The sequence below is a fragment of the Ursus arctos genome, unplaced genomic scaffold (genome assembly GCF_023065955.2).
Source record: "Ursus arctos isolate Adak ecotype North America unplaced genomic scaffold, UrsArc2.0 scaffold_11, whole genome shotgun sequence".
NCBI lineage: Eukaryota > Metazoa > Chordata > Mammalia > Carnivora > Ursidae > Ursus > Ursus arctos.
This window is the reverse complement of record NW_026622775.1, coordinates 24,582,927-24,727,105: the sequence shown is the minus strand read 5'-3', so window position 1 is coordinate 24,727,105 and position 144,179 is coordinate 24,582,927. Positions and strand designations below refer to the sequence as shown.

General features: G+C 35.8%; 1 protein-coding gene and 1 long non-coding RNA gene across 2 annotated transcripts; one reads left to right on the top strand and one right to left on the bottom strand.

Moving 5' to 3' along the window:
- Positions 1-31,304: 31,304 nt before the first annotated feature.
- PCDH10 (protocadherin 10) lies at positions 31,305-71,079 on the bottom strand. Its single transcript, XM_057309967.1, has 5 exons — positions 68,414-71,079; positions 66,781-66,839; positions 66,149-66,255; positions 58,142-58,447; positions 31,305-31,743 (listed from the first exon to the last, which is right to left on the bottom strand). The coding sequence occupies exons 1-5, from the start codon at positions 71,042-71,044 to the stop codon at positions 31,724-31,726; spliced, it is 3,123 nt and encodes a 1,040-aa protein (XP_057165950.1). The 5' UTR covers positions 71,045-71,079; the 3' UTR covers positions 31,305-31,723.
- Positions 71,080-82,482: 11,403 nt separating this feature from the next.
- On the top strand, positions 82,483-128,545 carry LOC130543305 (uncharacterized). Its single transcript, XR_008958558.1, has 2 exons — positions 82,483-82,701; positions 128,468-128,545. It is a non-coding gene; the product is annotated as an uncharacterized LOC130543305 (long non-coding RNA).
- The last annotated feature ends 15,634 nt before the right edge of the window (positions 128,546-144,179 follow it).

Below are 144,179 nucleotides of genomic sequence, written 5' to 3'. Positions count from 1 at the left end.
TGTGTGAGTCAAAAGACATCGATGGTTTAAGTTATCTGTAATATACAAATACGTAGAAGAGAAATAGATTCTCCAAAAATAAATAAACAAATAAAATCTGTCTCTGAACAACCACAGTTAACTATTAAAGGGATCGATGAATTTATCATTATCAGAGGTTTCTTTTGGCATTTATGAATGTAGATCAATTACCACTGATGTTTAACTTGCTTTGATGGGAAAATAAAGTCAGCATTTGCTGTCCATATAATTTAATAAAAACTTCATTAGAGTACTCATATTTTGTTCCATTTCAGTCTTGATTTCAAATTTGAAAAATGGTTTGTCTACTATGGAGCTCACGGCAAAACTCAAACCAGAGAATATGCTTAAGAAACATATCCCATAGTTATTAGGAAAATAGGTAATGAGCACACTAGCCTCGACTATACAGAGGATAGAATTTTCGTAGTCGCTGTATGGTTACATGTGTAATATAAACCAAAGGGTATGTTAGTTTGTTTATATATTTTAGAGAACTTTTTGCTAACTAAAGTTTCCTACTCCAAAATAATGGTAGCTTCTTCAGAATGGCAGTTTCCTGACTGTGGCAGCGACAGTGTTGAGACACCTGCTGGTCATGGACGAGGCAGTAATTCTGTTAGGAACTTGGTCTTTCAGCATAGCATTAAAGAGGATTCCTAAATTCTCAACCAAAGATCTCTTTTCCTTAACCCTGCCTAGGATTACGTGAGGCATTTCATAATCTGTAATAAATTCCTTCCTGCTTAATATAGCTAGGGGGGATTTCTTTCTTTCTAATGTACTTTGACCAATAGTGTGTGGTGTAAAAATTAAGTGTAATGTATAAGCTATAGCTAAGTAACTGTGGATGAAATACACTTTTGAGCAAAGTTAAAAGCATAGGAAATTCCTGGGAATTTTAAGATACCTCTGGCTATCTTTTACAATTTCTCTTTGTCAGTCGCAATTTACTTTAATTTGGGGGTGTTGACTTTATTCGTACCTTCATAGGTGAATATTCTGATGCCATGCTGCCTCAGTTATAGTACAGAGACTCTATAAAACTCATTTATGATAGCTTTTACACAGAGTCCAAAACATAAGATATACTTGATGATCAAATGAAGGAATACAACCTCTCTTTGGATGTCCTTCAAGTTTACTTATCTAAGTATTGATTTCTAAGTAAAAGGGGTGTTATTCTGCTCCATCTGATATGGAGAAAAGGTGAAATCTTCAGACCAGATGAAGACAATTCTGTCAGTTTTGGCCAGTCTGTATCATAGTTTTTTCATAATTATGGAATGCTTATGCAACCTAGGAACATTTGAATATGAAGTTCTGAACTGCCAGAACTGTCTTACTCATCATTGTATCACATGGTCTTGGCCCACGTCTGCTATGGTGGCTCACTTAAAAATCACCATGCTTGTCACCATCAACATCATAGCAACCAAAAAAATCTACCAATGATTGATATGTTATAGATACATTGTCCATATCAAATGCTTGCAGGAAGGTATTACAAACCCAAATTTACTGATGAAGTCTCTAAGGTTCACTGAGATTACCCACTATTACCAAGTTAGAAAGTGGCAAAACCAAACACTGAACACGGTTTATCTAAAAAATCTTAATGAGTGGATAATAGAGAGCTGCTTCAGTGGTGAAATACCATTTTTCCCCCTATGGCTTTTAAGAAATGTTGCTACTATTTGCCTTCCCCAACTATCATTTTTATCAACTGAACACAATGGAGACTTACTGAATCTTCTGCTTCTACAACTAAAGCTATTGTGTCTCTTCAAGGTTCTACTCTGTCTTAAAGGAAAAACGAAAACAACAACAGACCTACACGAATTCCTGCTTATTACCAGCCTACTGTTGACCAGAAGCCTTACTGATAATACAGTTGATGAACACATATTTTGTATGTTTTATGTATTCTGCATACATTACTGCATTCTTACAATGAAATAAGCTAGAGAAAAAAAATTTAATGAGAAAATCATAAAGAAGAAAAGAAAAAACTACATTTGCAGTACTGTACTGAATTTTATTTTTTTTTAATCCATGTATAGGTAGACCTGCAGTTCAAACCCACATAGTTTAAGGTCAACTGTACATACAATTTTCTCTATATAATTAGAGGATACAGTTATTCAAAGAACGCATATCATTTCATTAAAGGTAATTAAGTCGTACCATGAAGACACAATTTCAAAGAGTTAGGAAGATGTCCAGATATTCCTTCTGTTGCCAAAATATACTTTCTCTGCTTTTATATAGCATTCTAGGGGGGAAAAAATGGCATTACTTCTCAGAGTAATGCTGCAAATCAACCTGAATTGAGCTGCTTCTTTCATAAAGACTTTTAACATAAAATAAATATTTAATATATACTAAATATTGGGCATAATGATAAACTCTTGAGATGATAAAAATGAATTCTTTATAGTTCCTGATATTGATAACACAACTGTCAAGCTAAACCTTGGAAATAGAAAAATCCTTCCCAAATAGTTTAGATGAACATGGAAAAGAAACCTTAAAACGCCTCTTATTCCAATGTTCTAAAAAGTCTAGGCTTTATTTTGGTAACTGAGATATTCAGAAAAAAAAATTCATACAGCAATATAAAATCCCTCTGCAGCTTTATGTTAAATTTTTCAATTTTTCAACATATTGCTTTAATATATAAACATTACTACATTAACAAAATAAAGTGGCCTTTACCACATTTATAAGGAACATACAGCTTATTACTGATGTTATAATAGAGATCACATAATATAGTGTCCATTGTTTTCTGTAATCTCTAAAACTAATCTCTATAAACAAGTCTTCTCCAATAAACTCTACATAGACCTATTCCATAATTTTTCACCTCATAACATATCTCACTTAGACAATGATTTGTAAGTTGTCTTCCTCTTTCTTAGGCATTTTGCATGTTACTCTGAGATATGTCCAGATTATAAACACCATGAAGGCAAAAGTCATCCTTTGATTCGTTTTCAAGTCACTTCTAGAAGAAGAGGAAGAGGATCAAATAAAAGTTATCTAGGGGCGCCTGGGTGGCTCAGTCGTTAAGTGTCTGCCTTTGGCTCAGGGCATGATCCTGGCGTTATGGGATCGAGCCCCGCATCAGGCTCCTCCTCTGGGAGCCTGCTTCTTCCTCTCCTACTCCCCCTGCTTGTGTTCCCTCTCTCGCTGGCTGTCTCTCTCTCTGTGTCAAATAAATAAATAAAATCTTTAAAAAAAAAGTTATCTAGATAAGTCAAAGATGCCACAGAAAAATTAGCATTTGAACCATCCATTGGGGAGTGAAGAATGAATAGAGGTTCATTAGACAAAAAACATGATTGAGACTGTTCCATGCACAAAATGAATACCATGTGCCAGAGGCAAAGAGATTGAGAAAGTTTGTTCAACTAAAGAGAATGCAACTCGGGGTACCTACACTGAAAAATGTGAGGCAAATTTAGGAAGAGGAGAGGTTGAATTCATTGGTCAGGGTATGAACTGAAGTTGTTTATATTTTATCCAGTTAGTCAATGCTATTAAAATATTTTAGCGGTGAAAATCTTTTAAAATATTATTTGGTATCTTAGACCCAAAATAGAAAGAGTGGAATGTCAGCAGTTGAAAGGGTGGGCCAAATATCCAAAATTTTGTTGTCTATCCTTCTCGCACAGCTCCACCTCCCAGAGCAAGTGATAGATCTTCTAAGTTTAAGTAGATTTTACTGTGTTCAGATAGTGGCTTTATTTTTGTGAAAATACAGGCGTACCTCAGAGATATTGTGGGTTCAGTTCCAGACCACAACAATAAAGCCAATATTGAAATAAATCAAGTCAAATGAAATTTTTGGTTGCCTAGTGCATATAAAAAGTTACATTTACACTAGACTGTAGTCTATTAAATGCTCAATAACATTGTATCTAAAAAATGTTCATATGTTAATTTAAAAATACTTTTTTTAGAATTTTTTAAAGATTTTATTTATTTATTTGAGAGACAGAGAGTGAGAGAGAGAAAACATGAGAGGGGGGAGGGTCAGAGGGAGAAGCAGACTCCCCGCTGAGCAGGGAGCCCAATGTGGGACTTGATCCCAGGACTCTGGATCATGACCTGAGCCAAAGACAGACGCTTAACTCTCTGAGCCACCCAGGCACCCAATTTAAAAATACTTTATCACTAAAAAATACTATCATCTGAACTTTCAACAAGTCATAATCTTTTTGCTGCTGGAGGGTCTTGTTTTGATGTTGATGGCTGCTGAATGATCAAGGTGGTCGTTGCTGAAGGTTGGGTGGCTGTGGAGATTTCTTAAATAAGACAACAGTGAAGTTTGTTGCATTTCTCCTTTCATGAATGATTTCTATTTGATAGCATTTTACCCACAGAAGAACTTCTTTCAAAATTGAAGTCAGTCCTCTCACAGCCTGTTGTTGCTTCAGCAGTGAAGTTGATGTACTATTCTAAATCCTTTGTTGTCATTTCAGCAACCTTCACAGCATCTTCACCAGGAGGAGTTTCCATCTCAAGAGACCACTCTCTGTGCTCATCCATAAGAAGCAACTTTTCATCCCTTAAAGTGTTATCATGAGATTGCAGCAATTCAATCACATCTTCAGGCTCCACTTCTAATTCTAACTCTCCTGCTATTTCCACCATATCTGTAGTGACTTCTCCCACTGAAGTCTCGAACCCCTCGCAAGTCATCCATGAGGGTTGCAATCAACTTCTTCCAAAGTCCATTAATGTTGATATTTTTGCCTCTTCCTATGAATTACAGATGTTCTTTATGGCATCTAGAATCCTTTTCAGAAGTTTTCCAATTTACTTCATCCAGATCCAACAAAGGAATTTCTATCTATGGCAGTTTTACCCTTATGAAACGTATTTCTTTAATCATAAACCTTGAAAGTAGAAATTACTTCTTGGTCCATGAGCTGCAGAATAGATGTTGTGTTACATGAATCTTATTGTCCATCTCCATCATAGTTCTTGGATTACCAGATGCATTGTCCATGAGCAGTCACATTTTGAAAGGAATCTTTTTTTTTTCTGAGCAGATCTCAACAGTGCACTGAAAATATTCAGTAAATCATCTTATAAACAGATCTGTTGTCATCCAGGCTTTGTTGTTCCATTGGCAGAGCACAGGCAGAGTAGATTCAGATAATTCTTAAGTGTCCTAGGATTTTCAGAGTGATAAATGAGCATTGGCTTCAACTTGAAGTCATCAATGCATTAGCCCCTAACAAGAGAGTCAGCCTGTCTTTTAAGCCAAGTATTGACTTATCCTTTCTAGCTATGAAAGCCCAAGGTGGCATCTTCTTCCAAAAGACAGATGTTTCCTTGAAAATCTACTTTGAGAATCTGTTGTTTAATGTAGTCATCTTTATTAATTATCTTAGCTAGATCTTCTGGATAACTTGTTCTATCAGCACTGACTGCTTCCCCTTGCACTTTTATGCGATGGAAACAGCTTCTTTCCTTAACCTCATGAAAAAATCTCTGCTGGCTTCAAACCGTTCTGCAGCTTTCTCACCTCTCTCAGCCTTCACAGAATTGAAGAGATTTAGGGCCTTGCTCTGGATTAGTCTTTGGCGTCAGGGAATGTCTGTGGCTGGTTAGATCTTCTATCAAGACCACTGAAGCGTTCTCCACAATCAGCAATAACGCTGTTTTGCTTTCTTATCATTCATGTCTTCACTGAGTAGCACTTTTAATTTCCTTCAGGAATCTTTCTTTTGCTTTCACAGCCTGGGTAATCGTTTGGTGCAGGAGGCTTAGCTTTCAGCTTGTCTCAGCTTTCAATATGCCTTCTCACTAAGCTTCATTTTTAGCTATGATTTAAAGTGAGAGCCATAAAAAATAAATAAATAAAGTGAGAGCCATGTGACTCTTCCTTTCATGTGAAAGCTTAGAGATTCTCGTAGGGTTAATAATTGGCCTAATCTCAATATTGTTGTATTTCGGGGAACAGGGAGGCCTGAGGAGAGGGAAAGAGGTGGGGGAACCACCAGTCAGTGGGGCAAGCAGAACACACATTTATCAATTAAGTTTGTTGGGGCGCCTGGGTAGTGCAGTCGTTAAGCGTCTGCCTTCGGCTCAGGGCGTGATCCCGGCGTTTCGGGATCGAGTCCCACATCGGGCTCCTCCGCTGGGAGCCTGCTTCTTCCTTTCCCACTCCCCCTGCTGTGTTCCCTCTCTCGCTGGCTGTCTCTCTGTCACATAAATAAATAAAATCTTAAAAAAAAAAAAGTTTGTTGTCTAATGTGGATGCAGTTCATGGTGCCTCAAGACAATTACAATAGTAGCATTAAAAAATTACTGAACACAGATCCCCATAACAAATGTAATAATAATTAAAATTTGAAATATTTTGAGAATTACTAAAATGTGACACAGAGACATGAAGTGAGCAAATGCTGCAGGAAAAATGGCACCGAAGACTTGCACAATGGAGTCCCTTGCCACAAATCTTCAATTTGTAAAAGATGCACTTGCCTGTGAAAGGCAATAAAACAACATATGCCGTCATTCCCTTAGCAAGACGAGGCTCATCAAGTTGGCTCATTCAAGTTGGAAGTGAGACCTGAAGGGCTCCTGAAGAGTGAACAGAAGAGCTGGAAAGCAAGGATTGTCAGAGTCTGAACTATGTATAGGCTCTAGCTTTGGAGGGTACCTTGATCACTTTTGTGGCAGGGGTAAGTCAGCAGTACTGGGACAAATTCTACAGAGTCCACAGTGAGACTGTAATCTTCAGGTGCATTGAGTTTGTGGAGTTGGCCTGAGAAACACGAGTGTTTGAGGTGAAGAGACATCTGATGTTGAGTTAGGATATATTAAGACAAAGTGAGAGACTACACACATATATGAATTAAGATGTTGTGAGGGATGTAGTTTTTAAGTTAGCTTGAATATGTTTGTATACTGAAGGACAAACAGTGGAGAGGAAGAAGGAAAGGAGGAGACAACTGACAGAGCAAGATGTCCAAGAGGCAAGTAGGAAGCAATGGGATTAAAGTATTCAGTCAATAGATCAACCTTGGCATTAAGAATCAGTCTCCTCATTTGGATTCTTGTATACGCCCATGCATAGACCTTCCAGTTACCTGAGCGAAAGTAATCCTTTCCTCTTAAGCCCTTGTAGGTTGACATCCCATTTTTTATAAGGAGTCTTGGCAAATACAGTGACAAAAAGTGTTCCTTTTAAGATGTAAGGATGGATGCAGGTGATGTTGAAATTATGAGACTTTTAGAAGTTACAGAATCTTTTCTGATGCCTAAACTATTTCTCTGGATTAGGAAGCAAGGTCATCCACTGAAAACTATGGGTGAGTCAGGCTTGGATTCAGGCTTGAAGAAAGTAGTGATGATTTAATATTGACAAGGAAAGGAATAGAACATAGTATGAAATAAGATTACATTGCAATGCTTAGACTATTTACAATTACATTGCAAATCAGTGATACCTGATTTGATGAAATTTAACTAACTATAGAAGGTATTGTCAGATTTTCAAATTTACCACAAACTATTTCTCGTAAAAAATATTTATCAAGTTTTATGTTAATTTTCATATCCCTTGGTTCTGGGATTGGGAAAATATATATACTTACCCTAGATAAACTATTCAAACTTGAAAAAGTAGTTACATGATCTGGTATTACCGATAATTGCACACATCAAATATTAATTAGGTAAATCATGTTAGAAAGGCTTCCTGCTAGAAAGGCTAAAAATATATATATATCATTTTCTCCAATGCTTATATTAATTCCCCTCTCTCCATTAAGGTGTACTTTCCATTCCTTTTAATTAAGAATAAGTAATGAATGCAATTTATCAGTGTCTTAAACAGTTCCTTATTAGCCTTGATTTCATGCAAATCAATTACAAATAATCTGTTTTTAAACAGAAAGCATTGCTTTTCACAGCATTTCTGAAGGATGATAGACATCCTTTTAGATCATAAGTGAAATTTCTATTAAATGTTATGTATGTACATGCACTCTGTATATAAACATACATGTAACATACCTGCCTATATATGCATGTATGTGTATACATACACATGTACTAGGCTAAAAAGCATTAAACAGGACTTTTTTAAGTTAAAGACTCCTGTGAGACTTTTAACATGGTGAGGTGAGTTATAAATCTTTCAGAAATGAGTGTAGTGTAGCATGCAATGTCCATTTGAAAATGAAAATTCCTTAACTTCTCTCTTTTTCCCCACCTTTGATCAAGTGACACTGAAGGTTCATGTAACACGCTTTGGGAAATTTTAGACAAGGAGATCTCTAAATCACAGTTTACTGGAACATATTCTACTGTACTCTATTCTATACTATTTTATTCATGTCCAACATTGTGACTATCAAGTTCCTATCTCTCGTTTTATTCACACACAGACACACATGCACACAGACTCAGTATAGTGTGAGAGGTACTATTGTAGTTTGAAGCTGTGGGAAAAGCATACAGCTTACATTTTAAATCTGTTAGTCTTTTTATCGTTTCTAATACTTGCACCATAAGATTTGTTTAGACTACATGGCCATGTGGTTTAAATGTGAGAGGAATGTATATATCTTAGTTTGTCTTTAAAATTCAGCCTATATCTATTATGGGCATTTCTAATAAAACATTATTTGCTTAATTGCTTCATTTTATCTTTTCCTGTCCCATATTATTTAAGGTAGCTAACTGTAGGGCTCCATATGTCAGAAGTCACTTTTAAACTTCAACACGCACTAGCCTTGTAATTAAGAAATAATCATGTTTACATGCTTCTCATAGTTTCATCTGTAAATTGATTAAAAGTATCACTTTTCATATAAATGTTTTGATGAATAGCACAGTACTTGTCACAGATGGAATACTTAATAAAATTAGCTTTTATTATAATTTTAAAACTATCATAGTTTTGATTTCAATGCGAGTCCTAAATGTTAACCTTGGTTTGTGCCACAATTGGGAATTGTATAAAAATTCATGGTAGAGATGGTCTTTAATCACCTTTATCAAGAAAAGATTATTTGTCACACCTGCCAGTAGAACTTACAATATAACTATTCCTTATCACTAATAAATAGAACCATTTTTAATAAGCCCTTCACAGTATTGCAAGAGTTGTTTTAGTTTGTTTTTTATTCCTGTCCAGAACTTCTACTGAACAGGGGGTTTCACGTGATTTTACGGAATGAGTATGCCTCCCCACCACCAGGTCACAAAAGAGTCTCTCTATAAAATGGAGATTGTTTTGTCCTAAATTATTTCCAACTAAAATTTGATCCATGACCCTAACTTAGATATGAGAACTGATTTGAGTCTCCAAATCAACTGCAGAACTCTACCAAGGTCATAAGATTTTCAGTAGTAGAGCTAGGAGATAATTCAGTTTGAAATAATTTCAGAGGCATCATGCTGCCCATTACACATTGTCTGTATATTTTCTATAGTATCAAAGTTAAGAGTGGTACTAATGTAATATATACATTAAGTTACATGTTTATTTTTTTTTAAGATTTTATTTATTTATTCGACAGAGATAGAGACAGCCAGAGAGAGAGGGAACACAAGCAGGGGGAGTGGGAGAGGAAGAAGCAGGCTCCCAGCAGAGGAGCCTGATGTGGGGCTCGATCCCACAACGCCGGGATCACGCCCTGAGCCGAAGGCAGACGCTTAACCGCTGTGCCACCCAGGCGCCCCTAAGTTACATGTTTAAAACCTTTGAATTTTTTTTAACTTCATGTCAATCATTTCCAAAAAGAGACACTTTAATAGATAGGTATATATGTTTTTTAATTATAGTGTCAGAGCTAATTAACGATTATGTTTTTCTCAACTACTGCTTAAGTTATCAAAATCTCCTTTCATATATATTTTGCAGATTAATAAATGGCAAGCTTTACAAAATGCCAAACATGGTACAATTTCCTAACGTAGATTGAATGCAGAAGTATTATATTCATCATCTCCTCAGTTCTGCTGAAATCAGTATTAATATCATAGTGTATATTTTGTTCAAAGTTTTACCCCCCGCCCTTGTTCTGATTTCCGTTATATTTACTTAATATCTGCACATTCTAGAAACACCAGAATTTAGGGGATTTTCATCTTTAATTTTAAGACTAACAAACCCAGATGAGGTGAATGTTTCATTCTTTTGTTTGGATTATAATTTCAGGACAGGATGTGCCCTTTAAGCAGAAAAAAAAGAAGTCTTTGTTCACAGCGGATATAAAAAACAATTCTAAGACGTACTTTTACTTAACGCAAAGCATTATTAAATATTAAAAGTAAGCAGTACATACTCTTTCGACATAAAGTTAGGTTTTTTAGAATCTGCTTGTAAATAAACATGGTATTGATTTCAAGGTTTTGAACATACAAAAATTCACTGGGTTCCTTTTATCCTTTTACCTTCCTGCTAGTTATAAGAAAGAATGTGGGCGCTTTAAATCCTCTTAACATGTCTGTCACCGGCACAATAAACTCCCCTCCTGTGCAGAAGAGACCCTTGTCTGTCACTGGGATCTCTCTGGAGGTGACGATTACCAAGTGGGTTTTCTGTCGACTTCCTGAAATGTAACCTCCTCATCTAGGCTGCCATCTCTAGCGTGACAGACTGGGTGGATGATTCCATCATCGCGTCACACTATGTTTTACCATTTGGGGCCGGATGTCATCTTTGGGGAAGAGAGTTAAAGCTTTTGTCAGAGAGTATTTCTCTTGTTTCATTTAACATCTACTCACCTTTAGGTATTGAAAGAATAAAAAATACAAACTGATAAGACTATCCCCAGGCAGAGTTTTCATGCTACCCAAAGCAGTCTCGGCAGTTATAAAGATCCTTCAATAATCTGTCAAAAACTGACATCACTGTGTAAAGAGCTGTTCATTTCTATATCTCATTTTGGATTGATGTACGTGCACTTTTATATCCTTCAGTTCGATATAACATTTGGCCTTTCATGTTCTCAGTTTAAGCTACAGGGAATTCAAAGCTATTTCAAAGCATAATTATATCAATCTGCATATAAAAGGCTCTGTGTCCTACAGAGGGTTCCATGGAAAAGCAAACTCTTTCAAAGAAGAAAATTAGAAGTAATTCCCACAACTAAAATTCACAAAAGTTAATACATTTTTCATCTGATGAGAACAGTTTTATTTTTTTAAACCAATAGAAGATTAATCGAGAAAGTGTTGGGGACTTCTTTTGTGAGGTAGGGAGGAGAAGGGGAAGAAAGGAAAATTGGAGAGGAAAGCAAAGACATGATGCATGTACATTATACATATTGTTTGATTATACACATCACATCAGAGAAATCAATAATTCCCATTGCTGTGGCAGACAATAGGATTGCCACTTTCGTATTGTATTAGTTATCTGTTGCTGGAAAACAATATACTCCAAATTTGTATGATTCAAACCCTCTTAGCGAACTTTTAACTGGGAACCTCTGACTAAGGGCTCCTCTGAGATTGCACTCAAGCTGTTGGCAGAAGCTGTGTTCTCTTGTGAAGATGCAACGCGGGGAAGGGCATCTGCTTCAGAGCTCACTCTTGTGTTTGTTGATAGGCCTCGATCTCGTGCCACATGGGTCTCACCACAGAGCTGCCTCCACATCTCTGTAAGCAATCCAAAAGAGAGTGAGAGCGTGTACAAGAAGATTCCCAAGATGGAAAACATAACCTTTTCTTAATCTAACACCAGAACCAAATTCCGTTTCATAGAAGTGGGTTCCATAGCTCAACTACCTTCAGGAGAAGGGGGGTACTCAAGAGTTCAATACCAGGGGGTGATAAGCATTATGGGCCATCCCAGAGAACTGCCTACCCTACATATTACATTCATGTTAAGTTGCTTTAGGTACTTTTGTTATATTACAAACGACTTTTCAAAATATAAGTCCTGTAGATGTGGTTTTAAACTGAAAGGAATTGCCACTCTAAAAATTTATTTTTTTCCAAATATCTGCTCTCCAAATATGACCTTAGTAGTTTTCAAATGTTTCATAACTTAAAAACGACAAGTACGGTTATTTTAAATCTTTAAAGTAACTCTTTGTTAATCTTTTTTTTTTTTTTACCACGGCAAAAGAAAGATTTAAAAAAACCTCACAAACATAATTGTGTAAATTCTGAAGCTAACAAAATACTTAGCACCGAAGTTATGTAGCATATGGTTATCCTAGTCCCAAACAGTAAAATGTGTCTGTATGTGCCAGCTCTTAATTACCGGCTCATTAACACTCAGGTGTCAATTGCTGGTGGCAAAGGCAATACCCAAATGGCCTAGTTTCTGTCATGCACAGTGTAATTAAATTGACCTCAAGTACTAAAGCTTGCAAGTTGCCTGATATTATTTGGACACTAATTTCAGGCACTATTCAAAGTAGAATACTATGGTGAATAAACCAATGTAAGAGAAAAGCACTATCAGGCTTCAAATTTTATTTTCATTCATAATTATAACCTTAAAACCAATTGACTAAATAACGAGCATTCTAATCTATATCAAATATAACACTGGGTATCACCTATCTGGTTTTACCACTATCGATCTAAAATTTTTAAAACGTATAGACTCATAAACTCATAAACTTGTTACAAACCAAGAGTGAAAAATAAATCATTGTAATACTCACATTTGGGAAAATAGAAATTGCATATCATATTTTATAATTTCATTTATTAATATATAATGAGAGAATTATGTGTATATTACATTTAAATTATTAATTCCCAAATGTAACCAAATGTGAAGCATATCCTTGCTTTCTACATGGTCCTAACAACAAAGAAATATGTACTTCTAGCAAGAATCCCACAAACTCTCAATCATCTGAGAGCAGATTTCTTCATGACTCTGTGTTATAAGACTTTAGCTCATTATGTGAAAGCTTATTTTTAAGCTTCCAGTTAAAAAGAGAGAGAAGATGAATTCATGCACAAACTTTAGCTTTTCATAAAACTTCACAGAAACGAAAAGAAGATTTTCTACAGAAAAGCCTACAAGAACAAGTATAAGACAAAGAAACAAGTGAGCAAACTATAACAACATTTTGGAAGTTTGGAAGTGAATCAGTAAGTTGCTATCGACTTACTTGTTTTAAAAATATATAATCTTGAGCTGGAAGTTAAGAGTATGAAGAAAGAAATCTGATTTATCCCACAGAATATTCCAAAGGCTAAGGAATTAATAGAACAAATTAGTTCTGAAGTGGGAGTGAATATAAAAATGAAAAGAAGGATCAAAAAATGTCATTGAGAAGCAATTAGACTCCCAGGTTTCTCTCATCGACTGCGCATATGTAGGTGATCAATTATCCCCTCTGGTTAGAAGACAGGAAATATATTCTCTAAGGAGGTTAAAACAGAGGTGCCTACATTGGAAGACAGCAGGTACAGTTTAATGTGAGATCATCATACCTGGAAAACTTAGGCTCTTGGGTCTCCCAACCATCTTTCCCTGATTAACTTTCAAATTGCAAGTGCCCAGGCTTATACCTCCAGGAGGAAGACCTGAAAACATTTATCTGGATATCTCTAACTAGCCTAAGAAGAAAAACATACCAAACGTATTGACAGTGGGGTTTCCTTAATTAAATGATCCACCAGACATTTGCAAAAAAAAAAATCTCTACCGTAGATTCCTGGAAAGAGACACTATTCTGGGAAAATAAAATGCAACATAAGCTATCATCGATATCTTCAGGCGAATGAGAGATAATATTGCATTCACGAAGAGAGTTCAAAAAACCTTTAGAGAGGAATATTGAGAAAGCATAAAGAACTCTTAGACTTAATAATAAAACAGGGAAATAAAAGGATTAGTAGAAGTTCGGAAGATAAACACAAGAACATCTCTGAAAAAGCAGATTAAAAAATGTAGAAAGTAGGGAAGAAAAAGTGAAAAAAGTTGATAGGTCAGTAGAGGAGGTTCAATATCCAAATAAAAAAGGATAAAAAAAGATGAAAAGAAATAAGGGGAGAAATGATGAAAGCAATAATTCAAGAAAATTTCCAAAAACTGAAACTTGGGTTTAAAGACTGAAAGAGCTCACCAAGTATCTGAAATTCAGATGGAAATCGATCTACATCAAATCATGTAATACTATGAAATTTCAGAACTTGATGACAAAGAGACCCTTCCGTAAGTTTCCATAGGAGCTGGAGGACCTATGTTCATAAAAAGTTTAGTTTCTATTTTGGAAATTATTCTACTTTTGAAGACAATATAGGAAACCTCTCAAAGAACCTCAGCTTAATATCTGACAAATTTGGCTTGAAGCAAGCCTGACCAAGACCAAAATTGTTCAAGGGCTCTCAGGGATTTTGGTCTTCTCCAACGGCATACCATTCACTTTTACGGTATAAGCAAAGTTAAGCCCAATATATGTGTTGCCTTGACATCTGGCACAACTAGGAAAACTTCAAATAACCTAACTCCCAAGTTTCTTTCTCTACTTTGCTCCCAAAGATAAGATCACCTAGCCAGACAACCCTACTTATCAGGGGGACTAGGTGAAGGTGGGTGTCAGTTCCCTATTGGCTTGCAGAACAAGCCAATTCAAACAAGCCAATCCTATCTCACCAGAATCAGGAAACACCTCATCCCCTTGATACTACAAAGCTTGTCTCCTTACAGCCCCTGGTTGTTCACTCTGTTCCTGAGTGCAATCCCATGTGGCCACGTGCAGCATCCTTCCTGCCGCCTTCCACCCCAGGCCTGTGACTATATGTGACTAATAAATTGCTCTTGGTCTCTTCTGTCCAGTGTTAGGTGCTACATATTCTCTGATCCCTTAACTCTAGGACAGAAATTTCTCCCTCACCAAAGGCGTGATTAAGAGACAGAACAACCCTTTACAGGATGATCCAACCATGACCAAGGACACTCGGTCAGCTTGAATTAACTGCTCTTGGATAACTAAATGATTTCATGATACAAAGAAGGCTTCCTGGAACCAAACTGTCATTGCTGATGGACTTGCACTTTGGCCTGTTAGGCACTGTGTTGTCTTTAGCGGGTATTGCCCTCACTTCCCACTGCAAAATGCTCTTGTCCTAAAGAAGAGAACTGTGTTTAATTGGCTGTACCTCAGCATGATGCTCTGTTGGAGTCGGTCTACATCTAGCAGGCATCTCTGGGACTCCTGCTTATAAAAGCAGTGACAACACAAAACCTTACTTGGTCAGTTAGTGCTTCAGTTCCACTTACCAAGGATAAGCTAGAGCTCTGGTCACTGCATCTACCTTGAGAACCATCACTATCTATTTGGGGCAGCCATCTGGCCATTATTGTGATTGTCCACCCTCAGGGGGAGTCCAGGGATAGTTCATAATGAGATTTGTGGAAAGTAAGGAGATCACTGCCCTACCGAGAATTAATCATGGCACCTAAGTCATTTAAAGTGTAGCTACTTTGCCCCTTCCTTGTGCTACTGTTTCCCTTGCTGCTATCCCAAGTATTTTACTGACCCCCAAGGGTATATATTTCTGGCAACCCATGGACAAGGCACTGATGGAAAAAAAGGGGGGGAAGAGCAGGGGGCACTAACTGCTCCCCAAATAATGGAGGAGGTGACACAACTGCTGTCTCAGTGAAACATCCCTAGCCAATGTGTGTGGGCTTGTCTTAGTGCTTCTGGTTGCCAGCAGGCCAAAGGACTTGGGGCTTGACTGCCAGACTAGCACCATAGGCAAAAGGATTTTACTGCAGGTGGACTGTGACCCTGGGGACGTTGCCTAACCCTGGAAAAGGAGATAGCTGTCTCCAGAAGAGAAGAGTCGCTGGGCCTCTAAACTGCTTCCTCTCACCTATCCAGGTCTACTCCAGGTCCTAAGTTACCTGTGGACTTCTGATACAGGGAACTGCTCTCCTTGACTTTGCACTGCACACCATTAGAGTGGTAGTTGTGGGCCACATACTGAGCTCCTCTGCAAACAGTCTCTCCCCCACCCTTCACCTACCTTCAGAGCATCTATTCTTGCATACCACGCTGGCCGTTATGCCTTGGGTCATGGAACCAGCACTCACAAGATCTCCGTTGTACAGGCTGAATTCAAGTCTGACCCTCTGACATATCCCATCTGCAGGAAGGTGTAGCCTCAGCTCCCCTTAGACCCTTGTCAGATGCCATGGTGTTAGAGGTCGACCCACTCCCAGACCCCTTAGCAACATGGAGAGCCCCGTAGGAGCAACTTGGTGAATAATTAATGGAGTTTGTACACTTTATGGATCATATTGCCATCATTATATATGATGGAACTTGGTGGAATGTTGCTTCTTTTCCTTCCTTATCCAGTATGTCCCTGATAAATGCAGGATCTCAGGGTCAGCACAGTTGACCATATAACAGGCAGTCATCTTAGCACTGGATACCCTGGCCAGAAAATGGCTCCATATGAACATTTTTATAAACCCTTGGTGTATTATATAAGAATTGCTCCCTTGGAGGTAAAGGACTCTGGGAACCTCTTGTCCCACAGACACCTAAAATATAAATCAAGGGAACAGATGTCCCTATATATACTAAGGCCACAATTCAGCCTCACCAGGACACTCCTATTCTCCCCTTTGGAATTTCAGAGATTATTGATAGTGACCAAGGTGCTCATTTCACTTCTCAAAACAGACAAGTCTGGGCTCTTGAAGAAGACATTCAATACAACTTCCATGTCCTCTATAGACCCCAGGCAGCCAGTTTAATTGAGAGGCGTAATGGCTCCTTCGAAGAATTCCAAAGAAAGGAAATAGCCCTCTGCTATTGCCATAGGCATAGATTAGTCTGAATCCACATTCCCTGGGTCATGCATCCTTGTACTAATGCCACACGGGTTCCTCAGTTTCCTTTATTGGCCATAAAGGGAACACCTCTAAAGTTCATGTTTTTGAAGTGCACCTCACTATGCGGCCCTCTATGTTGGGGGGGCACAGCTGATGCATTAAATTAAAAATATGTAGATTATGATCTGCTGAATGAAGAGGCTTAAGTCACCTGCATAAGGTTGGCAGTTACCTCCTTCAGTATTAAGGTGCCCCAGGAAGAGCAAAGCCGGAACTTCTTGTGGGAATCCTAAGCTTAGGTCCTTATCTAAACGTCCGGACTGTGCAAGGGCAGGGTTATCTACTGTGAACTGACTAGGCAGCTACTCAAAATAGTTGTTTTTCTCTTCACACTGTCTTTCTCCTGCTCAAGTGCCTACTTCATGTCCTGGAGAGGTTCTTCTACTACCTAGAAATCTCAGTGCATCACCAAGGTAAGAATTGGTGTCAAGACATCAGGGAATCAATTATGGTATAAGGACCGAAATTAAAGCCAGATATTATGTGCTACCCTGACATCTAGCGTATCTAGGACTGCCTTGAATGGTCTAACCTCACCTTCCTCTTCTCCTCTGGAAGATAAGATCCCCTAGCCATACAGCTCTGCTTATCAGGGGGGACCAATCACAGTTGGCTCTTAATGAGTGTGGTTTCATTTCCCTGCTAGCTCCATTGAATTCTCCCTGGCCACATCCTCCAGCAGGAACCAGGGAGAACCCCTCCCTCTTGATAGCCAAAAAGCCTGTTTCTCATATCCCCTGGTAGTGTGGCCCTGTATTTTGTGTGGTGTCCTTCTCCCCGAGGCTATGAGAATATGTGGCTTGTAAACTGTTGTCAATTTCATCTGTCTCTCCAGTGTCCAATGTTGTGTGTTCCCCATCCCCAAAACCCTAAGATGGAAGTCTCTCCCTCACCAACAGGGTGGATAGTTGATGATTAAAACCCACCCTTCACCTACCTTCTTATTTTTTTTTTTTCAGTATTTGACTAAATTAGTTGAAGCAAGTTGAGCTAAGTTGGGTGGATTTATTAGCTGGGATGATGATGATTTTATAAAGTCAGGTTAGTCAGACCTTTTCTTGGTGAGGTAGCAGTCGTTCAATAGGATTTCTCTGGGAGATGTACTCCTATTTGTCTGACTCTAGGTTTGCTTATTCACTGCCAACATAACATGCTGGTTAGGAGGAATAAAAATGCATATATTAGAACAACATTTTGTTCTAAATTATCTATCATAAAAGGACAGACAAACTGTCCTTAGTCTTAGGCCACATTTCATGGTGTCTTCTATCTGAGAATCCTCCTTAGAAATGAGCATGTGGCATAGGGAGAGCATTGAAATGTAAAAATATAGAGTGAAGTTCTAGATGCTGTAGCTTATTTTTATATTTTTAAATATAGTTACTCCTAGAATTTCAAGTTAAAATAAGACACAGAGACTAGAAATGTAGCCTGGCATGGGTTAAAGAATTCAGTCAAGAGAAAAGGTTTGGACCTTACGTTTATGGTTATGCTCTTGCATCAGTCAGTCTATATTTGTCTCATTTGCTTCATAGGTAGGTTAAGGACCAGAGTATTTTCAAGGACCTGCTCTGCACTAAAAGTCTATTATTCTGTGGGGTCCACTTAAAAAAAAAAACATAGAAAATAAAATTAATTGCTAATAGAGTTTAGATAAGAGTTGATGACTACAGGTCAAACAACATAAAGTATTATGATTTTGTTCAAAAATATTTGCCGAAAATGTTATTTGAACAGATGGAAAGGAAACATAAATAGCTTTTTTACAACTATTATGTCTTTATTTTTATTGGTATGTCTTCCTCTTCATTATGTAGTGTCATGCATGTCACAAAAAGAGCCAGAGGTTTTGACTTAATCTGCATCCTTTTTAAATTAGTCAAGACCACTTCCGGCATATACACTAGCCGAAGGTGCACAGGGAAAAAAAAGAAAACCTTTAAAAATATTTCTAGCTTACATATTACATAAATATAGAATTCTTTCCAAATAAACATAATGAAAAAATTCAACTGAAGAGTTTTAATTGAAATCGTCATAATAATAATAAATTACTACAGAGGGAGTGAAGTAAAGTGCAATAGAGAGACTATCATTTGATATAAGGGTAAAAATCTAAAATTTTCTGAATATGTTTAAATATAATGCCATTCCGGTTCTACTTGGATAGCAAACGTAGCAAAAACTGAATGATAAAGAGAAAATTAGCAAGCCCTGCTACAAATATGATTACCCTTTTCTTTCTTTTATGTTGTCTCGTTTAAAGACGGCACGATCCGCTCAGGCAAACCCAAACTCCCATTCATAGTGACTTCTGCCTCTCATCAGTCAGCTGACCATGGGATCAGGGAGCAAGTACCATCTATTGGTTTCTGAATTGTCTCTTGATTCTGTCCTTCCACCTCCATTTTTACTAGTTCAGTCTGTAAATTACTTGTACTCACTTGCTTCCTGGCTAGAGATTTACAACAATGGGTTTCTCATTATCCCAATTTCCCTTTTTTCTGTTTTTATTGTTATGAATTATCTCATAACATCATCTAAATCATAACGCTTCATTATTTGCAGCAATTATTTTCATCTTTTAATTATTATTATATCTAATACTGGAACAGACTCTCCTAGAGTGTTAAAGGAAGTATTACATTTAAACCAGAACTGTGCAACATACCTAAACTTTAAAAATACCTAATATCCTTGTCCACTCCACCTACCTGATTGTTGTCATTTGAAAACATTCTTACCACCTCAGCAGGAATACTCGACTAGTAATCACGTGTTGTAAACTTGTCATCTAGCTTTATGAAATGTTATGCCAGTGCACATGATTCTGCATGATCTCTTAATGGCATTTCCAGTTTCTCCCCTGTTCTGGTCCCTATAATTGCAAGCGCATTTTCTTAAGATTATGGAGACACATTTGAACTTAAAATATTTGCAACACTGTCATGTAAATCCATACATCCTTGTCAGGGAAACAATGGACACAAAACACACCTCCACAGAGGCATCCCAATGACATAGTTTGGTATGCCTGTGTTCTAAAATAAAATTTCTATATCCGCTCTCTGTTTTACTCCTTTTTTTTTTTTTTTAAGATTTTAGTTATTTATTTGAGAGAGAGGCAGCAGAGGGAGAGAAAGAGCATGAGCTGCGGTGGGGGGGTGGAGAGAGGCAGAGGGAGAGGAAGAAGCAGGCTCCCCACTGAGCAGGGCTGGATCCCAGCACCCTGGGATCATGACCTGAGCCAAAGGCAGATGCTTAACCAACTGAGCCATCCGGGTGCCCCTGTTTTACTCCTTTCTAAGGTATTCCACTTTACCTCATTCTTTATTGCATTTTAACTAGAATTATCTATCGTTTATTTTCATTATTTTTCTCTTTCTTTTAACTTACATATGTATATGACTACATGAACTTTAAAAATCATAACTGCTTCTCAGTCTCTTCAAACTTATTGGAGAGTGAAGGAGGACAATGGTTGTATTCTCTCTTCCTCTTTTTCTCTCTCATTTCTCATCTTCTCTCGCTAATTCAACTTTACTTGGTACATTTTATTATAACCATTGTGTTGTCTCTTTGTGGTCTACATAGCCCAGTATAAAATAAGGGTGGTTACCACGCAATGCCAAAAGAAATTGATCATTAATTGCCTATGTGTGGAAAAGCCCATGCCAGCTTGTTGAAGATCAAATATATCATTACCTTCCAACCAGGCATTCTGATAGCCTAAAGATTAATTAATATAGTGTACAGAATGTGTATGTGTTTGCCTATAAGATGATTTTCTCCATGCACTCCTCCATGAGTCTCTTTTGTGTTGGTTAATACCTCTCCCCATCACAGACACATATACACATAGACACACACACACACACACACACACACACACACACACACACACACATGCATGGCTATCAATTTTGAGAGAAATATATTGCCAGAAAACTTTGAGGTTGGACTTCATTCCATTATTAATTAAGAAACACAACTAAGAATATTAAAAACTCTCACACTTCTAGAATAAAATTCAGTTTCAGGTTTATGCAATTCACCACACCAACGCTTGTTTTCCTCCCCTTTTTTCATGATTAAGAGAAGAGTCACTCCTCATGATAAAGGGAGCAAGAGGATGGAGATGGTGTTCCAAATTAGATAATTGCAACATTCATTAAATGTTTCTTACTTCCAGGCAGACTGGGTGAGCAACAACCCAATGATTAGCAACTGCACTCAAAGAAAAGTAAATAGGTAAGATGAAGCGAAACACAAAGTGTCTTCTTCTACACAATATTCTCAATAGAACTTTTTACCTGGATTAATACATTTCCTTTAAAATATAAGTGCCCCTTTAGAAACACTAATTTAGTCACAGATTAATATGAACTGCTTTAGTTTGGTGATAAATTTAAAAACCTAGTTTTCATAAGGAAATAAAAATTTTGATTAATTAAAGAGAAAAGAAGAAAATAAAACAATTTTGAACAACCCAAGGACAGCTCTAGAGAAGGGTCTGCCAAGCTAAGAAATGACAACTTCAAGAATTCTACAATTATAACCGTTGAGGAAAAAATCCATTCAATAGAACAGATACTGAATACTGAAGGTTTACACGGTACCCCTTTAACAAATCTTGATTTAAAGGTCATACTGTAGAAATGAAGAAAGACATTTCCAAGCTGGTTATGCTGTTACTATCTAACAAGGACTAGGTGAAAGAGGGGATCTCCCACAAGCCAAGTCAACCCGACAAGCAGAGCCCCAGGCCCTTACCAGAGCCTGCCAGTTATGAGGACAAACTGTTAGTATTTATACTGACAGCCAGTATGCCTTTGGGGTAATCCATGATTTGGTGATGCTATGGAAACAGAGGGGTTTTCTTAAGTCCTGTGAGACCCCAATCAAAAACAGGACCACAAGTAAATGAACTTCTTACAGCTATTCTTTCACCTTCTGAAATTGCTGTCATCAAAATTGAGGCCCACACTAGAAGGACTGAACTTGAATATCAGGGAAATGCCCTAGCTAACTTTCATCCACAGACAGCAACAACAGAATCTATAAAAGTTGCAACTCAGGTGGTGAACTCCATTCTGCCTCAGCAAAAAATAACCCCTCATTGCCAGACTTTTGTCATCTTGATGTTCTTGTAACATAGCAATTGTCTGCTCCTGAATCAGAAAACATAAGATGGGCAAACAATGGCTGTAAATTAAATAAACACTTGGGGCTATGGGAAACCCAAGATGATGGTTTTTCCTGGCTCTCTAGTAAACCCCAATTTTCAGTTTTTGCATTCCTTTATCCACCATGGTGCCATTAAGGTGTAGCAACTTCTTTTTTTTTTTTTTTTTTTAAGGATTCTATTTATTTATTTGACAAAGAGAGACAGAGCACAAGCAGGGGGAGCTGCAGAGAGAGAGGAAGAAGAAGGCTCTCCAGTGAGCAGGGAGCCCAATACGAGGCTCGATTCCAGGACCCTGGGATCATGACCTGAGCCGAAGGCAGCCACTTAACCGACTGAGCCACTGAGGCACCCCTGGTGTAGCAACTTCTATAAAATTGTGCAGTTTACTACCAACATCGAACCTGTCAAGTCTATAATCCTGGAGAAACTATTTTTGTCTCAAGAGGCCTCAGACTTACTCCTTCTCCTCCTTTTGAGCACCTGTAGCTGGACTTGATTCAGTTGCCACTTAGTGTGGGTTACTGATACGTACTTGTTATTTTCTGTATGTTTTCCGGATAGTTTCAAGCTTTCCCCTGCCCAAAGCTGACGCTCCCTCAGTGGCAAAGAAATTATTAGAGAATGTGTTTCCCACTTGGGGATTACCTTCTGCAATCTCCCATGATCGAGGCAACCACTTCACTGGACAAATCATATGAGCCTTACCGAAAACCTTGCAAATTTCTTGGCATGATTACTGGCCCCATCATCCTCAATCATCAGGCAAGTTCAAGAAAACTAATGGGATTTTCAAACTCAAAATCTCTACTCTTGTTGAAACTACTGGACTCCCTTGACCTACAGTATTGCCTCTGGACTCTCTGACTGTTCTCAGATCCCCTTTGGGAAACATAAACGAACTCTACATGAGATAGTCACCAGTAAACCAATGTCTATTGGTATACAACTTTCTGCTGCTCCCTCGTTGTCATGCTAGTATGGCTAGCTACTATAAGTATTTAATGTCTTCTGCTAAAGAGTATCAACAGGTTAAAGAAGCCTTCCATATCCCAATTCAAAGGATCCTGTTTGTTGGCCATTGTCTGAAGACTGTTGACTGGATATTCTGCAAACATCATCATCAGAGGACTTTCCCTTTGCCCCCATTGGAAGGGACATTACCACGCACTCTCAACCACCGACGCTGCTGCAAAACTGGAAGGCATTGAGTGTATGGTACACATCTTGCAGCTAAAGAAGGCTTTACCTGACATCTGGTCCTGTCCAGACACTGAAGACCCCCAAATCAAACTGATGAGGAATACGAGTAGTTGACCTTAGGGTAGACTACTTCCACCCAAGACACCAGATCAAAACTTCGTCCTTTAATTGAACATGAAAACTTTTTTCTTCTCTTTCTCTCCTTTGCTCTGTCATTGGCCTGGAAAACTAACACCCTCATCCATATTTCCTAGACTATTGCTAATGGGGGTAAGCTTCAGTCAGCCACTCTTAGAAGTCTTTTACCAAGTTCAACTTTTATGACAGAACATCCAGTGCCTTGTTTTTTTTTCCTTTCTCCAATTATAGCTGTACTTATACAATTACACTTGTATACCTATGTAAATCTTTGTACAATCACACTCTCACATTTCCATGAGTATCTAGATCAGATCTGCTCCAATCACTAAGAGATCTCTCCGGCAGCCCCCATCTTTGCAAGGAATTCAGAACAACTCTTTATTTTAGGCTATGAGATTTACTTTCTGAATGTGCTGAAAACCTAATTGATCCCTGGGTTGAAGGGGCAAATACAATAATCTCTGTGAATGAATCCATTAATAGCACCTCCTTAATGGGAATGGTTTGTGCCCTAACTGGGTTTGTCTTTGTCTACAGTGCTTATCATTCTCTTTGGACCTGAATACCTGGATGACTGCTGTATAACTGGGCAATATTTTTTAGGATATCCAACTGTGCCCCAAATTTTCCACAAACTAAGACATCTCATTACTTGGCTCCCCTGAATTTACACCATCTAGTTAGAAAGGACCTCCCAGGAGGCTTTCATGACTTAGGATTTGCTTCCTTTGGCAGGCCATACTTCCCTGGTTAGGGATAAATGTAAAAGAGAATATGATCAGAAACCTCTCCTCAATTTTTGAAGATAGCGTAGAATCTGTTGCTAAGACAATAGCTACCCAACAACGATCCTTAGCCTTTATGACCAAGGTCATTCCTGATAACAAGATAGCCCTCGATTTTCTTTTAGCTGACTGAGGAAGTAGGGGTCTCTGCTGTGACCAACACCACCTGCTACACCTGGATTAACACTTCTGTGGAAGTTGAAACTTGGGCACATAAGATCACTGAGCAAGCCACTTGGCTTAAAAAGGTGACTCCTTTAGCGGGGTCTTTCTTTGACTTATTTGATTTTGACTGGCTTGGGTTTGGGGGACCATGGCTCCAAAGTACACTCCAACATTAAAAATATCCTGCCTATTATAATGTAATAATCTCCCTAGTGCATTTCATTCTCTCAAAAGCCTTAAATGTATGTTCACAGCTGCTAACCACCAAGAAAATGACCTCCCTAGGACTAGAATTCCAGAAAAGAAGCAAAGAGAATGACAAATTTAAGGACTATGAACCTGGAACCGTGACCTACGGATACCACAAAAAAGAAACAACAGAAGCTGCCAAGTGGTAGCTGAGAGTGGTGCTAATGCCTTAAATTTTGATCACATCTCTCAGTCAAGCTGACAGTCTGATCAAAAGGAAGGAATTGTTAAAAAGGAAACCACAGGTCCAAAATGGAGTTACTTCTGCTAGGCCCACATCACCAAATGGGGGCTTTATTCCTAACCTAATTGCAGTTTCAACCTTCCCCAGGAATGCAATCTTAATCAGTCAGTCTGGAATTTTCTGCCCAGCACCAGTGAACTAACCCACATAATAAGATCCTTTTATTTCAGACCTTGCCTGAAATAAACCTTTATTTTGTTTATGACTGCCTTGTCCTGGCTTTAAAAACCTTTCCCTTTCTGTAGCCCTTTGGAGCTCTCTCCTACTTGCTAGATGGGATGTTGCCTGATTTATGAAGAGTTCAATGAAGCCAGTTAGATCTTCAAAATTTACTCAGTTGAATTTTTGTTATTTCACACTGCCCAAATTCATTTTATAAGTCATATGCAAAAAATATCATTCTGTCAATTATTCAGTAACTCCAACAAACATTTATTTTCATGGAAATAGAAAGTTATTCAAAAAGCACATTGGGGATCGAGGGAAAAAATCAGGTAAATATATCCTAGTGCAATCATACATATATATTTTTCAATAGTAGGAATAGAGGGCTATTTGAGAGTTGCAAAGGGAAATGACTGGAACTCAGCAGCTGTGAGTTTTATTTCCTGGACTCCATACCACAATAAATAGAGAGGCAAAGGTGAACTGAGCTGATGAGTGGATACCAAAGGCAAGTCCACTTGCATCTTGAGGTCTTGCAATAAGCACTGCTTCGATACAACTCAAAAGCCGTCTGGAGTTTTGAGAAAGGAATGATTTCCATTTGTAGACTGTATTCCATACTTCTGGTAATCAAGAATAGTGATAAAGGGATGAAAGTGATATTAATAATAAAATACACCACCTAATGTGCGTTAGCATTGTGCTATGTATTTCACATATGTCAGTTCACTGAATTCTCGTTAAGACTTTTACAGCTAAGTGTACTTCATATTTTACAAAGGTTAAGATCAGGATTCAGATGTGAAAGAACTTTTTGAAAAGATCTTTCCTGACTTTGTACAGCATTAAATAAATTTAAATTTGAAATAGTGATCATATGGTGCAGTGCTTTTCAAACATTTGGGCAATGATTCACAGCAAGAAATGTATTTCACCTTGTGACCTATTTCACACATGTATCAGAAAAAATGTTTCACAAAGAACTATTTGCTTTTACCATGAGTGATATGTTTTCATACTCTTCTACTCTACATTTTTCCTATTCTATTTACTTATAGTTTTGTTTTTATGTTCTCGTCTTAATACACTGAGTTACTCTCATGACCCACAGTTGGGTTCTAACCACAAATTTGATTACTTGATTATTTGACCATTTAATTATTTAATATTTTCCTAGAATTTGTTTGGTTCTCAAGGCAAACTAGAATTTTCATGAAGGCAGATGTTACTACCATGCATCCTTAACTCCCCGCATTGTTGGACCTTACTATAGGTATGTAATTTAATAAAATTTAATTTTTATTTCTGCAAAGTTATAATCTTGGTTAAATGGAAGAGTCTGTGAGATGATTCCCAGAAAGGATAAAAGTAAGGGATAGGAGGCACAGGCCGAGGGGACCAAAGTAACTTGTAGTTGTAGCTGTCAATATTTCATTGAGAATCATCATTCCTGCGTATTTCAATTAGTTATTTTCCACCATAGGGTTGGCTTTATTCGATGTCCAAAAAAGAGAAATACCTAGTCCTATCCCTCATTGCTTCATAAAATGAATTTCTGTCAGATATGTGTAGTCTGAACTCAAGAAAATCAGTTACATAAACCACACATGAGATTACAAGCACATTTCTTCTATTACCTTTCAGCTGTTTCAGACTGTAAATTTCTGTAAGATGCATTCAGAGTATTTTTACATTATAAAAAAATCTATACCTTAATTTATATTTTCTTCTTGAATAACGATACCATCTGTATTTTATTTTTTCTTACAATTCTGTTGACTTTAAATGTGAAATAATTTCTTTCTAAATTTTAGATAAAATGTTTTCCTCTTATTGCTTGAAGGCACTCATATCCTGTGTACAACTTGTCTGTATCATTCCTTGTGGACCCTTGGTATTACTACAAACCAAAAAAATTAAAAAAGAAAATATAACATTAGGTGGAAAAATATATATATATATTTAAAATATTCGTTGTGGGTATCATGAGAATCATATGGAACTAAATGCCTACTTTCGGAAGTATAAATATCATGAAATCCTTTAAACCTAGCATATGTTTCTTCGAATGAGACTCAGTTTTGAACAGATGTCCCCTTAGACCTGTTATATTAAGACTAAAATTACTAAATCAGCATTAGTTGTTTTTAAACTTAGGGTCATATTTTGCCACTGATTTTTATTCAAAGCTCCCACGGGCGTCAGTGGAAGATCCATGCATGGAAAAATGGCATAATATGTATCCTAGTTTTATTTATTTCATATGTATACAGCAGTATAAAATAATATATTACATTTACACTCATTTTACTTATGTATTATTATAGCATTCACAGTAACAAACACTATAGTTAAGATTTAAACTCATCTTTTGTTATAATACCCTGTTTTCACTCACAGATAACTGTCTCAAAAATGTGTTTAGAGCTGAAATTCCCTGCTTACTTTCAGCTCTATGATGTACGGATGTATTGGAAGTCTGAGTTCTATCGTTCAGAAATTTTTGAGTCTCATGTGAAAATGTAATATTTGCATCATTAATGCAAAATTTTCATGCAACTCAAAAACATCTGGAGTGTAAAACTTCAAACTAAGCATGTGACAAGTTTTCAAGAAATAAAAGTCATTTTTCTAATTTTACAAATACTTAAAAAATAACAGTGGTTAGAAATACATGCATGCACACTAAAGGTATTAGAATTTTAGTCATATTATTGCCTGCAATACTCTGGCGGCACCCATCTACCAGCATCCTCATAGAATGCTATAATCTAAGACCTATGCCAAGTTTTAGAAGAAAAAAAAATACTCTATTGAATAGTAGTTTCACAAATTACTGTATAAGGATTTTGTTCGACCTAGCGGAGGGAAATTCCTTGAAGTGCTAACAATATATAAAATAATTTTACTACTCCATGGCATAAAAAATATGGAATTTTGTCATTTTCTGTTTTTCCTTGTTAAAAAGGAACATATAAAGGATGTTAAGTGCAAAGCCTTTACCACTACAAAATTAGAGTTGAAAAAGATAAAGAACCCAAGAAATTGCAATATGAAAAATATAGGATTTTCAGAAAAATTATCAAGTATACCAATGCTTTAAATATTTTTGAGTTCCTCGGGTATTAAAAGCACACATAGAAATATGAGGGGGGAGAAAGAAAACCACATGAAATGACAATTAACAGTCCTCTTATCAGTCAGTACCGTACGTAATTTTCTTTATCCTGACTAACATTTGCAGCATTCTGACTGAGTAATTATATTAAATATTACCTTTACTCCAGCAAATAATTTTTGTAAGGTGAAATGGTACAATTCATATACAGTTTAAGTTTATGTTGAGAATTGTGAGGATTTTTGTTCCTCCTATTGTCGGAGAAGTAGGAGAGTTTCTACATTACAGAAGATCTGACGGCAAATTATAACACTGTTAAAAAATGAAGCAAGAGGATGAGTAATTAAAATATTTAAACCTTCTACTATAGTACTTAATTTGCAATGTTTGATAAAGGCATTGCATTTAATATCTTCAAAAAACAGAATATACACATTTCCTTCATATTTCCCAAGAAAGATGATACACTTATAGTGACACCATTTTATCTGTTAAGTAATCCTGATGTGATATTTAAATATAGGAATTAAAATGATTTCACAGAACTATGTTCACAAGGTAAAAATTAGAATTTTACATGTGGATAAAATATTTCTAAAAATTGTCGTTTGACATACCTTTGAAACATTAAGACACTGTTTCCACAGGAAAATATTTTGACATTTTTACTACTTTAAAACTAGCCATTTTATCAAGGAGTAAATGTCATGATTATTCATTTTGGAAATAATTAATTGATGAAATATTGTCTAATAATTTAGATATCGTTTTCCTTTGATAAGTATAAAATGACATAAGGTTGGATATTAGGATGACTAGATTAAACAGAAAAACTATTCTAAAATTCCTTTTCATGCTAATCTAATAAATTTATTTGGAAACCTTTATTATTGGTGGATTGTATTTTTCTGTTTTACAGTCCCCCCCGAATCATTGGTAGATAACATTTTAGCCAATTTGCTAAAATTATATCCTTACTCTATTATAACTTCTGATTTACTCTGGATGCACTAGGTAATTGATTAATAATGAAATGTTTAGTATTTTGTTTTAAATAATTCTATTTTTCACACAAATTAGATAAAATTTCCTTTTTTCTTGTTTGTTTTTGTAGATCAATGATATAAGAATTTAAATGCAAATTAGAATAACTGTTACTATGACATAAAAAAACCAATGCATAAATATATGGCATAAGAAGTTTGTTCAAGGGAGATTATATACAATGACATAAAGGGCACGATCATTAAAGAAAGTTTCTTAAGGTTGAATGAATGAATATAACCATAATATATGAAGTATGTCCTTATTTTTAATGCATGTGATAAGGCAGATGGATGTGTGTTTTCCCCCATAATTGTAAAATGATGAATGAAAGGTTTTAATTAAAGCAGAGTGATTCAACAAGAAAATCATTTTCTTGTTTAAAAAGCAATTACAACAAACAGACGTTTTTCCAGCTAAATTATATCGAAACATATCCTTACTAAAATAGTCTATCATTCAAAATATTAATGTAGTGGTGCCAAAAGTTTGAGAAAATGTTACTGCTGCACTTATGTGAATGCATGTGCTTTTTGTGTCATACGTGGTGGATTAGTTTTACATATTTTTAAAGGGTTCCCAAAAGGCTGGAACATTACACATATTATTTCAATATATAAAATGACTGGGATTCTGACATATTAATATCTCTAATTTGATAACAGTCAAATGAGTGATGCCAAAAGCCACTCAGATATACACATATCAAGGACATATGAATATGTGTATGCTAATCGAAGGAAAATATTCCCATTTACATGACCACAAAATTGGGTGGAAAACATTTGTTATGTGTTAAGTTTTAGTCTATTCTTTAATAATATAGCACAGCTCAAATTATCACTGAATTCATAAGATCAGTTGACAATTAAGGTAAATATTGCCAAATTGATCTGTAATTTGGATTGGGCAAACATTCAGATATGTTGAAGGCTTTTTTAGAGGGGAGCTACGAGAATTCTGTTTTTTGCTAAGAAGATTATCTCATATTCTCTGATTTTTCTCTCTTAATTTCTCTCTCAGTTAAGCAATAAACAACAGCAGGAAAAAAAGAAAAATATGTAAAAGAAAGGAAAATATATCTTAACGAATTTAATAATTAGCTTTGTTGACCTAAAAGGAAGAGACAAGCTTAGCCTTTCAAGGCTGACTCAGGAAGAATTTCTCTCATTAATAAAACACTGACTATATTTAAGCTATAAAACTTTCACTTGTAAGATAATACTGAAACAATAATGTAACATGTTTCTATCTCCAAATTTATTTAATTTATTTTAAATTTAGAGACCCCTTATATCTTATAGTTACTCTTTACCAGTTCAGATATTGATATATCTCTATATATTCATATAGAGTTATAAATAGATACTATATTCATGTGTTATTAGGAGTCACAAAACTATGTAAAACTATGTAAAATAAAATTTTGTGTGAGTTCTATGGTTGATGACTTCTTAAAATAGTAATCTCAATGACATATTTTACATCACAAAATGTACAGATACCCAGTGTTCGTTTTTGTTTTTTTCTAACAACAAATACAGGTGAATTTATAGATTCCTTATAAAAGCTTTAAATGATTCTAAATTCAAAGCCATAGAAATAGAATCGAAAGAATGTAGATTGTTAGAGATTTTGATATTACATGTTCAGTGCTCTTCTGATAACATCGACAGCTATATCTTTGGCATTGAAAATTCAGTACGAGTTCTTGACAAAATTTTGTAGCTTAGAGCTTCATTTTCTTTTAAACAAGGAAAAACAGGGTTGAATAAGATATGAAAATTGGGAGGAAATTATTAAGGATTATTTTTTTTCTTAGTAAGTTTCTCTTTGGGACCCTGAATTACCTTTTACTTTACTGTATGATGTGGACTGTATGAATCCATTTAAAAATCAACTGAGTTGTACCACATTTTAGGAAAATTATATAATATAATATATATATTTTATATTTATTTAGAAGCTTTGAAATAGTACAGTAAACACTTTGCAACACGGTGTATAAACTACAGAATGTCTTTGATATTTTGTGGGTCTTCAGAATACAACATTTTTTATAACCCACAGGTGAAAAGAACATAATCACAATCTTTCTTGTAAAGTTGGAATAGTTTGGGGAACACTTGATCACACAAAAATAATATAAAACAGTCAAGTTTAAAACAGTGATATTGCATTTATAATGCACAAATTTCCTTTATCTTTATGACTGGCTTCTCGTGGTGAATATAAACATCTAAAGGGCTCAGTGACATTTGGAGAGAGAAAGATATATAGTGCTGTAAACAGGCACACACTGATCGGAGAGGCAAAATCAGATGCCTCTAAAGTTTCTACAGTTCTGCACATTTCAACTCATTTCTCAGGCCTGCTGAGAGCAATTAGGTCCTATAATTGGCCACGATGACTCCGCCGGCAATCTAATACTCAGTGACACACAGCTAACTGGATGGCCAAGATAATGAAGTTGAAAAGTTGATGCTTTTGTTGGTCGACTTTGTGCAAATCATGCTGCTTCAGGTGAATCCTGTAGAATTGACTAGCATATCCTTTTCCGTGCTGCGAAAAAGAAAGAAAAATACTCTAAGAAAAGGAGCCTGGCTTTTGGAGTTTAGAATTGCATGTCATTGTAAAAGAAACAAATACAATTGGAAATAAGCTGTGTCCCTACACAAGATCCATGTAGTGTCGAAATATTTCAGTGGTAACCTTGGTTTCTAATAGTTATAGAATAAAGTTATTCTGGTGCTTGGCTTTCCAAAAATGACAATTTTGATATTTTGAAAAACCCATTTCGTGTGGGAGATGTATACTTTATATACCAACCACCGGTAATGTGGAGACTAACCTTTTAAAGTGACATACCAAACAATCCCTACTTCACTATGTATGCACAACGAGAGTATAGAAAAAAATGTGTGGCCCTTAAACATTCTAGAATAATCCTTTATAATATCTCCGAAAAACTGGTTATATGTTTAGTTTAATAAATTTTGAATTATATATATTAAGTCAATATACAATACAGAAAACTGTACCAGAAAGTGTTTATGTAGTTAAAAAGTAAATGATGCTTCACATTTTCTAGGTTTACTTTATCTCACCTTTGAAATTATTCAAAAACCAAACCTTTTCATGTCTACAGAATAAAAAAAAAAATCTAAATTTATCCCCTAAAAGGAATCGGTTTTCTTATAAAGAAGGTAGAGGTGCAAAGAGAAAAAGATATTGAACTTGGCCAAGTCTTATAAAATGTATTGAATTATGAAGTAGAATTTCCAAATTCAATCATTTAGATATTTTAAGTATTTTATTTATTTATAATGATAATGGATATTTCTTCTCACCTATCCATAATCTTTATATTTGGCAATGAGCACAATGAGAACAGAAACTGCAACCCCTAGGTCAGTATCTGGCACATAATAGATATATGATAAAAAGGTACTGAAAATTGTGTACAATTGTGATAAAAGGCAATTCGGTTGTGTAAAGTCAATTAAAATAAAAATTATGTATATATATAGAGAGAATTAAAAATTAAGAACTACTCTAAATAGCATAACTGAACTGTTTCAATCTGGTGAATAGTTGGATTTTTTTTGTTTCTTTTTGGGGTTTCTTTACATGAATGTAAGAACATACTGGTCAGTTCAATTCCTCCTCTATGGTATGTCTGTTAATTTCAAGTAGATTATCTGGTTTATAATTTTCCTAATTTATTTCCCTGATTCTCTCATTTATTTTTCCTCACAAGCTCAGTTTGTGACCAGACCACCAAACATTTCTTCCCTAGGCCACTGTTTAGCAGACACATCAATTAAAATTGTAGAAGTCAAGCACCACCATTGACAGAAATAAAGTAAAAAATAATATATACATGTACTGTGTAGTAACTAGTATTGAAAACAATCAAAACATATTTTGTTTTCTAATTTTATATAATATCATGAACTATATAATGAGTTAGCTCCAACACAGGAAGGACTACGTGGTAGTTATTATAACTTACCTGGTCATAATGCTACAGAGAGTATTTTACAAAAGCAAACAGAAATTTGCTCTTTTTAAATAATCAAATCCTATTATCCTATGTTGTTGAATTTAAATTCCCTGTTTCATGATAAACTTGAGTATATCTGATTTAAATATATTTGGCTTATACCAACCAGAATTTAAAATTCTTCAGTAAATTCAAATAATTAAGCACCGTAGAAATTCAGGTTCGAAAAATGAATTGGACAAATTATTACGGTGACCAAATAACTTACTGTCCAAGCTGAACAATTGTGTGAGTAAAAGGGAACACTAGTAATAATTACATAAGACATAATCTTATGCTTTCAAGGACAACCCAGTCAATATGAACACCCTATAAACAATACCACTTTTCTCAAAATAAGTTAGAGATATTACTTACAGGATGTTTTTTCTTAAAATACTCATTTAGAGGAAACATCTTAAAATACTCCTTTATAGGAAACTAATTTATAGGAAACATCTCAAACATTTATAGTTCGAGGGCAAAAGAAACTCAAGAGCGACCTATCCTCAACCTATAAAGTAATTTATTATGTGCAAAAATTAATATACTGAAAAGCTACATCTTAGTATAATGTAGAAATTAGCCAACCCAATACATATTTAAATCAGTAAAATATTTCTAATTAGGTTAAAAGATTACTTTTGGGAAAAGCTATTAGCATGGATATTATATGTTCATTTGATTCAGTCAAAATACAAAAAGAAATTGTATTATTAAAATAGTTCAGAGTTTTAAGAACACAGGTTAGTACACAGTATACTTGATATCTTAAATCTAAACATAAGCTTAAATGCATATTTTAATTACTGCTTAGAGTTACATGTGTGCTGCTTTTATTTAAAGTGCACCTATTCCAACAGTTATATGAATAATATCATTGCCTTTTATTAAATTACCTTCTCCCACCTATCTGTTAATTCAGAAATGAAAATCTGAATAGGACAAGTGTTAAGGGCTGAGGTTGAAGGTCAGAACAAAGTAGGATGAGGAGGAAAGAGTTCCTCCATTCCGAAGCAAATTTCCCAAATGTGAAATACGGCCAGACAAACTAGAGAAAATGAAGTATTATCACTAAAGTTACAGTCACATACATTTTATTTCAAAGCTTTTAAGAACTGAATTTGAATATCGAATACTCATTATCTTTGGGGGCTGTCTGGGTTAATGTTGGACAAGTAGCATACAAATATATATACATATATATAAAGCAATGTTATTACATTTTAGAGTCAGTGCCAAGGACATTATTCCACAGCGTTAACTGTTATGGCTATGCATTTGCTGAAGCATTTCAGGCTAGAGAGAATGGGTCAAATACATTGAATCTCTATGCTTTATGATGTATTCTACATATGTTTTGGAATTATGAAAGCATACTTGAAAATTTTCTGCCTTTTCTTTTCAATTCGCAAATGCATTTTTTCCCCTAGCTATTCATCAGCATATGTAGGGATTTGGTCACTTGATAGAGATGAAAGATTTTTTTTTCAGTCAAATCTAAAGTAATAGGAAAAGGACTGTTAGTATTTCTTTTTACTTCTACTTATACATTCACTGCATTTATTCTTCATAGTGAATTACAGAAATCTCACATTTAAGACATTTATCTTATTGTCTGAACTATGGGTGAAAAAATCACTCTTAATGGAAAGGAGATATTCAAATATTTATTTTTCATAGTATAGCATATATATGTGCGTATATATTTAACACGTATGTATGCATATATTTAACATATTTTTTAATGAAAGTTCCAGGATGCGTATTTTTCCTCATATTGTGGAATCCTGTTATTGCCTTTGATAATTTGTAAAGTATGATATTAAACTTTGGACATTTACAAATTCTGATCGATGACTATAAGCATATATGTTGCAAAAATAATTGTAAAAATATCAGTACTGATATCCTATTTATACCACGTATAATAGTATAATTAGCTTGGTGAAAAATAATTTGGTATAATATATTAAAATGACAATTCAGTAATTTGAATATTCACGTTTCTATACTTGCATAACAGGAAGCAAAATACCCTTTATATTTTATGACAGTATGAACCATAGACGCTAAAGAAACATATAAACATGTGAAGTGACCTAACCTATTTCTGTGACTGAAAGAACAGCCTTCGAATATCCCAGATGATTGAGACTCTACTGCAGTGAAAAACTTCCAGAGGCTAAGATCAGTAACCTGCTCCAGAGCACATTCAAATATTTAATGAGCCTCACGGTCAGGACACTTCTTTATATGTAAAGTGAATCTAGCAGACAAGAGTTAAAGCCCATTACCCCTTATAGAAGTCAGAAACACCTGCTCTCTCTTCCCTGAGTAAAAGCGTATCATAAACTGAAAGATCGTTTAAAAGCAAGCCTCCATTAGGGATCTGTCCAGTTGAATAATCAATTCTTTTTACTTTCCTCTATCTTATTCTTGAGCCATTTTTGAGGATTCTCTTTAAAAATCTTGCTAATTTTTTTTTCTGTTTAACTATAAAGTCCTTCAGTGAGCATAATAGCAGTAACTATTAAATGTGGGTCGCTGCTTGATTTGTCTATCTTCCCCCTTGAACAGTGTTAGATTTGCTTTTATATTTTAAAATATAATTGTACATGGTTCATATTGTAAATGTTTTCCTTTTCACAAAAAAATGACAGAAAGGTTTTAAATTTTAAGATATATCTATGGAAATAACAATTAAATTTATTAATTTATTATGAATTACAAAAAGACTGAAAGCCTTCTGTTAATGTAATATATATTGTCTTTTGTCCAATAATACTAGCTTAGTGCAGCATAAACTTGAGTTCTTACGTTTATTTCGTAATATTCACAACATCCTCAAGCTAAATTTCCTTTTTTCCTTTCATCAAACAGTATGTTTTTTATTCTATCTTGACAGTGTTCAGGGATCATAGAATATATCTAGAAAACAAGAATTCATCTGGAGAAAGTGGTTCCTATATGTAAACTTGATTAGTCTTTTAGAGAGAAAACTTTGTGAAATAAATGACTCAAACAATCCTTCAGAACATTCATGCAAGAAATATATATTAAAGCCAAGTGTTCATTTTAGTCTATATGTGTATGTAATTGCTTACGATGTAATTTGCAATTAATAAGTGTTTGTTAAAAGATAAATTCATGGGTATTTGAAGAGGTAAGAAATCGGCAAGCGTAGTTTTGCGTAGAGAAATTGACATCACTCAGTGAGTAAACTGGATCTTTTCTAAGACAGGAGACAAGCATGTTGAGCATATTCTTTTCATAGACATTCTAGCTGTAGCAATTCTAGCACCCTTAACTACTATTAAAAAGAAAACCACTGCCTGTCGTTTTCATCTTTCAAAATGACATCACTTAGACCAAATTCCTAAACTGGAGCCCTATACCTACTCTAAATGCAGTTTCTACCTCCCCCAGAGATGTAGTGTTAACCAGTCAGTCAGAAGAAACTTTTCGATTAGCGATTATCACCAGTGAGTCAGAGACGAGTGCCCTCTCCCTTCCCCAAAGGAAGATGAGGTAATCTGCATGTTAAGACCCCGTTTTTATCCCCCCAAGGGAAAGCAGCCTTGCCTGGAACAATCCTTTCCTTTTGCTAATAACTTTCTTGCCCCACCTTCCTTCTATAGAAAGGAAATTTTGCCAATTTCCTCAGAGGGCTCCTGTATTTGCTAGATGGGATGCTCCCCGATTGGTGAACCATTTAAATAAAGCCAATTAGATATTTAAAATGTACTCAGTTGAATTTTTGTTACTTAACAATAGTCACCATCTCCCCTAAGAATCCAGTGTAACCAATACTGCTCTGTTTCAGTTGTGATAAAGATTGTATGCTAATTTAAGGTTATGGATTAAAAAATTAATTAGGACTCATTTTCTCACTAAGAATGGTATGTGCAAAGAAGGAATTTGTTTTGTAAGCTGGAATGTGCCCCCCAAGATCAAGCAGAGTTGATGCACTGTGCAAAGCACTGAATTTACCAGCAGTGAAAGTTTCAGAACTTTTTGCTCAAAGTTTATTTTCAAGCCAAACTTTATTGTTAATTAAAAGTCTTAACAATCTTGAAAATAGGAGCTTCTATTTGTCCAGAAGTACATTCCACAACTGTGACACTATAGCATGACCCTCACATAGCTTTGTATGAGGCAATGAATCCCCGGAAACATCATGGGTTCCTTCTAGATAGAGGATCCATAGGCTTTTAGAGATTTCTATATACTTGCATGTGGTTAGGCGTATGTGGGATGTGTAATTTAAAATTGCCATTGCACAAAGGTGATGGCACATTTACAACTGGTTCACTAGAAAGTTTCTAGTCTGTGGGTTACTGCAACCATGTCAACTACCACTAATATTTTTGACAGGGTAGAAGCACAATTATAGTAACTCAATTTTGTTTGGTTTAAGAATCTTTAACTCTAATTAACTAGATTAATTAAGAGTGCTTTGAGCTCTACAGCAAAAACCAGTGATAGTGTATCAGCTCCTTTAATTAGACAATACACTTTGATTATTATCATTATCTAAATTGATTTAAGCGAAATAGCTAAAAACACAGTAATCATGCATAATTTTTCCATCTAAACACAAGAGTTGTCAATATTCTAAATATCTGTTTTTAAATGATAAAAATATTACACCTCTAAGTTAAAACACTCAGAAAAAGTAAAAACCTACTATGACAAGGTATTGCATAAAATTTTATAGATTGAAGGGATCTATTCTAAACTCATCTTAGAAATGTGGGAAATTATGCCTCAGAAGCTTAACGAGTTTTCCCTGAAGGGGGAAAATAATAGGACAGACCCTACCCAGCGCACTCTAGCCACTCCATCAGGCTCTCTTTGGTGAACAAAAACACCTTGATTCATTGGTGTCTTAAAATCAAATTTGGAGACTGAAGTAGTTTTTAAATGCTTCCACCCTACATTGATATACAGTTAGGCAATAGAACTCTAACATATGTGCTCCTCTATGTTTATGATATCGATGAAATTTCCCTGGAATCCTGTATCATAACCCACTAAAATATGAACACTGATTTGTTCCAGAACTATTTGAAAATCACATTTTTACACTGGCAATAAAGAGGTACCCTTGAAATTTCTTTTAAAGATAATCCACACAATTATCTGACTTTAATCATGACAAAGAATACTTTCATCCAAGTTAGACAAATACCATTATTTTGTGCATTTAAAATTCTAACAAGATATCCATATGTTCCTTTAAAGAATAAATGATTCTTCTTTTGTCTTTGAGAATTATGAGCGATAACATTTGCTGACATTTAGACACTTGTATTTCAACTAGTTTCCTTCAAAACAACATTATAAGGAGATCAAATTATTTATTTCCCTGTAAGGTTGAAATTAGCATTAATTTTCAAAGCAGAAGGCATGAAAAGCGCCCGAATGGGATTGGTCATTCCCACAGGTATAGAGATCTTATGCGTATAGATCTATTTGCAACAAATATCACTGTACCGTGATATTAGATCAGGTCTTAGTGATGTGCTCAACTTTGCTTTTATATGAAAACCAAGCATAAATTCCAGCAAAGATAGGAAAACTTAAAAATAAACACATAAGACCTTCATTTAAAAAATACATAGCCATGTGTCTAATTTATTAATCACTAATAATCTACTTAAACAGTGATACAATTTCAAAATAATTTAAGTAACACCTTAGATATTTAAGCCATGAAAACAAGTGGAAAATCTTCTGGATTGGTAAAATACTTATAACACAAGGTATACAAGTTTATTTTCAAGAAAGACACACACAGTACACACTACTTAGAAACTGTGTGTAAAAGTACAGCTGTTTATTTAATATTCTTATTGATCTGATTCCCCTAACGTAATTCAGTTGCTTCTATGTCAAAACAAATAGCAGATTATAAATGGGAATTGCAGGCTCAGAGAGGGGTTGGAAGGCTGATCACTCACACTAGAACAAGTTAGGAACCCCAAGACTATGTATGGGCTTTCAAAAACCCCTTGAGCAAAGTTGGCAGATGAGATACAGAGTGCCCAGTTACATCTGAATTTCAAATCAATAATGAATAATTTGTTAGTATACATATGCCCCCTGCAGTATCCAGGTGTCCTATCTTTTATTTGCTAAACCTGGCAACCCTATCCTAAGGCATCTGCTTCATGACACACCACGGATGACACTGGTCACCACTGGGGCAAATATTATAGTGTTTTCTAGAAAAATGTTGCATTATATTTTCTAATTATTTTATAACTCTAACTCATATAGTTTTATATGTATTTCCATCTAAAATGATTTAACATTAAGATATCAAAATTTTTTCTTTAAATCAAGATTTAAAATTCAAAAGAAAATAAATACATAAATAAAATTCAAAAGAAGATAGAGAAATGAAACCCAATTATCTACAATATAAATTCATATTTAATGAATTAAACATCATACATGGATGCAATTTTAATTATCACTTAGATTATTTCTTTGTATCAGGATTAAATTTTAACCTTGTTTTGAATGAAATCTTTGTTTTGTGAGATAGATATAGCATATTAGATAAAATGTTCTTTCTTCTTTTGCATAATAAACATAATTTTAAATCATTTACTCTAAAATCTAAACCGATGTATACATTTTAATTTTAGTTATCCCCTAGAAACTCATTAAACCACCTCCCCCTAGTCCTTTGAATTTAACCCATCATCAGATAATTAAAGATATGAAAACTGATAGGCAGGGCATCTGGGTGGCTCAGTCAATTAAGCACCTGCTTTAGGCTCAGGTCAGGATCCCAGCCTGTGCATTGGGCTCCCTGCTCAGCGGGGAGCCTGCTTCTCCCTCTCCCTCTGCTCCTTGCCTCCCGACCCCCACTCCTGCTCTCTCACTCTCTCTCAAATAAATAAATAAAATCTTTGAAAACTGATAGGCAGTAAACCAAACTCACCTTTAAAAAAAATCACAAAAATGCTATATTCTTGAAATAAGATTATATCATGCTTGTTAAATGCTAGTTATGTACTAAATAAATGACAAGATTTGGATCCTTAAATAGTTGTATTACCTCTCATGACTTTATAATGTGTGTTTAAATAGGGCTCGTCTTAATTACTGTAAATATTTAACCACATAATAGATAAAAGTCATGTATACACTTACTATTTATGAAAAATACCACAATAAATCTAGGACAAAGTTCAAATTTTAAATAATCAACCTTTGCTGGGGCCACTAACAGATTCTGGTTAAGTAGTATTGACAATGTATGTTTATTTACAAGATATATATAACATTATTAAAACATGATAAATGTACAAACCTACCTTCATATTTAATAAAGTTCTCACACTAAAAAAATCAAAATTTTGCCTTATTAAAAAAAAAGTATTGGAGATATTCAGTTGCCACAAAGCCACAGAAAAATAACTAAGAAAACAATCTGAAAATAAATTGTGCAATAATGATGACAAGTAAAAATACCAAACACTTAAAAATTGTTACAATGAAACCCCCAAAACCCAAAGGAAAGTCAGATAAATTGCCTATAGACATAGTTACCCTGTACTGTGAATAATCTTTTGTCCCTGCCTGTAAGCATGTATTACAATGGATCTCCCTCCATTTATGCTTGTTTAATTACCTTATATTTACTTGATTTTTTACATATATGTTTGTAAATGACACGCAACAGACCACTGAAAAAATATATTAGTGAAATTAACAGTTGGTGATGGTGAGTCATGAGGCTTAAGGAGTTTTGGGGTTTTTTAAAAATTTATTTATTGATTTGAGAGAGCATGCGCACACGTGCACCATCCTGCAGGTGGGGGAGGGGTAGAGGAAAGGGGAGGGGCATCATCTTAAGCAGACTTCCAGCTGCAGGGACCCTGATATCAAGACCTGAGCCAAAATCAAGAGTTGGATGTCTAACCAACTGGCACCCAGGCATCCTGAGGCTTAAGGAGTTTTTAAAGAAGAAGTGATCAATCAGAAAAAAAGAATAAAAGGACTAATATAGTAAAGCCAGAATAAAAAGGACATGAAAATTATGGAAGATTGAAAGATGATGAAATCAGGGAAGAGTATGTTAGGATTGGAAATGGTTAGGTTTGAAGGGTTGTTTGATTATTTGTTCTGGCATTAAGAGGTTATTATAATTATATTAATTTGTGTAAGTCAGGAAGATGCCTAACTAGATAACTAAAGACAAAAAAAATAGCACTTGCTTTCTTAGCTTTAGTATGTTTCATTTGTTGATTCATTGATGTAGTCTATAAGCATTTATGAGTGTTTACTTTGCTCCAGAAAAAATGCTCGGACTTGAGACTCTAAAATGAATACACATGGATTCTGCTTTAAAAGATTTAACCATCCAATGGTAAAAACAATTGTTTCACAAGATATTTTAAAAACAGCAATCATGCCTAAAAATCTAGAAGTTACAAGAAGAATGTACATCTGTCTTTGTCTGGAAAGGCTTCTTATTAAAGGTAAAATGAGTTGAATCTTGATTGATGAGTAAGAGATGGCCACGCTGATGTGGTGAGGTGTGGTTTTGGAGATGAGAAGCATTCCCGAGGGAGAATACAATGTGTCAAAGCACAAAGACCAGGGGGAAATGTGCATGGAGAAGCTGACAATCACTGAATGACATGAAGCAGAAACTGTAAGCAGGGTTTAAACATAAACTTTTAAAAGCTAGAGAACAGGGTGCCTGGGTGGCTCAGTCGTTAAGTGTCTGCTTTTGGCTCAGGTCATGATCTCAGGGTCCTGGGATCGGTCCGCATCGGGCTCCCAGCTCATCGGGGAGTCTGCTTCTCCCTCTTCCGCTTCCCCCGGCTCATGCTCTCTCTCTCTCTATACCTCTCTGTCTCAAATGAATAAATAATATCTTAAAAGAATAAAATAAAGCTAGTGAACATTATTGTAGCCACAACAGGGAGCTTCTTAGAATTTTTAGAGGAGACTATTGAAGTCAAATGTCTATAAATATAAGTTAATACTCTATCTGACAGTAGAACCAAATGGAAAAACGGAGGGGTCCACATTAATTTGGTGAGGTAGGCAGAAAGGATGGGCTTGGGGAATGCAAAAGAAAGTACACCTGTGTCTCCTCCGCCCAGCAAAGACTCCAGGGTTTATATTTCACATATCTGGAAATAGTTTGCATTCTATCACCCTGAATCTCCCAAATGCAACAAAATATTTTGCAATCAGATGATTACCTGGGTGTTTTGGAGCTGATAACTCAATACTAAGGATAATTTTGAAAGAAAAAAGGGGTGAAAGGAGCTGTTCAAAGAAGTGATTCTGTCCCCAATCTCAAGCCTCGAGTAGTATCGGCAGCAATAAAAGCTAGGTACCCATACAAAAGCATGGAACATTTTTTCCCACATATTGTAACAAAGAAAAAAATAAGGCAATTAATGATCATAGACTAGCATTAAATTTACTTTATAACTGTGAAACTGATTTTTTTTAAATAAAACATAACTTCTGGTATATTCTTTCACAGAGAGACACAAGTAAATCTCATCCTGGGAACATCTGGTCGGCAATTCACAGAAATAGTGAACACACAGGGACAGTTTTAATTATGGCATTTAAAATAACATATTTTAAGTGATTAAACGTCACATGCATTTGATCAGATCTTTTCTATCCAAAAATAACCCCAGCCTACTAGTATTTTCAGTTATCACCTTTCCTTGTATCCACTTTTCACTTCCAAAAATATTAAATATTAATTTAATAAAGTGCACATATTTCATCTTTCTCCATTTTACTGAAATGTACTTTCAAGGGTGTTCCTAGCTGGTTATTAGTTTTCCAGTCAAAATGTATTCCCTTCTGGGTCTCCTGGGTGGCTCAGTCGGTTGAGACAACTCTTGGTTTTGGCTCAGGTCATGATCACAGGGTTGTGAGATGGGGCCCTGTGAAGGGTTCAGAGCTCAGCATGGAGTCAGCTTGTCCCTCACTCCCTCTCTCCTCCTCCTCCCTCTCACACTCTCTCTCTCTCTCTCAAATAAATAAATAAAATCTTAAAAAAACAAAACCAAAACCCATGTTATTCCCTTTCAGCACGTGAACTTCAGCCGTAGTATCGCGGGGGTGCAACCTTTCCCCATTTAGTCTGAAGATTTCAGAACCATCCTGAATAACTACTTTCTTTATCTTTTATTGCTACATTGAGAATTCTAATACTTTCCACTTGTTTTTTCAAAATTTCTCTATTGCTAATCCTTTCATTGTCATTCTCCACCAGGCTCTTATTGCCACAAAGCCTGACAACTGCAATAACAGTCTGCTGATAAAAAACAAAACCAAAATCACCACATAACACATCCTTTCTGATGCCCCTCCGAATGGTGTCTAGTTTCTTAAGCCTGGGATTCAAATAGTGACTGGGTTACAAATAAACGCTCCCTCTACAATCAGGTGGTCTCAAATAAAAAGTCTAGCTCCCCCTCACTAGCCATCAGACCAAGGACAAGTTACTGAACATCTCTTTTTCTTAACTGTATAATCTGTAAATGGGCCAGAATACTTATTTCATTTGGTTATTGTAAGGCTTATATGGATTAATATCTGAAAAGTTATTTGAATCACTAGTGCTAGGCTGATAATAATTTCTTAACAATTGTTAGCTACTACTACTATTGGTATTACTACTTAAAATGAGTCAATCTACCCAAAACATAACTTTCAAACTCAAAGTAGAATCATTGAAAAGCAGTGTTTTTTTAGAAGAGAGAAAATGCTTAATTGCAGTGGACATTGTGATTTCATTCACAGACATGTAAATGAAAAAACAATTAAATCTCTTTCAAAATTTCATTTTTCCCCATAGTTGGGCAACAGTACTATTAAGTGCAGGAATTTTTACCATTTTATTTTAAAAAATGAGAAATTTTTGTTTTCATATGAGACACGCACATAAAAAGAAGAATATATAATGCTGAATTGTCATCGGGCACTAAAACTTAGTGGTTAGGGCTATTGTTATTTGGGCAAAATAGTGATATACACGCAAAACCGACCTGGAAGGCAGGAGACAGAAAACACACGGAATCATAACATCATGAGCAGTACACACAGAGCCCAATGAATAAACCATAAACAGAACGTAAAGTTTGGGTAGTTTTTTAGGCATTTCTCAAATGAGCTTGTGACATTATTTGCTAGTTCTATATGACTTTTAAAGACAAAGTTACAAAAACATAAATATACAATGTTGACTGAGAGAATCAGGTTTACCAGATAGTCGTAGGATTTTACTGAAGAAAAAGAGGCAAGAAAATATTTGAGCTTCTGCATGTTCAAATACTGAATTGTGGCAGACAGAGATAGCTTTCATATACGTTATAGAAAGACTCAATTTTCACATGGTAACAGACTGTTTTCATTTACTTTGTGTGATGATCATTGGGCATCTGTGTCTCCCACACAAGGATATCAGAGCTCTTTGGAGTAGTAGCCATGTCCTGTCTAGGGCCAGAATTTACTCTTAGTATAATTGTTGATATGCAGGTTACATCAGATCAGATATAGGCACCTATTTGTATCACTTTAACATTTTTTTTGGCCTGAAGAAATATATATTCTTTAATTCAAATATAATATGCTGTTTCTTGGGTTGAAATAAGAATCTGTCATCTCAAAAGTGTATTCTTTGTCAGATTATTTTTACTGTTTCTTGTACATGATCAAGTATCTTTACTCATTGTAAATACACAAATTAAGCAAAATAATGAGAACATGAAATTTTAAAAATTATAATTGCACTTTGTGACTAACATCACCATAAAATGAATGCAGCCTAGTCTTTGCTGGGCATTATACCTTTGGTTCTATTCAATCGGTTTCATTGGTTTCACAGATGAAAAAGAAAAATAGGGATACTGTACTTTTAAAACATATGTATTACGTGAAAGAATATATACTGCAGATGTAAAATAGTGATATATCGTGAAAAGAACATTTGGAGTCTGATTTTTCTCTGGGAGTAAAAGAAAGCATAATTAGTTCTATTTAAGCCAGAATTTTAATTTTCTCCATACTCAGGCTGATGTCATTGTTCCAATTTTAACTGAATATATGGTTGCCTTGAACACTTAATGAGTGCTTCCTTTGGGCCCAGGCACTCACTGCTTCAGATATGTTAAATAATTTAATCTCTACAATGAGATTTTGAGGATCTATGTCACAGATGAGGTAAATGAGTTACAGGAAGGTTAAAGAAATTACAGAGGTCACACAACTAGGAACTGGCTGGATCGGTATTGGAACCCCAGCAGACTGGCCCTGTAACCGGAGCTCTTAACGAGACCACATCACATCTCTGATATGAGGACCCATACAAAGACCCACTCTTGTAATTAGGTAGTGGACTACGAGTCCAAAGGAAGTACACACATACCATAAGAACAAAATCAGAAAGTGATATTTGCTGAAATTAAAAATTTCAAGTTATCATAAAGTCAAAATGGGTAAAATTAGTGATGCTTAGGAAAACTTATCCTGAAAATAAGACTTGAGTATTTTTCAAGTATTTGCCAAGACCACAATCCAACTAGGTAAGTACGTTGTGCTTTGTGTACATCTGAAAAAGGAGGTTGAGAACTTTTCACTAGAGATGTAATATGCCTGCGGTCGGTTTATTCTTTTTTTTCTTTTCCAAAATTATCACAAAAGAGGGCTGGTATTTAACGTGAGGTATAGGGTGGGAGGATATCAATAATTTAAAATACTTCTGCATATTTCTAGAACAGCACAGAGCAGGTGACACTGAGAGGACCTGATCTGAGTATGTTGATCTATGCAGAAGATACTGCATCGTTCTACTGAATGAGGATTCATTAGGTTAAGTGTGAGCACTAATAATGAACCTGATCTGATGCCCTTTACATTTTCAACCAAAGTTCTCATAATATTTCTGTTTTCCCCCTGGATATCTCTCAAGAGTATTTCAATTGATTCCATTATTACACATGTATTTAAGGTATTGATCTTATTTTCATAACTATCTGTGATGAGTTCATAAGCCATAATCATTTTCCTATATAGTTGGCCTAGAGAACATTTATATAATCTAATTCTAGGGCGAACAAAACTGAAAATCACTATGCCTGGAATATAGGAGGTGCTCAACAATAAGTTTTCTTGAATGTGGGTCACCCTGCTTTTGTCAGTAGCTTGGGAAGACATGCCTAAAGCAGCTGGCTAAAGTATTACAAATAATATGACCGATCGACATCCTTCTGGAATTAGAAAGTAACTGAAATATGAAAAACTTTGAAAGATTAATAAAGGGCATAGAATTAAAATTAACTTCAAAGCAATATAATATACCCTTTATAAACTACATTCAATGTTTTTATTTAAGGGGAAGATAATATTTCCCCATATTAGATATATTAGCACACCTTCTCTATAAGCATTATGAAAACATAATTTCTATGAAGAATTCCTACAAAGCAAGCAATTTAAGTTCTCAAGGATTATGTCCCTAGATCCCAAGCTCAATATTAAATGCGAGAGATGAAATTAGATTATTTAATGTCAAGTATTTCCTAAAAATAATTCCAAGTAAGCCTGCATTAAAAAAATTACCTTTCTCAGTAATTTCAATGAGTCAATATTTTGTTCTTATAATTTGAGAAACAATTATCTTCACACCATCCCATATATAATTTAAAAATATTGATTTCCCAAATCCTTAGCTTAATTCAAGTTCAAAGGAGTTAGAATTCATTCCAATCTGTCAATAAAAGGCATTTCTACATTGTCTAACACCAAACAAACCCTTCGGCTCTATATAATTAAGTATATTTATAAAATCACAAATAATTCCTGTATCTAATTCAAAAATTATTTCATCACCCTTGAGTGATAAAAATAACTATCACCTTATAACACTGGTTGTGAATTTATGAAATCAGTGCCTTTATGTGTCTTATTTCATCTTTTCATGCCTATAAAATGGGCACTCAGTAGTAGTTACTACTGTTATTAAATTTAGACTTAATGTTTAGCTAATACAATTTCCTATTTGATTATTTTTCCCTTCATTTTATTTTTCTTAAGTGTGTAATTAATTCATGTTTTCATGTTATCAAGCTAATGCTACATTTTAATTTACTCTCCAAAGTAACAAACCAAAATGTAATGATCATAAACAACGTGCTTGCTATATCTTCCAAAATAATTTAAGAAAGCACGTATTACTACTAGATTTAAGGAGTAGCCAACTTGGGGCACCTGCCCGGCTCAGTCAGTTAAGCGTCTGCCTTCAGCTCAGGTCATGATCTCAGTGTCCCACAATTGAGCGTCCTGCTGGCAGGGAGCCTGCTTCTCCCTCTCCTCCCTGCTCATGCTCTCTTGCACGCGCTCTCTCTCTCTCAAATAAATAAAATCTTTAAAAAAAAAAGTAGGCAACTTGACTTTGAATCATTATAATGTCTGTTTCATTTTTTATTTAATTGCGAGCCATTTCACAGTAACCGACACCAAGGATTTTCCTTAAAATTCAGCAGAAGATAAAATGATACCACAAGTGGAAAATTCTTATTATAAGAGAAATAAGCCAGCTCAATAAAGATTCCGTATTTGACAGAGTCAGATATTTAAAATCTATAGTCATCTGTCTTCCTTTTATAAATTATTATTATATATAATATGGAGCTTTACATTTTTAAGTTGTAATGCATAATTTTAATAGACATGATCTATGTTATATACTGTGTATCTATCTAAATTTAATAGACATTTTATACTCAGCTTTTGCCCTCTACACATGTCCCTAAATTTCCTTCTAAAACTACGATTTCTTAATTTCTGGTCCTGGATATTTAATCATCCGTTGCAATTCAGTGTGTGAGGGGGACAAAAAAGCCTTTACGAAACCAGTTTTTTTCCTTTCAAAATCCCTAAGAAATGTAAGAAGTCATCTAGACAGAAACAGGAAGGGAAGGAAATAGATAAAAACCTAGGCTTTCTGGGGCGCCTGGGTGGCTCATTCGCTAAGTGTCTGCCTTCGGCTCAGGGCGTGATCCCAGCGTTCTGGGATGGAGCCCCACATCAGGCTCCTCTGCTGGGAGCCTGCTTCTTCCTCTCCCACTCCCCCTGCTTGTGTTCCCTCTCTCTCTGGCTGTCTCTCTCTGTGTCAAATAAAGAAATAAAATCTTTAAAAAACAAAAACCAAAAAACCTAGGCTTTCTCACTTGCCTTTCTTTCGTCCTCCAGTAAAACTGAGCCTCATCCTCTTTACTCCTTCACCAGCCCCAGTGCTGGGAAACACGTTCTGCAGGAAATACATCTCAGGGCTGGAAAGTGCCATTCCACCAAATCACAGCTGACATATGCCTACGTTTGTAGTTTGTAAAGCTCTCTAGGTAAAGCATTTCCACATCTCTCAGGAGCAAATACCAATGTCAGGGTCAGGATATTTCCCATAAAGTGTAATTTACATCTCTCAGGATGCAATATAGATCCATTTTCTCAATAAAGACAGATTAACTGATCCCTATCTTATCTGTGTAGTATTTGTTTAAACACTTAGCATTTGTTAAGTCACCTCTCCCCTTTTCTTCTCAATTCACAGCCCCTCAATCCTTTCAAACTCTCTTCAGATATGCCATTTTCCAAAATGTTAATCTCTTTATTTTAGTAAGTCTCCCTTTAGCATCCTGAATGCCAATTTGCCACAGTCTTCTAACCTAGACTCAAAGAAATGTGAAATACAGACATTTCGATTTTTCTACTCTTTCATTATAATCTGGTATTCAAATGAACATATTTAAATATTTGCTTCTATAAAACACCACTAAGTTAATGTTTCAAAGATATAAAGACAGGTACCAAGCATTTCTGAAAGACTAGACATGGTAAGAATTCCAAAAATAGTAAGAGCAATCATGTTCAAGGGGAATACATGCTAACTAACTTGTCTTTTTAGTTTACACATTGGTGTATTTTAGGCTCTGCTGATTGCTTTCCCTATATTATCAGAGAGAACAACTGGCTATTACATTTTAGTGAAACAAATATATTATCCTATTTCATTTATTCAAATTATATAAAATTGAAAACCCAGAAAAATTAATTTTTGTTTAGAGGCCGGGAGAGTGGCACCCCCTGAGGTGCTAGTAGCTGAAAGAGGACAGAATGCAGGACTTTTTGAGGTTCTTTTTGAAGTACTAGGACTTTTTGACTACTGGACATGGTACCCAGTTAATGTTGTGGCCACTGATTACACAAGTGAGCTCATTTTGTGTAAACTTGGTTTATACGTTTGTGATTTTTGTACTTTTCTACATGTATTTTATACTTTAATAAAAAGTTTAAAAATAAAAAACTAAAAATGGGTTGCTATGTATGGAGCTTATTTTAATCGTGAATCCAATTAATTAAATGTAAATAATATCAATAATATTTATGAGAAAATTATAAATAAAAATATAAAAGTAAATAATATTTATGAGAAAATTATGGAAATTTGAACAATAACTAGACAACCAAGGATAGTAAGAACTTTCTTTAAAGAAGAATACTGTTCTTGTGGTAATGTTAAAAATAAACTTTCTCTTAAAAAACATATGCTGAGGGGCACCTGGGTGGCTCAGTCATTAAGTGTCTGCCTTCTGCTCAGGGTGTGATCCCAGAGTCCTGGGATGGAGCCCCCACATCAGGCTCCTCCGCTGGGAGCCTGCTTCTTCCTCTCCCACACCCCCTACCTGTGTTCCCTTTCTCTCTGGCTCTCTCTCTCTCTCTGTCAAATAAATAAATAAAAACTTTAAAAAATAAAAATAAATAAATAAACATATGCTGAAATACTCATGGATTAGGCAGTAGGACCTCCGGATTTGCTTTAAAAATCTGAGTGAAAAGTGTTCTTAGTATTTGGATGAAACAAATACGGCCAAGAACTGATCATTGTTTAGACTGGAGACATGGAGAGTTTATTTTTGTATATGCTTGAAATTATCCATCATTTTTATGTTTAAGAGTATAATTTAGTAGAACTCTGTGGGTTCTACATAATATTGTTTTCTATTACCATTGTTCTTATCAAAAAGATTAAGTTAACTCAAGAATCAAGATACATCTACCAAAACATATCTCATTTTCATGACCTTCCGTATAGTCATCTGATGAGTATTTCTCTGACAAATAAACCTTAAACCCACACCATCAGTGACTAGCAAGGGGACTAGTTCTGGCAACATGTTTATTAACAGTGGGGGTGAAAGAGCACAATAATTTTATAGTAATTTTACAGGTCAGCCTCCAGATTTTCTATACATTTTCTAAGAATGAAAAAATAGCAACAGTTAAACTATAACATTCACCTTCATATCAATGGACCTACTTCTAACACTATTTTGATTAAAACTACGTGGGAAATATTGTATCTTATACACATCACCAAGTGTATCCCATTGGGACAACTTATTAGGTACACTTTATATACTGTTGCCATTGTTGACTCAGAACTTTCTACCATGTGTTGCACTTTGAGACAAAACCCAATGATATGTTTAGTGACATCGCAAAGAATCCCTTTACCCTATTTCTTTATCCAAGGGTGATTCAAAATTTAACTCAAGAAATATACATTTGATATTGATTTTATTTGTGTGTTTCTCCTAGGTCTTTTTTTTTTGGGTCTTTTTTTTTCCTTTTTAAGACACCCAAAAATTTTTACAAAGAATATTTACAAGTATGCTTTTTATGAATAATGCAGTCTTTATCCAAATTTTGGTTGAAATATAGCTATTGGCATAAATATGAAACTTAGACCACTTGATGACAAACTAACTCACTTTTCTAGTACGTGTAAAACATACCATTAAATATCCAACACAAGTAATATTGGAATCTAGGTTAGGATTCTGTCTAATAGCAACATATAAAGAGGAAAAAAAAAAGGCTTACTTAGTACAACATTTTTACAGACAGTAACAATAAGTTTTCCTCAGAATACAGACATCTAGTTCCTCATAGCGTCACGATTAACTTTACTATAATATGCAGTATGAACTGGTCCTCAAAAAGTACAATCAGTACCTTAAAAAATAAAGAAACGGACCAAAATTAATTACGTCACTTATCTGTTTCTCAAAAAACACTATATTCTCATGTTTAACAGCATCTGATAATGAAGTAGCCATTAGTTAAATAATCATGCTCTGTTCCTCCTCTGGTAATTGACAGATATAATTAAAAATTAAATTAAATTAAAAATATAATGCTTCTATATGAGATATATATATGTGCACAAATGTATCCATACAACAGAATCATGAAATAGAACACAGAAAATATGTTTACAATCACTTGTTGAATTCAATGACTTAAAAGCTGTCATTGATAATTTTTTCTGTGACTGATAATTTAATAACACTCTACAGATTATGGAAATTTTGTTGAAATTAAGTTCACATATAATCTTTTCAATCTTCACAGTTAAAAGAAAACTATCTCTAGGAGGAAGAAAACGGTATGTGCCTAGCTATAATGTACAAGTATAATGTTATATAACGTATCAATGAAAGATTCAGAAATAAAACCCTGATTTTTATCTGTGAAAATTGCTAGTTTATAATTTGGCTTTATCCATGTCCTTTTGTATGTAATTACACTTGGGATTCAATGTTTTCAAATCCTCTATACTCTCCTCACCTAAATTAATGTAAGTGATTGGGGGCCACTAATGCAGTAATTAGGGAGTCTTACTAGACTTTGATATAAAACTTCCAAGATTTTTATTATACTTTGGGAAACATTAAATTGACTCCCATTATGCTGTGTTTAGTCCTAATTTGATAATATTATTTAATCTTGAACAATGAACCTCACAGTCCAAAACAGTTTCCAAGTTATATTGTCTAAATGATGCTATCTAATTCCTATTAAAAGGACTTTAGAAGACACAGGCTCACCCAAAAAACGTCTGGCACATTGAGTATTGAATAATGTTTAATGATATTTATAAGCAAGTGAATTTGTATATTCCAGACTTCTTCACAATATCTTTATATCTTAATGCATTTAAATTTTGACCCATACATCTTCAATATGATGAGGCAGGAAAAAAATCCCAAGTAGATAATCCTTTTCATTGAATAATTCTATTTATATTTTAATTGATAATCTTCCTTTGTTAGGCTCACATGACGGACAAGTGCTTATATGGATTTACTTCCAATGTACAAAATAAGAAAGAGGATGGAAATGATCTGTAATATAAAATGAGGTATATAAATAATATTAATATGCTAAATGTTAGCTCAATAAAAAGCAAAGTATGCATGAAATAAACTGCTTTAAACAGTAGATGGAGACTAATATACTAAGGAGTGTAAATATTGAATAGATATAAACTACTTTTATCAATTAAGTCTTCTCTACGTACCCTTAAATATATTTTTTTATTTAGCTACGTAGCTGTCCATTCAAAAATAAAATTAATAACATGCAAATAAATAATTCCTACATGGGAATTATATAAGAAAAATAAGTGACTATACTAGATGAAAATTTATATCTATTAGCTTTATAAAGAAGTAAAAGATAAGACCTAAACTATGAAAGCTGCTAGCAAATAAAATACATCAAAGAAAGATTATCTCAAAGATCTGGTAAGAAAGGGGAGTATTTAAAATTCTAAGAGAGTTAATAAGTATGAAACAAATTTAACACCTTTTTAGAATATAAGTTCTTAGAATGAATCAAAAGGAGTTTAAAGTCTCAGAGTACTGAAAAACTACAAAAGCACCTTGGTTACGTGCATATCAATATTTTGAATGAGTTCACGATCTACTTCCCCTTAGAAAAACTTGTAGGAAATAGCACGAGAGAGGTATAACTAATTTAAAACATATTTTAAAAATTGGAAGAAAAGAAAGTTTGCCTAGGGATTAAAAACAAAACAAAACTGTGTGTAGATGCATGTGTAAATGAAAGTATAACGACAGCATTAAAGATTATTTGGGTACTTTAAAAAACATTCATTCAGCCATTCATTCCCTTTTTTATCACATAATTATTAGCATTTATAATACGCATAGCTGGATAATGAGTCTAAATACGCCAAGAGAGTATTAGATACTAACCAGTTCCAATGCACCCAAAGGCACAAATTTTAAATGACATGTGATAAGTCACTGAGAAGCACGGATGTCTGAATAAATGAAAAACAAATTGCCTACAGAAATTGCCAGATGTATAGATGTAAAATGAACATTCACCTCGGAAGGATTTTTATAGCTTTCACTTGAAGTCCTATTAATTGGGGCGGGCCATTACTGACCAACTACAGAAGAAATAAGATAATGTGATAATATCTCAGTTATCTGAAGTTACAGGAAGGTTCCAGGCAGCTACTGGATCAGCTAACTGGAGTAATGATACAAATTGTGAATAGATGACCATTTTTCAAAGAAGTTAAAATATCGTAAAATTCAGTGAACATTACATCTAACAGAAGACATACAGAGAATATGAACTGGGATGGGTTTTTTTTCTGGCCTTGAGTTATTCATTTCCTGCTTACAGAGTTGAGGTAAGTAAACTATTTTGATTATGAGAGATCAATTCTTAATTACTAAACAAAGGAATTTAATGAAAAACAGAAGGACTGATGTGATTCAAAGACCAGAGATTTGTCACAAAGGTTTAAACTAAAAAAGTGAGAAAGTTAGGTTCACAAATCTAGAGCTATTTTTATAAAGAAGAGTGAGAGAAGCAAAAGCCTCAGAAATAGGATATTATAAAAAAGTAACACAACTTGGAGAAAAAGGGAACAGAAATTAACATATGTACTAGAAAAAAATATCCTGAAAAAGATGTCCATTCATTTAGTGATGTACGGACCTATGAGACAGAAATGTTAAAAAGGCCATGTATAATATGCTTATTTATGGACTTTATTATTTGACAAACTGATGCTATGTTTATGACATTACAGGAATATAGAAATCCCAGAGAAAACATATAGAAGGATTCATAAATACGAGGGTGATGTGTACCAATAAGAAAAGTTGTTTTATTTTGAATCTTATGTATGTTCTTACCACACTATTGAGTTCAACAAATTACGAAAACTCACAGAAGGCAGATTGAGATAATGAAGGGATTGAAAGAGATGTGTCTAAACAAAACATGCTCTACAATTTTAATCAACTGAAAACTTGAAGTGCACCATAGAAATAACATAGATGCCCAAAAGAATTTTCTCAAAATGAGGTTTACTGAAAAAAGTCTAGGTAAAGTGTCAGCAATTTTTCAAATGGAATGTTTCAAAGTTCTGACATTTTTTCTTGTGTTAAGACTGAGTTGAATCGAAGTTTCAAAAGGACTCAAAAAGTAGGCAAAAAATAAAATTAGGTCAGGAGACAACAAGTAATTTTTTGGCATACATGGACTAGTCTAAATGTTGTGTAATGTGAACACATGATAGACCGTGATATTTCAATAAAAGGTTCCCTACAGTCCTATGAGTCTAGAAAATTTCATGGATTTAGGGTTTAAAAAATTATTATGTCAGGGTATTTTTTCATTTCACTCAATATAATTTATTATTGTATATGACCCTTTAAATAAATGAAAGAAAGATTTTCACAAATATATTTTAGATGGAATTTCATTGGTTGTCTTTTGACTGTTGTTAATTCTTAGGCATTGATTATGCTTATTGACAAGAAATCAATGAGTTTCCAAATAATGAATACTTACAATTTTACTACTGTACTGTTTATACTGATTCAAACCAAAAGATATGCTTGTTTACTGACAAAAGTCATAAGCAATGATGTGAAAGCCAAAATCATAAGCAAGAGTGATTGCAAAAGTAATATTAAAGATATTGTTTTAACTATTGGGTTTTTATATGATCTTAATCATATAGCTTTTATCAATTATATTCTTGAATTTAAACTATTTTTTGCTCCTTATTTGCTGAGACTATCCAGATTGTTTTCTGTATAATGTTGTGTCATTTGAAAGACTTATTTTAAATAAGATGTCTATAATACTAAAGAAATTCTTGAATTCTTCACGATAAAATGTGGTGTTATTTTTAAATTCCAGGTAATAATTTTTTTTTACGTTTCATTTTAATAAGTGTCAAAAACAGTGATTAATTTTTATCAAAAGTTAAGGTGATATTTTAGTATTTTTTATTTCTCTGAAAAAGGTAAAGCTACACTAAAATTCATTAGCATTTTAAGATAAATCTAAACACTGAGTATTGAATACAACCACCTTCTACATGTTTAAATTTATTTCTTCAATCTGTCAGTGTATCCCTTTGGTTTTTATCATAGTAGGAACAAACTACAGCATTATAACAAAAATAAGAGCAAGCAAGTTCATAAAGTGCTCATGACTAATGAGTATGAATAGACATTTTCTAAATTATTCCTAATTTAAAAAATAACTTCCATTTCATTAAGTGCATCATGCATACTCTTCATGGATCTTTTCTTACACATTAAAAAAAAAGGAAATATAGTTGTATTTGGGCATTTAAAAAAAACACAAACTACTTTTTTTTTAACGTGCATACACGTACTTTTGTGTAGAAGAAGGTTTCTTGCGATTTTGAATTCTAAATTTAGCAATCAGAAGTATAGAAATGGGAAGTTCTTGGGTATAGACGATGATCTCATTTGTATTATTAAGCATATTACCATTTCCTGATCATTTTATAAATGACAATGGTAGCTTCATTAGGCTTTATTTTTAGAGCTCTACAGAAATAACTAAATATACAGCTACTTTCTTAACATTAAATAAACATTATGTTCACTACAGAACTAAATGCATGTTCAGCAAAAGAAAACTACTACCCCAATAATTATTTAAAACATTCTGATTAAAAACAAGTTATAGGTGCCAAGTTTTTAGTTTAATTATTAAGGGACATGCTTTTCAATTTAGAAGATGAGAATATTTCCATTCCTGATGATAAATAATACAAGTATTAACAACTATCATCATGTGAATTTGGAGAGCAAAATCGTTAGGAATGTTTTTTATTTGTAGTTTATACTATCAAGTTAACCATAAAATCGACTATGTCTATTAAATCAGAACCATGATGTAATTTTAAAGATAATTGTGTGAGTCTAAGATAACATTAAACACCAGAAGTTGAAGTTCTATGAAGAACTAAGGAAAATATAAGTAAAAACGACTAAATACTTATATTTCTGCTTATTTTTCACCCAGGTCACACTTCATCCCAAACCCTAAATTTTGAATGGTGTGAGCTGGCTAACACAGGGAAAAAAATAGTTTTTAAAAACTAATTTATTCTACTATTTCTGAGTAATAGGCAAACAAATCTTAATTTTCTTAATTAAATAATATATGCATTCTTTGATCTCCAGCAACACATGTAACTATTTCAGGCTATTTTAAATCACTAATGTATGTAGATATGTGAGCTAAACTTTGGGACTTTAGCATCCAAATTTCATCATAGTTATTATGTTAGATATTTCAAAGTACTTCCCTTAAGTATATGTGCTTTCCTTGTATTTTTTAACTTCAAAAGATAAAGCAAAACAAGTATCAGTAGTTTATAGACAGGAGCAATTATTTGGTTCTGAAATGCTAAAATACTTAATCATTTGTGGGGTAATGGTATTTCCAAGTAATTTGAAACAGTTTAATCATTGTTGCCATCCCAATGTATGTATCCAATGGCAGATCTATTTCTTTACCCATAGGACACTTGCCTACTCTTATTACCAATGTCTACAGTAGTAGTCTTGTCCTCAATGCATTCAATCCATGACTTTCATATTTATATGCATAAGAGTTAACACATATGTTCTTCTAGTTTTTTTCTTTCCTTTCAGTATTTTTTCTATTTCCCTCCCATTCCATAAATCATAAAAGAAATGAATAATCTGCAATCTGTCTCATTTTTGCTCCTAGCTTATGATTCCATGATTTTTTTCATACCAGGAGATGAAAGAAAGAAAATATCATATACGTTGGATTTGCCATAAAAGATAAAAGTTATCTTTTGAATTTTTATGAGTTTCATCCTTATCAAACATTAGTTTATATGATTTGACCAAACTATTGAGTTGTCAGTGGTATTTACCCATCAACTAAAAGGAAAAGATAACTATTATAGCAGAGCATATAGGATAACTTCATTACCAAGGTCCTCAAAGGAAATAACACTACAGAATCTCTAAGCATTTTTATTTTCACAGTGGTTGTATAAAATAACCCACTTAGAGAATATGGTCCCAATATTGAAAGAGCTGAGTACAATTTTCAATGTCTCCATGTTAGAAGAACATATTGTTTTAAGTAAATGAAGAATATTGCTTTATTTATATGTTTCCATCACATAGTTCCTCTGATTCTGATCAGAGACTTACTCCATATGAACATATTACTAAATTGCGTTGAATGGTCAAAGTGATGGCTGCACTGATTTCCTAATTTAGCCTAAAATGTTTAATGTCACAGTGGAAGAAGGATGATTATGCGATAATGCTGGCATCAATAAAAAAATGAAATCTCCCAGTGACTCAAGTGTCAAGAGATGTTTTTCCATCTTAATTAAGCCCTTCAAAACACATGGAAATCAAGTAAGCAAGAGAGCAATATCCAAAGGAAATATGAAGCACATTTGAAAAATGTTTTCAACATCAAAAGTTATGTTTGATGGTTGTCAACAACCATGTCCTAACACAGGAACCTGTCTTCCTGTTAAGTATATTCATTTTCCGTAGTAAAGTGCTGCCTGAATCCAAGAGTCACTTTTATCTTTGTTTCTGAAAACAACCTGAACTCTATTTTTACTAAGAAGAATGACATGTTGAACTTATTCCCTCAAAGGGAATACTTTGATAAAGCCTTTTATGTAATACTTACTCAAATATGGTGGTTTGTAAGGCGCTCGTGTATTAGACAGCAGTCCATCCAGCTCCTTCCTCTCCAGAGTGCTGTGAAGGGCCTTCTCTTTGCCAAAGGTGGAGAAAGACCTCTCCGCCCCAGGCTGGGCTTCTGGAGTTTCAAACACCTCGGTGTCTGGAACAGAGTCCATGCCAGGAACATGCAGATTGCTGCGATAATCAGCAGCCTGACGTCCATCGGCGGGGACAAAAGAAGGCATCCAGCACCGATCTGAGTGGCCCAGCGCTTTGCATTCCTCAGTGCAGTTGGAGAAGAGATCCATACCTGTAAGCAGAAAAAAGAGAAACTACAGATTCAGGTTTCACTAATGTGAAACATTACAGGTAGCATAAAGAGTGCTGGGTAAATGTGTTTTGCCAAAGTTTTCTTGCCTTAACCTCACAGGAACCAAAAATGTCTTCGTACTATTTTCCAAAGGATTAGACTTCTAGCAAAGAGGACCCTGAGGAAGATGTTTCTAAATTTCTCACAGTATTGGGGGAAAATTCTGGCTCTAAATTATTTAAATAACTAGGGGATGGTGAATAGAAAAAGAATGAATATTTTTTAAAATCTCTGGTGAAATTCATACAGAGAAAAATGCAAAGTGTAAAGCCTTTATAATCCATAATCTCTAATGATGATAAGGCATCCGACATTTTTCTTCTTAGAGACAAAAACATCAGAACTATGTGAAGCACAAATGATGATATTTAGATTATGAAATCTGGACATGAAATAGAAAGTGAAATTCAACAGAAATACAGCACACATATTGATAAGTTGATAAATAACAAGAACGAAACATTTCAGGAGTGGCCAAGAGCATGCTTTCTCAGGTTCTCAGAAAATGACCCTAAAAGGTATGTTTCAATGACACTCTGGTAGCCCATATTACTACAAGCCACTTATCATTTACCACTGCAGACAAAACCCGAACAAATGACTGTGATTAGGGAAACCAAGGTAATCAAGTGTAATGTGAGTCAGCTGCAGATACTATTGACAAATACCTTATTAGATGTTCACATTGGAAAACACTTGTCCTAGTCAACACAGAACAGTTTCCCTACTAATCTGAGAATACTAAGATTTCAAATGACATCTTCAAGTTTCATTGTCTCCCACAGATTGACAAGATCATTTAACACTATCTGACTTATGACGCAAGAAAGTTCAGTTTCTTAAGCAAAGCAGAACAATTTTTGAGCATGATAGAATACTTCTTGGTACTCATTTTGATAACTACCCCTACTCAGAAAAACAAGTGCATAAACCTAAATCACATTTTAATACATTTCTAAACATACTAACACATTTGTTGTGCATGTTTTTAAACAGGATCAATTTAAATAATTTGAGTATGATCGTTCTGTATAAAAGAAACTTTCGAATGCGTGAGTATGAATTCCTGTTTTTAATTGACAGACTAATATTTATTTAATGAACCCATCTGATTGTTTCTTCTTATAAATACCATGAGTGATTTGAACTCTTGAGTCAGTTTTAGTTTATAAATTCCTGATGGCATTTGTGTCACAAACTGCTTTACTTGTTTGTGTGTAAATGTTAACATCTGTATGTATAAAATACAGAAAAGATTTCTTCGGAGTATTAATCTTCTAGATTACCCGCAAGTATTTTGGAGTTCAGAACAGTTAATTATGTAAATTATGTTTAAAGAAATGAAACAAAGCTTCTTATCATATATTAATCTCACTTTATGACTTTTTTATTTTAAATTAAACTATGTATAATGTTGAGTCTGACTTCGATTATAATGTTCCATTGATAATTGTCATGCATAAGCCTGGAAATAAATTACTGATCAGTGAACCGTTGAGGAACTTAAACGTGAGCTGAAACCAGGATAAGGAACCAGACTAAGAAAGCATGTAAAATGTGTCAATGTTTTTCTAGACACCAAAGTAGCTCAGTTTTTTTATCCTATTTCTTCAAGAAGAGATGTAGAAAGAAAAAGAGTTAGGGAAGGAAAATGTCCCTGATACACATTGACATATGAGGTAGGTAGAGCCATAGAACCACAGAGATTTATGTTTTGAATACTGTACTAGAAATGCTTCCTATTTGCAGTGTGATAGAGAAGAAAAGATTTTTTTTGATAGATGTAACTACTGTTAAAATTCAAATTATTATGAGCAATCATGTTTGAAAATTAAATTCAAGGTATTAAATTTAAAGTTGGTGGAATTAATTCAAATATTAAGATCAAACTGTATTATTAGACCCTAATAAAGATGGGTATATAATGCAAAATTTGGAATTAATGCAATTTTCCTCATATGACTGATAAGTATCATTTTAAATATACTACATGAGACCATTAATAATCTTTCACATCTTTTCGAGCACCTGTACCCCAGGAGTCTCATATTTTTAAATATGATCATCTCTCTCATAGAAAAAATTTAATAAACTAGTCTCTCAACATTATTAAGATGTTGTCTGATTATGTTAGTAGGTACTTTCAATAGTACTTGTTTTTATAGGTAGTGTATACTCAATTGTGCCCATTTTCTTTTCTTCAAGTTAATGGTTTTCTGGTTTTCCACTTCCTTAGTTATTAGAGGCTAGTTAAAATTCCCTCAGATGATGTAATCAAGTTCTCATCAGTTGAGAACCTGTACAGAAAATATATCATGTGCATAACAGGAAAAATGAGAAATATGATAAAGTTTTTGTTGGAAGAACAATTTTACCTGACAGAAGGAAGAAAGCCCTTATAAATAATGTTCTTACTAAATTTATGAACTAGTCCTTTTAAAGTGTGATTCCCATAGTACGAACACAGAGCTTTACATAACCAGAAAGAGAGAGATGGTGCCACAAATTGTGCACGAATATATTTCACAAGTTTTACTGATAAAGCAAGTGTACCAATTTCTCACGAGGAAAAAAATATCATAGAGACAAAATTAAAAGAAAAATAACAAATAGTACATCAATAAATTTCAAATCCTTTGCCTTTTAGATATATAGTTTGAGAACCAGATAAATATTCCTATTACCATTCCTCACTTCAGGGAGTCACTAAAAGACTAGCAGTATTTACCTTTTTTCATTTATCTCCAGTCCCATTAAATATATTATTTAATGACCAAATAAACAGAAGTATATTTAAGTTTTGTTGTGATAAATAACTACATAATACACAGGAGTGCCAGGTGTTATAGGGCAGGTGACATATTACAATGTATGCCTTTCACACTGCTCTTAGAATTTTTTAATAGCTCAAATTAAAGGCCCAAGAGAAAATAAATTTAACCTGATTTTTAGTTTTTCTTATTCAAATGCCCTTACTATAGAACCTGTGATACTTGTACAGCAGAAAAATACAGGCCGAACCTCAGTTTTGAAGTTCTGCTATTTACTAAGAAATATTTCAATATACATATATACATATATACATGTATATGTATATACATATATATATGTATATATGTATATACATGTTATTTGAAATTTCTTTTCCTAGTTATTTATTTTTCCAACTTCTCAGAAATAATCTGTTCTACAAGGCATGACAGCTGACGTGATAGACTGCCTGTTATGCAAAGATATATTTAGACAAATTTTTAAATACATATTTTTTAACCAGCAAGTAACTTGTTCCTTATAGTCAGAGGCAGTGATATCACCACTGAGAACAACTTGTGATTTCAAAAATATTATAATTGTATTCAATTTGTGCTGTTTTCTGATGAATGTAATAATACAAAGTTATGGGTACATGTCTTCCTCATGCACCAAGACTTCATAAAAATGTTTAATTTTTCATAACATGATAAATTAATTTTAAAGAAAATCAATACTTAATTTTTTGAAGAAATTTCCAGTCCTCCTTTAACCGCTTAGCACCAAAAAATGGAGAGATATTAATAACAACCACTAAAGTTGCTATAATTTTTAGAAAAACATAGCTCATAGGCAGATATTTATCAATATGACTCACTCATGAAAAAATCAAAACATGTACATTAAAATTTCTCCTTATCATTCAAAATGTTTATATTTTTCTCCATTTTCTCTAATATTTTGTCATATATTTTTCCAATTATAAATCTTTCTGTAACATCAATTTGTAGCTCAGATTTTCACCAGAAACCTGAGTAAGCTTTTGCAAACAAATGTAAATTCACTTTATGTATAAGTCCGGATGTTTATCTGCAAGTATCTAAATTCTTACTGGAGGTGGGAGAGGGAAATTTGTACTTATGATAAATCAAAAATTGTCTTATTGATATTGCAGTAGTTGTGCAACGGCCAGACACATTTCATGCTATACTTTATCTACTAGTTTGAAGATACTGACAATTCAAATCACTTTATTTTTTTTATGTATAGCTAAATTTTGACCACATATCATGTATCAATCTCAATAATTAGTTAAAAATAAACACACTTAGAAGCTAAGTTTCCTTGTAACTGAAAGAAAAATTAACAAGAAGGAGCCACTTGACAATTTTCAGGTAAACCATAACAAGTAACATTAACAGAATCACTTATTATTCTTCAATATATATTTTAAGGAGACACAATTATTAAAAAATGAATTGATAATTCCAGGAGTATGAATATTGCAAGGATTTAATAACTGAGGCAAAAAAATTCTTACAAATAAATATATCTCCTCAGATGTACCTGTAATAATGTTAAAACGTTTAAGAATATACAACTAAAATTTTTGTGTCAGTATTGCAAATCAGAAAAAAAAATCTTTTAATCTAATGATATACTAAACAAAATTGAAACTATATTTCTTTTAAGTACACTTTGACTTTTTTTTTGGCTATTTGAGCTGCGATTAATCAGATTTTCCTCTTGTGATGGTTTATACATATATTTACCACATCTTCCTGGACTTCTGCCATACCTAACTAATACATCAATAGTGCACTGAAAAAAACGGAAAGCACCTTGACAAGGCTATAGAAAGAAAATGCCACAGAGCAGTGGTCAAGCCGAAGAATTTCACACATGGAGCCAGGTGCAGTAGAAAACTGAAAAAGCTTATGTGATTCTCTGTGCAGCTGCCTCCGTGTTTAAAGCCCTTCTATGAACAAGATTGGTGACTGCAAATGGCTTAGAAAGGAGAAAGGCAGGGGGGGTAGGGAAGAAAGAACAAAAAAGAAAACTATTCATAGAAGAATAAATAGAAGGCATATCTAAATAAATAAATACAAAGTAATGTTAACATACAAAAAGAAACTGAGAATAAATAAAAAGTTAGGAAGTTTAAACAGGTGAAGCACTAAGCTCAATAGTGTACATAATGGAATATGTAATGAGGTACAGACTAAAGGACAGGATTCAGAGTTTACGTCTTTCTAGTACTATTTTTCCTTGATAATCTGGTGTTCTCCCCCTAAAAACTGGCTGAGTAAGATTTGCTTATTGGTATGAATTTTTTCCAAATCATAAACCTGGAAATAGATGTGCTGTGAATATTTCCTAAATATTACAAAACTGGATGATCATCAATACCCGACTTTACAAGAAAATAAAACAGATGTACTTATTCACCTGAAATGGGTTTAACTTTTAGGAACTATTACAGCTACTTGCTATAAAGTTTACGGTACACAACATCAGTATGAACTGGAGAAAGTCATTAAGTAAATGCATTTCAATTCTCTGCATTTAGGGTTTTATACTTAAAAAGAAAACACTTCAAAATCATTCTTACAATAAAATTAGACATATTAAATCTGATTGCAATTCAGCACACAAAGGTGAGATTACTTCTTAATACAAGTGTGTCATTACAATTCTAAAACAGCAATTATTGTGCTTGGTATGTTGTGGCTGCCCTAGAACTGCCAATGAAATACAAAAATAAATTAATTCTGTAATACTTTTCATGTTTAAGAAAGTAAAGATAGGGGAAAAAATTTTGCCATTGATAAAGAAAAATACAAACTGCCTTGTTTTTTAAAAATGTTTTCCAGAACACAATTTGGCATTTTAATTTTCCTTTTAATGCTTTGACATCTCAAATAATTTGAAAGAAACATTACCAAAATGGCAACATTGAGTCCCTCAGAAATAAAATAGCTACTGGGAAGGCAGGTTGATAAGAATCTATTCCCATCCATCTTCCAAATTTAGCACTTTTTGCAGATGTTTATTCGTTTCTCTTTCTTTGGTTAGGTTATTATAGCTCATTATGTCTGAGGGACTAAACTAATTGAAATGTTCATTGAGACTGGAGTGCTACAGAAAAAAACAAAGCAGGGGTGGGGGAGTGGGAAAAGGATAAATTGCACCCAAGGAAACATGCAGCAGATACTGTTTTAATATTAAACATTTTGTTTTAGAAGTTTAAAAAGGCTAACTTGAATTAGAAACCCTGGAAAATGAATAGGAATGAGCAATTCTAAACGTACAGCTTTTAAAAGATAACAATAAATCATATGCCATATATAGGCCAAAAATGAAAGGGACTTTGTACTCAAATATAAACTTCTGGCAAGATCTGGTTTGTTGTCAGGTTCCCAGACACTAAATAGATGCTCTGTTCACTTAGCGTGAAGGCCCGCAAGGGGCAGGGACCTCCGGGGATTCTTGGCAGTTCTCAAGTCTCATTAGGTCTGCATATTAATGACTTGCAGCAATATAAAGAGACCCTTGAGCAGCCTTTTCCCCCTCCTCTTGCCTGTGTTTCCCAAGGCTAAGGCAGCCTCAGACACAGCACACATTAGCCAAGTGAGAGGCTTGCAGTAACCACTGCTGCCAGGCGACCATGGGGCGGGTACTGCCCTTTGACACACTGTCTCAGCACCATTCAGAGGTCCACCCAGTGTGTTAAGGAATGCGTGCTCTCTAGGACCAAGGTTACCTTGAAAATGAAGACTCTATCACTCTGTGGTTCCATCATTAATCAAAATAAAGCTCAAAATCAAGTGAACAGAGTTGAATCTAGAGATGGCCCAATGATGGAATTTTTTTTTAAGTTACAAAGGTTAATTTGCCTTTCCATTTCTTTACATGTCAGAAAAACACAAAGCTCAATCAAAAAAGAAAAAGTAAAAAAAAAAAAATCAACAAGGACACATCTTAGTTGAAATGCAAATGAAGTGGAAAGAATATCCAACCCTTGTGAAATCATTTTCATTATTATAAGGTATATATTTTATTTTTAAAAGTGTTTTCTTTAAGGATTAGTAAACAGAGTTATCAGCATCCTATAAAACTTAACAGTTAAATTTATATAGAAAAAAAGTAAAGGTAAACAATGTAAAATATATGTATCACATTGCAACCCCATCAGTTGTTATTATTAACCTCATATACAAATATACATGGGGTTCAACTTTTGACATGTCATGGACCCTATTGAAAATATGAGAAAACCTAGGATGCTTGAGAAAATACACATTATCAAATGTTTACTAATGACCTGAAGCCTAAGAACCCAGCATTGGAAATCCTGCTTTCAGCCTATTCATGACTTTTAATCACCTTTCCTACTTTCATTCAATACTCAGTGGCTTGCAAAATGCATTGCTTGTGAAAGGAAGAAATCTGGATTCTAGTTCCCAATCATCCACTTATTCTCTGTGACTTTGTGCAGGTCAATCAATTTCATTCATCTTCAGTTACCTCATCCATAAACAAGCCTAATAATACCTTAATTGACTGAAGACTGAGGCCTGGAGCAGGTGAGAAATCTATAGGTTTTTGTATGCGATATAATTGCACTAAAGAATGTTATATAAGGAAGAAATAGCTCATATTCTATCATATTTCATAACAAATCTCTAGCTTTACCCAAAGGAACACTAAATTTTTATAATCCTCTTTGAATACACAATTATCAACGTAGGATGACACCATTTTCTTGTGGACTTACCAACATCGAACCTACAGAAAATTACCCAGGACATCATTCTTTCTAGATTTACTTTTAACAACAACAACAACAACAAACTATAAAAGTCACCATTGCCCTTTGAACACACTTACCAGCTGACTGGCCGCGGTTGGTGGCATCATGATCACTATCTCCCTGTTCACTGTCTCCATGACCACTGTCCTTAGAGCTTACTATGTCAGCTTCCTGGAATGCAGAACTAGAAGTACAAAAACGTGAATATTAGAATAAAAAAGGTGAAGAAACACAGAAAACATTCTTCTGCCACCACATGGTCACCAATGGTGCTGCAGATTCATAGATGTCTCAATTGGCTTTATTTCTGCAGAAAGGTAGTTTTCATCACCTTAAGCCTAATTCTTTAAAACTGAGCACAGCAGTCAGTTTGAACCTTTTAGGCATGTCACTTTGGTCATTATTCTATGATCAGAGTTATGTATATGTTTATATCATTTTCATAAAAGAAAGTATATATTCACCTGGAATAGGGAGATTATCAGAAGCAGTGTAGGAGTATAAATTGATAAAATATTCAAATATATTCAGTAAGTTGTATATAGATGAAATATACCCATATTTTTAATGTATTGTCTAGGAACCCCAACATAATCGGTATTTACATTCTGATCTAGCTGGAGATGCTTTATACGTCTTCTATTTTAATATTGGATAATACACCTAATTCCTAATTTTAGTAGGTAGGGGGGGGAAAAAGAGTCCATACCTGTTAACTCGGCGAGGTCTGTCAACTAGATAGCTGAGCTCTGCTCGCTGGTGTTTAGTCTAGAAAAAAAATAAATAAATCAAGAGCATTTGAACGCTAAGGGCTTAACTAGTAGTCTTCTTTTGAGGTTAGGAATTGAGTCTAGTTTAAGTAATTGTGTACAGTTTTATGAATTTTCAAGCCGTCCTAAGACCTCACCCTAGGGATTGCTGTTTAAGGGAAGGGCAATACGTAGAGACACTTCAGTCTAGATTTGCAATGAAGGATTAAAAAATTGCAAAAAAAAAAAGCCAATTCTAAACGTGTATGTGTGTGTGTGTGTGTGCGCGCACAATTAAGGAGAGAATGCAAATGACCTCATAGCTAGGGCTCATAAACTATTGTCCCTCATAGAGTCAACCTAGGTACACTCTGCAGTCCTTCTTTCAGTGGCCTAAAAAAGTGTTTAGGTGCATACTGGTTGACACAAGAAAAACAGCACGCTCAATAAGCAAAAAGTTTGGATATTTTATGGAATTATTTTGTTGTTTATTTTCAAAATGTGCTTAAGATACAAATGAGCTATACAAGTATTCATGAAAGTCAATTAATAATATCTAAGACTCAAATAAATAAAATAACCTGCCAAGAAAGGAATCATAATTCCCCCCCCCCAAATTTTTCCCCCTCCAAGCGCCCTCTGCATTCTCCTCCCCACCTCCACCATCCACACACCCTTTCTGGTCCAAACTTTCTTGTACATAAATCAACTCTGTTCTCCCCCTCCCTCCCTCCTTCCAACTTTGCCACTTCTCCATCTTTTAAAAAGAAATCGGAATTGACAAGCCAAATTCTTTGAAAAAGAAAGCCAACAGCAGTGATTTGTCAAGAACAGTGGCAAAAGGTGATTTTTCGCTAAAAGATATATTTAAGGTAACAATTGTTTAAGCCTTCCGTTAGTTTACGCTTACAGGGGCTTGTGCCAAAGCAACTTCATTCAAATTCACACTGTGTGGGCGTTGGGCTTCAAGAGCGTCTGTAAATGCTGTCCAGAGCAGAACTGAAGGCTTTTCTGCAACCCGAGAGGAAAGGATCTGATAACTTATTCACTAAAACATGCATTCGAGTTTAGACAACTGTGCGAAGTTAAACAATCTATAGCTTACTTTTACACGCGACTGAAAGCATCGATAAACAAAGCAAACAGAATTAACTTTATTAATGCCTGGGACAAACGCAAAGAGAAAAAGACCTTTGCCAGTACCAGAAAGTCCCTCCATCGCAATTCCCTTGCTCCCCCGCGCACTTTTCCCTTTACCCTCAGATTTCTGGAAAGGGAAAGGACTGAGAAGGGGTTAGGATTTTAAAGGAACGATGTCAGAGGGAAGGGGGAGGGTCCAAGGTGGCAAAGCACCAGGGAGGAAATGAAAGTAAACGTGGAGGGGTGGAGAGCAGAAAATTAGAGACAACAGGAAGCTTAGGTTACATACGAAGGGGTAGGATAGCCTCCCCCCAATTCCTGCCCCCACAAAGATACAAATAAGTTAATATCCTAAATATAAATACACAGTGCACCAGAGATACAAGGGCCGGGCTAGAGGAGGCTTTCAGATGGAGGAGATGAGAGATGGTGGTCCTTTCGCTTCAGCCTTACCTCGTTGGACAAAATGCTTCCGTTGGAGATGATGTCGGGCTGCTGGTCTGTGTAGCCGGTGACGATGGCCCCACAGGGGTTGTGCTCAGTGTCCGTACTCCGGGAAGGGCTGCAGGGCTTAAGGAACATCAGGTCGGTCTTGGCGGACTCAGGGGTCAGGCAGACCTGGTAGCAGTAATTCTGGTTGTGGTGGTGGGAGCCGAAGCCCCCGGACTCCTCCACCGGCACTTGGGCCGGGTTACTGGGTACATTAGAGCTTTGCACCAGCATGATGTCCGACTTACTGAGTTTCTTCTTGCGCGCCCGGGCTTGGCGGCCGCAGCATGTCGAACCCCCGCTGCCACAGCAGCAGCAGCAGAGGCAGCAGTCGCTGGCTAGACACGTGTAGATGTTGAGCTTCTTCTCTTTTTGGCAACGCACCGCAAGCACGATCATGGCTAGCAGGAATATGAAGGACACCGAGCCCAGCGCAATGATGAGAATGAGGGTGAGGTCCAGCGAGGTCTCCCCGCCGCCGGAGCGGCTGGGGCGCTGATGCTCCCCTGACCCCCCGCTACCGCCCCCGCCCCCACCCTGGGGCTCCACAGCTCCATCCACCAGCTGCACCACCAGTGTGGCAGTGGAGGACAGGGGCGGCTGCCCGTGGTCGCGCACCTCTATCACCAGCTCGTAAGGCCGCTGGGGGTCGCGCTTGGCCGGCACCCGACGCGCCGTGCGGAGTTCCCCGGTGCGCCAGTCCATGCGGAAGAGGTTCATTTCGTTGCCCCTCACAATGCTGTAGGTGAGTCGGGCGTTCTCGCCATCGTCCGCGTCCACTGCGGCCACGCGGGTCAGCAGGTAACCCGGCTCCGCCGACCGGGGCAGCACCTCGCGCGCTGGAGTCCCGTTGCGCCCAGGTAGGGGCGCCACGATGGCAGGGGCATTGTCGTTCTGATCCACGATGAGGATGTTGACAGTGGCGTTACCAGCCAGAGCCTGGGGGCTGCCGGAGTCCCGAGCTTCCACTTGGAAGCTGAAGTCCTTGAGCTGCTCGTAGTCGAAGGAGCGCAGGGCGTACAAGTAGCCGTTCTCAGAGTTGATGGACACGTAAGTGAAGACGCTCATGCCCTGGATCTGGCACTCGAGGATAGAATAGGCTAGCTGGGCGTTGGCGCCCTCATCGCGGTCTGTGGCGCTCACCGCATAGATGTACGCGCCCGGCACGTTGTTCTCGGTCACATACACGTCGTAGACCGGCTGGCTAAACCGCGGTGCGTTGTCGTTCACATCTGACACTTGTACCTGGATCGACTTACTGGTGGAGAGCGCCGGCTCGCCCCGGTCCCGAGCCACCACTGTTAGGGTGTAGGAGTCTCCAGCCTCTCGGTCCAGGGGGGCCTCGGTCACGATGGTATAGTAGTTCTTGAAGGAAGACTTGAGGCGGAACGGCACATCCCCCAACAGCTCGCACTGCACCTGCCCATTTTCCTCTGAGTCGCGGTCGGTTACGCTGAACAGGGCCACCACCGTACCGGGCGCCGCGCCCTCGCTCACCGCCTCCTTCACAGTGCTGAAACTGATCTCCGGCGCGTTGTCGTTAGCATCCAGTACTCGCACTAGCACCTTGCAGTGCGCTGGCACGGCGTTGGGGCCCAAGTCCTTGGCTTGTACGTATACTTGGTACACTGGGCTCTCTTCATAGTCTAGCTCGCCGCTCACCTCCAGCCGGCCGGTGCGCGGGGAGAGTCCAAAGAGCTCCCGCGCCCGGGGCGAAATGTGGCTGCTGAAGGAATACACGACTTCGCCATTCTGTCCCTCATCTGGGTCTGTGGCGTTGAGCTGGATTACGAGCGTGCCCGGTGGCGAGTTCTCAGGTAGGGACACAGTGTAGACGGGTTGGTCGAAGGCGGGGACATTGTCGTTGGAGTCCAGCACTCGGATGGTGAGTAGGGCAGTGCCGGTGCGCTGCTGTTGGGGGGGTAGGCCCCCTCCCCCGCCGCCTCCCCCTCCTTCTCCTCCTCCTCCCCCTCCTCCCCCGTCCACCGCGGTCAGCACGTAGCGGTGCACCGCTTGCTGCTCTCGGTCCAGCGGCTTCTCCAGCACCAGCTCGGCGAATCGGTTGCCATCCCCCTGGGTCTGCACGTCCAGGGAGAAGTAGCTGTTGGGGGTTATCTCGTAGTCGCGCAAGGAGTTGGTGCCCACGTCTGGGTCGAATGCGCTCTCCAGGGGGAAGCGTGTGCCCGGCGTGGCGCTCTCAGAGATTTCCACGGTCAGGTCCGGCTCTGGGAAGGAGGGGGGGTTGTCATTGATGTCCAGCACTTCGATCTCCACCCGGAACAGCTCGAGGGGGTTCTCCAGGAAGACCTCCAGGTGCAGGACGCAGGAGGGGCTCTGCTTGCAGATTTGCTCGCGGTCGATCTTCTCGTTCACGTACAGCACCCCGGTCTCCAGGTTGAGGTCCAAGTAAGGGGTCCGCGAGTTGGGCACCGTTTGAAACCTGCGAGCTGAAAGTTTTGTAATGTCCAAGCCCAGATCTTCAGCGATATTCCCCACGAAAGTGCCATGTTCCTGCTCCTCCTGCACTGTGTAGTGAAGCTGGGAAAAGACTCCTTCCACCATCCAGAGCAAGGCAAAGAATAATAGCACAATCATCTCCAAAGGGAAAGGAAGCAGCTTCCCGCAGCCAGCCAGCCACCCAATCACCTCCCCCACCACCACGAAAAAAAAATCTTAAAAAAAAAAAAAAACAAATAAAAGTGAGCTATGTGGGGGGCTCCTGTGGCTTTCTGTCCTTAAAAATCTTATTCCTTTTGCTTCATTTTAGGGCTTCCCCCAATTCAGCCTCATTTTTCAATCTTAGCGCAGGAAGGGTGACAGGCGTCCCCTCTCCTCATCTGTAATCTTCCCACTGACCAATTAATAAAATAATAATACAATAGTCAGCGTCCTTTATTCCGACAGTCTTGGCGCAACGCGGCGCTGGCAAATCCCAAGGAGGAAATTTCGATATTTCAAGACTGTCCTCGGTTTGTCTTCTTGCTGATGGGAGGAGAAGGAGGAGGAGGAGAAAGAGGAGGAGGAGAAGGAGGAGGAGGTGGAAGAAGAGAAGGAGGAGGAGGAGGAGGAGGAAGATGAAGAGGAAGAGGAGAAGGAAGAGGAGATGCTGCTGGCACCGCTGAACATGCCTCAATGTCAACGGCTGGCAAATGCAAAAGGGCTTAAAAACAGCAAGAGAATTTTGTGCCGGAAAAACATAGAACGGCTCTGCAGCATAAAACTTTCATTCTCTTCATTTCTCCGGATGGATGTTCTTCTTGGCATTTTCTCCTCTTTCGCTCTATTTGTATATCATAGTTTGGTTTCTCTCTGTCCTCATCTCCACCATCATTTGCCTCTCTATAAGTGTGATGAGCAGTTTCTTTCCTGCTGTTTTCTTCCCAAGCCTCTTTCCCTCTAACCTGTCTCTCTTCCTTCCAGTCTTTCCCTCCTCCTGCTTCAGCCTTAGAGCCTGTGATCTCGGCTGGCAGTTTCTGAGCTCCGAGCGCTCCGCTTTTCTGTTTTTGCGCAGCGCCCTCATTCTGCCAACCAATCGCTGAGGAGCACCACCCACTGAGCCACCGCTAATTGGCTAATCTGGCTGTCAAGCAGGTACGTCACTGGGCAGCCGGGAGGGGCGGGATGGAACCCAAGTCCGGGCGGGCTGCCGGGGTGAGTGTGAGTGTGAGAGTGAGAACAGCCCCGCAGGTCCCGAGGCGGTGGCTGGGGACTCTGCCGCGGAAAGTTCCCAGTCCCCAGTCGCAGGTAATGGAGAGGGAATAGAGAGGTTCCCCTGTTTGCATCAGCAAATGAGAAAACATAATAGCAACAGCAGCGGTATCCTCTCTCCGGAGCGGGGTTTCCAATGACGCTAACATTCTTTTTCCTTTAAGGTATTTTCCTTTACTACTGATCGTGGAAATAAATCACCGGAAAGGGGTAAAGTTGCAGAGGTGCCACTAACTGTAGGGGTTACCTAATTAAGGGACTCTGGCAGATATTGGCTGGACATTTTTAAAAGAAGAGATATAATACGGATTCTGTAAAACTAAGCGTGAGGGACTGAAGGATATTGTGTGGAAAGGAGTGAAGCAGTTGGAGTGTGGGGCGGAGGTGGGTCCTGAAAAGCCGAGGGATTCACGCCAGGAGATGTGGGCTGGCAGCTACTATAGATGTGCAGACGCGTTAGACTTGCCTCTTCCCTCTCTCAGTGTATATCCACGACATTCTTACCAAATAGATTAATTCCCTTGGGGACCTAGCTGTAACTGCGAGCGCTTTGATCAATGACTGAGGAGTTTCATTTGAGCACCGCCTTCAAGCACGCCAGCCTAACGTCCGACTCGCTGGCATGGGAGCATAGCTGGGCGCTGCAAGGCGCCTCGGATATCCCTGCGCCTCACTCGGCCAAGTGCTATGCTGCGGCGGCGCGCTCAGGCTATTTTCTGCTTTTTCTGACATTTGGAGATCCCTCTCCCCGCCCCCATGCTAAACTGGGGCACCGACTGTTGCCCAGTTTGAGGCAAGACCGCTGGATGACAACAGCGGGGCGGCCGAAAACACCCGCAGGGGTGAGGATGGGTAGGTGGTCAGGGGCCGAGCACATGCGGCGCCGGAGTCTGTGCCGCTGCGGCTATCAGCGAACGCGCTTGCACCCTTAACGGTGCTCGCATCCATCCTCCTTGGCCCGGCGCACAGGTCTGTGCAAGCCCCAACGGAGCCCCGAACCACACACCCCGACTTCGAAGGATGCGCTTGAAGAGCTCTGAGTGCCCACTGCCGTGACGCGGGGGCAAAGCATCGCATCCATGCATCCAGTCCTTGTGAAGTTAAAATACAGCGCGAACTCTTCAATGTTAGAGAGTGGAATGAATGTCAATTCTCCAAGAAAAAGATTTTTAAAGGCGTATTTTGTATATTAATTACTGGGCTGTAGGGGGTTGTTTATTCACGAAAGCCGCGCCTGTTCAGTTTTCTTCTTATGCCACAATATAGAATGGTCCCCTGCGGCTTCCTGGTAATGAATGACCCGAGAGTAACACCGTCACAACCTGCGAGAAAAGGAGAGCCCTTTCCCCAACCCCGAGGTACGTTGACATTTCTTCGTGGCAGGGAATTAAGGAGAGCGAGTGTCCACGGGAGTGATTACAGACTGAGGCATGGCTCTGTGAATCCCGCGAGTGCGTGTCTAGTGCCCTGGCGCCCCCACCCTTGGCTCTTTCATGGAGATGGGTCCTGCCTTTGAATGGTTAGAAGGAAAGGATGCCAGCAAAAATGGCTAATCCTTTTTCAGCTGCAGTAAATTGACTACTGGCCATAGCCAAGAGAAAACCGCTGCAGTTAAAATGATTTTAGCATCACGTCTACTGCTGAGAATGGAGTGGCAGTTTATAAAAAGGACCTGTGGATCAATGAAAAGGAGATTATAGTGTATCTGAATATTAATAACGGCATTGCATCTGTACTTTCTACCCCTCCCCCCCCTTTTTCTTTAGATCTGCAGGATTGAAATGAAGTATTTTGAGCTCTTCCAGCTGACTCATCAGAATCCTGGACCATTTTTTTAAATGACGGTAATTTTCCAATGTTTTCATTTATACGTTTGGAAACACTTGTATGTGCGCGCGTGTGCACGCGTGTTTGTGTGTGAGAGACATGTGGCTGAATGACAATGCAGATCCAGAAATTGGGGAAGAGGTTTTGTGTTTTCAAAATGTAGATGAAGTTTGAGCCGACTTGAGGCGTTCGCTGAGAGCCACAGAGCTTCCAGAGGTGGAGATGAGAACGTGGAGAGATGGCCAGATTTGCCTGTAAATAATCACTACATCCACTGTAACACTTGAGCTGCAATTTTTTTTTTTTTTTTTTTGGTAGCAGTTGTGTTTGAGCCGGGAACTCTCTCTGCAAACGTGGGTTACAGGCGTCTCCTAGCGGCGAAAGCAGCATAGGACAAGCCAGAGAATTTTGCTTCGGAGCTTTCTGGTTCGGCAGGGTTCGCCTGTTGGGGGCTCTGCAGGATTTCTTGGGTGGCGAAGGCCTGTGTCCGCGCCGGCGACACCGGCCAGGGTCTTCTAGAGGTCTCGTCTCTCTGACTTCTGGTCTCTAAGGCTGCCTGGGACCCTCGGGGTGACGACGGGGTCTTCTGCCAGGGGGAACAGACCCGAGCCAGGCCTTCCTCCTCGCTCTGGGTAGCTCCAGCCAAAGGCAACGGAGAGAGCATTTTGTTCAGGGCAAGATTCAGATACTGGCATTAGTAGCCTTCCCTGCCTCCTTACCCTGAAACCATTATATAGCCCCAGCCCGTCACCCACAAAACAAAAGCCTTTTAAAAATGCCTCTTAATTCCTTTTCCTTTTACATTCCCTTCGGTGAACCCCGGAATTTAGTGAGGCCATGATTACGTAAAGGGCCTCGGTAGTGGGGTTCACGACCTCCTTGAAGTGCCGAGTATCCTGTGATACTGCATCCCTCTCTCCCTCCTCACGCTATTACTGCGCCGGGAGGGAAACAGCAACACCTAGCGAAGACAACCTTACCCCCTACGCCCAACACCCCCTCGGGGGAGCCAACCATCTGGGTCAAAACAAATTGCATCCTAAATCAGAACGGGAAAGTAGTTATTATTATTTCGAGGGATGTATCAAAATCACTTTTCGTAAAAGCCCTGGTTGGTGTATGAGAATGATAATGCGCACTCATGTATTTCATTGGCCTCTAAGTACAGCAGAAATTGGGGGGCGCTAAAGATCCCACAAATGCATTTTATATGCAAGGTTACAAACCTTGAAACTAGGTAACAGGGTTGCCTTCTTCTCTACCCTTTTCTGGAAAAGGCGGGAGGGAAGCAAGTTTGTTAACCAGCGTTTGGATAAATGAGTGTTTGCAGTGATTTAACTTGACTTGAAAGCAATTTGTTTCTAAATCCTCTTATTATTGCAGTGTGCCCAGAGCTTTGAGAGATTTTTTTTTTTTATATAAAGAAATGGAAGAAAAAAAATTTAAATTGTCAATAAGAAGTCTTTCAAACACCAGACCCAGCCAGGATTGAGCTAGATGGTTCCTGGCATTTGTCATTCCCAGCAAGGAGAGTGCAGAGAGCAAACTCAGAGGACCTGGACCCTACAGCATCTCTTATGGGTATCCTTGAAATAGGTTTATTTGTAGCAGTGTAACTTAAGAGGTGGGAAGGCAAGGCTTTGGAGACAAAGCCACAGACATTGTGTTAATTTGTGTTCAGTTACTGTGGAGAGAGAATCTTGACTAGAGTTTCTAGAAAAGATTTATAGCATATGCTATTACAAGCGTTTAGGTAACTCTTTAGATACTGTGTTGTAATGTTCTGAACTCAACAGAGAACAAACCAGTCCATGTTTTGGGGACTGGGAATACTAGATATACCATTACAGCATTACTTGATATTCAAAGTAGAAATGTTCTTCTCCATTTTGTTTAACCTAATTAATATTGGTGTGGCTTCACATTTCAGTGTCTTTTCAGTTATCAGACAGGGCCAGCATTTTGTTAAACTCTAAACAGTGAATTAAAAGCACTGATGAGCTGAAGCAGCCCTCTAATGCAAAATGACAAATTGCACTTAAGCAATACATGAAGAAGAAAATGATTTATGGATTTTTACAATGGTCTGAGCAAATGAAAGCAACATGAATTATACATCCTAATGCTCACGATATCATTTTCTAATAATACTGTTTCAGTTCAGATGCTACACTCTCATCCTTTCTATAAGAGATATTGATCAATAAGAGGTCCAGGAATATTTTTAAATTAGGCAATGGTGTCTGATATGGGTTCCAAATGTATATATTTCTCCTGAGTATGGTGGGAGGGGTGAACATTGAACATACTAACATTCTAGTCAGCTCCTTCACATCTTTTGTCTCTGGGTGATAAATAGCCCTTTGGAAACTTATGTTTTGTTCCACACCTTCTTCTAGAATGCAAAGAAATAGATCTAATTTAGAATGACAATCTTTATTACATCATGACCTCTTTCTCTGAAAATCAAAATGCATAATCCCACCTTACCTTTTCCTTTCATTGCTTTTGATATTGAAAAATCTGATTTTTCCAAAATGTCTCTTACCTTCTTCATTTTTGTTTCATCCTATTTTTCCCGAAAATTGTTTAATTCCTTAGTGTGTTAAAGACACACCTGAGTTAGTAAAAAGGTTATATACCTTAGTTTTATTTTGGTCTTAGTAGACAGAATAGATCTTATGGTTGTCTTAAATTACAGAAAAAAAAATCAGGTAAAATTTTATGTGGTGCTTGTTTTTTGAGTCTGGAAAAAAAAAAGTCTAGTTACCTCTGTGTTACGATGAGCGACTACTCCTAGCACTTTTATTTAACCATTTGTGGCTTATATAAGTATTTTAGGGCATGGGTAAAATTTTAAGTGAAGACCGTGTCTTTGCTGTGTTACATACCCAACCACAGGAAACTTCTAATTACCCAGAGGCCTCCAGAACCACATTATTAGGCTTAATCTTAATTATCCAGGTTTATAAAAAAAAGAAAAAGAAAAAAATTGAATCACAGCTTCTGCTTTTGACAGCATTAATAATCACTCTTACTGAAAGTTTACTGAAATCAATGAAGTGATTAGGATTGTAAATAAGAACTACAAGACATCACATTTAAAAAGCAAGCTGCTTTGCTAATATAAGTGATGTGTGGGTTTTACTGATGGGGCCCAATGGTAGAAATGAAGGTTTAAACATTAAGATTGATTCAGAACAATTTCAAAAATTAATTGCAAGCCCTGGTTAAGTTTATATAAGTAAGAAAAAAGGTGTTTAGAATTCTGTGTGTCCCCCCCCCCCCCAGTGTGTTTGCTGCTTATTTGACAATGATACAGTCAGCATAATGCTAGTGTTTGTCTGGTAAGTATAAATTGTTTTCTTAAGGGGAAGTCCCTTGAGTTTATAAATACAAAATGAGCTTATCCAAGTTGTGATTAGGGTTACAAGCCATAGCATTATTTTCTGAAGAGTTTGAAAATGTTATTGGAGACAGACACCATGCAAAGAATATCAAACATAACTTGAGAATTACATTAGTAATTAGTAATTGGAGTTACAATAGTAAACAGTAGACACTTGAATAAAAAATTATCTATTCCAGTTTGACTGCCTGCCTACTTAGTATAGCTCTTTATATTAGAAACTTGATTTTCATGATGTCTTATTTCAATGGGCCTGGCAATGCTACACTGTAAAATGCTTTATTTTATTACAGTTTTTTGGGGCTTTTTAGGTGAAACTGACTAATGACCTTTAAACAGCCAATGTATTCCAAGCATGCTTACATAAGTTATCATATCCCTGCCCATGTCTATAAATATTACCATTTCAATATTACAGGTAAAGATACTAAGGATGTTCAGAATTTAAATAACTCGTCAAATTAATACAAAATTCACATCCAGGCCTTTTGATGCTCATGTCGAGGCTCACTTTCCTACACCATGATGTTTTTCTAGTTTGAGTTAGATTTATTTAAGAAGTAAAACAAACAAAAAAATGAGCTAATTTAGAGGTCGGGTTCATCCAGATTTTGTATGGACAGCAGTATTGGTCAAAATGGCTAGTACATTGAGTTGAGCCGTTGGGAAATTCATAAATGAATTTAAGGAGGTGGTGTGTGTGTGTGTGTGTGTGTGTGTGTGTGTGTATTTTCAGGAAACCCAAGCTTGAATATGTTTTCTTACAAGAGTGAATGGTTTATAGCAGCCATCTCTTTCTCATGCAGAAGTGCCTGACATGGGAATTGTAGGTTTTAATGACTAAAAATGGAAGTTGATAAAGCAAATGTGTCCAAAAGGAAGGCATCTCTGCCTCATCCAGTCCTGAAAAATACAATGTTGATCAATGGTCCCGGCAGTATTGCGTTAGTTTATTAGAGTTTGTTAAAAGCTAGAAAAAACCCAAGAAGTATATCAGTTTTTTCCAATGCAAATATTAGTGTTTATTTTGTATATTTTTCTGAACTGGTCTTTCATTTAAAAGGAGAACTGTTTCTTTTAGCAAAATATCACTTTATACTAATTTCTTCAGTGTTGCTCAGAAAAGATTGTTTTAACTTGAAATTTCAAAGTTAAACAAATTTATTTGACAATTTTGTGCCAGCAGAAAATGGAAGGAAACAACTTTAAAACAATTTTAATATGGAAAGAAATAATCAAAGGAAGATGATATGGGATCTTATTTACCTACTGTAAGTAAAATATGTACTATTATTTTGATAATAAGTATTGACAGAGGAAATATCATATTTCTTTTAGAAGTGTACCCAGTCATTCAGAGTATGTGCAATGTAGGCTCTGCAGGGTAAGTTCTATATCTTAGTCATTTTTAAAGGTACCCAACTGTGGAAGGCAATGATGTAGTAAATTATGAAGAACATAAACTTGAGAATTAAGCCAAATTGGGCTCAAATCACTGCTTCTCAAAATATTTGAACTTGGACACATTACTTAACTCCTTTGAAACTCTGTCAAAGTGTATCAAACATGCTGAACATCTGTTAAAATATGATGATATATATTGACCTTGTAGAGTCATTGTGAGGCTTAACTAAAATGTTCTATGTAAAATTCTAGGCCCATAGTAGACTCTCAATAAATGTTGAATATTATTATAACAAGATGTTTTGAATGAAGTGTCCTTATTGAGATACTTATTGAGAATAATTGGCTTTGATTCCTAATGATTTTATTTCCTTCGTGAAACAGAAACTAAAGTATTTACTTTGAGGTGCAAAAACAATTCCACATTGTTTCTATTTTGCAGGAAATTATAATTTTGAAGATTGGATGCAAATAATAAATGAAGAAGACTAAACTAACAATACTTTAATTAGGCACCAAGACATAAAAATCAATAATGACCTTTTTTCATAGTTGTGTTTTATTTTAAAACTTTTATTTGTTTTCTTCCAGATAAGTTTAAATTTTATATTAGTTTTTAATTTATATGATAATACTGATATGTAGATAGATTTAAAAAATCATTTTGATAAGAACATGCTCTTTCATTGTAAAAATTTGTTTTTCTTACTTCTGTATTTATCAAAATTTTAGGATTAAAGTACATTGATTTGATAGATTCACTTATTTTTCTTCCAGTTCCTTGATGTAAAGCTTTAATACCTACTACTCTATTCATGATGATGAGTACCAAAATTCTCAAAATTAAAAACGAATTAGTGTAAATCAGTTACTTAAGATAGAATGAGTTTATTAGAATGACCAATTCTGAGTCTCAAGCCTCAATTGTATTTAACTTTCTCCTCAGCACCCTTCTCCTTGTAATTTTTCTGCTCAATATTGCTGTTATTAATATTCTTTTCAGTAGGTTCTTATAACTTTAAAAGCAAAAACATGCATGGGTGCTTATGTGATAGGAGCACAGTCATCTGAAAGGATAGAAAAAAATGTAAATCATGGGTATATTTTTTTAAGGATTCATACTCAATTTGATATATAAATAATATACATCAAAAGGTTTTAATAACTTAATTGAACAGTATGAAAAAAACCCTGTTAAAACATGTAATGACTATGACAACCAAGTGCATAAAGAGTAAAGGAAAGACTAGAATAACACCAATTAGTTAAACAAAGATTCCCAGAAGAGGGCAGTTTTTGTTATGATTGATTTATTTTTGAGAGAGAGAGAGAGAGAACGCAGGAATGGGGGGGGAAGGGCAGAGGGAGAGAGAGAATTTCAAGCAGACTCTGCGCTGAGCACAGAGCCTGACCCAGGGCTTGATTTCAGGACCCTGAGATCCTGACCTGATTCGAAATCAAGAGTCAGTCACTCTTGTTATGTTACACCCCTTGTTATGATTTAAAACTATCTGAAGCAGGTTAGAGGAATTTGCACACTAAAGAAGTGAAGGCAGTGATAGCAAAAAGCTTTTCTATAGAGATCATAAAGGCCGCAAATTAATCTTTTCAATTATGGGGCAATATCCTGACTCTGGACTTAGTTCCTGAAGTCTGCAATGTCAGAAGGCCTTAATTTTGTTTCATTGGGTTTTTTCCCTCCGCATCACCAGCTGCAAGAACCTGGCCAAATTTAAGGTCAGTAGACAAGGGTGAGATCCTCATTTGGCAATATACCTGAATAATGCTTTTGGTGTGGTTTGGGCTAATAGCCAATGTTCAGCCTTAGAATTATGATAAAACATAATATTATTGCTTGTTAGCATATGTATTTGAGGACCTTGGCTGTTGCTAATCTAATGATGAAGTGCTGATTGCTGATTTTCTCAAACCATTTTTGAACCTTTCCTACTGAGACTACCTAAGTAAGTATCTAATTTAACAAGAACATGTTTTCATTCTGTTGGACAGATAGAAGAGGGAAGTATTACTTAAGCCTAAGGAACCTAACAAAAATTCAGCTAAATGGTCACATTTTTGATGGATTTGTTGGCTGCATAACCAGTACTTCATAAAAATGTGCTGACTAAATAAATGAATGATTGACCTTTTAACTTTCTACTATTATTCATCTTTAAAGATATTTCTAAGATATTTTGCTCAATTCCACAATCTATGTTTTTTTATAGTCCATATTTGAGAAAGGTCTTTTTAAGTTGGTTATTGCAAAGAAACCTAAGATGGAAGGTTCACCGTGTAAGTGTTCACAACTAATGAAATGTATTTTTTTTCTCCCCAACTACTACTGAAAAGTGATATATCATTACGATTTTGTTTTCTAATTTTCACCTGATTTCATATATATAATGTTGACCTTATATACAGATATGAATAGAGTAAGTAAAATGGCTAATATTCTGAATTATTTTATTCCTTTTATAAGGTCATGACAAGCTAAGAAGGAGTCCTCTGTGATTAGAATGTTAGATGTTAAGGGATGAGATGGGAGGACATTTGCTGCTTCAGATAGAATCAGGAGACACTATAATTTAGAAGAGTATTTCAGGGTTCAGTTAAAAAGAAATGTTGATTACCTTCGTAGACTCAAAGAGATATACTGAATTTCAATGCAGAGGGGACACTGTCTTGCTTCTAGCTTCTCTATTCTTCAATCTTCTGAAATGGAATTATGTCACTTCAAGAAAAGGCTATTGGTTGCCTTAGTGTATATAGATACATATATATTTTTCCTTTTGTATTCCCCAGCTTCCCTATTCTATAACTGCCAGACCCATTTTGTGGTTTAGATGTTACGGAGTTTGGAAATAATTCTGTAATTAGTCTGACAACTATTTTACATATGCAAGATTAAGAGTAATCCTGTGAGGTTTTTCACAGACTAATAAAGTCAGGATTAGTTGACCAGAATGAAAGGGTTTCAGTGTAAAGGTAAGTACACATGTTAGGGAGAAAAAAGGCATAGCAGTTAAAACTATGTTTTTGGTATAGGAAAATTTAAAAAAGTATCAATGAAATAGGATGGATGTCACAACGTCCGGTGATGCTATATGTAGAAGTTTGCTTGGTTTAAAATGGAGACGTTTCATGTCTGTTGTGAAAAGAAAGGTTTAGATTTTCATCTTTCATGATATATGAAAACGAATTCCCTGCTGGATTTGAGCATTAATTAAAACATATAAAACCATGGGATAATTAGGTTTATGATAGCATCTGTCGACTGAAAAAAGAGGTAAACTCGAATTACCAGAAATTGAGTTTATTCGGGAATAGCAAAGGAATTGCAAATCAAAAGGAAAAAATATACCAAATTTTTGCCAGTCCGAGGGACTCAGGAGGCTGCATTTATGAGCAAGGAACACGAGTGGAGAGTCCGACCAGAATCCAAGCAGTAGGTTTATTGGCTTGAGGAGAGAGAGAGATTGTTCGCGGATGTTCATTGGCCCAGAGATAAGTTTCCCTCTTTTTTAAATGGGGCATTTGCGGGAAATCACGCTCCTAGGTTTCCTTAAGAGCGCATGCGTGAGATTCTCCATTTCGGAATCTCGGAAGCTTTGTTTCGGTTTTAGACGGTTCGCACGTGGCACGTTTACATCACAACAGGGCTTAACCGTGTGCTCTTCGAGTTTACTCCTGAAGGCAACTAACAGTTGAACTTCTAAACAAATATGTGAGAGACAGCGGAAACTGTGCTCTTCGCACAACGTGAGGCCCTCGAGTGGAGAACAGTAACCTTCTGGGAGGCACTCCCGGGATCCCTTTAACCGAAACTGCTAATGGTGGCAACAGATGGAGATTCCGGAGGGGGAAATCGAAGCTTGAAAATTTTGGACCTCTTTATTGCAATGTGAGTTCCTTTTGAGAGTGATATGGGAGGAGGGGGAATTAATATTGTTAGCCTTTCAATATATTGCTCATTACCAGGGTTAGAAAAATCCCCAATTTTTGATGTTGAGATCCCCAGAAACTCTTGAGAGGTTTACTTTCAGTTAGAGAGTCCTGAAATAATAACCTGTTTTTCAGATTCCAAGTGGAGAGTATTTCTAACATGCATAGATAACTTTGACAGTGTCTTCTGATTGGAAAACTAAGTTACTGGTCGTTTTATGGTTATTTCTTACCAAAATTCACATTAAAATTTGTTTAAAAGGTTTTTGTTTTTTCATTCATTTATGTTTTAGTGTATCATTTCTTATTTAACTGTTTTTCTAAGATTAAATATATACGATTTATCTCTGGAAGGCAAAAAAAAAAAAAAGTAAATATCAACCTAGAGCACGTGGTTTATTTATTTAAAAAATCTATTGATCTTTGTCCTGATTCTGTTTAATAGCACACCCGAATTAATCTAGGCTGGGAAAATTCATTTACAATTTTAAAATGAATGCCCCTTTAAAAAAGTGCTCTTTTTTTCTTACCCTTAAAGTTAGTAGCTTGGATTTAGCTGACTTTCTCATGACTTATGTAACATTTTTATGTTTAAAATAAGGACATGCATGGGAGCATGAGATCTGATTTATAGACTGGAGACTATAACAAGAACTCCTCTATTTCTGTGCTCTGAAATTTTACATATGAAGAAGAATTTTAGTTATAAAAGAAATATTGATTTTATAGTTTATTCTAAGTTTAATAATTATGAATAAAATGGATTAAAAAATAAAGGTTATGGCATTTAAGAACATCTTTTTAATATGGTGCTCTTCTCTTAAATTGCTGATGGTCACAGAATCCCTGCTGAATTTGTATGGTGTTCAGCAACATTTGCGAATTTTCTTTATCTGAGAAGAATGTGTTACATTTCAGTGAATTATAGGTGGCAGTATACACAGCTAAATTCTATGTTTTATTGCAGGTAGATAGAAGATATATTAGTTGGTTAACAATTTCATATTTAAGCTTACTGTAATCCTAACTCCCATTCTGAACTCCCCTTTCCTTTTTGTTTTTAATAAAAACATCAGATAAACTCCCTCAAATAAGAGCATGCCTGCTCTTGGGAAGTATTTTAAAGCTTAGGTTTATTCTGAAAGATACAAAAAAAATTTTTTTTGTAATGTTATTAAAGATATATTAGAAACAATATAATATTCACTGACCAGTTGATTTAATATTAACATCAGAATTTTAAAGCTGAAAGTCTTCTTAGAATTACATATCAAACCAGTGATGAGATTTTTTATTCTGTCTCTGCATCTTCTGTTTTAAAAGTTACAAGCAAATGTGTTTTGACTGCTAATTGTAAAAATTCAATACTTTCTTGATTTACTATCTTGAGGTGTGATATCTATCTTTGAGAATAAGTACAAAATTGCTATTCTTTATGCCTCATATCCACCCTGAAAGCATTATATTCGTGAGTATGATTATAAAATTATACATGATGTAAAGAAACAGAAAAACTTTAAATTGATGATCAATACCCGTACTGTGGCATTTTATGGAGAATAAGAACATTAGGCATTAGAGTGGTCCATTGACACCATTCCTTCCAGAAGTTTTCACGACGTGCATTCAGAGGTTTTATGAAGGTTATTGAGAGACATACAGGATTGGAAGTTGGGGCAGAGTGGAGCTGAGAGCCAAAGAGGCAAGCCCGTCAAACTCTTGTACCCTGCAATTTTCCTGTTGCTTTGTTTTACATATTGAGCTTTGTCAGATAATCTCTTTCCTTTTTAAACTAAAACCATTTTATCTAATCCCAAATCCTTATAAAGGAGAAAACTGAGAATAGAATAGATTCAGATATTGCTGAGGGTCAAGTCAATAATTAGCAGCGTAGGGCTGACATTACCCAGTACTGCCACTATACTGCTAATCAAGTAAGCGGTATTTACTTTGTATGTGTAATTTCTCCATTGTGGGGTTTTTTTTATGTTTGCTTGCTTGCTTTGTTTGTCCCTTTCCCTACCATAATTGTTTATTCATTTTAATGCAGTTACTTTGCAATTTGGGACCTATATGTAGCTTATAATTTTCAAATAGATTTGCTTGCTTGCAAATGCTCACATTAATGCTCGGCAGTTGTTTTAGGATCATTTGGTTCTCTCAAGCTGATACTGAAGCATTATTAATTCTCATAAGAAATAAGTAAGAAATTCAGAAACTGTTTCTTCAAATTTTTTTTTCAAGGTCAAAAAGTCAAGTTCTCAAAACTTGAACGTTTCTTAAGTACTTTCCAACAGGTTTTATTGTTTTTTGATAAGATGTGGTTCTCTAGCATTTGGAAGTATGAATACCCGTAAGCATTTGGAGTCTAAAATAGGTATAGACCAGTAGAAATGTAAGAAGACATTAGCTAAATGTATTGAACTGAGTTCATTTGAAAACCAAATTGAAACCATGAAAATGTTAGGAGAGCAACCCTAAATCTCCTCCCATTTGGGTTGGAAAAATGCAGTGGACCCCAGGACTTTGCCTCGTGTTTTTGAATAATTTACTCTCTCAGATAGCTTTTGAGTCAAATAGCATGTTAAGAATAAGTATCTTTTCACCTGAAAGAAATATTATGTTTGGAACTATCATATTCCCACGGAATATGTCTTTCTAAGAATGTTTTATTATTATATTAGTTGAGATCTCAATCTTTCCCACTATGGATGTCTCAGTTTAATAAAAAAAAATAAATAAGTAAACATTGTCAAGATGTTGATGGATATTGCAGGGTGAGTACAGCTGACTTATTTTGCATGTTTAGATAGGGCCTGGGAAAAAATCATTTATTTAGGTTGTGCTTGCATGGACCTGTATGATAATCTAGATTTAAAGTTTATGAACTCAAGTTTATTAAATATAGGGCCCTCCTCAGAAGTTAATAAATTGTTATGCTCCATGTAACTTCAATTTGAAATTAAAAAATGGCAAGAAATTTTGGTTTATTCATTTATTCATTCAAGAAATGCATATTCAGCACCTACCATGTGTCAAGGTGTTTGGGATATATTGCCTTCATTTTACCGTGTGTGTGTGTGTGTGTGTGTGTGTGTGTGTGTGTGTACAGACAACAATAAATGAATGTATTAAATAAATAAATCGTTTAGTATGTCAGAAGGTGGAAAGTGCTGTGAAGAATAGGAAAAGCTGAACAGGTTAAGAGGATCTTTTAATTTAAAATTAAGTACCTCTGAAATCTGTGAGGGTTATAGAATTCACATATGAAATAGAGTGTGTTATTAGTAAGTGACTATGGTGGTTTGCCATGGAAAGAGAACACAAACACAACTTTAGCTGTTCTTTTTTTAAGATTTCCTTCAGGAGTTGCTTTAAAGTAGATTTCTCATTAGCCATTAAATTGAATGTTTTCCCACTAGGCAATTTGCCCCAAACACTAAATTAGTGGGAGAACCATTAAAATAACTTTGTCATTCTAATGGCAAAAAGGCTTTTAAAGAAAAAAGGTGTAAAGGGATGTTTGGATATAGCGTAGGCTTCCTTTTTTTTTTTCCCTTGGCAGAAAGGTAAGGTAGTATTTAAGAATGTGTCAGTGGAGGTAAAACTGTGGTTTAAGATGTTGAGTTCCCAGAAGGAGACCTTGGAAGAATTTCTTGGTTACATTATCAAAACCCTTATCTTCCATGAGGAATGGCTAAGCAATAATAAAAATAAATTAAAAGTGAAAAAGAAAATGTAGTTATCGTCATTTGAACAAGAAAGTTTCACATGGAAACTGACGACAAAGAACTTCATCAAACTTGACTGCTCCAAGAGCCTGCTTCCATTGCCCTTTGCAAAAATACCATTCTTATGCAAGCAGTGGTTTTAGAACAAGTCATGTCCTCTGTGAATGCATAATCTGTGATTACAAAATGCTCACTCTTGTTTTAATGCTCTGAAAGATTTTCTCCTGCCTGCCTAAATTTCCTAGTTTTATTTAGCAAAATGCCTATCTCCCAAGCTTATTTATTTGCTACTAACTTCATTTACTTATTTACTCACTTATTGAAAAATGTGAAATGAAGTCCTACATGTTTGGGACATCGTGCTCGGTACTTACAAAAACTTTTTTTAGTTAAAAAATTTCATATGAAAAGTGGTAAGGTAATATGACTAGTCTGAGTACCTGATTTGAGAGCCATTGTTTAGTTCTTTCTAGCGTGTATCTGTATACAGATGAGAAGAGATGGATGACAGGCAGGATGTGGGTAGAAGTATCACCAGATTTGAAAACAGAGAGACAGAAATCTGTACGAATTCAGTTAAGTGCTACACATGTGATGATGTACATAACGAAGACAGAGAAAAGGTTAAATGTTTTTGCCTGTAGTCCTTTTAATAAGAAAGAGACATTTTTAATACATTTCAGAATGATTTCAACACAGTGCTCCACATTTATACAAAGTTAATAGTAAATTACATTAGTGATAATAATCCTTTACATTTATGTATTTAAGAAGTTTGTGAAGTCCTTGATTAGTTATTTTTAAAGTTCTTTTGTAAAGAAAATTATTTTGTGTGGATTATGTTTTTAGACTTTGATGAATAAATTGTACCATTATAGATCGTATTTAATCTATTTTTTAAAAGATGCTCCATATGTATTTAGCTTACTTATTTGCCATACCTGATTTGCAGCAAACCTATTTTTTAGATAAAGAATTTCCTATTTTACAGATTTGCGATGCAGTTAATGAATATATTTTTAATCCTAAATGTTAAAATAATCACGTTTAAAAAATCATTCTTGCATTTACATACATTGAGCTCAGTACAGTACGGTATACCATATATATAATTATATTATACATGCTTATGGATGTCTTGTTTCTAATAATTTCATCACATGCAGTTGGAAATGTGTGTTTTAGTTTCTATAGAATGATTGTTAAATTTCATATAATATCTTTATGGGAGAAATGTGAGTAATTAAGAAGCACAAAGCTACCTATTTAATTAGCCTACTTGTATCCACAGAAGAATCTTTAGTTGTAAGAAGTCAGAGGGAGCCTGCCTTTAGTTAATTGAATCAGGGGATTTTTCACCTTTTTACATTTCTCTCTGCTCATTTGATTTAGTTTTATTCACTCTAAATGACTCACTGAAAAATTCCAGACTGTATACTTTTGTCTAAGTAATATTTTGTTGAAGCCTCTCTATGGTTAAATCTAGGGTCAATATCAGTCTTTTTTTTTTGATACCAGAAAGGCATGAATATGTTTTTATGGTAAAGAAGTATTCAAATATGAAAACAGATTTCACTGATCTTTAAGAGTAAGGGATTTAGTATTTTGACATCTACTGAATAGTTCAAAATGCAGTTTGGAAAGCTGCTTAATCTTTCTTTCATGTAGATATTGGTAAACCACAGGTGTAGAGAACTTGGCTTACATATAGATCCTTCCATCCCCAGTTAATTGTAGTGTTTATGAAGATGAACTTTATCTGTTTCAGCTTAATATTTCTTTATAAGGGCAGTCCTAATTTAGAAGCAATTGAATAAAAGGCATCATACTTTTAATTACTATATAAAAATAACCTGATTCTTCCCCTTTTAATACTCTAAATTAGATTAAACTTTCTGGGGAGAAACAAAGCAGAGGGGAGTTGCTAGCAAAGTGTTTGGAACCCCAATATAAGTTACCAATCCTTTTATGGAATAAAGAGAACTAAGAAAAACAGCAGCTGCCATTTCAGCTCAATAACTCCAGTAGCTACTAGTGAAATCATTTTGAGACTGCTGAGTAGAAATAGTTTAAAGGTCTATTGTAAAAGAAACAATAATTTTATTCATTAATTAGACTCATCAGAGACTGCTTTGATTTTGCAAAAGTGAATAACCTTTTATTCCCTGGTTATAGTTAAATCCTTAAGCTCATTTGATTTCTTGTGCCCCATTCGATTTCATTTTAAGGTTTCACCTTTGCAAATGCATTATACCAGGCCAATCCCATTAATGTTTTCCTTTCCCTCGCACTTTAATAAAAAAGCAAAGAGTAACTTTTCTTAAAATGAACACGAGAGGAACGTAAATTGCAGAATTGAATGCACAAGTAATAGAATGAGTAACATTTTGTTTATGTTTCCTCCCTCAACTCAGATAGATGATGAAGACCTTTTTTTTCTTACCAGTGATTTTTTTTTTACGTTGTAAATTATTGGATTTTTATGGAGATTATTTTCAGTTTTGCTACTTTTTAGTTGAGGTTGATTCAGAAGCAGAATTTATGCCAGCATTTGGGATTTTGCTGTCTAGCGTCTATCATATATTAATTCACACTTGATTGAGAATTTCTGAAAATTTTGGTGTAGTATTGGACTTTTTTGACACAGTGGGAAAGATTGTACTAAACAAATAAATAGCGTAAAAAATTATATAGGAGAAGTATACATACTTACAGATGAAGCAGTTTTCAAAGTTTTAAAAATAGTTGAAAATGTTCAAAGCATTATTTTTCAATCACTTTGACATGACAGTTTCAACTTATTAATTATGGCGTTTATGTTCCTAAGAAATATTTTCTTTGTTTTAGATTTTAGCATATTTCAGGTTCCAGTTGCTTAAAAAGAACTAATTTTTGATTTAATTTTTTTAATGTAATACATTTGCATATATTTTAACTAAATAGTTCAGTGTGCAAAAAACTGGGATTTTCTGCTCCCACCCTCCCCATCCAAGATACCTAGTCACCAAGGATAAGTATTTTAAACTTTATAAGCTTTTTCTTTTGATATTTCTAGCTATGTATCTAAATACCTCATTGATATTTTTGTTTCTTGACCTCTGCATTTTAGGCTGCATATAGCTATTAATGTCCCAGAATAGAAGTTCTTTTAACAATCCATTCATACGTATAAAAACAGTCTTCTAAACCTTCCATTATCCCACTGGAGTCTTATTATAATTTTGGTTAAAACATTATTTGGTGTTTACATTATTGTAAGTATGTAATCTGTTTAAGTCTGAGTTAAATGTCATATAGTATGAATGTAATTGCTTTCTTGTAAAATGGATTTTATCTGAAGTGGATGATGAATTATGTCTTTAATTTGTATATACCTATCACTCCAAATTCTCCAGAAACACCGTAAAACTCCCTTAGTACGTACATATCAGGTGACCTTTTAGATTCTTTTTTTGTTTTCCCTTTTCACTGCCAGCATCTTATTCTATCTTGCAGCAGCTGAGCTGCAGGTCAGAGATACAGTTATCAATTCCAGGACTTCCTTTCATGATCATCTGGAAATTTCCTGTGTGTTCTCTTGTGTCCAGTTTATATTTATCCTCCTTCTAGGTTATTCCTTAATTTTAGGTGAATGTGTCCTCCGGAAACGTATGAGAAAGGGGTTTGTCTTGGGATCACATTTTTGTGATCATACAATTCTGAGAGACGTTGTTGAACATTGTATTTGACTGAAAATCTAATTCTAGTTCAGAAATGTTTATTTTTCCAGAAGTTGAAGATTCCATTTCTTCTAGCTTCCAGGGTTGCTCTTGAAAAATCTTCTGACATTCTGATTCTAAACCGAGTGCTGTGTAATGTGACCTGTTGTGCTTATTTATCTTTCCAGAAGATTTTAGGATTTTTCTCTTTATCTTTGGTATTCTTAAATTTCAAGATGATACAACCTGTGTGCTGCTCCACGCAAAACAAAACGAGACAAAAAAAAAAAAAAACAAAACCAAACAACCACATTTCATTGAGCTGAGTACTCACTGGACCATTTTGCATTCTAAAATATGTGTGTTTTTTAAAATACATATATTTATGTTGGGGGTTAATGTAGAGTATGAAATCATCCATAATACCTGGCTTGCTAAAATGTATCACTGAGGCTGCTGGGGGCAAGAGAAGGTTTTGGAGAAGGGCATAGGCCTTTGGAATGCCTAGGCCTGCATGACCACCTGCTGGAATGCCTCGGGGAGTTGCCCTCCTGGAGCTTTCTTAGCCCAAACAGCCACCCTGTGATCTAAGAGCTGTATGCGTTGTCCCTGAGGCTATGTTTAGCAGAATTTGTAGAACACACAGATTAGCATAACGTATCATTCCCTTGAACAGATCCTCCTAGTTTCAGTAAGATCCCTTGTCACACATCAAGTGCTTGAGGAACAGTGATAAGGATTTGTGATTATCCTGAAGGACCAATAAAAGGGGGAGCAAAGAAGAGCAAATGGTCTTCGCCTCTGAGCATTGACCCCCTTGCCTGCTCCTCTTTCACAGCAAAGTTTGGAGTAATCTTTCATCCTTCCGTACAGGGAGGATGCTGGCCATTCCTGGAAATTAAAAAAAAAAAATACATATATATATATATATATACACACACACACACATATATATACATACATATATATATGTTTTTGGAAATATTCTGATATTGTTTCTTAAACTTTCTCTATTTTGTTCTAATTTTTCTTGAAACTCAATTAAATCAGTGCCTTAATTCTATTATATTTTCCTGTCTATTTTCTGTGTCTTTGTAATTTTTTTCCTAAATTTTTTCTCAATTTGATCTTCCAAGATTTCTACTGGATGTTTTTATGTCTGCTAGCATATATTTAACTTATAAGAGATTTTTTTTACTCTTAATGTACCTTTTTAATACCTCTCTGAGAAAAAAATATTTTCTTCTGAATTATGCTCTCTTGTATTTATTCTTTCTTCTCAGATCCTATTTTCTGTTGGTTGATTTTGTTCAATATTTTTCATTTATAGGATTGCTTTATGTGTGGTGCTCATTGACCATCCATTCAGTTTTAAAGCACAACTAAAATGTTGCTTTAATGATTAGAATAAAAGTTCGCTGGATGCTCAGTATACAAGGGTCGGTATGAGAATGATACATGTCCCTCAGAGTGGGAAGAATCATTTAATCAGGAATTCTTAAATATGAATGTTTGGGATCATTTATCCCGGACTAATTTTCATAGAGCAGGATCTTCTAATCTCTTGCAGATAAACATGAAACGGGCCACTTTTGACTATGCAGATTTCCGTGTTAAACCTTTTGTTTTCATTTGGGTACCTCACCTCCACCTCTGTCACCCTTGTCTGGAGACCCAGAGATAAAAGTCTCTTGTACTTACCATTTCCATAAAGTTAATGTATGTTGAGGGGAGGGAAGGGTACTTTTAGGACTGGGGGGAAAATTAAAAAGATCTGAGAAGTGATCTAGTCCATCTTTTAATAAATCTCATTATTTTCAGTTTTATCCCATGTGCTCACTGGTAACTCCAATTTCTGAGTAATTTATGGTGTATAAGGAGCCACTTGGTTTTCTTCCTGTGAGGGCATTTTAGCATTGGTTTTATTTGCAGTACTATGTCCATCCACTTTTCTTATACCTAAAATTTTCTGACATCTCTCGGCCGGTGTGGTTTCTTCTCTTTCTCTTCTGGATAGGTAACTTCTCAAAAATTAATTTACTTGTCATTTTAATACAGTTTTGAGAGGCATCAGAGGAAGCCATGTTTAACCAGAAGTCATGTAAATAATTTTAATTTGTAAAACTATTCGGTAATTCAAAGTTTTCATTATTTTACTTTAGTGAATTCACATTAATAATTGTTTACGTTAGCTGAGATGGCAAAACGTTCTTGTGAGAAATTATTACTTGCTAACTACAGAATTCAAATCTGATCTTTCTTCCACTGGAATAAAGATGAGTTAAAAATACGTATATTTATATACTGATTGAATTCCTTCATCAGTAAAACTGTATCACCAATCATACCAGAATGTTCAATTGATTTTCTAAAGTACTCCGTTCCCTATGTTAAGAATGTGTGGATGAAACGTCCTGTGAATAATATTGGAGTCTGTGTTTAGCCTATTACTAGAAAAATTGCCACTGTTGTCTGTGTGTTTTAGACATTACTAATGCTTATAAAAATATTGATATTATTGGCCAATATCATAAAATGTCCTGCTCAAATGTATAGAATTCAGTAAACGTATTGATTTGTAGCATTACATTTCTGTAATTGAGTAAGAGATAAGAATATACTATTGAAATGGGGGTAAACTCAGGGAGGAGATGAATTCAAGTCAATTCAAGGTAATATTGTAAACTATATATAAATATATAATACATATTTATAATACAAATGAGAGAGGAAGCATCCAAGGGAATGTAGGTTTTGAATAAGTGAGCATATACTGGTATGGTTAATTGAGACATATATGGGAAAGAAGTTTGGGGGACACAACTGTTTTGGTTTCAGATGCATTAACCTTGAGGATCTTTTGAAATATGAAATAGCAATCTGTGATATAGGACTGGACCTCATCAGAAAGTTTTGGTTCAAATATATAGAATTGATCGAATTAGCTAAGCTGCACAGAGAGGGAAAACTCCCATATCGTAGGTGCTTAAACAAGATAGAGACTTTTTTCACTTTTGTGGGAGAAGCATAGTGGAAGGCAACTTAGGCTGAATTGAGCACTAAAGAAGTCATCCAGACTTATTTCAGATATTCATTCTGCCATTCCAAGGTGTGGCACTCCTTTCACAGGGTCCAAACTTTCTAGTGTAAATGCTCCATCACAGTGGTGTCTCCAGTAGCAAAATGGAAGAAGGCATAGCTCCTCCCTTTTAAAGAGACTTAGCCAAACTTTCACTCCATTCTGCTTATATCTCTTTCACAAGAATTTAGTTGTATCTCACCAGGTTACCAGGAAGCCCTGGAAATATTATCTTTTACTCTGTGTGGTAACATGGAAGGCTAAAAACAAAACAAAAAAAATGGCTTTATTTATATTTAAATAGAAATAGGGGAATGGAAGATGGAGTATGCATCTCACAGTCCTATATTAAGTCACTGGCATATAGATTGCATTTTGAAATGTAGATATGTATAAATCACAGCATGTATATTAAAAAACCTTATTGTGAAGTCAGATTTTTGTGGGTTGAGCAATGAATGGGAGATGAGGAACTAAAGAGAAACAAACAAATCCTTCAAAAGGCTTGGATGAGAGATGAGAGAGATAGGACAGTAGTCCAAAAATACAGGATTTGTGAAGAATAAAGCTAACTCAGAAAGAGGTGACTCAGATATGGAGGATGTGTTAAGGCTAATGTCCAATTAATATTTATTAAGTGATGTTATCTATTGATGTATTGAATGCTTTTATATGCACTAACCCTTTGCTGTAGGTATTATCATCTCCATTTTATAAGTGAATAAACTTAGGTCTGAAAGATTAAATGACTTAAACTGAGACCCAGAGTTGCTAAATACTAGATCTAAAATTTTATACGTAAGAGACCCTTTGTCAACTCATAATCACAATCTATCTATTTCTTCTTAATTAGGCAGGATCTCTAGGGGCACCTGGATGGCTCATTTGGTTAAGTGACCTGCTCTCAGTTTCAGCTCAGGTCATGACCTCAGGGTCAGGAGATTGAGCCCCACTTTGGGCTCTGTGCTCAGCGCAGAGTCTGCTTGAGGTTCTTTCCCTCTCCTTCCCCTGCTGCCTCTCCCTCCACACACCTCTGTCTCTCTAAAAATAAATAAGTCTTTAAAAAAAAATAGGCAGGATCTCCCTGGGAGTCCTAGGATCGAGCCCTGCATAGGACTTCCTACTCATGGGCGAGACTGCTTCTCCCTCTGCTCCTCCCCCCAGCGCGTCCTCTCTCTCTTGCTCTCTCTCTCAAATAAATAAAAAAAATCTTAAAAAAAAATAAAAAAGGATCTCTGCTCTGAACCACCATCCAACTTAATACTTTTTAGTTAGGAAGGTAAGGAGCTCAGTGAAGGTGAATGGATAGGTTTAGTCAGAATGGACAATGCTTGAGTAAGCTTTTAGTGGAAAAAAAACTTCTAATGATGACAAATTTCAAAACAGTTTTACCAGGAAACTAGATTAGGTGCCAAAGTTACATGTTCTAATTATGTTTCCAAAGCATAAGCTGATCATCATATTTTAAATAAAATTAATACTACAAATCTTCTTTGAACTATAAATATTGCCTTAAAAAGGGAATTAGTGCTTGTGTTTACATTTCATTATTTTTAGTTTTGTTTGATCTCTCATTGTTTAAAAATTTAAATAAAGCACAATTATGATAACTGTGATAATGTTATAATTAGAATTAATTTTGTTTATATGAAAATGATACCATGAATGTCTATGTAGTTGGTGACTATATTTTTAGGTGATTTTGTTCTTTAGAACCATGCTTTGCACTGGAGGTTCAGATAAGTGTACAGAACAGAAAAAGGCTATGATTTCTTCTTAGGGAAGGACCAATAGTTTCTTTCCTAAAAAGTCTTCATTTAAGTGTTTTTCAAGGTTGGTGAATAACGTGATTCTTTGAATATATTGAAATTATTTCCCTTTCTCTGGTATCGTTTCTTATTGAACAACAGTATAAGCAGCAGAATGTATTTAACCACAACAATGAGTAACTAACTTCACAGAGACCAGAACGGTAAAGACCTGTGTGACTAGAAAAGCTTCTTTACTTCACGTAGTTAAGCCTCTTCTGGGACTAGTTGCTAGGTGTTCCTGAAATGAGACTAAGGCAAGTTGATTTAATTTAATTTTATAGCATTACCAAAATTATTTAATTTATTCATCTCTCATCTCATGATGGTCTTCTCTGAAGAACAGTCCATTATTTGTGGCACACTGTGAGGAGAGTATATAAATGTGTATAATTATCCAGGCCCTTAACAGGTATAATGTACTGAGATCTTTTAATGCTTTTTTTTACCCTTTACCACAGCACTTTTAGGTTGATAGTATTATTCTCATTCTACACATGAGAAAACTGAAGTTACAAAAAATTATGAATTGTCCGAGGTTTGTAAATGAGTCAGAATTGTAACCAAGGCCATTTCCACAGCCCAAAATGTAAAGGATTCAGTGTACAATATTGTCTGTAGAATGAGTGTATTAGTTCTTCTAGCTGCTGTAACAAGTTACCACACACTGAGTGGCTTAAAACAACATAAATTTGTTCTCTCAAAGGTGTGGAGGGCAGAAATCCAAAATCAATGTTGCCTTCCTCCAAAGCCTCTATTAGGGAAGAATTCTCCTTTGCCTTTTCTACTTCTGGTGGCTCACAATTTTCCTTGGCATATGCCAGTGTAGCTCCAGTTGCCTCTTCCATCTTTGCATGGCCTTCTTCCTTATATCTAAGTGTCTCTTTTTTTCCTGTGGCTTATAGGGAAACTTGTTGGATTTAGGACCCACCTTAAATGGTCCTAGAGATGGTCTCTAGAGATTCTTATCTTAACTACAGTTATAAAACCCAATTCCAAATAAGATTACATTCTGAGGTTCTGGGTGGAAAGACCTTTTGGAAGGTCACTTTTCAACCCATTTACAATGGGCATGGCCAAATTTTTAAAATATTAAAAAAGTTTGAAATATAACAAAAATACAAAAAAATATGTAATACATAATGTACAATATAATTAATAATTATAAAGTGATCACCTAGGTAGCCACCATCCATATCAAGACATAGAACATTCCAGCAATCTGAAAATATGCTGTTTCTTTTAATGATTATCTTCCCATCTGTGTTCATTAGAATAGTTCTGACTTTAAGTGAATCACTTCATTACTTTTCTTTAAAATTTTGCTATTCACATAGTAAAATAATAGTTTTATGTATTTTTAATTTTATATAAACAAAATATTATTACATGTTTTGTTATGTTTCTTTCAATTAATACTATATAGGAATCATATATATCATTGAGGTTGGCTGTGGTTAATTTGTTTTCTTTACAACTTGTAAATTTTTATTGTATATGTTTGTTATATTCTTTTTTTTGCCTATCACAAACACTGTTACGAACATTTTTGTATATTTATCCTCTTATAACTGCACAATTTTATGTGAGATTCATGCTTACTAGATGATAATGTATTTTCAAAGCAACTGTAGCTATATACCTCTCATCAGCAGTTTATGTGAGTTCCCATTGCTCTCACATATTTAATAACCCATGGCATCAGCTGAAATCTTAGTTATCTGATAATTTCATAGGTGTGCAGCCAAGTTCCGTGACAGGTTTCACTTAAGTATCTCTAATTACCAATGAGTATCATAAATTTTTTGGATTTGTACTTTTATGAACTGCCGGTTCAGTTCTTTTTACCATTTTTCAATTTGTCATTTCTTGTTATTTCTTTTTTCTTATAATTCTGGGTAGGAGCCCGTTTTTATTATATGTGATGTAAATATTTCATATAATGGTTGTTTTTGTACTCTTTTAGTGTATGTTTTGATGAGCAGGAGTTGTTTTGTTTTGTGTTTGTTTTTAAACATTTTATTTATTTATTTGACAGATTGAGAGTGAGAGAGAGCCAGAGAGCAAGCACAAGCAGGGGGAGCAGAAGGCAGAGGGAGAGGGAGAACCAGGCTCCCCACTGAGGATGGAGCCCGATGTGGGGCTTGATCTCAGGATGCTGAGATCATGACCTGAGTAGAAGGCAGACATTTAACTTAGCCACCCAGGCTCCCCAGGGAGTTCTTTTTTAACATCAGTTCAGTGTATCTTTTTCTTTATGATTAGTGCCTTTTAAAAAAATTTCCTATTCTTTCCTACCAATGCTACTGTTTGTAATTCCTTTTGTCTATGTTTCTTTAACCAACCAAACCTTTTCTGATTGATACATTCTTGTTTAGAGATGGTGGTATTTTTAGATTATAATCAAGTCTTGCTTATTGGGAGCAATTCTGTCACTTTCTTGTATATTGATTTTTCTAGGTTAACTTGGAGGCAATCTTAATTTGCTCATTTTCATCTTCTTGGGAGTTGTTTACAGTAGGCCTCACTATCTAGTAAGTATGGATAAAAGTGGGTTGGCTTTGAAATCAGTTTTACTCTGATAGTGCTTTTTGGATAAAGAATCTCCCCAACTGATTTTAGCATTGGTCCTACTTCATGTTAGTTAGGTATCTGACTACATGGAAAATTTCCTCTTTACCAGATATTGTACATATGACATTTCAGTTATCTCATGAAAACTATAAATATATATATATTCATATAAAATATATATAATTATAATCATATTGATGAAAAGTATGAGAATGAGTGACATTAAATAATATACTCAAGGACAAACTAGGAAATTATGAGTTAAAATATGTACTCAAATCTCATTTTTTTTCAGACTCCTTTGATGTGTCTCCTTAAATGCAGTTCCAAACTTTAAAGTTACGAATTCACATATTTTACATGACATCGCCAATTTAAAAATAAGTGAAAGAGCCCTACTCTAATTTAAACTACTTCCAAATTTCTCCCTATGAGCATTCTTGCCTTATCCATATTCAAATAAAATTATTTACATTTATAATCTTTTCAAAAGTTATTCCTGTTGTTTCACATGTTAGTTAATGTATTTTCTTTTTCTTTGAGGAATTTTGGGGTGAGTCATAGGGAGTCTTTCGAGGACAACTTGCTTAGCAAATAGACTTTCTTCCTTGTTTGCTTTTTAGCAAGTATTTTAGGTAAGTGAAATAAGGGCAAGATGGGCAAGACAAGAAAAAAGATCCAATTAGAGAAGTTCACTCACCATTTGTCTGCAATAGATTTGACTATGGTTGCCGTTTTGAAAGTTTATTCCTAAGAATATACTTATTTCCATTTAAGCTAATACAGTTTTAGAATATATAAGTTTTATTTGCTTTAAAACCTTGAAATCACACTTAGATGTTTGTAATGGGGTAAGTTCCAACCTTATATCCCAGGAATTTTTCTTTAAAAACAGACTCAGTAATTGCAAGTGCTTCTGCTGGATCCGAATCATATAATCAGAGGTTATACCTCTGAGGTTACGGGATAGGCAAGGGAAGTGGTAAAAAAAAAAAAAAAAAAAAAAAGGGAATATCTATCTTTCGAGCTTGCTTACACAAAGTGATGAAAATATAGCAATGAATTGATAAATTCTGAAAAAAATTAAAATGTAGTATCTAGTTCATTGTAGTACCTTCAGATAAATATGCTCACAGTTGTGAGATTTTTCTAATCCTCATTTGCCTTCTAGCATAAGGCTATGAATAATTTGTTTAATTCTTAGAAATTACTATATTATTCATATAATACTGAATTCTAATGAAAATTTAGTTGTTCAAAATAAGACTGAACCTAGACTAGCATTAGCCATTAAGTGGTGAACCATATTCTGCACGTACTCCTACCTATGGTTGCTCTTCAGTATGATTTCTCATTTTGAAAAGTTTTAGTAGTTCCTAGGTTTGAAATCTTAATTCTTTGAAAAGTTTCTTGTACTCCATAATTATAATCACTTGTCTTTCAGAAGGACAATAGGAAAGGAGCTATTATATACTAGTCTCTCAGATGGATTATATTCTATCATGCTGCTGTTGTCCAAACACAAATACATTGTCTTACTAGTTGATATAGATTGAAATCTGAGTAATCTATATTATCATTCTTCTGGGTGTTGGGGTTTTCCCTGAAAATCATGCTTTTCAATTTCCTTTGAGTCTCTTTGGCTCAATCTCCTGCTGTGGTAATCATTAGAAGTCCATAGAGAGTAGAATTTCTCAAAATGTAGACAGTTTTATTCAGAACATGAGCCCTCAGGCATTTCTTTTCATTTTTACTTAGCTTGGGATATATAGATGCACCTTTGACTTTAATGTGCTTATTACAGAGCCTGAACGCAGAGTATGCTTCCTTCTGCTTTCAGATACAGGTGGCAAGAATTCTTGGTCTGCCAAGGAATTTTATTTGCTTCTGAATTCTGACTTTTTTATATTAAGATTTTAATAGTGCAAATAAGGGTCAAGGCTTCTTTGTTGATGAAATATTAAATCACTCTGTAGTCTTCTTACATCTGACAGTTATTTTCTACTTCATCTTTAAAAGCGGAAGTGTGTGAGCTTTTCATCCAGTGGAGTAGTTGGAATTTATTCATATGAGTTCAGACCCATTGAAACCTGCCAACCATATAAAAACAGTTGCCAATATGGGAGAAGTCTTCCTTGTGTTGTGATAGAAAGGGTTTCACTGTTTAAATGTGAACTTAAAATAAAAATGTATTCCTCCATTTAAAAAAAAGCCTGTGCCTGCTTGTCCCAGATGGCTTTCTACAGGAATAAGGAACAAAGTGGATTTATTTGATAACATTTTAAGTTTTAAATTATTTTTCAAATTATATGTGTATGTGCTTACATATATTTCATATATATGTGTGTGTGTACAAGCACACACACATGTATATATCTAATGTTAGAAACAGTCTTAATTTAATGTCAACTTTAAATTGGATACAGAATTTAGATGGACTTGTTTTTTGACCAACTAGGCAGGCAAGCATTGATTTTTTTTTTTTAATTTATGCATTTGTTTTTTAAACCAAGACTGATACTTTGGCATCTGAATTTAAAAAGTATTCAAAATGATCTGAATTTTTATCAGTGAGTGTTTCTTGATACTAGTATGGTTTTTCTCTACTACCTGGGTTCTTTTGTTAGTGGTGGTGTTTTCATTCTAATCACCTGTGGCAGCAAAGATGGGCTCACAGTTAAAAACATCAAAATCCTGGCTCAGAGCTTCTCTGGCCAAGGCCCTGGGAGTTGGAGGAGCCAAGACTCAGCAGGCATGACTGAAAAGAGAAGTCCCAATGGTGCTGGAATGGTGCTACAGTGGCAGAAGATGGCTCATGAGTGAGGTCTAGAAGAATGACAGGGAAGTCATGTATCATTTGCTCCCAAGTATGCAAGCCAAATCCTGGGGAAAATCATGAGAACCCTGATCCCTGAATAGTTACGGAAGCAGACTCTGGGTGAGCTGAAATGCACATGCTTCAGCATAGTTTGGTAAAAAACTAGTCTTCCTGCTTCTCCACAAATCCATCCCCTTTTTTTCTTTCTGGGGCCATTTGTTGCTATTATTTCATTCTTGTCCTATGCTGTAGGAGTTATGGTACTTTTACTGGAGAATCCTCTAAATTCTCAAAACCCAACCCAAAAGGAAAGGGGTGGGTATCCTTCCACTGATAAAGAAGGTACACCAAAACATGGATGAAGAGAGGTTGAAAGATGTGGTTTGTGTTACACACTTATTCTTTGGGAAAACGAGAACTCTTGGGAATTCTTAACATCCCTGTTGCCCATGAATTGCAGGAGTGACCTGTAGAGGGCTTCCTGGAAATCTGAACATGAATCATGGTGGATAGTCTCTCTCTCTTAGGCTGAACATGAATCATGGTGTGTATTCTTTCTCTCTTAGCCTTTGTCTGATCATGTGGGCGTTTATTTTTTTATTTTATTTATTTATTTATTTTTTTTTTAAAGATTTTATTTATTTATTCGACAGAGATAGAGACAGCCAGCGAGAGAGGGAACACAAGCAGGGGGAGTGGGAGAGAAAGAAGCAGGCTCATAGCGGAAGAGCCTGATGTGGGGCTCGATCCCGTAACGCCGGGATCATGCCCTGAGCCGAAGGCAGACGCTTAACTGCTGTGCCACCCAGGCGCCCCTATTTTTTTAAATTTTAAAAAGATTTTATTTATTTATTTGACAGAGAGAGAGATAGCCAGTGAGAGAGGGAACACAAGCAGGGGAACTGGGAAAGGAAGAAGCAGGCTCCCGGGGGGGGCAGGGAGCCCGATGCAGGGCTCGATCCAGGGGACACTGGGATCAGGCCCTGAGCCGAAGGCAGACGCTTAACGACTGAGCCACCCAGGTGCCCCGATCATGCAGACATTAAAAAAAAAAAAAAATCAAAATCCTGTTTATTTTGCCTCTTCAGTGTTTCCCAATCATGTATTCCCCTTCCATTCGTCCTGTTACTGCCCTAATTCAGGTGCTCAGTCCCTAACATCCAGATTTTTGCAGTTTCTGTCTGTTTTGTTTTCCAGTTTCTCTCTACTCCAATTCATTCTAAACATTACTTTCAGTATTATTTTTCAAAATATAGTTCTTATCCCATTATTTTTCCTCCTACAAATCTTTCATGGCTCTTTGGCTTTGAAGTTCCAAATTCCGTAGAAAATGCACAGCTTAAGAGGGTAACCACAGCTGTATTCAGGTCTTTACATTTAAATGTAAACTTAATTAAAAGTAAATAAAATAACTTCCTCAATCACAGCTTCATTTCATGTACTCAAAAGCCACCATGGCTAGTGACTACTGAATTGGATAGCACCAATTTAAAATATTTCTATCATCACAGAAGGTTTTATTGGACAACTGTGCCTTAGAATGTTGTACCAACCCTGCTATAACATGTTCCAGCTTACTTTTCCAGCCTTATGGATCCAGTCACGTGGGTCTACTTATTGTTGAAAGCATCAACCATTCAATCAACAAACATTCATTGAGCTCCGTTGGTATATGGAGTATCATTCTATTGGCAGCACCGCTGTGAATTAAAACAAGACAAAACAAAACTGCTCTCATAGAGTTTATATTAGTGGAGGAATTATAAACATCCAAAATATTAAACATGAAAAACATAAGAGGTGCTAGGAAGAAAAATATAAAATGGCAGTGTTCAGTGAACAATGGGTAGGTTGTTACGTGGGGTGTTGAAAGACCTTTGTGTTGAGGGGTATTTTGGCTAAGCTCTGAATGAAGTGAGGAATGAATCATGTACCTCTCTGGGGGAGTATAAGTTTTTCATTCTACTGCCATCAGGCTTTTGCCCCTCTTTAATGTTTGTGGGAATATTATCTGTAAAGTTTCCATCATCATAAAGTGGTAGGCTTTATGTTGCTCTGAAGATTTTTGGTCTCAAGCCAGAATGTAATCAGAATCCTAGACTATTAAAATTAGAGGCAGCTATAGAAATCATCTAATCTAGTTCCTCATTTTAAGGAGGAGATAGCTAAGATGTAGACAGGTTTCATTGGTTTAAGTGGCAAAGTGAAATAGTGGTAAAATGTAAATTAGAACCTGGTCTCCTGGCTTCTACTGTTGTCTTGCTTAGGGTTGAGTTTTCTAAGTAATGAGATGAAAATGAGGAAGACTTCTTGAGCCTTAAATTTTTTTTTCCTTAAGTATTTTCTTTATTTTGGCTTTCTTCAGAATTTTGTTGATATTCATGTTTCAAATGAACCATTTGTTTTTCTTTTACACTGCAGAGTCTATCTGATTGTTCAGAAACATATTTGTAATTATTTCCACATTTAGTTGTCTTTTAAAGTTTAGTTTACCAATACTGTAAAATACTTTTTAGCACTATAAACATGATACATACACATATGTATATGTTTCTGTACAAGGTAGGTATATATGTACATCTTTTTGTCATCAATTATATATGCTGCTTTTGTGTTCACACAGTGTATTTTCAAAAACCAAAAACTTGCTTTTGTGTATTCCCACCTAGCATAGAATCGTGCATTTTAATTGACTTAGGGCCTTATTCTCCGAATGAAATCCTGAGGAATTGCTTCAAGAATTCTCGTAGATGGTAGGCTAGTAATTTCATTAAATTTCTAGAACATTTTTAAGGGATTAGAAGCCTTAAACTCATTTTTGGTAGGTAAGGGCTAAGGCTTCTGTCCTTGTGGAATGCAAGTTCATGGCACATTATTCAAGATTAGTAGCTTAGTAGTATAATTTTATTATACTTCCTGTATTGTCAATGAATAGTAAGCTCATAAAGTACATCTTTATTTAATGATTTTGGAAACAGTGAATTTCAACATTGAGAATATAGCTGCTGAGAATGTATTTCAAATTATGTGCTTTGGAGAATTACATCACCAATATGCCAACGTAGGTCATTCCTGATTTTGCTCCCCTCACAAGAAGAACAGCTGATACCTATTCAAGAACAAGATATCACTGAGAGAATTCTAGAACATGGGGTGAGGCTGAAGCAGGTCCCTGCACTTCAGAGACCAAGGCAAAGTCCATTAGAAGGGTAACAGAAAGAGCTACATGTTAACTACATTGCCCCTCCCCAGGATAGCATAGCACCATACAGAGAAATCTCCCTTGAGCCTCTGTTTTTTCCAGTAGGAAAAGAGAACCTGGGGGTCTTTGTGGGAGCCCTCACTCTGATCTTGCATCATGAAGATTGCAAGGGAATCTGCGGGGCTCAATCACTGGGAATCTGACTGCTGTAGAGAAGTGGGGAGGGACTGGCAACAACCAGCACATAGATCTTGGCAGACAGAGTTGTCACCTGTAGTGCCCAAGTAGTGATCCCAAATAGCACCTCTCCTCATCTGCAGAACCTAGTCGGGGTGCATTCTGACCAGGGAACTTGGAAGGGTACAAATCTGCCTTATTCAGATCCTTGAAGGAAGAGTTTGCTAGCCTAGAGCCCAGTACGCTTACATAGAGGCTGGGTGATGAGCCATAGCCCCACCCACTATGGAGACTGCCTTCCAGGCTCATGTGACTCTTAGGGCTGACAGGCAGACAAGCAGAGTTGATGGCTCCCACAGCAAAACTAGTACCCCATGTTGAGGCTTCCTGTGCTATACACAGGCAGAAGGATTAATTCATAGAAGGCTGAGGGTGGCTCCAGGCCACACTGAAACAGAGAGCTTGTTTGGGAAATTGAGAGGAGTGGCTCCTCCCCATCCTGTCCTGGCAAAGAGGCTGAGATATAGCCCCACCGCTGTGGAGAGTGTCTTCAGCCCCTTCTGGCTGAAGAAGATCTGGCAAAACCCCTGAAAGGTGTGCAGTTCAGTGTTCATACCAAGAGAAATGCAGACAGAGACAGTACTTTGTAGAGCAAAGCCAGTGGCCTTGTACAGCCCAGGACCATGGGATGCAGGTCAGTTTAAATTAAGACAGCAGAGAGCTTCACCAGTTTTAGAGCTACTTCAGCTGCACCCAGGCAAGAAATCTAGTTCACAGCCCTGCTCGTTGTTAAATACAGCCTCCAGCCTGTCCAACCAGAGACCTTAATAAGAGCAAACAGGAAGCTGCATAGCGAATTCAATAGTGGGACTATGTACAGTAGTCCTTGAACAGAGTATAGCCTGTGGCTTCTCCTGTCTGCAGAACAAAACTGGTGACCTTACCTCACCAAAGAACTCAGTGCACATTCAGCCCTGATTCAGCACCTCCCCCCCCAACAAGCTGTAGAAGCTTTTGCCCAGGCTTGCTATCTTTGTAGGGCAGGGAAGCTAATTCATGACCCTGTCTACTACTATAGTACCTAGTCCCAACTGTCTAGTAAGTTTGACCAGAATATTCACAAATGCAGAGCCCATCCTAAGCCTGACCTGGGTAGGGAACCAAGCCAATAGTCTTATCCAACTATTCTGTCAGTGAGACACCTACTATCCCTCTCCTTGGAGTTCAAACAGTTGCCTAGCCTCAAAATAGACCACGATAGCTGGCCCCCACTGCCCAAAGACATTATCAGCAGACATACCCAGAAGAACAAATTGAGCTGACTGGTGAAGAACAGTCTCTGCCAAAGCAAACCTGTAAAATCTGGAAGAGGAGCCCCATTACTCAAATGCACACATACCAATGTAGGGAATCAAGGATCACAAAAAATCAGGTAAATATGATGCCTCCAAATGAAATGAATAAAGCTTTAATAATTAAACCTAAAGAAATGGAGATCTGTGAACCATCAAAAGAATAAGAAATAATCCTCTAAGGAAGTTTAATGAACTATAAGAAAACATAGATAACTAAATGAAATTAACAAAACAATGCATGAATAAAATAAGTTTGGCAAGGAATAGCAACCAGTAAAAACAACAACAACAAAAAAGAAATCCTAGAGTTGAAAAATACAAGTGAAAAGTAGAATTCAATATTGATTTTTAGAAGTTGACTTCTATGATGTAGAAGAAAGAGTCAGCAACCTAGAAATTAAAATATTGGAAATTAACTAGTCAAAGAAGTACAAGGAAAAAAAGAATGAAAAAGAGGGAAGAAAACCTACTGGATTTGTGGGATGCAATGAAAATAACATTTATGTTATGGGAATTCCAGAAGAGAGAGTAAGGAATGGAAAGTATATTTAAAGCAAATAATGGCTGAAACTTCCCAAATCCAGGGAGAGAAATAGACATCCAGATCTGTGAGGCCCAAAGGACCCCAGATAGATTGAATCTGAATAGGGCTACACTGAGGCACTGTATAATTACATTGTCAAAAGTCAGAGAAAAAGAGCTTTAAGAGCAGCAAGAGAAAAGAGAGAAGTTACATACAAGGGACTATAGGTGGATTTCTCAACAGAAACTTCTCATGTCAGGAGAGAATGGAGTGACATATTCAAAATACTGAAAGAAAATAACTCAGTCAACAATTCTTTACTCAATGAAGCTGTCCTTTAGAAACGATGGAAGGATAAAGACATTCCCAGACAAAATCTGAGAGAGTTTATTACCACCAAATCTATTTTACAAGAAATGTCAAAGGGAGTTATTTGAGAGCAAATAAAATAATGCTAATTAACATCATAAAAACATGAAAAGGTACCATACATCTCACTGGTAATGCTACCTGTATAGTCATAGTTGGATTCTGCAATATGGTAATGGTGGTGCACTAACTCAAAACAGTAGTTTAAAAGTTATAAAAAACCCCGAACATAGCAAAAATAACCATACATACAATAATCTTATTGTTACAGAATATAAAAACCCTGTAAATTGTAACAAATAACCTAGAATGTGAGGGGGAGAAGGAAAAAAGTTAAAAGTCTACACATTCTATTGAAGTTATCAGTTTAAAATAGTGTTATAACTTTAAGATGTTTTATTTAAGCCTCATGGTAACTACAAGGAAAAATTTGGTGGTAGTTACACAAAAGAACACAACGAAACAATCAAAGTATACTGATAGTAAAAAACATCAAAACGCAAAAAGAGAGCAGGATAAGAAACGGGGAACAATGGATCTACATAACAACCAGAAAACAATTAACAAAGGCAATAGTAAGTCCTTACTTCTGAATAATCACTTTAAACATAAATGGATTAAATTCTCCAATCAAAAGACATAGAATGGCTAAATAGATTAAAAAAAAAAAAGGTCCAACAACGCGCTGCCTATAAAAGACTCAATTTAACCTTAAAGACACACATAGAATGAGAGTAAAAGGATGGAAAAAGACATTTCAAGCAAATGGTAACCAAAAAAGGCAATATACTGATATATAAGTATACCTATATAAGACAAATATAGATGTAAACTATACTTACATCAGACAAAACATGTTTTAAAAAGCAGTAAAAGCAGTAAGCAGTAAAAAGTAGTAAAAAAAGACAAGGTCATTATATAATGATAAAGAGGTCAGTACATCAGGAATTTGTAACAGTTGTAATATTTATGCTCCCAAAATTAGAGCACTTAAATATGTAAAGCAAAACCTGACAGAAGTAAAAGGAGAAATAAAGAGCAATACAATAACAGTTAGGGACTTTAATACCCATTCTCAACAATGGCTAGATCATTCAGACAGAGAATTGATAAGGAAACAGCAGACTTGAACACTATAGACCAAATGGACCTCCCAGACAAGTACAGAATGTTTTGTCCAACAACAGCAGAATGCACGTTCTTCTCAAGGGCACATGAAACATTTTCTAGAATAGGTCATATATTAGGCCACAAAGCAATTCTTAAAAATTCATTAAGATTTAAATTATACCAAATAATCTTCTCTGACCACAGTGGCATAAAACTAGAAATAAATTATGAGAAAAACTGGAAAATTCATGAACACATGGAAATTAACACTCTCCCAAACAATGATGGATTAAAGGATAAATTAAAGGAGAAATAGTTTCTTGAGACAAATGAAAGTGGAAGCACCACATACCAGACCTTATGGGATGCAGCAAAAATAGTTCTAAGCAGGAAGCTAATAGCAATAAATTACTACATTAAGAGGCAAGAGCAGCTAAGATGCCAGAGTAGTAGGAGGACCCTATGCTTGCCTCTTCCCTTGAACACAGCTAGATAAATATCAGATCCTTCTGAATACCCAAGAAATTGATCTGAGGACTGACAGAACAAACTGCACAACTAGAAGGAGAGAGGAGGCCACATTGTGGAAAGGTACGGAGATGTGTTTTGGGGGAGAAAAGGATCATGGGTGTTGCAGAGGGGAGGGAGCCCTGCTCTCAGAGAGCAGTGAGATTGAGAGAGAGGAGCGTAGAGCATTGGATCACAAAAGGAAAATACTGTCTGAAGCCACTGACTGGGAAAATGGGCTGATTTTCCTGAGTTTTTACAACCATTGGAGCTCAAAGACTGGAGCTTTAGAGGTCTGCTGTGTGGCTGGTATAGAGGCCTGAGGGCACTACAGTGCTCCTGTAGAGAAGGCAGGCAGGTAATGGGGGGGGGGAGGCAAAGTGCAGACCGCATGATCTGAGCACCCAGAGAAGCACTGGAAGAGAAGTTTCCCCCTTCCTGGAGTGCATCTGAGAGGTGGCATTGCCTCTCCAGGGACAAAGGAACCTGTGGGACCCATTTCCTTCCCCCACCCCTCAGCCTAGGCACAGAGACACCTGCTGAGGGTGGCTAACCCGGACACTGACTCCATGGTGTGCTTTGCTCCAAACTCCACACTCCTGTGCTCTGGTGTGACTGGCCTTTGAGGTCAGACCTGCATCAGTCCCAGCATGGTGAGACCCTCCCCCAGAAGACAGCATAGGTCCCCATCACACCGGACCCTAAAGTTTGGAGTTTTAAAAACTCAGCCAACCTGGCTGGGATAGAGCCCAAAGTGCACTGTGCTACTCCAGGCAGGCAAGCAACAGGGACACAGTGTGAAAAGAGTGATCTGAAAAACACCTAGGACACATGAGGGACATTTATTTACTCTTCTGGGAGGGCTTCCCTGACACCAGCAAGCACAAACCTCTCTCTCCAGGGACAAAGGAGCTGGCTGGTGCCATTTCCCTATTCCACCCCTCAGCATAAACTAACTTCAGTAAACAGCACCGTGGCAACACTGATTGCCTAATCTGCTACACCAAGCCCTGCCCCCCTGTGCTCTGCTGGTACTGTTTTTCTCAGGTCAGTGTGCCTAAGAACCAGTTCAGCAGGGCCCCTCCCCCAGAAGATTGGCACAAACCCCCACATGCACCATGTCTATTGACCATAGAGTTCTGCAGAGCTTTAGCTCTAGTGGAAATAGCATCAGGTCTCTTTCAAGAAGCAGACCAGAGCACTCCTAGTTAAAACTCGCCAAACTCTGGCCAAAGTCCAAACACTCCCCACTGCAGGCAAGGAGAAACTCTATTGAGGACTGACTTGAGAGATAAAGCAGGCATAGCACAGCAGCAGAGTGCCTGCAGAACACACAGGAGACACTTTCAGAAGCACCAGGCCCTGGAGAGTATATGACTTCTTCATAAAGCCATTACTCTCAGGAGCAGGAAACCTAACAGACTTTACTAACACACAGATATTCTGAAGAAGAGACTCATGGCAGCTGTACTCTCAGTTTTGAAGGGGAAGAAACACTTTATTGGTATTATAAAAATCTAATAGAAACAAGAAAAGAGAAATCTGAGCATAGATGAGGGCAATAGTAAGCAATAAAGGAGAATAAGACAGAGTTACATCAAATCAGGTACTTATAACATCCAACCTCATTAGCTGGGAAAGCCCCGTGGAGACAGCCAGGCTGGAGTCCTCATTGAGAGGTGTGGGTGGAGCATCTTCCCCTCAGGTAAGACTTCCAACTGAACATCCCCATAAGGGCCATAAATTTATGGGGTAAATGGTGGGGTCTGAAATTAAACATTTGTTTGCCTATGTTCAGTCTGGAGCAGGCTGCATTTCTATCATGTCTTTACATCTTTAAGGAGCCTGGGCAATATGTACTTGTCTCCCCTCCTGGATTCCATTCTGGGGGTCCAGCCCAGCCTGGAGCCAGAGGAGATACAAGGCAAAATTTATAGCTCTTGGCATCCAGATAAGAAGGATCAATTCTGACCTGGAGACCAGCTAATGTCAACTAAGCAAGTTCCCGAGGTCACTCATGCAGCACAAGTCTCACAGACAACAATCTTTAGCCTGCTGTGTATATGCAGGTCGGGATGGTGGGTTATGCATGACAAATCACAGAAATATCCACCCATACAATACAACAGAAGAAGACAGATACCTAGACAAAATGCCAAGATGGAAGAATTCATCCTAAAAGAAAGAACAAGAAAAGGTCACAGCCAGGGATCTAATCGAAACAGATGTAAGTAATATGCCTGATGCAGAATTTAAAGCAACAATCATAAGGATACTAGCTGAGTTTGAGACGGACGTGGAAGACATCATGGATCCCCTTATCACAGAGGTAAAAGAGCTTAAAACCAATGAGGCTAAAATGAAATATGCAATAACTGAAATTTAATGATGTAATGACCAAAAGGATGGAAGAAGTAGAAGTACAGATTAAGTGATGTAGAAGATAGAATTACGGAAAATAATGAAGCTGATCAGAAGAGGGAAAGAAAAATCTTGGATCATGAAAGTAGATTTAGGGAACTCAGTAACTCCATCAAACGGAATAACATTCATATTATGTGAGTCCCATAAGAAGAAGAGATCGAAAAGAGGGCAGAAGGTTTATTTAGGTTTATTTAGGACATTATAGGTCCTAACCTTGAAGGGAAGACAATTAAGGTTAGCAGCAGATCTCTCCACAGAAACTTGGCAGGCCAGAAGAGAGTGGAGTGGTATATTAAACATGCTGAATGGGAAAAATATGCAGCCAAGAATACTCTATCCAGCCAAGGCTATCATTCAGAATAGAAGGAGAGATAAAAAGTTCCCCAGAGAAACAAAAACTAAGTTCATGTCCACTAAACTGGCCCTGCAAGAAACATTAAAGGGGCCTCTTTGAATGGAAAAGAAAGATCAAAAACTACAAATACTAGAAAAGAATAGAGAAAATCTCCAGAAATGTCGAAAGAAGTAATAAAATGGCACTAAATTCATATCTATCAATAATCATTCTGAATGTAAATGAAATACATGCTCCAATCAAAACATAAGAGTGTCAGAATGGATTAAAACAACAACAACAACAACAACAAAAAAACAAGACCCATCCATGTGCTGCCTACAGGAGACTCATTTTAGACCTAAAGACACCTGCAGTTGAAAGTGAGGGAATATAGAAACATTTACCATGCAAATGGATGTCAAAAGAAATCTGGAGTAGCAATAGTGATATCAAACTAGATTTTAAACCAGAGACTGTAACAAGGTGAAGAAAGGCACTATGTCATAATGAAGGGGTCTATCCAACAAGAAGATGTAATTATAAATATTTATGCCCCCAACTTAGGAGCACCCAAATATATAAAACAATAACAGACAAACTCACTGATAATAATACAGTAATAGTAGAGGACTTTAACACCCCACTTGATGGACAGATCATCTAAGCAGAAAATCAACAAGGAAATTTGACACACTGGACCAGATGGACTTAACAGTTATATTCAGAACATTTCACCCTAAAGTAGCAGAATACGCATTCTTTTCAAGTGCACATGGGACATTGTCTAGAATGGATCACATACTAGGTCATTTATCAGGCCTCAATAAGTACAAGAAGGTTGAGATCATGCCATGCATATTTTCAGACCACAATGCTGTGAAACTTGAAGTCAACCACAGGACAAAATTTGGAAAGACCACAAATATATGGAGGTTAAAGGACAGCCTACTAAAGAATGAATGGGTCAACCAGGAGATTAAAGAATAAATTCAAAAAAAACAAAACAAAACATGGAAACAAATGAAAACAAAAACAAAATAGTCCTAAACCTTTTGGATGCAGCAAAATACGGTCCTAAAAGGGAAGTCTATAGCAATACAGGCCTTCCTCAAGAAACAAGAAAAATCTCAAATATGCAACCTAAAATTACATCTATGGGAGCTAGAAAAAGAAAAACAATGAAGCCTAAAGCCAGCAGAAGAAGGCAAATAATAAAGATTAGAGCAGAAATAAATCCTATGGAAACAAACACACAAAAATCAGTAGAACAGATCAATGAGAACAGGAGCTGGTTCTTTGAAAAAATTAATACAATTGATAACCCCCTAGCCAGACTTACCAAAAAGGAAAGAGAAAGGTCCCAAATAAACAAAATCATGGGAGAAATCACAACCAACACCACAGAAATACAAACAATTATGAGAATATTATGAAAAATTATATGCCAACAAATTAGGCAATCTGGAAGGAATGGGTAAATTCCTGGAAACACATAAACTACCAAAACTGAAACAGGAAGAAATAGAAAACTTGAAAAGATTGATAACCAGCAAAGAAATTGAACTGGTAAAAAAAAATCTCCACCAAAAAATTGCTAGAACTGATACATGAATTCAATAAAATTGCAGGATACAATCAACATACAGAAATCTGTTGCATTTCTATATACCAATAATGAAGGAGCAGAAAGAGAAGTCAAGGAATCAATCCCATTTACAACTGGGCCCAAAATCATAAGATAACCTAGGAATAAACATAACCAAAGAGGTAAAAGAACTGTCCTCTGAAAGCTAAAACATTTAGGAAAGAAAGTGAAGATGACACAAAGAAATGGAAAAACATTCCATGCTCATAGAAAGGAAGAACAAATATTGTTAAAATGTCTATCTACCCAAAGCAATGTACACATTTAATGCAATACCTATCAAAATACCACCAGCATTTTTCCCAGAGCTAGAACAAGCAATACTAAAATTTGTATGGAACCACCAAAGACCCTGAATAGCCAAAGCAGTTTTGAAAAAGAAAAGCAAAGCTAGAAGCATCACAATTCCAGAGTGCAAGCTATATTACAAAGCTGTAGTCATCAAGACAGTATGGCACTGGCACAAAAACAGACCCATAGATCAGTGAAACAGAATAGAGAATCCAGAAATGGAGCCACAACTGTATGGTCAACTAATCTTCAACGAAGCAGGAAAGAATGTCCAATGGGAAAAATTCTCTTCAACAAATGGTGTTGGGATAACTGGAGAGCAAATGCAGAAGAATGAAACTGGAGCACTTTCTTACATCATACACAGATATAAATTCAAAATGGATGAAAGACCTAAATGTGAGATAGGAATCCTTGAAAATCCTGGAAGAGAACACAGGCAATAATCTTTGACACTGATTGGCTGTAGTAACTTCTTACTAGATACATCTCCTAAGACAAGGGAAACGAAAGTAAAAATGAACTATTGGGACTTTATCAAGATAAAAAGCTTCTGCACAGTGAAGGAAACAACAAAACTAAAACACAGCCTATGGAATGCAAGAAGATATTTGCAAATGACATTTCTGATAAAGGGTTAGTATATGAAATTTATATAGAACTTATCAAACTCAACACCCAAAGAACAAATCATCCAGTTAAGAAATGGGCAGAAGACATGAATAGACATTTTTCCAAAGAAGATATAGAGATGGCTAACAGACACATGAAAAGATGCTCAACATCACTCTTCATCTGGGAAATACAAATCAAAACCACTGTGAGATACCACCTCACACCTGCCAAAATGGTGAAATTAACAACTCAGGAAACAACAGATATTGGCGAGGATGTGGAGAAAAGGTAACCCTCTTACACTGTTGGTGGGAATACAAACTGGTGCAGTTACTGTGTATGGAGGTTCCTCAAAAAGTTAAAAGTAGAAGTACCCTATGACCTAGCAATTGCACTAGTAGGTATTTACCCAAAAGATACAAATGTGTTAATTCAAAGGGGCACATGCACCCTGATGTTTATAACAGCATTATCAACAATAGTCAAATAATGGAAAGAGTCCAAGTGTCCATTGATGAATAGATAAAGAGGTGGTATGTATATATGTGTACCCACACACACAAATATATATATATGCTCATGTATATGTACAATCAATCATGCATTATATTCATACACAATAGAATATTATTTGGGCATCAAAAAGAATGCAGTCTTGCATTTATAACTGTGTGGATGGAGCTAGAGAGTATTATGCTAAGTGAAATAAGTCAGAGAAAGACAAATACCATATGATTTCACTCATATGTGGAATTTGAGAAACAAAACAGATGAACACAGGGAGAGAAAAGAGAGGCAAACCATAAAACAGACTCTTAACTATAGAGTACAAACTGAGGGTTGCTGGAGTGGAGGTGGGCAGGGGATGGGTTAAATGGGTGATGGGTATTAAGGAGGGCACTTATGATGAGGACTGGGTGTTGTATGTAAATGATCAATCAGTAAATTGTACAGCCAAAACTAATGTTACATTGTATCTTAACTAACTGGAAGTTAAATAAAAACTTAAAACCAAAAATAAAAAAACCCATAAAATTAAAAAAGTTAAAAAAATAAAAATAAAAAAAATTTTAAAAGGAGGCAATAGCAATTCCAACTAGACTAACTTGTATACCTTAAGGAACTAGGAAAAAAAAAGTGATTTGAAAGTTAGCAGAATAAAAGAAATTAGAACAGAAATAGAGAACCCAAAAACAAAGACAAGGTTAAGCAAACTAAGAGTTGATACTTAGAAAAGATAAACAAAATTGACAAACCCTTAGATTAACCAATGAAAAAAGAAAAAGGACTCAAATCTGCAAAATTTTAGAAAAAGGAGACATTACAAATATCATAGAAATTCAGAGGATCATCAGAGGCTACTATGAACAACTATGTGTTAACATATTGAACAACCTACAAGAATTGGAAAAAATCTTAGAAACATACAAATTATCAATCAGGAATCAGGAAGAAGTAGATAATCTGAATAAGCCAATTACTAGTAAGGATATAGGATAAGTAAATAAATATCTCCTGATGAAGAAAAGCACAGGACCAGATGGTTTTCTTGGTGAGTTTTACTGAACATTGAAAGAATTCCTGCCAATCTTTCTTAAAGTCTTCCAAAAAATCAAAGAGGAAGGAACAGTCAGTCTCAAACTGAACTTAGAAGGCCAACATTATCCTGATAGTAAATCCAGAGAAGGAAAACTACTAGAAAAGAAAACCACAGACCAATATCTCTGATGAATAGATACGCAAAAATTCTCAGTAAAATGCTGGCAAACAATTCAGCAGCATGTTATGAGGATCATTCACCATGATCAAGTATGATTTATCCCTAGGATGAGAGGATGGTTCAACATATGCAAGTGCATTAATAGAATGAAAGAAGAAAATAGTATGCTCATCTCAATAGATGTAGAGAAAGCATTTGACACAATACAACATCCACTTATAAAAACTTCTAGTAAATTAGGCATAGAAGGAACATCTCAACATAAAGGCCATATATTGCAAGCTCATAGGTAACATCATAGTCAGTGGTGAAAGGATACATGAGACAAATGTGCCCATTGTCACTTCTCCTATTCAACATAATACTGGAAGTCTTATCCAGAGCAGTCAGACAGGATAAAGAAATAAAGTGTATAAGAATTGGAAAGGGAGAAGTAAAATTGTCGTTGTTTGCAGATGACACGATTTTATATATAGAAAATCTTAAAGATTCAGTCAAAAATTGTGAACTCTAATCAGTGAATTTAGTAATTTGTAGGATACAAAATTAACATACAAAAACAGTAACATTTCTAAACACCAACCACAAAATTTCTGAAAAAGAATAAATCAATCCCATTTACAGTAAGTATCAAAAACATTCTTGTGAGAGAAAAAGAGAGACAAAGGACTCATTATTATGAGAAAAATACTTTTGACCTTGTGGACCCCTTGAAAATTGTTGGAATCACTAGGAGTACTTTGACCATACTTCAAGAACTGCTGTATTTTTTTTTTTAAGAACTACTATTGAAGAGTATTATCCTGTTAATTCAATACATTTTATGTTTATCGCAACTCCATATCTCTTAAAACCAGTTGCTTGTGGATTTTTATATTCCGGTCCTACAGTAGTGGATTGCTGATGGTACTGAGATCAAGGTATGGGATTAGAGATATCTCTAACTTTGTCATGTGTTAACTCTCGCTGCTGGAAGCTTTTTCTCATATTGGAGGTCTTTTTCAGATAATCACCTTCTCTGTGACACATTTAATAATTCCTGTGTCTGTCTTATGTACTTCATACATACATTTATTAGTTTATAGTCATGCAGTTGTTAATTACAGTCAAAAAGCCAAGATGTGTATAAAATACTACTTTATTTCCTTTGTAATTTATTTTACTGTGACTTCTTAGCTTTGTAACTTCACAGGGAATCCCATATTCAGCATGGTAGGTTCTCCTAACCTGACCTAGTGTTTCTCCGTACTCTGAGAGCCTACGTGGTGCCCAGAGAATGGAAATGAGCTTCTGGTGACTGAGACAGACATGCTGACAGACCATTGCCTTCACTTATGGTAGTACTCTACTTGTCTGCCACTTTTTAGCTGCTCCCAGGCCATACTTCTTGTGACCAAAGCAGAGATTTGGTCTGGTGACTGATGACCAGTGACAGTGGTCACTTGTTCCTCTACTCCCACGTAGCTATTCCTTTCGGAGGCCCTGGGGCACTGTCCCTTCATGTTTGTGTCTCTAGTTCTGGGACCCCACAAACCTAACAAAAACTGTAGAGGAAACCCCCAGCTATCCTCTTGCTTAAGACTCTTTATGATTTACAATTGATACTATTATGCTCGGTGGGTCTGGGATTTACAAAACAAGGGTTAGGAATTCTGGCAAGTTTCTTTTTCTTCCAGTTATATACCTATCCTAAATACATCGAATCATGGAATTTTCTACTTTCTTCAAGGGGAAGTGGAAAAAAGAAGAAAATCTGGGAGGGGGAAAAGACAACACTAATTAATCCAACAATATATTATCTATCCATATATGTATTAGACATGATTATTTTATTCGGTTTTGTCTTTGCACCCTACTCTCCAACATACATACACACATGCATGCACACAGAATCCATGACGTTGATGTGAATGCCTTGACATAGGTAGCTTCTAGTACCACACATAATGACCAGTATATCATAGAATCTCTAAATATTTGTTAAAGCAATTTAAAAAAATACATAACTAAGGTCTTTACCAATATATTTTATCTTAATTTTCTTGAAAAAGAATCTAAGCTATGGCTTCTTGTTCATTATTATCATAATTGAGGAATTAAAGGCTAATGACCATGGGGCGCCTGGGTGGCGCAGTCGTGAAGCGTCTGCCTTCGGCTCAGGGCGTGATCCCAGTGTTCTGGGATCGAGCCCCGCATCAGGCTCCTCCGCTGGGAGCCTGCTTCTTCCTCTCCCTCTCCCCCTGCTGTGTTCCCTCTCTCGCTGGCTGTCTCTATCTCTGTCAAATAAATAAATAAAATCTTAAAAAAAAAATAAAAATAAAATAAAATAAAATAAAATAAAATAAAATAAAATAAAATAAAAAAATAAAGGCTAAAGACCATACGTAAAGTGCTGATACCTTTAAGGATTTAATATACTGAAACAAGTTCTTAGTGCACTAAGAACATTATACTATTAGTGCCAGGCAAAGCTCTAGATTGAGGCATTGGAAGGAAATAAGCAGTAAGTAGATAATATGTCTTCTGACTCAGAATTGTTTATAAATTAAAATTTCCTCTAGCGCTGGAAAATTATAGCCATCTAGTACACTTAGGTATGCACAGGAATTTCTGTAGCGCTAAATGAAACAATGTTTTAAAATAGCTGATACACTATGTCATAGGTGTTAGGTGATGCTCAGGAAATGGCAGCAATTTACTTTGCTTTATTTTTCTCTGACTGTAGACCTTGTGGGTCTATAGCACAGCTATCTTGCAGCTATGAGAAGTGCCAGTTTTCTCTGCTGCCAGTAAATTCTTTTTATACCAAGAGGAAATCTAGACTTCTTGCTTAATTAATGTGCATAATAACTATTACAGAAGCAGAAAATGCAGGGCTAAAATGATCCTGCAGTGTCTCAGAAATGTACTTCACAGGAGACAATGGGAAGAAATCTGAATTTGCCAGTACTTTTAAGTTTTTTTTTTCCTGACTTCTTTTTCTGTGGTTTATTGCATGCTCAATTTCTGCTGTGTCTGGATAAACTCAAGTATGTGTTCTCACGACACACGATGCTTAGCTTCTTGACGTATATTAACACGTACAAGATCTCTTCTGGCATAAAAATTAGTCTTCATCATATAATGAAAGAATTGCCCTAACTTTTTTTTTTTTTAAAGATTTTATTTATTTATTAGACAGAGATAGAGACAGCCAGCGAGAGAGGGAACACAAGCAGGGGGAGTGAGAGAGGAAGAAGCAGGCTCATAGCAGAGGAGCCTGATGTGGGGCTCGATCCCAGAACGCTGGGATTACGCCCTGAGCCGAAGGCAGACGCTTAACCGCTGTGCCACCCAGGCGCCCCAAATTGCCCTAACTTTTTAATAAATATTTTAGGAAGAATGATTCAAGGCAAATTCAAAATTTATTATAAAACTTCTTTTTTTTAAAAGATTTTAAAAAGGGAGTGCACAAGCCAGGGTAGGGGCAGGCAGAGGGAGAGGGAGAGGGAGAAGCAGACTCACTGCAGAGCAGGGAGCCCAATGTGGGGCTCTATCCTAGGACCCTGGGATCATGATCTGCGTCTAACGCAGATGCTTAACTGACTGAGCCATCCAGGCGCCCCTATTATAAAACTTCTGTAGACACTTGATGGATTTGCAGACTGCGAATATGTTTGGATAATTTTGTCAAAACAAAAAACCAATAATTTAAAATCTTTAACATCAAAGTCTTCCTTGTGTTGGTGCTTAAAAATGCAGGGTGAAACATCTGTGTTTTAATCTTGACTCTACATTTGCCACCGTGAGCAAATTCTTATATTTTCTGATCCCCAATTTTCACATCTAAAAATGTAGAATGAGAAATAGGACCTTGTCATAGGTTTATTGTGATTAATAAGTGAATAATTCATATAAGACGACAGGAGTGTCCAGCACATTATAAGTCTTCAGTAACTATTAAGTATGATAATAAACTAATTTCTGATCTCTACCTTCAGAATTTATCCTTAATACAGTTCATGAAATATTATTTAAGTTTTAAGAATTACTTTCTTTTTGCATTTAAAATATGCTGAACAATAATAATGCATTTGGGTGATGGATTATCTCATGAAACTATTCCTTATTTATTTTCTAGTCCTAGGTTTCAGGAATTAAAGTTTGAACTTAGAAGAGAAGTTAATATTCCTAATTGTAAATGCCATCTTTATAGTTTGATTTTATCATAAACAGTATTTATTTGACATCATTGTTAAGTTTCTTTCTCATTGATGGTAAAATAAATCACTGTTGTATTGTTTGAATGAAGGTATTAAATATGTGCTAAAAGTCTCCTTTCTCTGAACTTGCTTTAAATATACTTTTCATTCTTAGATGGTTACAGGAAGCTTTTCCTCTATTTTCTCTACTCCAAGGTATGTATAGTGATAAGTATCATTGAAATTCTGAGATTTATCTCACTTTTACACTCACTGTTAACTTGCCTAACTTATTTAGTTCATCTAAGCTTGTGTGCAGGTCAACTTTGACAAGTAATTTAGGAAGTTGTCATGTTTGACGGTAAAGCTTCTGTGATCATGGCTTTTCTACTCTATTAATATTGTCAACTGGACTGTTTTCTGACATTTTAAAATAAATGTGAGCCATATTTACTATTATTCAAAGGACAGATCACTCAAGTACTGTGAATGAAAAATATTTCACTGGCTAGTGGGAATTTTTAAGACAAATAATGTTATATTCAGAAAACTTAGTGAAGTAATCATTAAAATTATTATTATTTAGTGGAATTGGGGCATTTTGTAGATACTTAAATTTAACTGCTGTGTTATACTTTCTTCAGCTAAATGAGAAAAAACAGTAATTTTTTAAAACCTCAAGTCTAGACAATGGGTGCTTTTGTGTATTTCCATTTTAAATCAGCCAATATTTTCTCTAAAGGTTGCAATGTAAAAAGCACCATGGGGCCAACTTTCTCTCATCCACCACCCCCCTCCCCACCATTCTGCCTTTCACAAAAAGAGGAATCTCTTGAACTTTTAAGTTAAATAAATATAAAGCAGAGGTTTCTTCTAAAATGAAAGAGTCTGTCAGAGTAGTTCCAGGAAGTTAAGCCTATTGCAAGAAAATAAGAACAGCGCTCCAGTAATTCAGTCAGCATACCACAGTAGTTAAGAGAAGGGTTTTGGTTTTTTTTTTTTTTAGCTAGATGGCATGGGTTTATAATTCTGTCTCTACTACCTGGGACCTTGATCAGGTTATTTTTGTATGCTTCAGTTTCCATAATTGTAAAGTGGGGATAAAAATGATACTACCTTATCAGGTGGTTATGTGGGACAAGTGAACGTGTTTTTACTTTTTATTTTTAAAACAGTTGGAATTGTACCTGGCATGCACAGTAAACACAAAGGCCCAGGTAAGCTTCCCTGTTTGGCACTACTCAATGCATAGTGTCATACGTTGTTTAAAAACAAAAAAAAAGGACACTGTATGAATAACTTCTCTGGGAGAGAACGAATGGAAGCTTATGCTTGGTGACTCCTGGACCTTGTTGATAGTAGTATGTACAATTTTGCTGTAATAAACTGTATCTGTGAGTATAATGCTTTTTATGAGTTCTGTCGGTTCTTCTGGTGAATATGGAACCTAAGAGTGCTCTTGGGACTCCCCAAACTTAAAATCCATGTCAGAAGTAAGGGTGATGTTGAGGACTCCTGAACTTTGCATGGCCATTCACAACTATCTTCATATTCTGTCCATTCTGAAAGTTTCATGCATGCTTCTCCTTTAGACCTGCTTATTCCCACTTTTCAAACTTTCCCTTTCCAATTGAATGGCCAGCAGCCAACCTCAGCTCTTGCCCATGAGTGTGAATGTCAAAACTTATTTTCTTCTAGGAAGAGTGGACAGCCAGATATACTGCCTGAAATTATACACTCTGTGGGATTTTCCTTATTGGTAGTTCTCAGTAATGCAGTAATCCTGTGTCCTTCCAAGTTCCACAAATCAGGTCTGCACTTTCATCTCCTGCTAGCTGGTCTCAGGGAATCCCTTCTGAGCCAGCAGGTCATGCAATTTAATTGTGTTCTTGATGTTGTTGGACTCAGTCTCATACATACCATTTCCATTTAATCATGGAGTAAATACAAGTTCATGATGGGCAATTCATGTTGTATATTTCCTTGATGTTCTTTAATTAGAAGTCTTTACCAGAACCCAGTAAATTGCCAGGTGTTGCTTCTCAAAAGTAGAATGATTTTTGCAGATGAGGACATTGCTTTACTCTAAAACTAATGAGTCTTTAATGTAATTCTCCTATTGAGACTTAACAGATACTCCATGTACCATCGTCATTGCCCATGTACACTTCCAATATTGTTGGAACTGTACAACCTAATCACTTGAATAGTAATCTGCAGGTATTTTCTAACATCTAAGAGGCTTTTCCACTGTCAAACAAACAAAGTAAAAATGGATAGGATAGGAGTCACTAGCCTTACAACTTTCAAATTTTCAAACTGTAGTAAAAATCTTCAGTTTTATTACAGATGTAGTATTGTTTTTTTATCTTCTATTTGTATATAGGAGACACTTCCAAGAGTTTCCTTTTAGTTTTTATGACCCTCATAGTGGGGAGTCAATGTAAGGATTCTAACTTTGCATTCAGGAACTGAAAAAATAACCACAGGCTTGGTTGTAGATCCATAGGATCCACTGGGAGACATATATGAAGATTCTGTCATTTAACCTCCCATTCTGGCAATTGGGCCTGAGATGTATTTGTATTCTGAACTTCAGTGTTAATTCAGAGCCCATATTTAACAAACCTTTGGAGATTTGGGTATTTATCTGTATCCAATTATAAGGCACCCAAATAAATGGCTGCATATCTCTCTGGAGAAGGCTTGCACACCTGTTCCTTTAACATAGCTATAAGCACCATTGCAGGGGTCTTCCCCAAAGCCTCTCTATTCATTAATCAAAGGACTCATGATCTATGAATTGACCCAAGGCCATATATTTGCTAATCTACTGTGTTAATTTTTTATCTGCAGGACTTTATTTTCTTTATTAATGTCAAGCTCATAAAGGTTGCTCGTTTATTGTATTCTACGGATATCATACTAAAATATCCACTACTTCAGTTTCCTACAAGTCAATATACTCTCATCACCCTTGTGGCTTTGTATTAATTCATATGCCTTCTTCATCTGACCTATATTACACTGGGATTCCATTTTTCCCATCAGAAACAGTGAACCCAATTTCCTCGCAGTATCCCTCACAGGACAATTGCCGTAAAGCTCTTCACAGATGATGTTGCCTCCCTCATCAATACATTTATTAATGCCTCAGAAAAGGAGAACTCCCTACTATTATTTCTTTTCTTTCTTTTTAAAAGATTTATTATTATTATTATATTATATATATATTATATTTTTCTTTTTTGGAGAGAGAGAGGGAGGGAGAGCATGAGCCGGGGCTGGAGGGGGGGCGGCAGAGGGGGAGAGAATCTCAAGCAGGCTCTGCACTGGGCATGGAGCCCAATGCGGGCTCTGTCTCCTGACCCTGAGATCATGACCTGACTGGAAGCTAAGAGGTGGAGGCCTAACAGAACTGTGCCATCGAGGCACCCTCTTTTATTTCTTTCATGCTCACTAGTAGTTGTGTTCTTTATTGGTTGATTTGTTAATACCCCATCCTTCTAGAAGGTAAGATTTCTGGAATAATAGAGTAATTCTTGTCTCTCTTATTCTCTGATAATTCTGTAGTGCCTAAATAGTTCCTACTATACAGAGGTGCTTAATAAGTCATTACTGACCAACTGACTGAATGAATGAATGATTATATCTCTGTGCTTCTATGTGAATGTTAGTGTGGGATAGATTGCCAGAAATTTGAATTGCTTTGTCTAAATTTATGGACATTTTAATTTTATGAAGTACCATCTACTTGTCCCTCAGATAGATATTACTAATGGACCTTTTCATCAAATATGTGTAAGAATACTCATTTCCGCAGATTCTTCCTAATACATGGCCTTAATTATATTGTCAGTCCATATGTGAAAAAAAATCCTATTGATTTATTTGCATTTTCTTTGATGATTGGTACATTTGAGCATTTTATATTATATATATATTTAATATATGTGTATATATATTCATATATGTAAAATATATATGGGTGTGTATATATATACTAGCCCTTTATATTACTTTATAAGAACTTGTTCATACACTGCTCATTTTCCCATTGAATTTTAAAAACTTTATTTGTAGGAGGTCATTTTGTTCTGTGGATGGTGTTGATTATATATTGATTTGTGCTTAGGAAGCTTTATGAATCTTGTGCTAATCATATAATTTTTTTCTATAATTTCATTTGCATTTTTGATATAGCCTATCCTGTTATCTTTGAGTAAGAGTCTAGGTTTTCCCCCCAATTCTTAAACATTATTTATTTTTCTTGCCTACTGCAGTAACTTAAACTCCTGTACACTTCTAATAAGAAATGAGAACTGCAAGCTCCCTTATCTTTTCCTTGATTTTAAAGAAAATGTCTTAATTATGTTTTTATCTGTAAGTTGTTTATTTTGCATGTTTTTATTAAATTTAGGGAGTTAATTTCTTACTTTAATTTGCCAAGAGTTTTCCTTTTTAAAAAATCATAGATGGATGTTTAATTTTATTAGCGTATCTTTTGAGGGGACCATATAATTTTTCTCCATTAATATGCTGATGTGATGTATTGTATTGATTTTTAAAAATATAAAACCACACTTTCATTCCCAGAATAATTTCAATTTTGTCATGTCTCTTTTATCTTTTTTTAAAATCTTGATTGATTCAGTTTGCTTGCTTTTTGCTTAAAATTTTTGCACCTAAATTTAACCATGAGTTTTTATGTAATCCTCCTTTTTTGTATGTTTTTGCTTATTTGCTCTTTTTAGAAAAAATGAAAGTTTATTTTTTAAGAGCAATTTTAGGTTCGTAACAAAATTAAGAGAGAGGTACAGAGATTTCTCATTTATCTCTTGCCCCCACAGACGAATAGCTTCCCCTACTATCAATATCATTCATCGAAATGCTCAATTTTTAAATCAAGAATGAAAGTACATTGGCACATCATAATTACCCAAAGTCCACACTTTACATTAGGGGTCACTCTTGGTGTTGTACATCCAATGGGTTTGGATAAATGCATAATGAAATATGTTATAATGTCATACAGAGTATTTTCATTGCCCTAAAAATCCTCTGTGCTCCACTTATTTATACTCTCCTTCTTCCCAGCCCTGGCAAATACTGATATTTTATTGTCTGTATAGTTTTTTGTCCTTTTTCTAGAATGTTGTATAGTTGGAATCATACAGTATATAGCCTTTTCAGATTGACTTATTTCACTTAGTAATATATATTTAAGTTTACTCCATGTCTCTCATGGCTTGATAGCTCATTTCTTTTTAGGGCCGAATAATATTTCATTGTCTGGATACACTATAGTTTATCCATTTACCTAATGAAGAATATCTTGATTGCTTCCATTATTTCACAATTATGAAGAAAGCTGCTATAAACGTCGATGTGCAGGTATTTGTGTGGACATATATTTTCAGCTTCCTTGGATAAATACACAGGAATGTAATTGCTGGATCATATGGTTAAGAGTATGTTCAGTTTTACCTTCACTTATTCCTTCTTTGGTGCTCTTACTTTGTCATATAAATCCAAGTTTCTGACCTATATTGTTTTCCTTCTCTCTAAAGAACTTCTTTTAACATTTCTACTTGCAACAGATACCCTCAATTTTTGTTTGAGAGTATCTTTATTTCTCCTTCATTTTTCACGGATAATTTCACAAGGTACAGAATTCTAGGTTGGTAACTTTTTTTCTCTCAAAACTAAATATTCACTCCACTCTATTCTTTCTTGCATGGTTTCTGAGAAGTTGAATGTAATTCTTTTTTATTTCTCGATAGGTAAGATTTCTTTCCTGTTTCTTTTCTTTATCTTTGATTTTCTGTAATTTGAAAATGATATTCTTAGGTGTAGTTTTTTGGCATTTATCATGTTTGGTGTTCTCTGAGCTTCTGGATATGGGGTTTGGTGTCTGACATTAATTTGGGGAAATTCTTAGTCATTATTGTTTCAAATATTTCTTCCGTTCCTTTCTCTCTTTACTTTCCTTCTGGTGTTCCCATTATGTGTATGTTACACTTTTTGTAGTTGTTCTATAGTCCTTAGGTTTTCTGTTCTTCTTTTTCAGTCTTTTTAGTCTCTGCTTTTCAGTTTTTGAGCATTCTATTGATACATGTTCTAGACCAGAGAGTCTTTCTTCAGCTGTGTCCAATCTACTAATAAGCCCATCAAAGGCATGCTTCATTTCTGTTACAACTTTTTAAATCTGTAGCATCTCTTTTTTGTCCTTTGTTAGGATTTCCATCTGTCTTCCTCCTTGTGCATTTTTCTTGGACATTGCATATACTTCATCCATTAAAACTCTTAGCATATAAATTATAGTTGTTTTAAATTCCTGGTCTGACATCCCAACATCTCCGCCATGTCTGGTTCTGATGCTTGCTCTGTCCCTTCAAACTTTATGAAATGCAGCTAATGCAGCAGTTAACTGAATACCTAGAGCCTAAAGCACATACATTGTAAAAGAATGAAAGTTGAGAATAAGTGAGCTATGTTTTCATCTCAAGATGATAGAAAAGAGCAATAAACCTTATGAAAGAAAATAGAAAGGAGGAATTAACATAAAAGCAGGATCAATGAATAACTACAATATAGTTTTGTATTATAATTACAATATAATTGTATTATAATTTTTTTCTTGATAGTCAGACATGATACATTGAATAAAAGGAACTACTATAAATAGGCCTTTAGTAATGCATGGTGAGTTGTCAGGAGAGGGGACTCATTCTCTGGTCCTACAGGTGGGTCTCGGTCTTTCAGTGATTTGTGTCTCTGGACTGTAACTTCACAAGTGTTTCTTATTTCTTTTCTCTTTCTTTCGTTGGGACAGATTGGTTACAGTGAGTTGGTATTGGGTATTTCCCTTCCCTAGGCCAGTTATGCTCTGATAATACGCCAGTAGGGTTAGCTCTGGTTAAGTAGTTTCACATGAGGGCAGGCCTTGTTAAGAAGCACAGCATGCTCTGGAGTATTTGAAAATGGCTTCTTTAGGATTTTGATGGTTTCCTGTCTCATATTTGGGTCTTTAATATATTTTGAATTTATTTCTGTGTATGATGTAAGAAAGTGCTCCAGTTTCACTCTTCTGCATGTTGCTCTCCAGTTTTCCCAACACCATTTGTTGAAGAGGTTGTCTTTTTCCCATTGGATATTCTTTCCTACTTTGTTGAAGATTAGTTGAGAGGGAAGCAAACCATAAGAGACTCTTAACTATACTAAGAGAACAAACTGAGGGTTGATGGAAGGGTGGTGGTGGGTGGTGGATGGGCTAAATGGGTGAGGGGTATTAAGGAGGGCACTTGTTGTGTTGAGCACTGGGTGTTATATGTAAGTGATGAATCACTAAATTCTACTCCTGAAGTCAATACTACATTATATCTTAACTAACTAGAATTTAAATAAATTTGAAACCAAAAAAATTCAAGGAAAAGTATGGAAAATAAAAAAAAAATTAAAAAATGACCACATCCCTAGAAGAAAAAGTTTTGGAAACAGTGTGATGGTTGCACAACAATATGAATGTGATTAGTATGCTGAATTGTACACTTCAAGATGGTTAATAGAAATCACAAATTTTGGGCTAGATATATATTTTACCACAATAAAAAATAAACAAATAACTAAATAAAAATGGCTTCTTTTTTCCTTCTCCTGCGGGAAGCCCTGGGAGATATTTCTCCATTTATTGTGGGAATTTGGTCAGGCTGTTGGAGGTAAATCTCACAATATTGTGGAATACCATTATGACTGTGCCCCCCTGGAGTTTTTAACTTTCAGAGTTGTTTGCACTGAGCCTCCAGTAATTCATCAGTAGTTCAGTTTTTCTTACCTGGCCCTGGGTTCTTTTTTATTTATTTATTTTTTTAAAGATTTTATTTATTTATTCGACAGAGATAGAGACAGCCAGCGAGAGAGGGAACACAAGCAGGGGGAGTGGGAGAGGAAGAAGCAGGCTCATAGCGGAAGAGCCTGATGTGGGGCTCGATCCCATAACGCTGGGATCACACCCTGAGCCGAAGGCAGACGCTTAACCGCTGTGCCACCCAGGCGCCCCTACCTGGCCCTGGGTTCTTGCAGCAGTTTCCTGCATGTGAGTCTCTGCTCTCGTAAGCTAAGATTTCTGTATTTGTTTGTTTGTCTAATTTGTGGGTGAGCAGTTTGCCCTGTGTCCTCTCCTTTCTTATGGATCCAAGAAGAGTTGTTGGCTTTTCAGTCTGTTAAGCATTTTACTTGTTTTTAGGATGGACTGGTGACTTCCAAGCTCTGTACATCAGGAACTAGAAACTGGGACCCTCTTGTACTCCACGTGTCAGTTTTTAGGATGAAGTTTATGATAATAAAATAGCTGGTATTTTCTTTTCTTTTTCTTTTTAATTTTTCATATATTACCATAATATCCAAAGTTATATTCACATGTATGTATGTGTTTATGAATATGTGTGTCTGATTTTAACAGCTGTGAAACCACTCCCCAAACCATATGGATATTTTTTTAGCACTATTTTTTATTTTTTATTTTTTATTTTTTATTTTTTATTTTATTTTATTATTATTTTTAAAGATTTTATTTATTTATTTGACAGAGATAGAGACAGCCAGCGAGAGAGGGAACACAAGCAGGGGGAGTGGGAGAGGAAGAAGCAGGCTCATAGTGGAGGAGCCTGATGTGGGACTCGATCCCATAACGCCGGGATCACGCCCTGAGCCGAAGGCAGACGCTTAACCGCCATGCCACCCAGGCGCCCTAGCACTATTTTTTAAATAGAACCTAGGTTCCCATTGATTTAAAATGTCATTTTTTGGGATGCCTAGGTGACTCAAAAGGTTATGCATCTGCCTTTGGCTCAGGTCATGATCCCAGGGTCCTGGGATTGAGTTCTGCATTGGGCTTCTTGCTCAGCAGGGACCCTGGCTTCTCCCTCTGTCTGCCACTCCCCCTCCTCATGCTCTCTCTCTCACAAATAAATAAATAAAATCTTTAAAAAAGATATATCATGTTTTTGCCGTTTATCAATGATACATGTTTTTGTGTGTTTTTGTTTCATTGGTCATCTTTCATTGACATCATGCTCTCTTAATAATTACAGAGTTTATGAAAATCCCTGATTTCTTAAGACCTTGTCCTTACTATACTATTTTTTCCTAAGGGTGTCTAGGACTGGAAAAAAAAAAAAGATTCGAAACAATCCTTAGACTCCCACAAGAAGGAAATAGCATAGCGTGTGCAAGATGTATAGTTTCCCTAAGTAATGAACAAGTTAAGTGTCTCTCAGAGGGCAAATTCTCATATGTGAGAGAACAGTAAGCAAGGAAATTCCCTTTGGTCAGGAATGTGTGTCTAATAAAGTAACTTTCTCCACAGCAGGTCAGAATGAGTGAATTTGAGGAGGGAGTGCCTTACAGGGCCTAGCCAGCAGCATGGTTTATTATTAGCAGCTGTGTGCCCTATGTTTTCCCTTTCCAAAATGTAAGTTTTCTATTATGGTTATATTGTTGTTCTACCACTGATAACATACACAGGACTGATTATTTTGTCCTTTATATCGTATTTTGCAGGACCACAGCAACTAGATCCAGCAACGATGGAGAAGACTACTCAATATCCAGAGATCCAGGATTTTCAGCTATCTATGGTAAGTGAATAAAACCTTGGATTGTCTCTTTTGGGGAAAGTATATATCACCTGTGGGAAGAGTGCACACATAGATATGTATCAAGAGAAAGGTGGTTTGTGCAGAAATTACCAGCTGCTCAACAATGCACTTGTTCTCTACCTCTTGATCCCAGAGGTAAAGGTTTCTTATCTCTCTTGCTCTTTTGTGTGGACATTTCCCGAGTTCTAGCCAATGAAGTGTGAGCAGAGTTGACAGTTCCAGTCTTGGCCTGTTAAAAACTCCCATGTATGCTCCTATGAGTTCTCTTTGTGCTTTCTGTCGGTTTGGAATGAAGAGCATTGCCAGAAAGGCCTTGGATTGGCATAAGGTGAAGATGGCAGAAAGTCTGTTGGCCATTTGGGGGAGGAATACCCTACTGACCTGTTTACTCTTTGGAGCAAAAAATAACCTAATATATTTGTGGAATGTCTTAGTTAGGGCAGGTATAACAAAGTATCATAGATAGGTTGGCTTATAAACAGCAGTTTATTTCCCACAGTTCTGGAGGCTGGCAGTCTGAGATCAGAATGCCAGCAAGACTGAGTTGGTGGGGAAGGCCCTCTTCCAGCTTGCAGATCACTGTCTTCTCTTGGTATCCTCATGTGGCAGAAAGTGAGCAAGCTAGCTCTCTGGTTCCTTTTTATGAGGGAAATAATCTTGCTTATGACGGCTCTACTTCATCACCTAATTAGTTCTCAGAGGTCCCACCACCACTTACTATCACTTTGAGGGTTAGGATTTCAACAGATGCATTTTAGGGGGACAGAGACATTGAGTCTGTAACATGCTATTTATTTTGGTCTCCATTTGCTGCAGTAGTTAGCTGATCTTGCCTAATATTAACAAGATTACTAAAAAAGCAGTAAAGACATGTATTAATAAATAATTCCTGAATGAAACCTGTTCAACTTCTAGTCCCTTATTGTCATTTGTAATAGATTTTATAATCATTCTTGTTTAACTGTGTAGCCTTAATAAATGTTTACTTAACTCACCCAAATTATTATTTTTTACGGTGACAATAGTAAAAGACTTTGATGGGTAAATTCAACACAAAATGTGGTAAGGGAAAGAGTATTATTACTGGCTTCTGTCATGACTGGTTGAAGTGTGTTGTTATGTTACCAGGAATCTGTCTTTTATTTTTCTTGGCTTGGATTTCCTCTATGTTGGCTTCATTGCTTGCCAGGTCTTTGTGGTAAAGACGGCAACTGGTTGATTCAAGCTTAGAATGCCTTTATATATTTATTTTTAAAGATTTTATTTATTAATTTGAGAGAGAGAGCAGAGCAAGAGAGAAGGAGCACATGAGCCAGTGGAGGGTCAGAGGGAGAAGGAGAAATGGGCTCCCAGGACCCTGGGTTGAGGACCTGAGCTGAAGGCAGACTCTTAACCGGCTGAGCCACCTAGGCGCCCACTTAGAATGCCTTTAATCTAGGTATTCTGATGAGTAGTGTGCTGCTTCTCCAACACCTCTTTTTGGGAGGACTGCTAATTGATCTACTTTGCATTATGTGGTCATTTTTAGAGCAAATTGTTTGCTATACTGTAATTTTGATGCCACATGCTTAACCTTGTGGTATGGACACAACAGAACTGCATAGAATGAATCCCATTTATGAGATAGAAGTTCATCTATCAGTAAAGGGGAAAAGTAATTAAAACACACACATGCTCACACACACACACACACACACACACACACACACACACACACACACATAGATTTCCACTATTGAAGACCTATCTAAATTTCAGCTGTAGTTACAGATGTTCAAAAGAAGTTAATTTCACAGTTCTTCCATAGTGTCATGAATTAAAATATGTATACATGGAATCATAAGGTGATAACTAATCACCTCCCCAACTCTCTGTTCATCCTCCTTCAAAATGAAATGAGAATATTTCAGGGGCATGATTTTATTTTTCTTTTGTAGACCTCTTTCAGGCACTAATATGGGATTGAATTTTGTCTGATACAGTGTTCTATTTCCTAGTACTGTCATCCAGAAGTTATATGATAAATAGAGTTGACTTTGTATATGGTATAATGTTTTTCCTGGATATAATCAATTATATTCCAACATCATCTGCTGAATTAGATACTGAAGTGTTTTCTTACTGATTTGTAAAGGCACTACTACCAGATACAAATATTCATATGTGAAGATCTGCATCCTGGCCCCTTAATCTGTTCATTGAGTATCTCTGTCTCAACATCACACACTTGGTATTACTGTCTTGATATTTGACAGGTTGAAGTGCTCCTCCTAATGCTATAGCTTTAAACTTGTCTTGGCTATGCATTGCCCTTCAACTCCACATGGATTTGTAGCTTACTTGTTAGTTGTGAAAATAATTTTTGGGATTTGGATCAGGCTTTCATCTAATTTATAGAATAACTTGCAGAAAATTTGCATTCTTCACAGTATTTAGTCTCTCCAACTATGGATACATTATTCATTTCCTTTTTTGAATATTAGTATGCACTTTTAGTAGTAATAGGAGTAGGAGGAGGAGGAGGAGTAACAATAGTATCAGCCAGTTGAATGGTAGGTACTATGTGATAGATGTTTCCAATGTACTGTCTGTATATCAAATCATATATTGCCATGAGTGGGAAGTATTATCTACATTATACTAATGATGAAACTGAGGTACTGGGAACTTAATAACAGTACTAAGTTATATAAGAGGAAGAGCTGGTATTTGAATCCATGCAGTTTTTGTCTCCAGAGTTTAGAATCTTCATCAATATCTGATAATGCCTCCCTAAGAGCTTGGATCATCTTCTTAGTGATTCTACCATTGGTTTATTACCTTGGATTTTCTAATTAAATAATAATACTTTATGTGCATAATTGCAATAAAATTATTAGTTACATTCCACTCCTTAAACTACTCGTGTTTACTTGTTTCCATATTACCTTAGCTAAGACTTCCAAGAAAATGTTCAGTATCAAGGGTAGATAGTGTATTGCATTTGATTAAAAATAGAATACTTCTAAATATTTAGCAAGATGTTTACTGTTTTAATAGCTAACATTACAAATTATTATACAATTATTTCATTTCTATTTCCCCCATTTTTAAAACTGTAAATGGGTGCTTAATTTTTAAAAATGTCTTTTCTGCTTCTATTTTCTACTGTAAAAACTTGTGCTTTCTTGAGATGCATCCCATGCTCTAAGAAGAGATTGCAAAGTCAAAAAAGCATGACTTCAATGTTAGACTTTCTGGTTGTAAGGCTTTCTATGCCATTTGTAAACTATGGGCCTTGAGAGAGTTGGTTAACTTCCCTAACAGTAACAATCTTAGATGCTGGTGAGAGGGAAACTTCCTCAAGGCCCTGCCCTTTAGGAGGTCCTATGTATCACAATCACACACAAAAAATGAATTTATTAAATAATACTTGAATGTCTTTTACTGTTTTACTGGTAAATATTTAACATCAGTCTCTCAAAAATGTGTGTGTTTATGCATATGCCTACATGTGTATATACTTACAAATTTTATTGCTACAAAGGTTGTATATCATACTACTTATAAATAATAAAATACTCAATACCATTTATTGTAAATTATCTATAGCCAATTGCTTTTCACAAAATGCTTACATTGATTTTTTTTTTTTTTTTTTTGCTTCGCTCCTGTATATATAACCAACTTCTGAATGTTGGACTAGCAAGTATGGTCCTGACATGAATGTTGGCTGATACTTTTCATTTACATTAATAAGACAAAGTGAAATAATGAAGACATGTATTAGAACTTCATTTCTTCATCAGTGATGCAAGCAACTTCTTTGCTGAATTGAATAGTAGATTTAGAACAACAGAATAATATTTTCAATTTTTTTTCTACTTTCAATGTAATGGATACACACGAGACATACTTCTGGTTTGATGCCTATTATTAACATTTTCTTTTTCACTTTCTTAAGTTTAGACAGTCAACAAAAAAATAAATACCTGATTGTAGTATATGCTTTTTTTGTTTGTTTGTTTTTGGTTATATAAATGCTCCCAACATGGCAGATTTCATCTCCACGTGGAACAGAGGCACGGTAGCACACCATTATATACTGGCTTTGTCATACAGATAAAATAGATATAAAATCCTCTTCAGTATAGAACACAATAAAATGTATTAAAATAGTGATTCATTTTGAATATTCATTTCCTTAACTTTTAACATATTCTGTTTAAATGTACATTTACAAAATTTAATTCTTAATAATGTCTGTGTTTAAAAATTGGCTTGTAAACTTCCTGAAGATGTACACTGTTATGAGCCTGCACGTACAGACTCCAGCTTACCACTAGCACATCCACATGTAAATTCAGCACCAATTGCTCACGTACTACATCCCATAATACTAAGCATAAACTTTCCCACGTGTTTCAGGCTTCAGAAGAACACTCTCAACATCTTTGGTCCTGTGTTTTAAGGCAAAAAGGTGACAATTCATTTAAACGAAATTTATAGAGTGGGCCAGTGTTGGAGATGGACTTTGGAGCACAAGAAGGATTTGAACAGAAGTGCTAAGGAAAGCTTACTGATTACCTTGCCAAATCCTTCTTTTAGAAAGGACCAGAGCAATAGGTTTTGCATGATGAAGTATCAAGTTCAGTATTGCAGAACTTCCTTCACTTGGGATTCCAATTCATGATCTTGGGGTTACACAATCATTAATGTGGTACTCCTAAATGGTGTATAAAGCAGGAGAGAAACATTTTGCAACTCTATACAATTCAAATTTTCTTAAGTTTTACCTACGTGGTCTACACAGAACATGAATGAAACATACTAGCTTTTTTTTCACAATTAAATGGTCATTGAATATTAAAATTATAAATAGCATTATTTTGTTAAGAATTATGTTGAAATTTCTGAATAAAATTACATTCATTAAAATACAGATTTTAAATTTGGATATTTATAATTGGTATCTTTTGTATTTTGTATAAATGCTTATTGAACTGTAAAATTCATAGAAAAAGAGTGCACTGATTTTAAATGTAGATCCTGATAAAATTAAATATTACTGTTGTAACTATCTGATATAGAAATAGAACTTTACAGCATTCCAGAAAGTGTTTCACATTATGCTTATCTTTTGCAATCACTACAACTCTGCAGGGCAATGTTTATCCTGACTTTCCCCCCAATACATTAATATTATTGCTACTGCCTTTTTTTTTTTACATTTTTAATATATATAAAATGCATCTACATATTCATATATATCAAATATATATAGCCTGTCTCTTTTGCATCTTGATTCTTTCTTTCAGCATTATGTTTGTGTGATGTATCCATGTTATAGCATAAAGATGTAATTCTTTTTTTCTCCTTGCTATATATAAGCCATTGTATGAATATATGACTTTTTATTGTCATGCTGATGAATATTTGGATTGTTTTCCTAATTTATATTACATATTACTGCTATGAACAAATGTTGCCCATCTTTTGGCAAGTGTTTTTTTCATATTTGTAGATACAAGCATTATTATAGAATAATCATTGTTTCCCAGTGTGCTGCACTGAAATGTAAACTTAGATATATCTGTTTCTAGACCCTATTATTCATTTCTTAATTATAATAGTTAATGTAATCTTGATATCTGGTAATATAGATCCTCTAGATTTCTTCCTTGAGATTGAATTTACTAGTCTTTGTTCTTTATATTCCCATATACATAGTAGAAACAGCTTGTCAGTTTCTTTATACACACACACACACACGCACAGGCACCAGCTTAAATCCTAAACTGTATAGTATTAGATCTATAAATGACTTGGGGAAATATATATTACTCAAGTAGTCAACATTCCTATTCATGAATATGCTGTATTTCTCTATTTAAGGTTTCCACAGAAATCTCTCAATACCATGAAGTTTTTAGTGTATCAGTTTGCAAATCTTGCATTAGATTTTTTTTAGATACTTGATTTTTTTTAATCAATTGCAAATTGAATAATATTTAACACTTTTAAAAATTATTTGAGAGAGAGAGAGAGAGAGTGAGAGTAGGGGTGGGGACAGAGGGACAGGGAGAGAAATCCGCAAGCAGACTTCCCCTTGAGTGCATAGCCCAAGGAAGGGCTCAATCCCAGGACCCTGAGATCATGACCTGAGCCAAAATAAAGAGTGGGACACTTAACTGAGTCACCCAGGTGCCCAAACATTTAACATTTTAATTTTTATATTGTTTGTGGTGCACAGAAATGCTTTATGGTTTGTAACATGTTGATTTTATTTTAATCCAGAAATCTGGCTAAATTCCTTATTAATTTAAATAATTTATAGATACTTTTTGATATTCTATCATCACAGTCAAGTCACTGTGAATAATGAAAGCTTAGGACATATATTTTTTAAATTTCTTATTCCCTTAACTGCCATTTTATAAGGCTTTTCTTGCCTGAATACAATTGCCTACCACTTCTTATATAATATTGAATAGGATTTACATACCAGGTATCTCTGTATCACTTCTGACTTTAGGAATAAATCTTGTAATAATTCACCATTAAGTATAAGATTTGTTTTTGTGTCTTCATGGATACATTTTTAGTATATTTAGGAAGTACATGATTTTCCTAGTTCCAAAAGGTTTTTTTTTAAATGTTGAATGATTTTGAATATTATCAAACCTTTAAAAAATTTATTGTGATAGTATTTATTTTAATGCAACAAATGATGTTAATTTTCAAATGCTAAACAAATTTAGCATGCCTGGAGTAGAATCCACTTGTTTGTGACATGTTACTCTTCTCTTCTATTGCTGAATTCAGTTTGCAAATATTTTGTTAATAGTATTTGCATCTGTTAATAAGAAAGGATTATCAGTTGGTTGGAGTTTGAGAAGTCCTATCCTTCTAAGAGGATTCTTCAGTCACTATGTCAGCTGGCTAGATGTTTCTTTTTATATGATGAAGAGTAGGGATCTAAACTTATCCAAGAAGCTGAAGAGGCACCTTTTGTTCCTGTTGGAATGACTGGTTTTGTAGCGTTCATTGCAAATGAACTGTGTAAGTCAAAGTGCAGGGGAAATACTAAAATGTGTGTTCACCTGATCCAAATGTGTGTGGCAGCCCAAGGCTTTGTTGTGGGAACAATGACTCTTGGAATGGGCTATTCCATGTACACGGAGTTCTGTGCAAAGCCTAAACCTTAAAAGAAGAGAAGCTGTCTTGATTTTATTGGTGGTGCTTGCTTTAGTTAGACATCTCATGTTGACTATATATGTTTATATTGAAAATCAATTGTTTGAATGTGCCAGACAATAACATGGTAATATGAAATTACAAGTCACTAGTTAACTAGCTAAGTCATTCAGGGGAGTCAAATTAGCACAAAAGAAACCTGTCACTTTTAAATGTCCTTGATAGAGATAAAATATGAACCTTCTTAAAGTCTTCTGATGAGATTAGTTCTAAAGAGGACTTTAGAATTTGTCAATCCCGAGTACTCCCAGGTGCTACAGAATGTCACATGCTTTTGATGTTACTAGGAAGCCTGTTTGCCTCAATTAATTTAACTTTTTTCTGCCTGTCATGCATACTGGTAGAGTACTTCAGTTTTTAGGGCTGGTTGGCTGTTAATGAACCCTTCAGAACAGTGTACGGAATATAACATTATAAGCTTCCCCGCAACTGAAAATGTATGTGTTGTTTAAATCAAACCTAAAAAGCTAACAACTGCATAGAAGTAATATTTATTTCAGAATCAGACTTGTAAACATGAAAGTAACTTAACTATGGGTCCCAGTTTAGCTTTTTTGTAATTGCAGAATTATATTTATGTTGCTGTTGTATTAGAATAATTTTTAAATGTCATCTTGAACTAATGTAAAGGTAAATGAAAAATACTTTTTAAATGTAAAAAAAAAAGATTATCTGTAATTTTTCATTCTTTAATGCTCTTCTCAGATTTTTTTTTTTAAGATTTTATTTATTTGACAGAGAGAGACACAGTGAGAGAGGGAACCCAAGCAGGGGGAGTAGGAGAGGGAGAACAGGGAAGCCCGACACTGGGCTCAATCCCAGGGCCCTGGGATCAGGACCTGAGCCGAAGGCAGATGCTTAATGACTGAGCCACCCAGGCACCCCTCTTCTCATATTTTTGTGTGATATTTTAGATATGTTGGAAATAATTCCTTCTCATATAATTTTCTGGAAGATAAAATTGATTCTGTTTCTTTCTTAAATACTTGAATTAGTTTACCAGTAGAAACTTTCACAAGTGGAGTTTGATTTATGAAAAGTTTTTAGAAATGGATTCCATTTTTTAAACATGTAAGAATATTTACAATTTTTTTCTAAGTTGGGTTTTGCAAGGCATATGTCCACTTTATTTATATTTTCAAATTTTAGTATAAAATTGTTCACAATATTCTCATCTTTTTAATGTTGGTAAGATCTATGGTGTGCTCTCATTTTTAATTCATGATATTGGTATTTTTTTTCCATTTTCTGGATTAGTTCTGAGGGAATTATTAAAAATTTATATTCTTAAAACATCTTTTAGCTCGGTTGATTTTTCTCTATTGTACATTTATTTATTTTTAATTCATTGATTCAGCTTTTATGTTTATTAATTCCTCCTTTCTATTTTATCTGGTAAGATTTATTGCTCTTTTCTGTCATCTTGAGATGGAAACATAGATCCTTTATTCTCGACTTTCATTCCTTGATAATGTATGTGCTTTAGGCTCCAGGTATTCAGTTAAGTGCTGCATTAGATGTATCTCACAAAATTTGGAATGCTATGTCATAAATTAGCTTTCAGTTGAAAATGCCTTTTAATTTCTGTAGTGATTTCTTATTTGACCTATGTATTATCTAGAAATGTTTTCCTTAATTTCCAAACAGTTGGAGATTTTCTTCTGAGGATTTGTTACTGGTTCCTGGTTTAATTTCATTGTGGTCAGAGAATATGCTCAAAAGGATTTTAACCTTTTAAAACCTGTTGAGCCTTGCTCTATAATGAAGAAAGTCGTAAGTTTTGGTAATTGTGCTACGTGCACTTGAAAAGAATAAAGTTTGTCATTGTAAGGTCCAGCGTCTATGTATTTCATTGTTATCTGTCATATGTCAATATTTTGAATGTAATTGATTTCTCCTTTGATTAGTGTCAATTAGTGATTTAAAAATTTTAAAGCTGGGTCATCTGGGTGGCTCAGTTGGTTAAGCGTCCGACTCTTGATTTAAGTCTTGATCTCAGTGTTTTGAGTTCAAGTTACACATTATTTTAGGGTGTTTATGGTTTTAGAATTACATTCTCTGGTAGACTGACCATATTATCATTATGATATGACTCTCTATGCATTTAACAATGATTTTAATTCTAAGGTTTCCATTTTTTTTTATATTGTACTAAACTAAGCTTTTTTTGTGTGGGTGGGTGTGGTTTTCTTTTTTTGTGTAATTTTACCTTCAGTCTTCCTGTGTCCTTAGTTTTAAGTCATATTTCTTGAAAGCAGCAGATAAATAGGATTTTTTATTTCAGTTTGAAAATAATATTTAGAATATTGATTCCTTTTATGTTAGATGTAAGAAATTATATAATTGTATATTTATCAACATACTGTGTGTTTTCTACTTATTTTACAATTATGTTCCTTACTTTTGGATTAATGGCATTTTAAAATTATCTCATTTTCCTTATATTACCTTTCCAGTGCTATGTTGTTTTTACATTAGTTTAGGAAAAAGTTTGACTGTCATCCCTTCAAATGATGCTTCTACCTCATTATCTCTCTGCTCTTTCTTTTTTGATTCCGTATGTTCCATGAAAAAAAAAAATGGCTAGTTCATCTTGTAACTAAAAAATTCACATAAATATTTTTTCTCAAGTTAATATATTTTAGAAGAGGGCAGAATTGCTTTGGCAATAGTTACGTGATCGTAAAAATGCATTTTTAACAGTCAAGAATTAATAGTTATTTTTACTGCTTCATCATAAATGAAAATGGCATTTAAAAAATTGTGATTGCATCTTAATTGTGAGTGCAAGCTGCAAAGAAAACAGTGACTATAACATGAGGGCTAGTACAGCTTAATACCACTACCTCAATTTGTGCTAAGGAAGCAACACTTTTTATCATCATTGCTTTTGCACCTTTGGTGCAAATGCTGACAAAATGAAAAGGATAAACAGCACCTTGGTAGTGTTATGAAAAGATATGCTTCCTATGTAAGCTATACTTTAAGAAGTACTGCCTTGGGGGTGCCTGGGTGGCTTAGTCGGTTAAGCGTCTGCCTTCGGCTTGGGTCCTGATCCTGGGATCAGCCCCACGTAGGGCTCCCTGCTGAGCTGGGAGTCTGCTTCTTCCTCTGCCCTTCGCCTTTCTTCCCCCCCTCTCTCAAATAAATGGATAAAATCTTAAAATAAAAAAAGAAAAGAAAAGAAATATTGCCTTGAACTAATCATGGATTGAGCTGTGTTGAGGTAAAGTTGGAGTTTTCATAAGGGTTTCTTGTTCTTTTTTCACCCATTCTCTTTGGGTGGAGCTAGCCAGGGATTTCAACAAGTCTGGAATGTTTCCTGGGACTTTTTTCTTATTGGACCCTGAAGTTAAATCTTCATCTCCTCAATGCTATATAATCTGTAAGTCATCCTGGGTGATTTTATCATTTGGAACTTCCAGGTCTCCCACGTTTTTTTCCCAAAACATTCAATGTATTATTTTACTTATCTATTTAGTTTTTTTTAATACAAAATCAATTTTTTTATTTAGAAATTGTATTTATTCTTTTAAAATGACCCTGTTTCATAAAGTCCTTTTTAAAACAAGGTATCCATTCCTTAAACTCTAATCACTTAACATACTTACTGTAAAGTCGCAGTACTTTTTTATTATTTATAGTTTACAACCATTGGGTTATTAAGAAATACCATATCTAATGACACTCTCTCATGATGCTTTATTTTAAGTAAATATGGATTTTTTCTCTGTATGCTTTTCATTTGGATGTTTTCTTTCTAGTAGTACTTTGTTCATTCTATGATAAGAACTTTAGTAAGAAGCATTGTATTTATTTTTTGCCAAAAGTCCTTGGTTTCTCACCCTTTTCCAGCCCATTTTATATTAATCTCATGGGTTGATGTTTCAAGTTCAAAAATATATTTAAAATTCAGATTTCACATTGAAAACGTGTCATTTTCTCTCACATATTTTTTTAAACCTTTACTTGCCTAGGTAAAAGTCAAGAGAGGACATTAAAATAATTATTTCCCCTACTCTCTTCCTTCCTTCCTTCCTTCCTTCTTTCCTTCCTTCCTTCCTTCCTTCCTTCCTTCCTTCCTTCCTTCCTTCTTTCCTTCCTTCTTTCCTTTCCTTTCCTTTTTTTTTCCTTTTTCCTTTCCTTTCCTTTCCCCTTTCCTTTTCTCTTGCCTCTTTTCTTTCTTTCTTTCTTTCTTTCTTTCTTTCTTTCTTTCTTTCTTTCTTTCTTTTTCTTTCATTCATTCTTTCTTTTTTTTTTTAAACGAGAACCTCACTTTGGACTTTGTGTAAATCTCTCAGATTGAGTTTTCAATCTAATGCCTGTTCAAGGTAGTACCTCCCCTCATTAAAACGCAGTTCAGTATCTTCTCAGGCTTATAGGTGATGTCAACTCTTCATAAACTACCATGGTATCATTTCCTTCTCACTGTAGAGGCTTTGAATTTCTTCCTATTTCTAGTCCTTGCTATTTTTTTTCTTTTCTGTTTTTTGTTTGTTTGTTTCTTCTCTTCCTTCTCCTCTTCCTCCTTTTCCTCCTCCTCCTTCTTCTTCTTTTTTGTCTTTTTTTCCCCTTCCAAATTCAGCTATGTATTTTAAGTTATTTTTTATATTGAATTTTATCCAGAGTATCTATTTGTTTGTATTTGGATTGGAAAGAGCTTTTCAAATTATCTTAGTGTACCATGTTGTTGGAGGTATTATTTTTAGCTTCAATTCAGTATTTATTTAACATGTATCATGTGGGTTTGCTGGCCTGACATACATTACTTATATCCCGATTGTACTACTTTACAATACACTGTTAAAGTGCATGGAAAACATAATCTGCAGAAAGAACCCCAGTATTTCAGTTTAAGCCCATTACATAATTTTATAATAGTTTCTGGGAAGCAACGTTATACTGCTTAGGGTAGAGTATAATACCCCACCCTCCTGAGATGTCCATGTCCAAATCCCTAGAATCCCTGAATATATCAGGTTACATACACAGGAAAAGGGAATTAAGACTGCCAATGCAGGGTGCCTGGGTGGCTCAGTCAGTTAAGTGTCTGCCTTTCTCTCAGGTCATGATCCCGGAGTTCCAGAATCAAGTCCCACATGAGTCCCACATCAGGCTCCTAGCTTGGCGGGGAGTCTGCTTCTCCGTCTGCCCTTCACCCTGCTTGTGCTCTCTCTCTCTCTCTCAAATAAATAAATTAAATTAAAAAAAAAAGACTGCCGATGGAATTAAGCTTGCTGATCAATTGATTTTAAAATACTATTATCTAATTATACTGATGAACCTTATGGGATCACAAGGGTTGTTTAAATGTCTAATAGGGAGGCAGAAGAGTCAGAAAAGAAAGTGATGAAGGAAGCAAGGTTAAAATGGTGTAAGGCAAGTTCTCAAGCCACCAATGCTGACTTATTTAAAGATAGAAGGAGTCCATGAACCAAGGAATGTGCAACCTCTACAAGTTTTAGAAGGCAAGAAATGGATTCTTCCCTAAAGCCTCCCTGAAGGAAGGCAGGCCTGTCAACACCTTGATTTCCATTGTTTACTTCATTGTGCAGAAGCTTTTTATTTTGATGGAATCCCAAGGGTTTACTTTTGTTTTTATTTCCCTTGATTGAATTTTTTCTTAATGAAATTCTTAAACAGTGTAATTCAGGGAAACTACTCATATAGTGACAATAGTCTTATTTTTCAATAAAGAATAAGTATTCCTGTCTTTTTCTTTCCTTTCTCATAGATATTTTAGTGGGTATTTGGAGAAATTGTTTAAAACTTTCCTTGTTAGGGGCGCCTGTGTGGCTCAGTCATTAAGCGTCTGCCTTCGGCTCAGGGCGTGATCCCGGCATTCTGGGATCGAGCCCCACATCAGGCTCCTCTGATGGGAGCCTGCTTCTTCCTCTCCCACTCCCCCTGCTTGTGTTCCCTCTCTCGCTGGCTGTCTCTCTCTCTCTGTCAAATAAATAAATAAAATCTTTTAAAAAAAAAAACTTTCCTTGTTATAATTTAAATTGTGAATTGAATATTTTACATAATATTCATTTATATAATAAGTGGCATGTTAGGTAGCATCAACACGTGCCTATGGATTGGTGGAAACTGTCAGTGACAAAACTAGAACAATTAGAAATGAATTTGATGTCTTCTAAAGATCCATGGATTGGAGGAATACAGTGTCTCCCAAGAAGTGGAGCACCCTGTCTGAATGATTTTGGGCAAAAGTGAGTTTTATAGACTATTAAAAGAGGTGAGCAGAAATGGAGTGTGATTGGCTAGGAGGTTGGGGATTTCTTATAAGACGAGGCAGGTCCCAGGTTCTGAGGTGTAAAGTAAGCTAGCTAAAGCAGAGTTGGAGGATTGTGATCGGTGTGTTAGCTGTCCTTGACAGGTGTTTCCCATAAATGCAAATCGGCTTAGGTTTAGATTTGTGATATGGGACTGACCACTGGTTTGGCCTCCATTTTGTGAGTCCTGATGCACAACTTTATCAAAGCATATATTTTATCATAACTCTGGTAAACTAATTTGCATCAGTATGTAATCAGAGTCAAGGCTTGTTTTAATTTAGCTTCTGAGTGAGATAAAATTAGTACATAAATTCTGACCTAAGAGTGTTTGCAAGTTGCATTATCTCTTTGAGATACCAAGACATTATTACATATTTATGTATCAAACAGTTTAAAATAATTCTGACATTTTTATGTCTCTCTACCTGGAAAAACCTACAGCTTACTCCTTCTGAAATTCTTGATGATTCTGTCTGTCTCTCTCTTGCTTTCATTTATTAAGTGCCTTATGAGCAGCTTGGGCATGGTCCATCACCTCTACATATTTTTGTGGAGGACATCCATCAGTTACATTATTCCGATTAAATGCGTTTTTGGAGATTGGAAAAGAAGAATGTTCTTTATTATTTCTAATGCTTCCCAGCTACATGCTTAAGTGCAGAAAGAGGTTCAGACCATGGCTCTAGATCACTTTTATTTTCTTTTAAAAAAATTGTAGAAAAACATTTTTGGTAATATAAATGTTATATCTCTTGATACATGAAGTATATGCTTTTAAATTGAATAAATCCAAATGAATTAAAATGCTGGAATATTTTAGTTTGTATAATTAATTGATTAGTAGACCACTGAACTATTACTTTGATTATGTCAATGACTCATAAGCTTTGCCCTTTCTGCATTCATTGGCAGCATAGCTGATTTTTAAAGGACTATTTCTGGTTTCATTGACATTTGTAGTGACCACAGTTCCTTTCAGTCACTTTCTTCCTTTGATGATACTTTTTTGGCTCAAGGAGGAACAATATCTTCAGTATTCATTTTTAAGTATTCTGAACACAGACGTGGGAGCCATCACCCACTTAACATGCTTAATTATAATAATTCATATGGTAAATGATGCCATTAAGTTTTAAATTAAGTTTCCTATTCATGAGTTCAGCAGGAGCTTCTTCCAACTTCAGAGTAAAGTAGAAATCTTGCCCCCCTGCAAATATTTTTGAAAGAAACAAAAGATCAAAAGACGAAAACAGCAGCTTACTTGGCCTTAAGATGAGTTATGTTTTGAGCCAGACTTGAATAAACAGAAGCAGCAATTATAGTTCATAGATTATTCAAAACAAAGTAAACATTATTTATTATTGCTTTCTAATTATGCATTTTTAAGATTTATTTTATTGCTTGTTGATTATTTCACAGTCCTGCCACATTAGGAGACTTAGTCTAGTTCTCATATTAAACTAATTAAAATGTATGGATTAAATTTTAATTTCCGTTCGACTTCAACTGCAATAATCTGAAAAATCTTCATATTTCCCTTTAAAATAAAACATTAATCTTAGTTACCAAATACTAGTTAGTGTATAAGGCTTCTAGCACTTTAGGACATTTTCCAATTACATATCTATTTTTTTCATGTTATATTAATGGGAAAACCATTCAGATATTTTAGTGCATTGCAATTTATGGAGGTTTGTTATTAACTATGGCTATATTATCTGTAAAACATAACCCCAGGATGTCATTCTAGCTCTTTTGACTCTTGATTTTAGCTCAGGCATGATCTCAGGGTCTTGAGATTGAGCCCCGCATTCGGCTGTATGCTGGGCATGGAGTCTGCTTACGATTCTCTCTCTCCTTCTCCCTCTGCTCTCTCTCAAAAAAAAAAAAAAAACAATTATAGGTAAGTGCTCATATGTTGAAAGTAAAGGTATTTTTCTTTTTCAGATATACCCTGCATAAACTCATAAAAAATATTTCTTGGTGAATAAAAATAATGTATCTTTATATGAAGAGGCAGATGACACTATATTTGTCAGATATATTAACTTCAAAAACCAAATGAATTCTGGTTACTTTGAGTAAAATAGTCATTTT

What these genes read in the sequence shown, in the direction of transcription:
- PCDH10 (XM_057309967.1), bottom strand. Translation starts at nt 71,044, where the DNA reads ATGATTGTGCTATTATTCTTTGCCTTGCTCTGGATGGTGGAAGGAGTC. An exon ending in AGACCTCGCCGAGTTAACAG is followed by an intron (nt 66,256 to 66,780) that starts GTATGGACTCTT and finishes TTGTACTTCTAG; the next exon opens with TTCTGCATTCCAGGAAGCTG. An exon ending in TTACAAACCACCATATTTGA is followed by an intron (nt 31,744 to 58,141) that starts GTAAGTATTACA and finishes TCTTTTTCGCAG; the next exon opens with CACGGAAAAGGATATGCTAG.